At 34.6% G+C, this 144,179-nt stretch overlaps 1 long non-coding RNA gene across 2 annotated transcripts; it reads right to left on the reverse strand.

Moving 5' to 3' along the window:
• Positions 1–39,849: 39,849 nt before the first annotated feature.
• LOC127559664 (uncharacterized) lies at positions 39,850–94,583 on the reverse strand. Of its 2 annotated transcripts, XR_007953184.1 has the most exons (10): positions 94,361–94,583; positions 89,129–89,235; positions 64,896–64,946; positions 57,865–57,944; positions 55,973–56,115; positions 50,038–50,102; positions 44,901–45,017; positions 43,869–43,949; positions 43,066–43,169; positions 39,850–42,396 (listed from the first exon to the last, which is right to left on the reverse strand). It is a non-coding gene; the product is annotated as an uncharacterized LOC127559664 (long non-coding RNA). The 2 variants fall into 2 exon arrangements; XR_007953185.1 differs by lacking the exon at positions 50,038–50,102.
• Positions 94,584–144,179: the final 49,596 nt, after the last annotated feature.

The raw sequence follows: 144,179 nt of genomic DNA on the forward strand, positions 1-144,179 counted from the left end.
TCCTGAAACGCTACTCTATTGTCAATAATTATTAAGTCAGTCAGACAAGGTTTAGTCTGAATCTATTTTATACGAAGGGTAACATATCTAAAGATACTTGGAGCTGTAGTTTGCCCTATTCAGGAAAAAAAATGAAGGTTTTGAAGACCTAGAACAGAGGGCAGAATTTTCTGATGAAGAAACTGTTCATCTGACTTCCAAAGATGCAGAGGAGAAAATCAGAGGGGATCAATGAGGGGGAGTGAGAGAGTAGAGCAGCAGCAGCAGAAACAATAAGTGCAAATAACAACAGATGAATACTTTTCAAGAGACTAACTAAGCCTTATTATAGTGGTTGGTATCTTTTTCATTCTTTGGATTACTTTGGTTTGTTAAGGAAGGAGGGAAAGAAATGTCTAATAAGAAAAGTTATTGGGATGGTTAGTGTACTGTCTCTGTCTTTCTGTCTCTCTCCCTTTTTTCTCCTTCCTTCCCTTTCTCTATCCCTTCTTCTCCCCTACCTCCTCTACTCTCCTCTTTTCTCTTTCTCTTTATTTCCCTCCCTTCCTCTCTCCTTTCTTTTATCATTTCTTCTCCTCTGCTTCCTCCATCCTTCCTTCTCCCTTTCTCTGTTTGTCTCTTTACCTGTCCCTCTCTCTCTCTCAACATTCTTTACCATGAAGTATTATTTACTTATTATTTGATTTTTTAAATTCCCTTATAGATTATATTTTAATGATGATTTTCTATATAAAGAGAAGATAAGTTTATTGTCTCCTGAATGAGTGTCTGCTATAGACATAGTGGATTAGGAGGAAAGCCAGTGGTTAATTGGCTACAACAAATTTAACTGGCTGGAACATCTCATTTCCAGTCTGGCAATCAAAGCATTGCCTGGGCACTCTGAGCTTTTATGAATATTATTAATAATCAGTATTTTAATCTTTTTAACTGCAAACCAAGACCTTTGTCCTAGTCTAAAATCCTCATGAGCTAATTTTTTCATCACTCAGCTAACAGGACATTTACAGGCATGGTCTTCATTCTCCATCTTTCCCAGGGTCATGCTTTGAAATGACCACAGTGGGTATATATAGATGTGGTTGGTTCAAATCAGTTCCACCCACCCTTTCCAATTAAATAAAGTGAGAGAATAAAGGTTCTTCAGCCAAAATTCTCTCCACAGAAACATCTTCCAGAACAGTAGCTCCCTACTCTAGCATAGAAGACAGAACACTGGCTCTTGAGTCAGAAAAACACAAGTTTAATTCCTTAGCCACTTGCTAGCTGTGTGACCCCAAGCAAATTACTCTATTTGCCTCAGTCTCTTTGACTGTAAAATGAGAATAATGAAAGCACCTCCCACAGAGAGATATTGGGAGTTTCACATGAGATCTTATTTGTAAAGCACAGTGCCTGGCACATAGTAGGTACTCTATAAATGTTGATTCTTTTCTTACATTTCTTCCTTTCATTATCCTTCCCTCTTTTTCTTCTCAATGAAACATAGCTTCTCCATTCATTCATTCAAATAGCACTTATTGTCACCTACTATACACTTACTAATAGCATATGCTTTATGCAATACGTTATGCTAATAACTGGGGACATAAAAATTAGAAAATTAAATAATCCCAGACCTCAAGGAGTTTACAATATCCATATTATAGAGGGAAAATACAATCGCACATACAGATAAATTAATATAAATTATACACAAAATAAATGAGTTAATGTGTAGAAGGGATCAAAACAAAAATTAGAGATAAATAAAGGCATCCTATAATAGTATCACCTCAGTATACTTCTGTAAGAGGTAGAAGAGAAAAGGGAAACTTTCCAGGAATAGAATTATCACTTTAACACCCTCCTTCTGTCATTATCACTCAACACTCATTGCTCCTTGAAATGTAATTCATCCTATCCATATCCTCATTGGTGATCTCTACAAAAACTCAGAATGACTCTGTCATTCATAATAAATTCTTCTGGCTCAATCCTTTTAAATATCTTTTTCCTGTCCCGGTTCCTCAATCTTTCCAAATTCAATGACCTCTATATCAAATATATCTCAACCATCAAAAAAGCTAGTCATAGTTTAGATCCTCTCTTTCCCCCTTCGCTCCCATTCCCTACTACCCTATTTCAGGTGCTAGAGTTTCTAGCTAAATCTCTGCTTTTGATTACTCTGCCTGATAACATTGAAATACCTCCACTCTGCCTGTTGAATAAGTTCCTATTCTTAAAAACCCATTTGAAATGACATCTCCTTCAAGATGTTTCACTCTTAACTACTCAGTCAGTAACTTCCTCAAATCCCTTAGATCCCCTTTTATCTGCTGCTAAGTGATGGCATCAGAAAGACTTATGTCCAAACCTAGCCTTAGATATGCACTAGTTCTGTAATCCAAGGCAAGTCATTTAATAATAGCTAATAATATTTTATCTTGCCTTTACCATGTGCCAGGTTCTGTATTAGGTATTTTAGAATTATTGAAGATCATTTGATCTTCACAACAATTCTGAGAAGTAGGTGCTATTATTAAACCCATTTTACAGATGAGCAAACATAATACATTGCTTATTAAAGTGAGTGGTTGAGGCTATATTTTAATTTTGATCTTCCTGATTCTAGGTCTGGTGCTCTATTTACTGTACTGCCTAACTGCCTAGCTCTAACTTCAGCTTTTTCATCTTTAAAGTAGGAATAATAATAGCACTTACCTTTCAGCATTGTTGTGATGATCAAATAGTTATAAAATACTTTGAAAAGTTTAAAGTGCCATAAAAATGATAGTTATTATTATCATTAACCATATATCATTCCACATTATAATTATTTTATTAATATGCTATGCTGCCTAACTAAACTATAAATTCCATGAGGACAGGGATTTGATTTTCTATGAACTTTTTGTATCTCACTCCAGCCTAGCATAGCATTCTGTATATGGTAGGTGCATGCAACTGTTCATTGAATTGAATTGAGTAAAACTGAATTAAATCCATGTACTATTATTTCTACTTCTAAATTGTCCTTTGGATTCACCCTTTCCTTCTCATACCCATTAACATTCTCATTCAAATCCAAATCTACTCCTGAATTTTAGCAACAGCTTCCTAGAACAGGTCCCCTGCTTTCAATCTCACCCCTACACTCTATTATCAGCCAAATTTATGTTAAACAGTAGCAACCATAATTTTTATCATGCTTCTGTGTTCAGGAAACTACCCTGCCTTGCCTTTGCTGATGAAATCAAATTGAGAAACCCTCCATAAGTAATCTGGTCTCATTCTATCCAATTCGATTTCTCACTCCTCCCTGACATAAACTCTGTTCATGGATTCCCTGCAAATGTTATACTTATTTCTATGTCCATGCCTTTGGAATGTCCAGTGCTCTCCTTTTAACAGTAGCACAAGCTCTTCTCTTGGGCTTTTAAAGCCTATTTTTACAATCCTACTAAACATTATTCTCCTCACACATTCTACATCTGGCCCAAACTAATCCACTTGCTGTTCCCTTTATCTTCTGTCTTTGAGCTTCAAACAATACTAAGTACATAGTATATATCAATAAACATTTGTTGATTGTCTTCATTAAAGTAAAACTTCTGGGTGTAATCCTCCAAAAATCTAAAGAAATCTTGAAATTCTATGTCAGATTTGTTTATGGTTGGTTGGTTTTTAATTTTGTTGTTGTTTTTAATGTGTACTGACTCTATATTTCAACTGATGTTCTGGAGCTAGCTCAAAGAGGCCATGATTAAATATTCACTTCAGATATTACAAACAAATCAGAGCTTAATTTACTGCTAGGTTGATTGTCTAGAAGAAAGTGATGAAGAAAATTTTCATAATGAAGATTAAATTGAAAAATATGTCCTGCATATTTTTCCAGAGAGCCAATTGTTAAACATATGTTAACATACTCCTTTGTGAAACTCAATTTTAAAATGTGATTAATTCTGCAATGCTACTTCTAAGAATATCATTCTTACAATTCAGTGTGAGGTAACCAAAAAGATTAAATATTGTCATAATTTTCTTATTAACTAGCTGATTCTGCTGATGTGGAAGGAAAAGCTTAAGATATCTAAATTTCTGCTGATGAATAAGGCTAGGGGTTTTTATTTGTTTGCTTTTGTTTTGTTTTGTTGGTCTATGGATATGTTTTGGCTGTTCTTGGAATGATTAGAGGATACAGTAAACATTGTAAAGTTGCAGCTAATCCTCATATGCTTTTGGAAACATCAATATGGAATCTAGATAAAACAATGATTGTTATTTCACAGACCAGACATGCAGTCAAAAGTGGTGGAAAATGTCGTCCTAATTCACATAAATCAGTCAACCAAGACTCTTGCCAAAAGTCATCTTCTAAATATTGCTTCCAGTAACTATGCCTTCCGACAAATAAACTCTGGCTCTGGAAACAAAGAACTAAATTCAAATTCAGACTGTCATTAAGTGACTTTCACTTAACCTCAGTTTCCTCATGTGAAAAATGAGGTCTTTGAGGTTCTTTCCAATTCCATCAATCCATGATCCTGTTTTCCCAAATAGCTATTAAGCTCACCTAATGCTCAATATAATAAAATTCCCTAATAAAGCATGTTTTAGATTTACCCTTTGGCTAATTATAATAAAGGGGCAATCACCAAATTTCAAATTATTTTTGGGACCAACAAATCAAAAATGTTTTACCATCAGTTAGCTGGAACTTAAAGATGTATTTTCTCACATAAGTAAAATAATAGGTGGAGATTAGAATTTCCAATCTAATCACACACACACAAAAAAAAATAATTCAATTAATGCTCAATATACCTGAGGAATAGTACTAAGACATACTAAGGCCTGATTGTCAGAATGTTTGAGAGATCTGGATTCAAATTTCACTTTGCACATTTATTAGCTGTGTATGATAATGCACATATAGCTCACCTCTCACAATCTCAGGCTCATTGTTATTTAGTCTTTTCAGTTGTATCCTACTCTTTGTGACCCCATTTGAGGTTTCCTTGGCAAAAATACTGGAGTGATCTGCTATTTCCTTCTCTAGTTCATGTTATAGACGAAGAAATGGAAACAAAAGAGTTAAATGATTTGCCCAGTTACACAGCTAACTAGCTAACTAGTGTCTGAAGCTAAAATTTGAACTCAAGTCCTGCTGACTCCAGAGCTGGTATTTTATCTAGTGTACCACCTACTTTCCTTTTGCTTACCCTTACTACCTGCCTTATGTTAGAGGGATGTTGCAAAGAAAGTGTTTTATAAACGGTAAACAAACATTATTGTCATTAATGACAATATTAACATTATGTCTTATGTCATACTAGAGTGTGCAAAGAGCTGAAGTAAAAATGTACACAAATGGAGACATGAAAGATAGGTATGAGCAGACCATGTAATATTACAAACGCTGAATTATATAAAAGAATGATGTCCTCAAAGAAATGCATGACCAAAAATGATAGGCTAACCATAATCAAAAGAAGATTCCTAGAAGAATTTATGACCAAGAGATAGAGAATATTATGAAATATAAAATAGATACTTTTAATTACATTAAATTTAAAAGGTTTTGCATAAATGAAACCAGTGAAACCAAGATTAGGAGGAAAGCAGAAAGATGAGAAGTAATTTTTATAGAAAGTATTTCTGATGAAGATCTAATTTCTCAAATATAGAGAGAATTGAGTCAAATTTATAAGAATACAAGTCATTCCTCAACTGATAAACATTGTCTTGACATGTAATTGACGGAAAATACTATTAAAAATTTTGATGAATGTTGAAAACTATGTTTACATATAATTGGAAAAATAAAATACCATTTACTTAAAAAAAGAAAAGAAAAGCTTCTCAGAACATTGGATGGATCCACTCTAGCAAATCTATGGAGGATAAGGATGAGAATCACACAAGATTAGATCAGCAGTATTAGATTTTTATTTGGTGTATTCATTCATTTGTTTATGTATTTATTACTGGACTTAGAATGTTATCTGTTTAATGGGCTCCTGGCAAACAATTCCCTCCACTCCAGCTAATACAAATTTATATCTGATATATGGACTCTGGGAATTAGCTAGAATACTAAGAGATTAAGTGACTGGAGGCAGGGGGAGACTGTCATACACTCAGTATGTATCAGAGACAAGACTTGAACCTACTTAACTCCAGTGTTAACTCTCTATCCACTAAACTTTGTGGTATGGACTGTTGGAAGTTAATATACTGGTAGGATAATTTTTGGAGTTGTTGAAGTAAAATAGTGCTACAGAACCTTTCATTATCCTAGGCCCTTTCAGACTTAACCTAAATAATCTCAGATGGTTCTAACGTATATGCAACTTCTGTTGAACCTAAAACTAGTGTTTGGTTTTAACTAAGGGCTAGAATAACATCAGCTCCATCACAGACAGGCAAGATGACAGCTATTATAAAAGTCAGTAATACAAGCGAAAACAAGGAGAAAAGATAGCAGAAATCCAAAGCCTTGTTTCAACTAGAAGTCTCCTTGTCTTATAGAACTATAGAATTAAAGCTGGAAGGGAATCTCAATTAGAGATTCATTTTATAAATGAGGAAAATGAAACCCAGAGTGTTTAAGTCTGTCAGTCAATGATCATTTTTTAAACTTTCAACTGATCCAGTCATATAGCAGGTAAACATCTAGGATGGGATGTTTATTCAGTTCCTCCTGCTCCCATGGTCAGTCTTCTATTGACCATAACCTTGCTTATCCTGTGTCTCTTTCTCCAAGTACTATTTAAGTCTTATTCATCATAAATATTATAAAGGATTAGCCTTGCACACTACTAATTACATTGCTTTTCTTGATTAAATATCTTGCAAAATAAACTTCAGCATGCGTGACAATGCCAAATCACTAGCTTGCTTTCTATTCCTTTGGTTCTATTACATTGTCTCATCCTCTTATGTGTCCTTAGTCCAGGCAGGGACTCTGAGGACCTTTGATGAACTCACCTCACCAGAATTAGAACATGGATGTCCTCACTCTTTCCTCATGACTACAGTGAAGTCTCTTCCACTCCACCTGTTGAGATGATAATGAAGCAAAACTCATCTTTCTTCATTTTTATCACCTGTTTCCATATACTGACATTGAACCCCTTTTGTGTGATCTATATCATAGTTGCATTTGTCTGTTTCTTCAGGTTGAAGGTGGGTACCCTTCTTTCTTGTTTGTTTTTCCTTCTTGAGCCTTTACTGACAAGATATTATATCCAGCCATTTCCCAAATATCTACTTTAATATCTTTTGTCTACCACCAAATTTTGCCAGTCTGGATACTTTGCCTTCTCTCAAAATGTCCCCTTATATCCAAAACTGACATTTAGGACAGGCTTCTCAGTCCAATAATAAAGATATCTTGGGTAGTTGTGGTTGCAATTAATGAGACAGCTAGTTCTGAGTCTGTTCTTTCACCTATACTCCAGAGTCTCCCAGGTCTGCTATTTAGTTTGCGTCACCATTTCAGAACAGATAATAACAAGTTGAATATAAGTTTCATGCAGGTAAAATTACATCATTTTTGCCTTTGGTTTCACTCTGTTGCCTAGAATAGTGCTTATTCACATAAAGTATTTAATAAAATTTTGTTGAGTTTAGTCAAATTGAGTAAATGACCAGGATGCTGAGGCAATGCCAAAACATGGTATATGAGAATCAGTTAATGGACTTAGAAATGTCTAAACAAGAAAACATTGGAGGAAAGGGCAGAAGGAAGATATACGTGATAGTTGTCTTCAAATGCTTAAATTTACAACAAACGATCATCCTGTGGGACAAGAACCTGCTCTTCTTGGCTCAAGGAAGACTTCCAGGTGGAGGTACCAAGGAGGTAGATTTTTAACTCAAAATAGCTGGGTTTCAATTAGTACAAATAATGAATCCTGTGAAAAGATGGAATTATTCAATTTGTACTTCACAGTTCTATTGGGCTAGAGCCAATTATCATAGTTTACAATAATTATAAATTCAAAAAGTATACATTTGAATAATATTGCCACTTTGTAGAATTCATTTTTCACACTAATTGGGACCTCATTGCATAAGGAAGAATTCCTTAACAATTAGAACTGCCTAAAGATAAAATAGGATGCTTCAAGAAGTAGTAAGTTCTCTTGTACAAGAGATCTTCAAATAGATCATGAATTTCTGAGATATTGTAGGAAATATTTGTGGTTTGGGTAGAAGATGAACTAGACTTGGTCTGATAGGATTTAAAGGGATTATATAGTAATCCTCACTTAAAAATAGCAGTAAAACACAGTTTTGGATGGAACGTTCTTAGATACTAAGGGACACACCTACCCCCACTTTGCCTCCACATTTGTGTTGTGTTGCCTTCTAGGCTGTGCTAACATTAATCATCATATATGTAAGATTTCTACAGAAACATTCAAAGTTCCAATTTGAGATGACAGATATGCATTTCCTTTCACTCTTTCAGGGTAGGAGAGGGTCTCAGGTAATCTGCCTCCATCATCTGCCAAGTAGTAAGAAATAGAGGCCCCTCTATCTCTATGACATTAGTGATGAGTGACAATTTTTCCCAAAACAAAGACTCTGCTGACAATAAAAAGGGTCAAGTAAAGCCAAGGAAAGAAGACAGATTCTGAGAGCCTGAGAAAGGTATACCAGACTCTGGGTATACAAAGAAAGGACATAGTGAATCCAGGGTTTCTCGTGTGGCACCACAAGTATAGATGTTATCTATATTTTTATCTCCGGCATTAGAATTCAAGTTCTATATGAGAGTTTTCAATTCTCCCTGATTCCATGAAGAATAGAAATTGCCCAAATTTCCCATCTTATGTCTAAAGCAAGCAATGACAAGGTGAGATAGCAGAAAGAACTCTTGTAGACAGAGCATGTAGAATTGAATCTTAGCCTTTCTACTTACTTTGTAATCTGGGCAGGGGACCATCTCCAATCATCTTAACCTATGTTTTGCCACTGGATTCCCATGACTCTGGAGAAGATAGTGAGACAGACTTTTCACATCTCTGCCTCACCCAAATCCAATCCCCTCCTGGTGCCATTGGTCCTCTTCAAGAAGGAAGGATGAACAACAATTATCTGGGCAATTATTTTATCTCTCTTACCCTTTTAAACTTCTTGTTTAAAAGGGTATATTACATTAGCTTTAAAGATTTCTCCCAGATCTGATTCTATCATCTTAGATGAAAGTTAAAAGCCTCCCTATTATCTGGTTCTCTTTTTTTTTTTTTTTCAATATAAAAACCACAAACTTCCTCTGCAAATCACTTGAAACATAGACAAGCTATCTGGGGGACTTATTGTAGGAACAGTGTTAGTCAAAGAACAGGATGGGACCTATAGAAGATTATAGGTGGAGGTGGGGGGGAATTGTTTCAGGGGTTGGAGTTTCTATCTCATGAGACTAACCTGGGCTTAAGGAAGCTTCATTGATGCAAAGGAAGATAGATAAGTCAGATATATTTAAGCAAAGGACTGCCACCTATATGAGTTTATAAAACCAACTCACAGTTGCATACATTTACAACTGGATGGAACCTTAGAGGACATCCAATACAATCATTTTACAGATGAAAAAATGGACCTAAAGGAGTTAAAGGATTTGTCCAAGCTCATACAGGTAGTAAGAGACATAGCTAGAACTTGACCCCAGGATCTATGACTCCAGAGTCAGGACTTTCCAACCGTACAAGAAGTTTAGATGTATTTCAAGGTTGCTATGATCTTATTGGTATAATTAATCTCTTAATAAACTCAAATCCCAATCCAGTCATTCTTTCTTATAATCTTTAGTTCTTGATCAAGTATTTCTGTTAATTCTCTACCAATGCCTTCTACTTAACACATTCTATTATGGGTATCCTAGTAAATGTTTAACAACCAGCTTTTGGAAAATGCAGCACCCTTTTAAGGCATTAACAATCTACATCATTAACATTTTCCCCATTGCTTTTGTAGGCAACAACACAATAAATCAAGCCCTGCTTTGTAGCATTGTCAATTTCCAAATGCATATGTTTAATAATTAATTTATTAATTAATTATGCAATTAAGACATAAAATTTAATAATCAGCTCTTTCTTGAGCAAGCTGACTCCAATATATCTGTCTTAAATATAAAACAGAATTCTAAAAATAAAAACCATTGTTTTGTATTTCTAATGAAATATTTGAAATTTACTAAAAAAAAAAAATTAGTAGTTTGTTTTTCTTTGTTTTTCCTAAAAAGAAAAAAAGCAATATCTTTGCTTCTTGAAAATAACAGATGAGACTTTTCAGTAAAGCACACATTTCTCCTACTGGCAAGCACTTAATAAGCCCAAACACCTGGCTGCTGTTCTTTCACCACATGAGCAGCTACCATTTGCCAGTTGTTGAAGTAATTGAGTCTGATCTGTTGAGATGACGGAGTCTGACAAAGAGTATAACCCTGTCATTAAGGGGAGGACAGATTATAGTCTCTACACAGGACATTACAGCACTCTTCATTGTGTCTCCATATGGGTCCATGGAATACAAGGGCAAAGAAACAAGCTGAAGATAAAGTTAAACAGTACATTAATTAATGCCTCTAAACTCCCAATGAGTTATAATGGATGGTCACTAGTTCACATTTCCTGTAACTTCTATATATTCTTTTTTTCTTTTAATTCAGCACAAAGACTTTCCAATGGCAACATGAACATCAATTTCACCACGAATATTAGCTCTGTTCATTAACTCTGGAAACTCTGGAAACTTTTCCCCCTATTTTTTAATATTCATTTCATCTTTTTTTTTCTTTTATTGTGACTTGTTTCTTGGTTCTTTACAATTCTCTTTTTTTGGTTCTCTTTGTAGAAATTACTTAAATATGTTAAAGGCAATATTTAATCTACACATACTCTACACTGGTAAATTCTAAACCTCATAATGTGGTACCAATTAGAGATAAGGCCACTTTGAACTAATGAGACATTTGGCAGAGATTATGTTTAGAAGTACAGTATCTTTATTTTTAAGTATAATAATTCAAACTAGGGTTAAAAATGCTGCTTAAAATAGATCTGATAGAGACCTGCTTTAATGATGAAATAAAATTCATTTACAATTAGTTTACTAATAAATTTTTTTAAGGAGATTCTTTTAAAATATGCTTTCTTTAGCTTGATAGTTTTTGTGGCATTTTTTTTCCCCTGAAGTCTTTTTTTTGGTTGATATTCAGTTATGCTCAACTCTTCATGACAGCATTTGGGATTGTCTCTTAGCAAAGACATTAGAATGTTTTTTGTTTCCTTCTCCAGCCCATTTTACAGATGAAGAAACTAAGATAAACAAGGTTAAATGACTTACCCAGTCATATAGCTAGTAAGTATCTGAGATTTGAACTCAATTCTTTGTGACTTGAAACCTGTTGTTCTATCCACTGTGCCACCTAGCTGTTCATAATCTTATTTACTGTATGGGAAACCTTTAGCTTAAAAAACCCTTTATGCAAATTTTAGATTCATAAATTTCAACTACATTGGGATTTAAATTAGTGGGATTTAATACAATCCCTTTCCATTACCATTAAAGAATATGAATGCCTTAAGGAAATGAAGAAAGAAGAGTGGTTTTAAAACCAAGACAAATAAAGTAAGTCTACAATTTGTCCTCATACTCAGAAATAAAATTTTCAATTGCTGATATGACTACAGTTTCAACTCTACATGTTTAAATGTTCTGTTCATCAATTAAAGAAAGCTAATCGGAATCAGATGCTCATATTCAAGGAATATAGCCATAGCAAATCAGCAATCATAATTAAAAATCCATTTCCATTCTCTTTGGTGAGCAGTGAAATGATCCAATATATTCAACATTATTGGCCCTTTTCTGCAGTGCTGCATGAATGTGTACATGATGGGAGGATTCTGGACTATTTCATATGGTTTTCTTGGTCACTCATATTGCATCTGTCTCTAATAAGGCCATGTTTACATGTGTACTCTGAGTCGAAAAGAAAAATCCACTCGATGTGACAATCAGGCACATATCCCAGTGGCATTTACACTGCTGGTACATAGTTTCAAAACATGTGCCTTTTCTATTTGGTTTAATGCCATATTGCAAATATTCAAAGCAGCATTTCACTACATTACAGAAGTTGCTCCTCCTTCAAGTGGAGAGTCCTACCCTCTTTTCTGCATTGCTTGCTTTTATTTCCCTTGAATTAACTTATAAAAGAGTCATCACTTGCTTCTTTTTAGAATATTCAGTTCTTTGGATGGGCCTGCCTAAGAGATGACATACTAATAGGTTGTTTCCTTCCCTCTCTTTCCTAATTTTAGGGTACTTTGAGGTGTTCAGGATTGCTGTTTCAGAAGAAAAAGGTCTGTAGGGGAAAAAAAAAACTATTGGTTGGGTAGGAGACTTGGAGGGGAGTTTGGGGTGAAGGGAAATATCTGGTATGTCATCTGCCATGGTATGTACCTAATCATGAACCTAAATCTTTAGGTTTTATCCAATGTTGTACTGCCAACAAGTGTCCATTCCAAACTGAATCAGATCCCCTGATCAGTCTAGAATATATTCCAACTTTGGCTCTTTGACCTATTGTTTACCTGAATGATTTGCTAGACCATGAGCTAATCACCTGCTTGGTTATACTAACATTGCCTTTGGCTTTAGGCCACCTTTTCTTCTGATCAATTTGGGCACAAAATCATGATAATTACTATTCCTGGCATAGCCTAGAAGAATTCCAAACCATTGGAATGCATTACTAAAGGGGAATGTGAAATCACATTCTTGGGAGATTTTTAAAGAGAGCATAATGAGAAAATACTACCCTGCCTGGAAGTAGAGAGTGTGGAGGAGGGGCAAACTCATAAACTCTCAAAGTCCTTTCCAAATTATTAATTTGTAATTATTATTAATCCATATTCTCACTGCATTAAATTCTAGGGAAAAACCTTACATATTCCTATAGAAAATATCAAAAATCTGGGCCTAATATTTCTTTTACATGAAAAGTTAAAAATAAAGCTGTTAGGACTTCTATTTGACCAGATAGAAAACTGAATTGTGCTCATATTTTCTTTCTAGGTAATATCCCTGAAGATAAAAATAATATGTAGTGATCTCGTGTGCAGTTGTTGACAGTTATATAAGAAAATAAACACATCACCTACCTGAACAGTCATATTATTGCAAATAGAAATGATAGATTCTATGAGTTTTCAAAAACTGGGAAGTTGTCCACTATTTAGAATCAACTAATGACTCTTTGGGTCATAAGGTCCTGAGCAAATGCATCAGTAAGGTTTCCTGAGAAATACAGATTGGCTCCTCTGTCAGGATGCTTTCAAAGAAGAAAAGATACAAATGCCAAAGATATCAATGTAAAAACAATGACCACTCACCCCCTGTGCCTTAGTTATCCCTAAAGATGCCTGGATAAGTTTTTTCAACTATAATGTTTTTCTCTAAAGATGTAATCCTCTCTAGGAGCAAGTTTCTTGGGGGCTTCTAGAAGCAGCCAGTAATCACCACAAGTGCAGCCAGGGATTAAAGTCCAAATCCTTTATTGTCTCTTTCCAAGTCTTACCTCCTTCCTTGGGCCTTTCTTGGAGGTTAGCTTTCTTGGAGACCTATCTTTCTCCTTGGTTCCGAGAGTTCCTGCCACTAGTCCTTTGCCTCTGCCAGCTTCTGCCTCTAACTTCCTCCGAATGAGCTTCTAGTGGGCTTGTGTTCTAGTGGGCTTGTCCTTTAGTGGACTTGTCCTTCCTGGCCCTGAGACCTCCTCCTTATATATCCCACACTGAGTATACATCAATCATTATATCACTAGGAAACCATTATTTGTTATAGGATTAAATCAATGCCAAACTAGATTTAAACATTGTCTCCTCAATTCCACTCAGTACCTTGTTTCAAGTTCTGGCCCATAACATCTCCTTGGAGGATGAAATCAATCATACTGAACCATGAGAAATTAGATAATTATTGTCTCTATCAATTCCAGTGACTTAGCACCTTGAAAGAATCCTAACATCTCCCTCTTTCTTTTGATTTAGAACATAAGGTGGCCATGACCTCCCTGACTTCTCAAGGAGGTGAGAACCCCCCCCCCAAAAGGTGATCACACCTTCCCTGACTGCTCAAAAAAGGGGGGTGAAAACAACACAAAAGGAGGTGATCACACCCTCCCTGATGTCTCAGGAAGGGAGATGAAAACACCAAAGGAATTGGGAAATCAAATCAGATTAGCTGGTTCCTGAAGAGGCTCACTCTTAAAACAGGTATACATAAGTACATCAATATGGGAGGCATTACACATAATTACATAAATTACATAAGCACATAGTAACACAGGATAGTAGTTATGTAACAAATAACATGAATCAACATGAAGATTTATACATGTCCATAAGTCCTAGAAATAGTCCAAAAGGAATCTCTTGTCCATTAGTTCATGTGCCAGGAATCCAGTAATTCCTGCAAGTTTTGAAGTCCTGCAATAGTCTCATCTTGTGTTAGGGAATCCAATGGTTCCTGATGATTTTCAAGTCCTGCAAGAGTCTTTAACAAAAATTTTTCATCTCAGGGAATCCAAAGATTCCTGCAGATGTTGTTCTTAGGTCTTCTTTGTTTTGAGGTTTTTCTCTTTTTCTGTCTCTCTTCAGGTGCTCATTGCCACCCATCTGATTCCTTTTCCATCTGTTTCCTTCTCCATCTGTAGGAATACAAGCAAACCCTTTCTCCCAAGCAGTTAACCTATCTAGTCCCTTCTGTTTACCACTTTCTAAATCTCTCCTCATCATCTGGTAATTACATTGGAGCTGCTCATTATATTAGAGCTGTTCACACTGGACACTGCCCTTCTGTTGTGTTAAAAAGCCTATATTCTCCCCAATTGTAATCCCTTTCTGCCTTCTGATTGCTTTTCTTCTGGTTGATCATGTAATCCCTTTCTGTCATCTGATTACTTTCTTGTTGATTGATCACATCAGAGTCCTGAACTTCTAAAGACTCTCAGGGTGTAAATCAGCTGCCATCATGCCCCACCTGTCTTTTGCATGATATCTTAGAGCAGGGCCCCGCCTCTCATTTCCCTGGGTCAATCTACATTCTAAGGCCCAGTGGAAGCCCTTGTGGCATTTTGGACATGGGATTTTGGGTTTTATTCTCTCATCCTATCCTCTCACTCTATCTCCATATCTACATCAGGCTCTCAGAGGTCCTATTTTTCCACACTGAAAATCATCGACAACTCTCTCTAGAAGTCTCTTGCCAAGAGGGACTCTGTCTTCCCATCTTCAACATAGTCTGGGTATAATAAGCATTTGTGCCCACTGTGGCACAGAGTCTTATGCTCCTCTAAAGGAGCATCTTTGTGTAGTCCCCGTATATTTCTTTTGCAAACCTCATTAGCATTTTCCTTAGCCAGATGTCTGGTCATTATTTCTGTAGCTGCATTTTCTCCAGTGATTTTTGTGACAACTGTTTGCAAACGTCCCACAAAATCTGCAAAGGGTTCATTGGGACCTTACTCTATTTTTGTGAAGGCTTTACCTCCATCTTTCTCTTGGAGGGAACTCCAAGCTTTTATAGCAGCTGTAGCAATTTGTTCATACAATCCTATGGAGTAATTAATCTGTTCTGAATTCTCTGTGTATTGACCTTCACCTGCAAGTTCATCAAAAGTGATTTGTATGTTAACTTCTGTTTCCTTATTTTGTTGAGCTTGAATCCTACATAATTCATGATATTCCAAAAGGCACAACAAGTTTTGTCCAGATTCTAAACATGTCCTTGCCATGGATTTCTAATCACTAGGAGTTAAGATTTCATAAGCCAAATTATCTAGTAACATCTTAACATAAGATGATGTAGCCCCAAAAAGAGTACAACCCTTTTTCAAATCCTTAATTTTTTTCCAAATCAAAAGGAATGAATCTTCTCCTTTTTTGACCTGAAGATTTATTTTTAAATCAGATATATCTTGTCCTTCTCTCTTAGCCTTAACCAGTGCTTTTTGTAATACTGTCACAGGCTGCTTCATAGGTGGTTCTGTTTGTGTCACTGCCTCTCCCCCTCTTCTTCTCCCTCCACCTATGAAGGGTTAATTGAGGGAAGTAGGTCAGGGGATGGGAAATGACCTAATTTCTCCTGCTGGGAAGTATAACACACTCAAAATTGTACTTAACTCCATTCTTATCTGATTCTTCATCCTTTTCGCCTAGTTTATTTGGCTCCTCCCCCTCTTGCTCTTTCATCTTATTACTTATATAATTTCCTAAAGCTAGTTGTATTAAATTATATGTATAAAGTATGTCTTTGGAAATTGAGTCAGGTCCATTTTCATTGTAGAATTGACATAGTTGCTCTCCTACTAATTTCCATTCCTCTAGATCCAATTCTTTTTCCAGGAGATGTGTACTGTACAATTTCTAAAAGTTCAGTGATCTGCTCCCAAATTATAACCAAACCTTGGCTTTTCATAAGTCTGACAATGATCTCTACACATTTTCCTTGAATTGGAAAAGAAGACTGTTTTCTAAATATCTGTCCCATTTTAGTTGAATACTATTTTAGCCCTTTAACAAAGTTTACTTGTTGTACTCCCCTAATTTCTGGATCACAGATGAAAGTTCTTGATCCCACATTCAGGTGCCAAAATGTAATGCTTTTCTCTAAAGATATAATCTTCTCTGGGATAGGTTTCTGGAGTTAGCCAGTAATCACCACAAGTGCAGCCAGGGATTAAAGTCCAGATCCTTTATTGTCTCTTTCAAAATCTTGTCTCCTTCCTTGGGCCCAGATAGCTTTTCTCTAGTGGGCTTATTCTTCCTGGCCCTAAGACCTTATTTTAATATAGCCCACACTGAGTATACACCAATCATTATATCACTAGGAAACCATTATTTGTTGTAGGATTAAATCAATGTTAAATTAGATTTAACCACTATCTCCTCAATTCCACTTAGTACCTTGTTTCAAGTTCTGGCCCATAACATTTTCTTGTAGGATCAGATCAATCATACTGAACCATGCTAAATTAGATAATTATTGTCTCTATCAATTCCAGTGACTTAGCACCTTGTAAGAATCCTAATATTCATCCACAACCACTAACACCATACTTAGGAATAAACAAATGGTCAATTCTTTGTTCCATTTCCTTGTAATACAGATGAGATGTATGAATTGCAGAGTGGAGGTGGTTAGTATCAGCATGTATTATTATTATAAGACCCTTCAGCTTATAGAATTATTTTAGAAACACTGATGACTTTTTGAGCTCTCTTAAGTTGGAGCTCACAGAGTAGCTCAGTAAGATCTATGGCTCTTAATGAACTTTTTCATATGATTACATTATAAGCTCCTGAAAGACAAAAATTGTGACTTGTTTCCTCATCATATTTTCAATAATTTTTCACATAGTAAGCACTTAATAATTTTTTTCATTTTTAAAAATATATTTCCTTGCTGAACATGGTGACCTATACCTCTAATACCAAATAACAGAGACTCAAGCCACTGGGTCTCTTGCTCTCGGGAGTTCTAAGCTACTGTAAAGTAACCACGTAGCCAAGTTGGCATTAGTATGATAAGCATTTGGAAGTGATAGACTCCAGGCTGTCTACTGAGCCCATGTCAATAAGAGAGATTGTCCCAAGCCTATCAGAATTGGTTTCAGCCAAGTGAGTAGTTGCTACGCTTTCAGCCTATGTATGATAGGAATGCCCAGTATCAATTTTTTAAATAGATACATTTTTATTATTAATAACACATTGTTCAGCAATTAAGACAAAAGACTCAGAATTAGAACATCTTGGATTGAGATTTCCATTTGAAGATATGAACACATATTGGTTGTGTGAGACTCCTAAGATAAATCACTTGACTTCTCAGAATCCCAAGCAATGCTCAGTCTGAGCATCATTTGAAGAAAAAATTGCTAGGCTGCATACAATAAGAGACTTTCTGTAATGAGTTTCCAAAACTGGTGAAATAATAGAGATATATACATACATGTATACATACATAGATATATAGAGAGATATATCCATTAATATATAGATATAAATGTAAATGAATATATGTATAAGTATCTTGTTCCCACATGTATGTATGTATGTATATATATATATATGTATACATATATATATACACACACACACACACACACACACACACATCTGAGAACAAGATACATAGATATGACTATATATAAATGTTTTCTATGAGGAAAAAGTTACATTACAAATAATTTTCATCTTACATTGGTTTGGAACATGGTCTCTTTTGTCCCTGAGACCTTTAGAGACCGAAGTATTACGTAAATGTTCAAACTATTACATTATTTTCAGATTGGTTCTTTATGATTTTCCAGATTTAACAATTCTGATTATCCCAACTTTGCTTCCCAAATAACCCTCTCCAAGGATTCAGATGTAGCACACAGTAACTAAAGAAATTGGTGAAAAGAAAGTTTAAAAATACAAGTCCACACTTTCACTTCTCTCACCTTAACAGTGATATGAGATTTTCCCTGGCTTATATTCATGCCATAGTTTAAGGGGCCACATGGCCTTAAGAAATCCAGGACTCGGAAAACAAATCCCTTTTAGGTGAAAAATGAGGGAAGAGAAAACTCTCTTTTTCCTAAGAGTTCAAAAATACATATTAGTTTTTTCTTGACCAATTTTTAAAGAAATGTTCAATCCTCAGTCCCTCCTTTCCATTAGTCATACAACTAGCTGCCCTTGTTAGGTCAGCAAGTTCTAACGCTACAGGCTTTATAAAGTCTGTGCTACAGCTCCGTGTTGGGTTGCCCATCGGTCATTAAGGTGTCACTGCATTGGGGTAAGTGTGCAAGTTGGCATGAGAGAGGATCCACAAGTCTGATTATCATGCAAATCAGTCTCACAGAACCCAGGCTTCTCTATAGAGACCATCCAGATCTGTTTCCCCAATGAGGTTTCCACTGTCATCGAGAGAAAGCTAACTATCTTCTCTTCTGACACTAGGAGCTATAGAAATTGGCTCTTATGACAGAGATTAGTGGGTAGCAATGAATCTTTCACTTGGGATAGAAATATCATTTTATTTAAGAAAATAGCCATACATAATTGGGCTTCTGCCACTTTAAATTTTAATGGTGAGAGTAATATGGAGGCTTCTGGAACTTTAAATTACGGCTTTCAGAGGTTTCACAGTGAATCTTTCAATTATTCTTCATAAGTACTTTCTCAAAGCCTGTGCCACCATGACATTGATATCACAATTCAAATCTAAATTCAAAACTGACTGCAGGGTTATGAGCTACGGCTGGTGTGTGAGAGCTGACTTACTCTATCACCCACCATCAGAAGAGCTAAAGAAGCATCCTCCCAAAGTCATATTTGTGTTTGCCAAATATTCAAATATCCAGGCCAAGCAAAACCCCATAGGTTTTCCCACATCAAAAATTAGTGATGACCCTCTATTTTTTTTTCCATTAGCATCTGGTTCACCTACATAATTTTCTAGTGGACTTGCCTGACTGATTCAGCTAGTGTATCATTCCCCTGTAAGTGCTCTCTCTCTCCAGCTCCCTTTCCTCACTCTGACGATTGGTTACAGTATGTGCTGAAGAATGGTAGCCTGTTCACACAGAACAGTGGGAGAGATTTTTTGAGTAAGTGTTTCCTGTGAAGTGGATCTGAAATAGGGGCTGGGCTGACATTCCTCACAGAAAGGCAGGGGGCAAAGGAAGTCAGTGAGTTTTACTTAAAATACATTCATTAAGCCATAGCAAAAAAAAAAAAAAAAAAAAAAGGAATTGAAAAGAAAAGAGAAAGAGAAAGTTGTTTTTTTTTTTTTTTAATTTTGGTTTCATCTTAATATAGCTACCTGAAATTTGTCTTTTTTACATTTTTTTCATATTCTACATCCACAGTGATGGATATTATGTATTTAGTTATGTTCTTGTCTAGAACTGTTACAATGGTGTGAGTGCCCCTCTGCCCCTTACTAGCTTCATGACTCTGGGAAAATTACTTAAATATTGGGTGCTTTAGTATTCCCTTATGTAAAAGAAGGATTCCCTGACCCAAAATTTTTCTCAGAAGAAAAAATTAAAAACCCAAATATCTTTTAAATACCAATATGCCACCAGGCTTGATGATGACTGCAAGACTTAGAATCCAAGATTCTCCAAAGAATTAAAGATGAGCATCAGCCACAGGGCATTGGAGAGGTGTATTATAAGTGTAAGCTGGCAATTATATGGAACTAGATAAGGAACTTTGAAGAACTGAAATAAATTTAGACTGTCATCAAGAAATGTGTAATTGAAAAAGAAGATGTGGTGCTCACAATAAGAGCAAAGGATAACCAGTGAGCAACTGGTAAACCCTTGGTGTTAAAAGAAAGTAAGAAAATTCCCTAGCAGGTTGCATGAACTGCCTATGTTGGATTTACAAGAGGATATAGCCAAGAATTAAACAGAATGGGCAGGCATGGATAAGTTGTAATCTGTATCATTTTGAAGCATTATCCAACAAATCCATTTGAGTGAAATGCTTTTAAAAACCCTGTCCTACTTTATCTTACAGAATGTCTATGAGGAAAGTATAAATTATAAAGCACTATGTAAAAATGAGTTATGATTTTATTATTGGTGAAGTGTTATCAACAGTAAATATGTCATCTTCCATATAAAAAGCATGATTTCTATTTGTTTCTTATAATCAAACCTACTACAACTTTAGATAAAGTTCAGTTATGTTATTGAATTAACAGTGAAATAAAAAAAAATCTTATTCTGAATTTTGGGGGCGCTAAATGAATGTTCCTTCAAAGACTAAAAGCAAAAACTGTATATAGCACTTGGGAGTTTACAAGAAGCACGGGACTAACATGCAACCATGGAGAGGATAAAATCCTAATTTTCTTAGCTGCTGACCACTAGATATCAAGAGCTAAATCTAAAGCAAGCAGATAAGCTTCCTGATACATTTCTTTAAAGTTTAAGTCTTTAATTGTTAATTTCCCATAATGTGCTTGTATAGGGCAAGGGGACAAAGTAGAAGGAATATTTTAGCATGATTAAAAGGAAATGAAAAACAGTGGAATGGTGACATAATATGGATATATGCTAAATGAAATTCTCAGCACAGAACTCCAGAGCCATCTTCATCATGGCCTGAGAGAACCCTATTATTCTCATCCTGGACTTTCTTTACCTGTAAATGAAGCAGAATTTAAATACATTTCAATTTCTCTTTAAAACTACTAAATAAAATTTACTGAAGCTGACTTGGGGAATATTCCCTAAAAGCAAGATAGACAGAAAGTATTCCATCTGATTTTGTCTGCAAAGCACAATGATCCAGTCAACCAAAATTATCAAAGAGCAACAGTTGCCTAGGTTGGTGTTTTCCAAAATCTTTTTTCTTTTTTTGATGGGATCTTTATGGAGTCTTGAAACTCTTCCTCAATCTCTTACTTGCTTTTGGCTCCCCATGCAAACATTGGTGGTAGTTATTACTGTTCTAGCGACACTGCTAGGATTATGGTGAGAAGTCTCTCTTCTATGACCTCCTCTGATCGTTAGAGGGAGAGGGGAAGGAAAGAACACCGATATGTATTCTTTCTTCACCCCAACTTAATTCTTTTCAAGCACTTAGAATTTAAATAAAATGGATTGATTAATGGACTCCATTCATCTCCACCTTTACAATCCTAAGAACTATAAAAAATGCTGTATGTCAATGGAATAGAAAACTGAAGTATACAATAGTTTTAAAGTTGTGTATAAAAATAGATGTTATTTTTTTAATTATGAAAATACAGGCTCAAACATCATTAAGCAGCTTTAATAGTTCAAATTCTTGTGTAGGGTAAGAAATCAAGATACCATGGATAAATTTTGACCCAAAATTCCTAACCTTAGTTTCTTTGTCCCTAAAATGGAGAATAAAATAATATCTAATTCATTTTGAAATCACTGAGGGAAAAAAAGAGCTTGATTTTTTAAAAAAATTCATGTTCTTATGATACAATACTTTTAGCCAGAATTCAATTGTAAGTAGAAGAAACAAACCTAAAAATATATAATATTAAAACGGTTTCTTCATCAAACTCATTTGTCTTTCTTCAATTTTGACAAAATCCTAATTTAAGACATACTCCAATACTCAATATTCAAATAAATCTATGATCTCATGGATGTGGATGTTACCTATCATGATGCAGATTATAACTTATTCATGTCAACCTATCTATAACAGCCTACACATTCTATGCGACTCTTGTCCATGTTCTTTCAAAAGTTCATTCTGGGAAGTTCACTCCTGGACTTCCACTTCACTTTCTCCTGACATTTGGAAGATACCAGTAATGACACATAATGATTTGAGGTCCACATAATACCAAGAAATCATATCTCCATATAAAACCATAAAGGCATAATTATAAATCTGCAATGATTAATATGAAGCTTCATGTGTTATTTAAGTAAAAGAAATATCATAGTTTCTAGGTGAATTGCTTCCTTAGACATTAAGTATGTACACAGCGAAATGATAATATTCTTATACAAACTTCCAGCCAAATAAGTATGATTTAAGTCTAGTCCCTGGCTGTCCCGATAGTAACAGTTGAGCAATGCACTCCAGAACCTATAGGAGTTGTTATTAATTCCTGTTTGCCACATATCTTCAAGGAAGGTTGCAAGACTTATAGTTTCCAATATAAAATAACTACTATGAACAAGTTTTTAATTAATTAAATATAAAAGGGTCTAAAACATGGGTTAGATTTTCTTCTGAAATTGGCTTATAAATAAAAGGTTAGCAGTGGTGTAGCTACCCAGGATGAGTAGGCAGAGTCAGATTTTGTAGATATTAAATAAATATATTTATTTAATGGACTAATAGTGTCCATTAGCTTTTTTAGACATGGTCTGATTTGAGAAGTATCAAGGGAAAATCCTTCTCCAGCCTTATTGCAGGTAGGTGGTATAGTAGAGAGAGTACTAGCTCTGAAATTAAGAAGATTTGAGTTCAAATTCAGCCTTATGTATTTATTGACTGTATGATCATAAACAATTAGAGCTTATCCTTTATTTTCTGTCTGCCTCTGTCCTCAGCTATAAAATGGGAATTGTGATAGCACCTATATCCTAGAGTTTTGGAAAGAATCAAATGAGACATACGAAATACTTAATACAGTAAATAAATAAATGTTTCTTCCCTTTTCCCTCACTTCTAGCCTCCTGAGTCTGCCATAGGGTTTCCTACATTTACTTCCATCCTCTAGTCATTTCTGGGGGGGAAGGGGAGGAGGAGATGCAAAACCAAGGACAATACTTTAAGTTTTTATCAGCTACCTCCTGATATGGCTGAGAGGAAGGAAGGAGGTGGACAGAATAAATGCTGAGAAGATAACTGGAAAGATTCCAAAAGCAAATTATGCCTACTTCATAATTTTGCTAAAAACAGCCCTGAGACTCTCACCTAAGCCCTTTCTGCAATGTTCAGGTGTCCACAAAAAGATAATATTTCCAGGTGCTCTGAGAAGGAGAGAGTTTATATAATTTTACTTGGGGAGGAGAACTTAGAATTTAAACATATGTTCTCCTGAAACTTAGTACCTCCAAATAAATTAGGCAAGATTAGTGAAGTTGATCAAACTAAAATATCTTTCTGCTCTCTCTTTGCTTAAGGGAGGTAATTCTTCAGGCACTGGTAAAAGATTTGCCTTTTAGGAGATAGAAATATTGATTTTATATTTTATTATAATATTATATTACATTTATTATTATTTTAAAACACTCATTCCCCGCTATTCACACTAAGAATATAATTTTTAAGGTGAAGAACACATTTTTTAAATGACACTTCTCTAAGAAATTTTCATTAAGTAAAAAGTAGAGTTACATAAATAAAGTGAGTTGTGGCTAATTCATTCTTGATTCAAAATGAACCCAGATTTAAAGAAAACAGATAAACCTCTCCCTTCCTTCAATCCAACTCACTTCCTCTAGGAAAGCTTCCATGACTATTTGAAGTTGTTCACTTATCTACTATTTAGTAGCCTCAGTCTTCATGTACTCAGTTTGTGGTAAATGAATTTGTACTTAATAATGTGATCTTCAGTTGTTTCACACGGGATGTGTCCCAAAATGTGATCTTCAGTTGTTTCACACGGGATGTGTCCCAAATGGTAGGGATCCTGCTCTCTTTTATTTGTTTGTTTGCTTGTTTCTCACAAAGCACCCAATAGGACAACATTCTCAGTTCCTCAATAAAGGTTCTAATTGACTCTCTAGGAAAATATGTCACTAGATCACTAGTATATGACAATAACAAATTTTTTGATATTATATAAGAGTAAGAGATACCAATAATTTTTTAAATAAAAATTTGTTTAACTGACAAAGAGAAACTCTATGTTCAGAGTTCTGCATGAAAGAGAAAAATATCTACCATAATTCATATGCATATTTGTTGCACCCTTGAATGATACCAAATCCTATAGAAAAATTATGTGGTAGAATAGTTAATATGATATGAACAGAAGCAATATGACATACCATTCTTACATGATACCTCTTACCTTTTTTAAGTACTGGGGCTTTGTTGTAGAAACAAGAGTGACAGAAAGGGGCTAATAAATGTCATCAATGTAAACATGAACAGGTGAGAAGGACAAGGCTTTGCACTTTATTAAATCGAACCACAGCACTTGATAAAAGCAACAAGCACTGACTTATATTTAGAAAATTGTTCCATAAATAATATGTGTTTTCACAGCAGTCACAAAGTCTAGAATTTATGTGCTAATTACAGACCTCAAATCATCACACAGATTTGCAATTAAAGCTGAAGTATTTTCACATACAATGTGATCCGCCTCTTCATAGCAGCAGATATGAGATGTCGGCTAATATTTGCTAGTAAATTTGAATATTTTATGTTTGGAAACAATTGTTTCAATTTATCTGTTCCCACTTTTGATATTTTTAAAGCTGAAAGTGTTCTATGCCATGTTGACTATTTCGTTTTAATATTCCTTAGCAGGCCTCTATCTATAGCAACCAAGGTAGAAAATGATAATTGGACACCTGCAATAGAAATGCAAAGGAATTTGAAAATTCTTGTGGGTGATTGTCTACTATCTACAATATATAAGCTGCTTAAATTAAAAAGGGGGAAACACTTTTAAAGCCATGGGCTAATGGTGAAGTAATGTAAGAATGCAAATTTAGGAAGGATGTTGAATAATTCAGTAGCTTGTTATGTGATTAGATCTGATTGGTTCCCACTAAGATGAGGACCATAAAAATGATTTCCCTGGGTAGCATTGGTCTAAGCTTAGGTGGGGGTTTATGATGTCCATAAAATGGGAGAACAAGGCTTACTTGAACTAATAATATCATGGCTACGCCAAATGATTGATGGTTTTTAAAAAGGTGCAGATTGGTTTCATCTTTCTTCAGATTTTATCACTGACTTGTTCTTAGTCATGTGCAATCAGTAAGGCCAAGAGAGGTAACAAGTGTTTGATGTATGAGACTTGAGCCACTTTTGTCAGAGCTGCATTTGTTTTAAGCCATGTTCATATATGATACTCTAAAATGTATATATTCTTTGAGTTTATTTGAATCTTCTTCCCAGTATTTGTTGCACATGCTGGGACTGGGGGCAGGGGTGAAGAGAGAGAGAACTTTCACTAGATAAAGCAACAATAATCATGTTGCCCCAGAGGTTGAGTAAAAATAACACAGCTCTTCCTCCTGGCTGGAGAACCTTTCCCACTATAGATGAAATGGCTGAAAAGGCTGAGCATGGGACAGAATCTTCCTGGGAGGGCCTTGTAGTCTTTCTTCTTTGCCATATTTGCACATCATTTAAAATACTACTTACCTTTTAGAATATATTATCAATTTCAATTCAATCCATCCTTCACAATTTGCAGCAAGCCACAAAAGCTCTTTTTGAGTCAAAAAGAAATTTCAGGCAGGGTGGGGGATGAGGAGGAGGGAATGTGAAAAAACACATTTAATTTATCCCGTTGAAAAGAAACCATTTTAAATGGTTTCTGAACACTTTTGCATCTTCTTATATACTGCAAATCAGCCCAGATATCTTAATCAGTGGCTGGAAACATATCCTTATCAGTAACACATTCATGAAAGATTTGTATGTGTGTGAGCAGCAAAATGTTTGGCAGAGGCCCAGGAATAAAAGAGAAAGAAAGAAAGAAAGAAAATGGTAAAGGGTTGATGGAAAAGCTTTGTGTTTCAGCCCTATTCATTTTGAGAAGTTTCTATCATCCCTGTTTGTTCTAAAGGATAATAGACAAACAGCAGAATGTCAGACTTCCATGACTTGCTCTCAAATATGTATAAATATACATATGATGCAAAATGGAAATAGATCTATATGCAATTACGGGGAATATATATATATATACATATATACATATATACACACATATATATGTATGTGTATATATATATAATATATATGTATATATATATATAATATATATATATATGTATGTGCAAGGGAATTTATCTCTTTACACACATCTCTTTCTATCTAAGCATTCCTACCCCTGATGATTTTATCTCATGCTGGGTTTAATGCTTTTCTGTTTTGACAATTTAAACACTGTCTCAACATTGTTTAACAAAATCAAGGGCAGTTCTTGGCAATTAATTTCTGCAGTCAATAGTCTTCTCAAACTGGGCAACTCCCCTTGGAACTGGGAGCCACAACAGCCAGGGCTCTGTGAGTGAAAGGGCGAGACAATTCATTAGACGATTCTTGCTGCAGCTCAAAGTGGCGGAGGATGTCAGCCCGGGCTCCCGCGCTTCAATACTAATGAGAGTCATTGCATATTCATAACCCCAAATACAGTCAGCTTCTTGTAAAAAGAGAGAGAGAGAGAGAGAGAGAGAGAGAGAGAGAGAGAGAGAGAGAGAGAGAGAGAGAGAAAGGGGGGGGGGGGGAACTTTTGTTACCCAGGCTTCATGGCAAGAGCAAAGCCCCGCGCTCTCCGTGTCGTGGCACTTCCGCCAAGTGAGCTCAAGAGCAAGATGGATTGTTTCGCAACGCAGCCTGACAGGGAACTAAGAGATGCTGCCCCAGGGGCCTGAAACTCAGCTGAGTTTGATTACAAGACTCTGGATAATCAAAGAAACAAAAAGGGTGGCCGAAAAGGGGCGGGGAGGGAAGGAGAAGGAGGCAGATAGAGGGAGATTTTTTTTTTTTTTAATTTTTAAACAGCCTTCCTTTTTTGAATGTTGGCAGTAATTACTTATCTGTGAGGAGTACTGATGGAAGAAAAAGTGCGATGCCCCAATAAGCCCGTTTCCACATTGTGGAAACACCGCTTTCTGAATTAATAGATACAAATCTCCAGAAGTGTCAGAAGTTTCCCGGTCATTATCAATACCAAAACTTCGAGAGTTCAAGCCTGCCTCTCTCTGTCTCTCTGATTTCTGTTTCTCTGTCTATCTAGTTCGCTGTCTCTATGTCTGTTTATCTCTCTCGTTTTCTCTGTGTCTCTATGTCGTCTTTCTCTGTATCTCTGTGTCGTCTCTCTCTCTCTCTCTCTCTCTCTCTCTCTCTCTCTCTCTCTCTCTCTCTCTCTCTCTCTCTCTCTTTCACACACACACACACACACACACACACACACAAACTTACTTCTGTAGCACCCCCTCCCCAAACCTGTCTTCAGGGGCAGCTATTAGCATCCCCTGGAGTCAGAGAAGGGAACGTTACTTTGAAAAAGCCTTGAGCATTTTCTCACTCATAATGATGTCTTCAGCTGGAATGCCAGCACACTTCCACATCTTTCTGACAGGCATACAAGCTCTAAACTATCCATAAAATTAAATAAAACAGGACATCAAAACAAAAGTTTCTAAATCTGATTACATGTGAGGTTTCTAAAAAGTTACTTCCAAATGCCCTTGTGCATAAATAGTTTCATAGCTGGAGAGAAACAGAAATATTAGGGGATATGGGAGGGGGGGATTCTCATCAAACTGTTTTAATATCCTACTCATTTGTATACAGGCTTTGAAAATAGAAGAATTTGTAGTTATGATTGATTGAGGTAACTGATTATCCACAGATATTTTAAGTGTTGAGACATTAAATTGTCAGCCATATCAGTTTGATTGCAGTAAAACATGAAAACATTGACTTTTGTCTAGTTAGAGAAATTTATTTTTCCCAGAATGACAATCCTTTAAGTAAAAACCAGGCAGCCTGCCAGCTTTCCATGTCATACATTGAAGTTTGCAAATGCAACCCATATTTTCAAGTGTTTTTCAAGGTTCAATGAATGGTGCATAGGTCCTTTGCAAATAGTCTTGTAATAAACAGATTCCTTCAGAATGCTTCATTCTTTAAACTCTGCATAGAAAAGCATTTATTCATTTTAAATGAGTAAAGAACACCATGGTTTTGCATTTAAGGAGTAGAGTGTGTAGTTCAGAGCTCTTCACTTCCGAAAAGTGTTTCTCTAAAAGAAACAGTAACCCTCCTTGGACCACTACTAATTGAACAAGTTTGATTAATATGTTTTACAAGCCTGAAGTAAATGATCATCATAACTGTCAGTAAGCTGACAGCTTTTGAAAATAGTCTTTGTTCCAAGAATGAGTAATTTGTGGCATCCTCTTTAAGATACCATATTCAAAAGTGAGGAGGAAGAAGATATCACATTCAAGTGAATTCCACTCAAAATATGATTGCTGCTAAATCAGCTTTGTATTCCAGAATACTAGCTTCATCAGTACTGTTTGGCAGAATAGCAAATACTATTTTATTTGTCTCTGTTGCTTGTCAGAGCACCTGTGCTTTGGCAGAGGTATAGATCTGCTTTACATCCAGTCTATTAGAAGAATCACAAAACACCAGACGTCACATATTAGTACCTTTCAATAAAATCCAGCAACTGGGAAATTATCCTAATGATGATTTAAATGAGAAGATAAAATTTAAAAAAGAAAGAAGAAAGAAAAGAAAAAAAAGTGAATGCAATTGGTAAGCTACTAGAATACCAACATGCCTATATATTGAGTATTTTCTCAACCCTTTATAATAAAAATCATAAAAACCCTATAAGATTTTCCATTCTCATCCTGACAATTGAGCTTTCTGCGGTAGAGGTATAGATAATAATATCTGATATTGTGAAAGAAACAAACAGCCCACCTAGCCAGATGAGCTCCGCTTCTGAGCAGAGGGATAACATTGCTTCCTGACCCCTAGAGGCAATTAGCTTGCGTCCTGAAGCATAAGATTTGATTGCCCTTCTTATCTTAGCTAAGAGAGCTATAAATATTATTAGTGGTCATTAAATTATCCAGCCCCTTTTTTCTTTTAATCCAACTACCACTGGTGACTCAATAGGGTCTGTGTTAAAACTTTGTAGGATATCATGTCTGCACACTGCATTCAGTTTTCTTTTCCAAAAATGTATTTCTTTTAATATAACATTCCCAAATTTATCTTTTATAGAAGATAAGCATGATAGAAATTACTGTTTTCCACTTAACCCTTTAACATTTTAAAATTCCATAGCCAATTTTTTCTTATGTTTTTCTGATCCCCAGACAAAACTCATTTTCATAATGTTTTGTCACAGAACAATAATAGTGCTTTCTATTTCTGTATTATTTTAGTGCTGTTATTTTCATTATTATATTATTACTCTTCAAATTGTCAAGAAGCACTTTCAATCACATATTTTTATATGTAAGAAATTATAGCCCTTTTTCTCTTATTTTTAGAGATATATGTGTGTATATAAATTTATATATTCATATATTGACTTTTATTGAAGTTTATTGTCATCTCTCTAAATCTCTTCTTTATTCTCTCACTGCCCTCTGTAATGTCTACTTTATAGTTGCTATTAAGACAGTTATTTCCCATGAACAATTTGTACCTAATAGCTTCAAATTCCAAATTCTCATTTTTTCTAATTTATTTTTTATAGTAGTTGTGAGATAATTTATCCCATTTCCTTTCTTGATTTCTTTTTATTCTTTGAAAGAGAAAAACTATTCCATTCAGTCAAAATATACTCTGTGCAACACCATATTTATTAGTATATGTGCTGCCAAAGCAAGCACCAACACCATACTTATAATCATTTTAATTTATTTCAGTGTTACTATCTTGTTTGAGAAATCTTTTAGTTTTTCATTGTCCTCAATTATACCTTAACAAAAGACAATATCCTTGATTATAAGAAACTTCAGGACAATGATATGGCATAGATATTCTTCCTTTACCCTTTGGGCTCCATAAGGATTGCTTCCAAGAAGAACAAGGCCTATACAGATTGACTATTGCTCTCTAAAATGGCCTCAAGGATGATGTTTTTAACATTTCTCATTTGACTGCTCTTCTATCTGTTCTGAATCATTTTTCTCATCATTTATGTTCTGGCTTTTAAAGTTCACCATGACCTTGTAGCTCCAATGATAACAGTCATCCTCCATCCCCTATGATTGCAGACCCAAGTATTTCTACAGAAGTCAGCAGTATTTCTGTATCTTACTGCTACCTATGTGTCATCTCAGTTACACATATTTACCAAAATTGAGAGCAAAATGTCTTTCATCTGTATCATGATCATCTGTATAGTTAGCCAGGCATAGTGCTGTTGTTGTTGTTTAAAGAACATTGCCATTAACTCACTGTGTGACCATGAGAAAAGCACTTACTTCTCTCAAGGCAGTAAAGTAGCATAGTAGCTAGAGCTCTGAAGCCAAAAAAAAAAAAAAAAAAAAAAAACCTGAGTTTAAATCCAGCTTCACACAGGACAAATCACTTAACCTCTGTTTGACTCAGTTTCCTCAACTATAAAATGAAGAAGAATAGCACCTTCCTCCCAGAGATTTGAAGATCAAATGAGATAATATTTGTAAAGCACCTATCACCACATAGTAGGTTCAATTTACATGTTATCTTCTTCCTCCCTTCTTTGGATCTTGGTTTACTAATCCAGAGAAGTCTGTAAATCTTAGATTTACTACAGGTTTTGCCTTATTGTACACTGATTTTTTTTTTTTTTTACTATATGTTCATTATAGTCTTAAAATATTTGTCAACTGAAAAACTTTTTCTTTTCATTTTTATATAACATACCTGGATGTCCAGTTTCTAGATGGATTTTTTTTTAACAAATGGAATTGTTTTCTGCCCCTTACTTGTTAAAAGAAGAAAGAACATTCAAGTGATAATATTTTTAATTTATCATTTATTCATGTCAAAGTGGTAATAATAATAATTCAAACTTTTGCAAATTTCAAGAATTTTTATTTATGAGATGAAGTCTTTTGAAAACTTGTGGAGAATATTTCAAGACAAGTGTTCACTAACAGAATATCAAATAACAGTGTTTTTATCCAATGAATGGCTAGATTTAGAAACATGACATCATTGGAACAAAACCCTTGCTGGTTCGTTTGAGCCTAGTGGACTAACCAGATTACTTAAGTATATACATCTAGTGTACACGGATCCCTTTGGGTCTTGGAAACAAAGTGAATATTACCCAACCCCGATGAATAGCTTCTGTCTTCTTTATTCAATTCAATTGTTCCACCCAATACCCTACCTAGTCCAAAACCTAACTTATTTGTCACTTTGCTATAAAAATTAATCATTTAAAAAAAAAATCAGCTTATAACCAAAGAACTAACATGTTAGTCATTTGCAGAACTACTTGTCTTTAACTCATAGAAAGCTTGCTTGGGAATATTGGGATTGAGGATAATGAATTGTGAGAAAGACAGAAAAGCTTCTACTCTCTAGCATTCACTATTTTCTTTTTCCCAAGCAACAGTCTCAAGAAAATCTCATGAGACAACCTCACACAGTAATCAACGGCAGTAGAGACACCCACAGGCTTTGTAAGTAATCAAATGCTTTCCCTCAGACATTCAGCAGAGACACTTAGTTCTCCTGTCACAGTCCCTCAACATACATTTCAATGTGACCTGTATTTCATCTATTATAATCAAAGGTGCCCTAACTAAGATACATAGCAAGTCCTACAGCTGGTTAGGTTTGTCTCGTGTTGTTTTTCTTAACTAGAGTTTTTAGAAGATAGTGAAAGTCCTTCTAAAGACTTTATACTTTTTCAAACACTAAATGGTAACCATGTATTTCTTCTGCCCTTTATAATGAGTTGTCAGTTAACTGACCTTTTCTCCAAAAACCATTCTTCCACTTTAGACTTTCAAAAGATTATTTCCAACTGTTGGAGTGAAGACATGAAGAGCCCTGTATGGTGGATGATTTCCCCTCTGAATGTTTATTTTTTAATGAATGTCTTGACAGGAATATGTTTGGGGTTTTTAAGTGATATTTTCCAGAGATTCTTCTGCCCTCCAGAGCCAATTCCTCTCCAAGGATGGTAAATAAGTAAATGTTTACCAGCCACAGAATAGAGAGGCCTCTCGTTTAAATAAGATAATCAGCTAGATTCTACCAAAGTGTAACATTCCCCAGGAGTAAGTGAAAAATGTTGGGATATATATTAACTCTCCTGGGTTCACCAGGATGCCATTTAGTGAAACCCTTTTATAGTTTACTAAATGGTACCCCAGTGGCCTAATTGACCTCCCAAAGTAGATAATTTATGGCTTAGCTTTAAAGGAATCCCCATGACCTCCTTAAATAAAGAAACCATTTTAATTCAAGGTGTCACTTTGCTCCAAAACTTCAGTGGATCTAAGATCTCAGAGGTGAATGTACTCCCACCATTGGTGCAAACTAGAATCCACCCATCCCTTCTCATGCTCTTGTGCTTATTCATATGTAGATCCTCCACAGAGGTTTCACCTAGCATGCCAGAGGTTTTCTTCTAGCTCTTCTTCTATTTCACAGATACTAGTGGGATATTTGGGATATTGATCTATTAACTTTCACTCCTACTGCATAACTGCCCATGTCATTGTTATTTTAATAATTTTAAATTTACTCACATCAGTTTGTCTGCTAATATAAAAAGTCACTGAGATTGTGGCTTTTTATATTGACAATTAGCAATTGCAATACTAGTTGGCCAAACAAGACCATCTCCAGGATTTCTTTTTGTTTTAAAGTTGTGAATGAACAATTATGCTAAATGACCAACAAAACCAATATCTTATGTTGTGTGCTCACATTCAATAAATATTGAACTGAATGAAAATGAAAGCTAAATATATAATTTTTCTATCTCAAAAAAAAAATCTTAATAATTTAGTCTTTCTTTGGTTTTTGGTATGGGGAGGGAGGTGTGAGAGTTTTGTTCCTAGTTAGATAAAGAAACTAAAATTTAGAAAGGTAGTGATTTGCCTGAGATTACCAAGCTGGTTGTGATGGAGTGTCCACTCCCAATGCTCCCAGTATGTTGCTAATTCACATCCTATGCTAAACAAAATTTAGTATTGTCGTCAATAAATCTGACATATAGCAATGATGAATAACAGTTTTATGCATATTTATTCATTGAACAAACTTTTATTATACACCTACTTTGTAAAAAGAATTATACCAGGTATCATAGGAGATACAAATATGACATAAGATATAGTCCTTGATTTCAAGGACCTTATAGTTTAATAATTCACAGTCCAAATAACTATACTGGAAGGTAGAATAGGTTAGGTGCTTTAAGGAATAAAGTCTATGGTGTGAAGAGTGGTTAAGAGAATAGGACAATTACTTTAGAACTGGAAGGATATGATAATTAGTCGTAAATTGTAAGCAGTTCTTTGGCATTTATAAACAGTTAACCTTTTCATATATTCTTACAAACTCATTCATTAGATTCTAGATTCCCATGCTCTGTATCCAGGATTCCCTGTTTATTCTTATATTCACACTGAATATGATCTAGCATTCCTCTTCTTTCTGGCTCACATATGCTTTAATATTCAAAATCTCAGCTCTAAGTGCACATAAATTAAAACCAATCTCCGGAGCTTAGGCCTTACCAAATAATGGTTATGGCTTAGCCCTTACCCAAGATAACCTCCTGGAGAATTTGATGTACATCTCTTTAAAGCCATCATCTCCTGTTCTTTCTCCTCTTCTTTTTCTGCTCTTCCTGAAACTTATGAAGCTTATAAAACACTAAACTGAAAACATTTGTTAAAATTGCATTAACAAGAAGAGATAATAAAATGGTCCACTCTATTTGATGAGCACTCTTCATGCCAAAGGTCAGTACTTCATAAACTTATGATTTAGTCCTTGATTACAGTGAATTTGAGATTCAGCATCTCCAGTTGCATGCTACTTATTCTCCTTCTGAGGTGTCCATCAATAATAAAAATAATAATAATAACAGCATCTATAAGGTGCTTTAAGATTTGCAAATCACTTTACAAATATTGCCTCATTTCATCCTCACAACTTTATGAAGCTCTATTATTATCATCCTCCTTTTATCATTGAGGAAACTGAGGTAGACAAAGGTTCACACAGTTAGGAAGTTTCTGAGACCAGATTTGATTTTGTTTTCCTGACTCTTTGATCAAGCACTCTAACTACTGCATCACCTAGCTACATCCCTTTTCTTCTGGGTCTATGGTTCCCATGTCTTCCTCTCTGAGGTCTCAGTCTAATTGGTTTTCAGTTAGTTCCTTGTAAGTTTTAGCAAACTTTTCTTGCCAAAAAAAAAAAAAATGCTAACCTGTTAAGTCATTTTACCTTTCCAGCCATAGAGTACTTAATCATTTCCTGAGATGGGTCATGACATGAAGATGAATCTACTTTGGGATTTCAAGTATGAAATAGCACACACAGGCTGTGTCTATTAGAAACCTATAATAATTTTTGAAATGAAAAGAATACAAAAATTAATTCTGTAGTCTTAAAAATATACAAAACATTGCTACTAAAAGTGAAGGGACCTAAACTACTAAGACTCACACTAATTTGAATGGGTCTTTTTTTCTTAATCTAGACACAAATATGTAATTATAGGATCCTGGGACTGATTAACAGGGATGGTAATGCAAATTTTATGCAAGCTCCTGTTCTCTGTGAAAACTGATGTTACAAGTATAGCATTTAGAGCAGCATTAGACTGCACAGCTTACCAACAGGTCAGGAAGTCAGGATTCTCTCTTTTCCTACTTCCCAGTCTTTGAAAACAGCTAGAAGTAACCAAAAAGGAGAATTTTCTAAATCTACTACCATTCAAATCACATCATCTAAGCTATCTATTGTTCTCAAAAGTCCACTAAACATTTCTATGTGGATGTCCCAAAGGTCGGTGGAGTTAATTATAAAGATTGGAAAGGTGATCAGATGCCCAATCATTCCCCAAAATTTAGTAGCAATTGCTCTCTAAATGTATACTCAGGTATTAATTATTACCTCTCTGCCAATAAAAGATGAAAGCAAAACTCAACAAACAACTCAGTTATGTTCCAACAAGGTTTATTCAATGATACATTGAAGGAAATCGAAATTTAAATGGATTGTTATAAAGACAGGAATAAAATTGCCAAGATTCCTTTGTGTACTTGTACATGAAGAGCATAACTTTCTGAGCCTATACATTTCCTGGATCTTCTTCATCACCCTAATATAAATACCAACATCAATGTAAAAATCATAGAACCCCAGTCTTCAATAATAATGTAATTTGAGATAGGATTTTTCTTGCTTCTATAGAGAAAAGGCTAAACTTTTAAATTCACTACTTATCAGCAAAATCCAACTTTTTGGTCCATCTAAAACATTTAGGAATGCCAACTGGCCAAAGTGAGACTAAGCTTATGGACAATTTTTGTTTGTTTGTTTCTGACCTCATCTTTTACCTTTCAGGTAATAGCCTTGGCATAAATTCAAAAATCCGAGGAGGCCAGATGCAGAGGATCTTTATCTGGGGGAAAACCCATGATGGGCAGATTCTTATAATTAGTCTAAAGGATAATATATATTCATTGACCTTGGGAAATAGTTATTATCTCATAACAGGTCAGTTGCCCACTTCAAGTACTAATTATCCTGAGAAAAACGTTGGAAGAAGCTACTGTTCTCTTAGATTTGGGGAGGAATCTTCTTTTTAATTACAGATAAAATTTTTAATTGAACTTTTTGCTTTAAAACCTTGAGGCTCCAAATAGATATTCTACAAAGAAAATTATTTATTTTAATATAGAAATCAAAAAGAATTGTGCTTAATAAAAGAAGCTTCTCAAAGTAAGAACCTGTCCTTGCAGTTTCAATAAATAAATAATAATATGAAAATAATGCTAATATTAATGATTTCATCCATCATTTCCCTTAATTTTTATCTATTTTTCATATATCATATGAGATATATCAGATGTACCTTGAATTATGATGCTAGTTAAAGCAGTTAAAATAAGGTATTATTCAGGTATAAATGACTAACAATTGTGTCTTGAAAAGAAGAAAAAAAGTTTAATCTACATTATTAATATTTTATCCATAACTTTCTTAAGTCTAAACAATCAGTAAAACAATAAATCAAGCCCTAATTCATAGCATTTACAAAGTTCTGAGATTTAAATTCTCACATGAAAATTTAATAGTTAACGCAGAACTGATTCCAAAAGCTCCTGGTAATAACTATTTAAAGACAAGCAACAATATCTAAACACATAACACCCCAAATTGAACTCTTCATCTTTTTGTTTAATATCTGTCCCTCCTCCTTGCTTCCCTATACTGTTAACCTTCAGATCATCCAGGCTCAAAACCCATCATCTTTAGCTTTTCTTTCTCCTTCAACATCCACATCCAATCAAGTGCCAAGTCCTGCTGATTCCACCTTTATCATTTCTTCTATACCTGGTCCTACATCTCTAATTACACTGTCAATATCTTAGTTGTTGTCCTTATTGTCCTCTCACCTGGACCATTATTATAATCTCCTAGTTCATTTCACTGGTTTCAGTTTTTCCATTATAGCTTTCCAAAATCATATTTCTTTAGTATAGGTTTGATGATATCAGTTATTTGGTCAAAAAGCACCAATGTCTCCTCAGCATTTTAGAATAAAATACAAATATCTTATTCTGAAATACCCTTTATAACCTAATTTGAATCTATTTTTCCAGATGTATTCAATTCTTCATGCACTCCAGGACAGCCATATTGAATTACCAACTCTTCCATGGACTTGCTGTGCTGTCTCTCACCTCTATACATTGGCACAGGCTACCCTCCCACACTTCCCTATAACACACTTCCTCCACATGTCTGCCTATTGAAATATTATTTTTTCATTGAAGTCCCAATTTAGGTAGCCTTCCAGGATGATGCTACCATCCCAAGTGCATTCTCTACCTCTTCACATTTCTTAGAATTCTTTGGCAAAACTACTTTTTTGTTCTAACTACAATCTACCTTGGATCATACTTTTTCGCTGGGCATGTGTTATTTCTCTTCCTGACTCATTAAGTCTCTTTTCTATATTGTTTTTATTTCTGTACAACAAATAACTAGCATAATGTCTTGCACACAGTAGGTGCTCCATAAAGATTCATAGAACTGAATCATAGAAAGGTCCTCTCACAAAATCATTTCTTCTCCATGGAAACTCATATTGTTGCTAAGTGGGTGTACATTTTTTTGAGGAGCATTATAACAACATGTTTGCTGAATTGAAGTTCTACTCTAATGTTTCTTTATGGTATGGAGGGAACCTTGAATTTTCAAAATCTTTGCCAGAAAAAACCTGAGGTCTAACAGGTCAAACCCAAACTCAAAGGTCTTGATCAAAGGTCTTGAGCATAGACTTAACAATGTGTGTCTGTTGTCTGAGGAACAAGCAAGTTAAAGCCAGAGTTGATTCTCACCATGTTGGCTACAGGTTGGCAACAAAGTTTTGACCAGAGTAACTCTTGAATATTATGTAATAAAGCATAGAAGAGATTCCATCATTGTCACTGAAGGGAATACCTGCAATGATGAAATCATTGATCTTTAAAGGATTGAAATAAAGGACTGACAAGTTTGAGTGAGTAATTCCATATCAGAATGACATAGAGCCTAGAAAAGAACGTGAAAATAAGCACCTACTGAAGCTATCAAATTTTAAAAATTAGTGACTGGGAAGAAAGTAAGAATGGGACAAATCCAGAACAGCAAGACTATTATACACATACACACATACATGTCTAAACATGTATGTATATGTAGCCCCTGGACTTTTGAATAAACAAGAAATCAACCAATAAAAATTTATTAAGTATTTACTATGTACCAAATATTCTTTCTTGTGATATTCTAAAATATTTAGTGCCCTTCAGCAGCATTATGCCCCATGCTATGATCTTGACTTAAAATTGATATATGGAGGAAAAGCAACTACTTTAGGAAAACACCAAAACCAGACCATGTAGTAATTATTCTTCTTATAACTTTCATACCTTAATATTTACTATGTCTAATTCTCCCTCAACTTTGAATCTTTTTGAGGTCACTGATTAAATATCCATGATTATAGAGATTTGCGCTATATTTAAAATATCTATTGAAACTCTCACCATTCTGCTGCTGATACCTTTTATAAAAAGCAATCACTAGTGTTTCTCAAGAAACTGCAATGTTTTCTGCTCTACTGCTTCAAAGCCAGCAGAGTAAACACATGTTAAGTAAGAAATTCTATTTCCAGAGCTATACTGACATCATTGATTATTGTTTTGCATAAACAAGGAAATATCTATTAGGGCTGTGTACTGAGACCAAATATTAGATTCAAGAGCTGGGGGGAAGGAGGGGTGGAAGAGAAATAATATAAACCATCAGCCTTCTAAAACAGTTTCTCTCACTGCTGCCTCATCACCAAAAATTAATGCAAAACCAATATCATGTTTATTATTCTAGAACAATATGCTAGAAGAATCATATTTTAGCTTGTTTTTTTCTGTAGATAAACCTGTTCTTATTGTCATTTGATGGATCATTAGAAAGTAAAGTCAAATAACTTTATTCCAGCACTTGAAGATTAGTTAAGTTCCTCCTAAACTCAATTGTTAATTTTCTGGATCTTCGCTGGAATTTTAAATTAGGAATGAATAAGTCTGTTTGCATTTGGGAATCACTTCATATCCTGAACTTTTTACTGTTTGAATTCAACAAAACCCAAAACACATTTTGCCAAAGCGCTTTTCCTCCTCTTTCAGACTTTGAATACATGTGTATTTCAAAGACTATTTAATTCATGTGTTTCTGATTCATTTACACTTTACTCATCAAAAGGTTGAGTCATATGAGTGAGTTAATATCCAAAATATTTTATGAAGTTTAGTTTTATAAAACTCTGTGAGGATCTCTACATTAAAAAAGGAAGTCATATTCAGCATTCCTAAAACCTTGCTTCCCCAAAACTAAAATTCAGTTTGAGTGATCTATTCTTGGAAAAACATATTTCTATTCCTCCACTTAATTACCTTTCATCCATATGTTTCTTACAGTTTCTAAGGCCCACATGCAGCTATAATGTAAATAAACACTATTTAGGCCATCTCATTTATTTTTTATTTTTTCTATTCCTTTCCTCATCTCAGCTTTTCTCTATTTCTTCTCAGACTCTTTTCTTCTTTTCTCCCCAGCTCCACATAGCATTTACTGAGGGGGTTTCCAAAGTTTAATGAATAAATATTTACATCTATACATGTATGTGAACATATATTTTTATGTGTGTATATATGTTTGTGTGCACATATATATATGAAATATCTATATTTATAGATAGATAGACAGATAGATATAGCTTTGTCCACCTTTGCCAGTGCAAGAGTACACCTCTATTTAAAACAGGACATTTAAAATTTTCCCAGTTAGGACTCTACAAATTCAGTTCAACTCCATTTCAACAAACATTTATTAACCTACTATATACAAAATATCATGTCAGACAATAAGGATACAAAAGTAAAAATAAAACGATCCCACTTATAGTTAAAGATCTTAAGTTCTTCTGGAGGGATACAGTTACAAAATTAAATAAACAAATATAAAGAATATATAAAAGAAAACAGAATAATTTCAAGGAGGAAAGAATGTTACTAACTAGGGGTTCAGGAAATACCTGAGATGTGCCTTGAAGAAAGCCTGAGAGAGTGTGTGATGTAATGGAAAGAACATTGAACATTGACCTAACTGTGATATAGAATAGACATATAGATCTTTTAAGATAGAAAAGAGAGGACAAACTAAAAATAAGAACCAAGGTAAACACAAATTCAAAACCTGAGATGGTATGAATTGATAATCTAATGACTATTTTAGTATAGAATAGCCAAATTCTATGAACAAAAGAATTTTGGAGGTACCAATGAACTCCCAAATTATATAAAATGTAAAGAATACAGTGTCTTTAATAGGCTAAAAATGATGGATAATAGTCAGGTGTTATATTATTATTATTATTATTATTATTATCCTTGTGGGAAATATCCAGGAGCTGGCTTTTTTTTCTCAATGAACATATTTTGGGGTCACTTGCCCCTCCATCAACTAGTGGGCACTCAGAAAATACATACTAATTTCAATATTACCCTAAGAAAACCATAATTATAAAGTTAATTTATTAAGGATTTAGAGGGATAATATCATTCTGAAGCCCACTGTAAATGAATGTTGAAATTACCTAGTGTTTTATATAATGGCATGCTGTAGATAATTGAGATTCATCTATGTAGAAATTACTGTACTTGGGAATTACTATTTCCTACGGGAGAAAAAGACTTATAATAGAGGACTTTAAAGCATCCCCGATTAAAAAAAAAAAAATCAGAGCTGAGAGAAAACTTTTAAATGCAAACATAGGAGGCAAGAGAATTTTAAAAGGTAACTGTATTTGACAAATTGGAAGTAGTCAAATGATGAAGTGCTTACACTCTAATAGAGAAAAGTGCTCCCCTCAGAATCTAGATGTCAAAGGTCATAGATATAGGTAAATGACACAAATAAAGGATTAGGTTGTGGTTATGTTTAGTTTTGTTGGCTTTAGTAAAGGAAAAAATGCTTGTGGAAATTAAGAGAGAGAAGAATAAAACAGAAAATGAAATTGGAAAAGGAATAATAACAAGTAAAACAAATTTCAGCCTTGGATAGTTGATCATAAAGAAGGATTATAAAGAAAGAGCACAGGAAGTAGAAACTGAGCTTGGATTTGGGAGTGGGAGAGAGAGAAAAAATGCAACGGAGTAGGAGAAGGCAATTTCAATTATATATTACTCATGTTGTTCTATTGCCTTCTCTTTCTCCATCCTTCTCTTTTGGGGTAAGAAATGGTAAATAATAAAGAGGGAAGAGTATGAGAAATCATAATGGAGGAAAATACACAATTAAAAACTATAAAAATGAATACAAATGGGATAAACCATAAAACAGAGAAATGTAGAACAATAAATTAGAAAGAAGACTCCAATAATTTGTTGTTTGTGAGAAATGCATTTGCTACATATTCACAAAGAGTTAAATGAAAGGCTGGGGCATAATTTATTATTCTCTGGGCAAATTCAAAAAAGACGGGGGAATTATCATGATCTAAGACAAGACAATAATAAAAAAAAAAGTCTTCGTTAAAAAGGAAAAGCAGGAAAAACATTTGTTATTTGTACTTTGTTCTCAAAGTGGAACAAAGACATCACAAAAGATATTTCGACTTTCACACAAATTGGATTTAAGTGAAGTAGAGCTATACAAAGTCATTAGCCTCACTCTCTCCTCAGAAAACTATGTTATCCTTAAAGGAACCATAGATAATAAAATAGTATCAATATTTAATGTATATGGACCAAATGGCACAGCATCTAAGTTCTTTGATGAAAAGTTAATCACACTGCAAAACGAGTCAGCAAAAAACAAAATAATTGCTCACTTCAATGTGCTTCCTTTTCAGACCTAAGCATAATCATTTCCATAGTGAATAGCGATGCAAAATATTAAATAAAATGTTTTAAAAGGTCATTTTTTAAATGATAGAATAATTATATTGGATTTATATCAAGAAATTATTAAATAATCAGATTCAGAGAACTTAGAAGACTTATTTGAATTGATAAAGAATGAAATAAGCAGAATCAGGAAGCTATGCAATAATTACACCAGTATAAAAGTAAACAAGTTTAAATGACTTAAGAACGCAGAACAAATACAATAACTGGCCAAACACAACTACAGAAGACTAATGGGGAAGAGTGTAACTTAAGTCATGGGAGATGATGGATTGTGAGAATAAAATGAGACATGCATTTTCAGGTATGAACAACATACCACCAATTTTGTTTTACTTAACCATACTGATTTGCCACAAAAGTGCATTCTTAGTAGAGCAGCAGAAATGTTGGAGGGAGAGCAGGAGGCAATGATTGTAATACAAAAAAGAAGTAGACTCCCAATGAAACTAAAAATAGAAAGAAAAGAATACAAGTTCAGAAAATAATACAGACATGTGGGACACAGCAGTATTACCATGTTAAATTATAGGCACACATATAACGCATTTTTAAAAATGCATACAATAGATTAATTCAGGTACATTTTTTTCTGTATTTCAATTTCAGAACTCAAATAGACATCAAACATTTAGTCTACTCCATATCTGAAAAGGTATCTGCTTCTGAATGTATCAGACAAGTGATCATCTCATATTTTATGGAAGATCTCATATAAAACAAATGCTACTCTATCCCAAGGCTATCTATTACAGGTCTGAACAGTTCTAATTGTTAGAAAGGTGGGCTTTTGTCTCCTCATGATAAGCCTAAATTTTCTTCTTTTTCAGCTTCCACCTTTTGTTCCTGTTTTTTCCCCACTTAGGAAATGCAGCCACAAAGTCAAATTCTGACCTAATGGAAGAACAATTTAGAAGACAAATTTAGGCTGTGGGTAACTCAGTTATCATTGAGTTAATTTCTCTATAGACAACTTTTCTTTGCTCTACTCCTGAAGTTGACTGATTCATCTTGACATAGGTGTGTTAAACATTGGTCACTAAAAGAACCTCAGGTAAACCATCTTAAATTATTGGGGAATGGGGTAGAATACAATGTAAAAAGCATTTTGCCTTTACCTTGCACCTATCTTGTATAAATATGATTGTTTGCATTTTGACTCCTCTTTAGAATGTAAATTCTTTGAGGGCAGGGACCATGTTTTTGCCTCCAGCACAATTCCCTGAAAAATAGTAAATGCTTAATACATGTTTCTTAAATAATGACTATTTATTGACTTGACTCATTTTTCAATGAGTAAAACAATTGTTAAAATCCTTACAAGTTTACACCTCCCACAATCCCAATACATTGAATTCAGTATTATAAGAATTAATATAAAAATATAAGGTAAATATTTCACTAAATTTTATTGGATTTTTTTTGCATCCTAATATGATAACAAGGGAAAGGAAATTGAAAAGTGACAGATTTCCTCTCTCATCATTGCTTAAATAAAATACAGTGCTTTAGAAATGTATATAATATAGCTTTTTGCAGAGTAATATTAAACCAGATACACTGTAGAAAAAGAGTTTTGTTATAAATTCATTCTCCTATAGCTAGAATCTTTGGAATCCATCTCATTGCTCTTTGATGAGATGTTCATCTGATTCCTTTAGATTGTCTTTAAAAAACTTTCCAGACAACTGGAGTTGTCAAACATGTTCATTTAGTTTTTTAAAATCATTCACAAGTGATAAAATACAGTATGTAGTTATCAGCATGGGCATGTCTGTACAGGAAAAATAAAACAGGTATTTCATCTATATCTAAATAAATACAGTTATTAGTAACTTGAGACTATAGGGGCTTAGAATTGAAGAAACTCTAACTTAGGTCTGTTGTATCAAAATGACCAATGGTTGTAAAGTCAGAAGACCTGATTCCCAATCCAAGCTCATCCATTTCCTAGAAACATGACTTTGGGCAAATCATCCTCTCTGGGCATGAGCTTCCTCATCTGTAAAATAGGAAGAAATATATTATTTGCTTTGTTGGATAATTGTGAAGACCAAAAAGCTGATGAGTTTCAAATGTCCTGAAAAGCATCAGATGTACACAATTCAGCAATCCTTTATCTAATATGGTAGATAGATGGGAATATAAAGCAGAATCAAAAATAGGTCTTGTTTTCAATAGGCTGACATTCAACATTACAGTCTAATGTAATAACCCTCTACTCTAAAGAACAAAGCGTATCCTTTAGGGCCTATTGAGCCCCACCATTGGATTTACCAATACCCAGTTCAGTCCTGTGGTTGCCTGGCCCAAAAGGGAGGGATTAGAATTTTTCTTGTTGCCTCTAGTTCATAACATTGCTTCGCAGAGCTCCAAGAAAAATGCTTAAACCTTAAATAGAATCATGATTACAGTATCCCCAAAGGAATAATAGTAATCATTAATAATAGTAGCCAGCATTTATATAGCATTTTAAGATTTGAAAAAAAAACATTTTATGTATGTCATCTCATTTGACCCTCATAACAATTCTGTGAAATAGATGCTATTATTATTATTACCCATTTTACAGAAGAGGAAACTGGGGCAATGGGTAAGTAACTTGTCCAGAGTTATATAATTAGTATCTTACACAGTTCAATTGCTCTTCAATGAGATGTTCATCTGATTCCTTTAGATTGTCTTTTTAAAAAACTTTCCAGACAACTGGAGTTGTCAAATATGTTCATTTAGTTTCAAACTCTGGTGTTCTAAATCCAAATCCAGTACTCTATCCACTATGCCACCTAACTGCCTAGAAATGTGCTCAGTGTTTCAGACAGCTAGTTAAATCCAGAAAATATTCATATTTTGTGCATTAACAAACTCTCAAAGCATGAAAGAATAACCTATAATTACTATTATGCTTAAAATACTATGATGTAATAACTATTGAAAAAGAATTTACTTTCACCTTATATTGTCTAAGCAACTCATCCAAGATGCTATCTTCCACCAAGCCACAGAGATTTCATTGAATCACTCTTGAGAAGCTTCCTTCAGGGTGCAGAGAGAAGAAATAGGCATGCCGCTACAAAAAAGTTTGCAACAAATGGTTTTTGGCAGAAGAACAAGTAGTGAAGAAAATAGTAACTGTGATAGTAATAATGGTCACAATACCCAAAATACTAAATAAAGAAAAGGATAGGTAAACTGCTAGTGGGCAGAGAGTGGAATAGGTTCATTAAAAAGCAGAACAGAGCTACATAATGAGGTGTGGGTAAGAAAAAGGAGATATTAGGTGAGGGAAAAGTTGGCTTTTTTTTTATCCTGTTCTTCATTTTCTCTTTCCAGTATTCTTTCCCTACTCTTGACCTCTCAAACTCTGTCTCTCCCTATTTTTTCCCCTTTCTTCATCTCTTTCTTTTGTTCTCCCTCCCATTGTTTTGAATCTCTTCTTTCTTTCCTCTTCCTACTTTTTCCTTAATGATCAATAATGTGGAACAAACAAATTGGTTATATTATTTCTTGTATTCATTAAATAAAGTTTTATATTCCCTTTTGATGAGAAAACTTTTAAAAATTATTTTTTATTTCATTAAATATTTCTCAATTATATGTAAAATAAATTTATCAATCATTTTCACATTTTTGAGTTCCAAGTTTACTCCCTCTCTCCTTGAGATAAAAAGCAGTTTGATAGATGATAAAGCTTTATTCAACTTATACAAGAAATAAAAGCAATTCTTTAGGGTTTTTTTAGTTCATATGCAAGTAAGTTGAAGATTTAGTTTCTTTGTTTCTCAATAAGAAGCACTTTAATAACCTATCTTGGCTAAAATTTCAAGCCTAGGGATGTCCTATATATCCATAGCACTTGTAATAAATACAGGAAAATTAAAATGGTCTGGCAAACCTTGATAGAACTGAAAATGTTCATGCATATACATGTTTTGTTTTTGTTGGGTGTTAGGTATTGTTTTGTTTTATTTTAATAAATCAGTGTTGGTCTTTGTAGTAAATGTCTACCATGATTCTTTGATGGACATTGTCTAGCAAACCCACCAAAACTAATTATGGTCACTCTGGGCTTGAGAGAAGAACTCAAAATTTCCATTTTATAATTCCTCAAAAACTATATAATGAAAGTTATAGGCATGTGTTGGAATCCTTACTAACTGCTAACTAATTAGAGTTGATCTAATCTTACAAGAAGATGTTTTGGGCAGAACCTGAAACAAGGTACTAAGTAGAACTAATTAATACAAGGCTTGTGTTCACACCTTTACTCATTGGAGTTCAATGAGTTCACACCTCCCTTGAAGCTCTTTGGGCCAGAGAGCACTATGGGAGAAAACCCACAATCCCTCTCTTGAGCATAAATAGAGCTTCAATGGGCCAGTCGAAGAAGTTCTTCAGAGTGAAGACGCTACAAGTGGAGATTTCTCCAGAATGAGATGAAGAGTGGAGCTGGCTGGAGGCTGAAGAAAGCAGAGGCAGAGGCTGAAGGACCAGACCTTTGGATTTGGCGACATTCGGAGAGAGCTCTTGGAACCAAGCAGAGAGATAGAACTCTAAGCTAACCGGGCTATATTGGAGATAATAAAAGATCTGAACTTTTATCACCTGGCTGAATTTTGAGAAGAAAAAGCTCACCACAGGCATGATTCACTTACAAGGATCCTGGATTTTTAATCAAGTGACCTAAGTTTAGATGCTAACTGTAGCATTACCTCTGTGTGACCTTGAACCAACTACTTTACCTTTCCCACTTTATATCTGATCTTCAGTGTCTTCATCTAGAAAATAAAGTATTTCTGGGAAATGAATATAAACTGCTTGCATTTTTGTTTTTCTTCCCAGGTTATTTATACCTTCTGAATCCAATTCTCCCTGTGCAACAAGAGAATTGTTTGGTTCTGCACACATATATTGTATCTAGGATATACTGCAACATATTTAACATATATAGGACTGCTTGCCATCTAGGGGAAGGGTGGAAGGAGGGAGTGGAAAAATCGGAACAGAAGTGGGTGCAAGGGATAATGCTGTAAAAAATTACCTTGGCATGGGTTCTGTCAATAAAAAAATTTAAAATATATATATAGAGAGAAAATAAGGTGTTTGGACTAGATAATCTCTAATGTTTATTCCAGCTCTAAATTTATAAACTTATGATCCCATAAAGCTTTCTGGGAAAGTTGGTCAGCGATTAAAGCTGAAATTAAAGTCATGAAATTTGACGTTTCCCTCACCTACTAATTTTGAAGTATAGAGATAGATATCTTCTTTTGAAAGAACACCCACAAGTGACAAAACATTTAAATGGCTTAAGTATCTTCAAACTATAACGGGATCCATTTATGCCTAGCACAAGTTGTTTTGAGATAAAAAAAATCTTATTTCTAACTCTTTAGTCATGGGCCTTACACAAAATACATTCCTTCACCAAGCCAAAGTCTTTACAACTTGATAGTTATTCAATCACTCAACAAGCATTTATTGAGCACTTATTATGTGCCCTAAAGAAGTTATGTTCCACATGCATAAGCTTTAAGAACAAAGGGTTCTTTCCAAACCATGAGAAGACATCAAAGTAGACTTCAGTGGAGTAAAAAGAAAACACTAAACAATGGGTAATTATAATCAGTGATCATACTTACATATAATTCAGATTAAACCCATTGGTGCAAATTTGAAAACGTTTTGAAAAATCTAATTTTCTAGTTCAATGCCAAAACACTTTTATCACTTCAATTTTTTTCATGGTTTTTTCCTTTTGTCCTGTTTTTTCTTTCACAACATGATTAATATGAAAATATGTTTAATTGATTGCACATATGTAACCTTTATCAAAGTATTTATAATCTTAGTAAGGGAGAAGATGAGAGAAGAAGGAAATGTGAAACAAAAAATATTTTAAATGAGTGTTAAAATTTGTCTTTACATATAATTGGAAAGATACTAGTTTTTAAGGTTTGATCCTCACAACCTTGTAAAAATAGATACTATTCTTATTATCCACATTTTTATAGATTTAGAGACTGAGGCAGATAGAGATTAAATGACTTGGCCAGAATCAGAAAGATAGTGACAGCTGAGCCAATATTTGAGTTAAGATTTTCCTGACTCCATGTTCAACACTATCCACAATAACATATCCACTAAGATACCAAATCTTACTTTTAACTCCAACAAAATCTCTTTTTCATATACCCCTTTATGTCCAGGCATTATCCTAGTTCAATTGTGACCACTCTTGTGCATATTTGAGTAAGACTACAGATAGGTCATGAAAATTAATGAAGCTAAAAGATGAATGTTTTCAATGGAGTCAAGAATTGTGGTGAAAAAGACAAAAATCAAATATTAAATTTATTGTGAAGAAGAAAAAGTTAGAAGTGAAGATGAAAACAAAGATTTGGACAGAAATGAATAAGATTTAGAGGAGGAAAGATAATTACTGCATGATGGTAGGAAAGAGAGAGTATGAAAGAGGCACTAGGAAGCAATGACAGTCTAATTCCTCCTCCTCCTCCTCCTGGCCTGTGTATCAGGGGTGTATTAGGAGCAACCAGTGTTAGAAAGAATTTTAAGAGATATGATGTCTTTAGGAGAAAGGTAGTTTTCAGGGAGGCTCTAGAGATTAAAAAAAAAAAAAAGAATATGAGAGCAAAAGATCTAGGATAAATGGGAATTTATTTTAAAATAAAGAAGGGTTCCAAATGGAAACAGAGAGGGTTCCAGAGGATAGCAGAAGTTAGAAGGTCCCTGAATAGAGATGAGAATTGTAGGGAGAGATAGTGGAGAAAAAGAGACTTAGAAGGCACAGAGAAGGCAAGCCAGTCCAACAGAGACAGATTTATCTACTGTTATCATGGAGTCAAAGGGTAGTGTATACCAGGGCTTCTTAAACTTCCACTGCAACTTCTTTTCACCTAAGAAATTGTTATATGACCCTGGGCATATAAGTATTTAAAATAGATATTCAAATCAAATATCTACTGATAATAAATCATGTTTTCATGATCCTATATTCAATTACATAACTCCATATAATGTTGCAACCCATAGTTTAAGAAACTTTGGTCTATGCCATCTCTAACTTCATTTACAAGAGAGATGAGAATTATAGGGAGAGGTAGTGGAGAAGAAGGTCATAGGACAAATTCAGAGCAAGTACTTTAGGAAAATTTGATGAGATAGCGATTAATCTCAGCTCAGAATCAGGGAAGATTATATAGAAAAGGTGGCACCTGACCTGAATCTTGAAGAAAGAGTAAGTTAAGTATAAAATTTCAAAGTTAGAAAGCATTCCAGAAATCCCATCTAGTTGAACACAAAGAACTTTGTTGAAGGGTTAATCACTGCCTCTGGATGCATCCCATTCCATTTTTGAATAACTCCAATTATTAGGAAGTTTGGGCTTATATTAAGCCCAAATTTACTTCCTATTTATCTCCATCTATTGCTTCCAGGTCTGCCCTTTGGAGTCAAGCAATACAAGTCATATATCTTTCAGATGATAATCCTTCAAATATCTTAAGATGACTATCATGTCCCCTTTAAACCTTCTCTTTTCTGAGCATAACATTATTACTTTTTTTCAAATTCAAATTTTAAATTTATTCAAATTTCAAATTTTATATAGCCTGAACTCTTCACCATCCTGGTTTTCTTCTTGTGGATATTTTTATTTTTCAATGCCTTTCCTAAAATATATACACAGAAGGGAAGACCAAAAAATCAGAGATACAATTGGAGTCCATAGGGAAGGCACAGACTTGTGCAGATATATGGAGACAAGAAAGCAAAGTGAGATGAGAAAAGGAAAATAAGTAAGGGAGAATCTGTAAGATACCTCAAAATTCTTCTGTCTTGGGACTATAAGTCCCAAGTAGTTAGCTAGTCCGATAAATTATTCTATCCTAAAGTATTAATAGGTGCTAGTGGATTCATACATTATTCATCCCAGGGAACATATTTGTACTTTAACATAGTACTTCTGTGGACACTACCTTAACTTAAAGAAATGATTAAGGATAGGAATCTCATATAGGTTAGATTATGTATAGGGTACCCCTCAAAAATGTCATGATAAATTATTATACCTCAGGTCAGCCCAGGACACAGCCATACAGCTTTACTGCTTTACCTTGTTTTCAGAGTAGTCAACCTATTGAAAAATGTTCAACACAAGGTATCTATGAGCAGATTTATTTTATTAATATCTGTTGTAGTTCTAGAACTAAGCCCTGAATACTACCTTCTCCAAAGGCTTAGCCCAAATGCCACTTGATCCAGAAAGTAAAGTCTTCTCTGGTCCACCCCATTCAAACCTAAAATAATAACTCTTCTTAAATATCAGATGGTTTAGAGGAAAGAGCATTGAATTGAAATCAGAGAAACTAGATTCAGATCCTGTCTCTGCTACTTACTGCCTATGTGATCCTAGACAAGTCATTTTACATCTGGGATTCTACTCATCTATATGTAATAGGGTTGAATTAAATGATCTCTATGGTCTCTCCAAGCTTTAAATTATATTATACATAATACTTTGTATTTCTCATGCATTCATTATATTCTCCTTTATCTTATGAACATTTGTTTGTTTATTTCTCTCAGTCTTTATATTAACTTGGACCTTAGTTACTTACACTAGCATATTATCTGACACACAGTTTCTGTATTTTGAAAGATCTGTGATTTCACTAGTGGGAATACTCCTTCCACTGGCGGAAATCATAACCCTTCCATGCCTTTATAGAATCTTCATGAATTACTGCGGCCAAAAAATCATTACCTGGTAGCCAAACTTCTGGTGATGAGACTTTCCGAATTTAGCTATGCTGTTCCTGAGGTGACAGACATACAATATGTCACTAGGGCATACTCAGAACCTTTCCAGCTTGGTAGAAACTGTCAGAACTTGTATTCATCTGGCACTGACTTCAAGTACCTAGCTAGGGTCATTACCATCATCGCGACAAAGCATTAGACATTAGTGAACATCTCACATGTGCTGGGCTTTTTATTTAAAGCAGTCCTTGAATTTGACTTTCATGGAATTGGAAATCAAAGGGCTGCTAGGAGGTTCAAGGCATAGAGGACTGGACTTGAAATCAAAAGTTTTGAGTTCCTGCTTCAAACGTGTGCTAGCTGTCTGACCTTGACCAAATCATTGAATCTCTCATTTTCAGTTTTCTCATGTGTAAAATGAGGATATCATCTACCTTCAAGAGTTATGCTTTGCCAACCATAAATTTTAACTATTATTATTATTATTGTAGGTAGAAGGGACTTCAGAAAGCATCTATCACTATACCCTCAATTCACACATGAAGAAACTGAGGCCCTGAAGAGAAAAGTGACTTTTCAACGTAACAAAGCCAGGGCTCGATATTTGAAATTCAGTAAGACTTCCAATAGAGAAGAGGCTTTTTCCAGCCCATATATACTAAGAGCTGACTTCAGGAAGGAAATAATCAATATCTATGTGATTGAGCTATACTATTTCTTTAAGGTACACTATTTTGATAGTCCCTAAAACATGGCAGCTCAGGTTGCCAACCAATTTGCTAAGGCACTTGGTTGGTCTCCCTATAGTTAATAGAAAACATGGCAAATCTAGAAAAGGATAATTTGAGTTTTATTATTTACTTGGCCAATTGATCATAAAAGAGTTTTCAGTGCTAGTGGACTGACCTATTTATCCAGAGAGCATACAAAACCACAGGTCAAAACCTAAATTAGCAGCTAATTTGGCTTAAAAAGCCACATTTTTTTCCTAATGCATTCCCCTATTGAAATAACTTTTTGCCATAAAAAATAAGTGTCTACAGGACAGAAATCTCAAACAACAGTAATAGCAGCAAAATATTCTGCTTTTCTTTTTTACTAACTTGGTGTTAACTTAATGAAATGTGACATTGCTCTCAGTGCAATGCAATAAAAATGAAATGGTGCCCAATGTGCAAAGACACTGTGGAAATTTCAAATGACAACAGCAACAACAAAAATTGCATTTTTCTCCTTCCATTCCTTATACTCTTTGCATTAACTTAAGAGTATGTGACTTTGCTACTCATGCATTGCAATGAAAATGAAATTGGTCACCAATGTGCCTAGACAGAGACCTAGAAATAGCTAAAATAAAATTAGGTTCTTTTGCATCATGCAAGGTACATAACTTGGACCCTAGTTTCCATTTTGCTACTACATAAAAAGCTATACAGAATGTGATCACCACGTGACTCATGGTAGTAGCATATAAATATTCAGAGTGTTAAAAGTGGAAGGAGCCTTAGAGATTATCTAACAAAACTCTCCCTCAATTGATAGGTGATGAAACAGAGGCCCATAGAGGGAAAATGGTATATTTACAAACCATAATGCATGTTTTTAAAATTGCAGGTTTTTTCACATTCTAAACCTTAAAAATCCATTTTAAAAATAGGGGGTTTTGATATTAAATTCATATTGAAAATAAAAGAATACAGTCCTTTGTATTGTTGCATGCAGAGGTCTGTTTATTAAATGAGGGGATTAATAAACAGACCTCTGCATGCAACATTTCCCTTATGAAATATTATTATATTGGTGTATTTTTTTTCATTTTTAAATATTTGCTATAAAATACAATGAACTCATTTTTAGCCCCTCTCAAGTTACTCTGCAATGTATTTTTCTAATGATACATATAATCTAATGGAGAATACTGAATGATCCCATTGCTTTGTCATTGCTAAAAGAAAATAGGCCTACGAAATAAAATAAGTATCTTCAAAATGAAGGTAGAAGTTGTTGTTGAACTGGCAAACCAGTTACTATTTATACCATGAACATAACTTCTCACCAGGAGAATAAAATAAAAATTGTCCAAAATTCCAGTTAGGATTGTCAGTGAATGCCTTTTTTGCAAGCCTTTTCCTAAACTGAGTGCTAAATCTGATAAGTAGCTACTGGGAAAATAATCCATAAACTAATCAGCCATAGTAAAGAGTCAAGTTGCTTATTTAGAAAGCATATCACTGTCCTGTCAGAAAGTCCAACTTCATTAGCTAATAGTTTAAAAAAACACATAAAGTAAGGACTGTTAGTAACAAGAGTTTTCAATCATATTATCACAATAAGAAAATTATCATTAAGGGTCATCTTCAAGCAAGAAGGACAATAATGTAATGAAATCTGTTAATATGCATCAAGCTCTTGCAAAGTGTATTTTGCCTGTGTTGACATTTTTATTCTCAACCAAGAGAGGTGTTTACTTAACAGATGGATTCTTACCTGACATGACATTGTTGGCTCATGAAAACATGTTTAAATGAACAGTGATAAATTATAATCATATTTAATCTTTTGATCCCATGGTTAATTTAAACAGCCTTTTGATGTGCTATGGGTCTGTAATGTAGATCCTGGAATCAGTTAAGTAAGAAAAAAAAAAAAAAAAACTAGATTGTCAACAGATGTGTCAATGCATACAGCCTGCTAATTAGTAAATTACCTTTAAGGTATTCTCAAGATCTGTTGCAATCTACAGAAATTCTGTCTTTTAGGAGAATTCAAATTTCTGATTGAATATCAATTGATTCATTACTTTATACTGAAGAACCTAAAATTCATCCTAAATGCTGTTGATGGACATTAGTGGTTCACAAAAATTAGGCTACTTGGGCATTCAGAAGATGGACAGGGACTCTGCCACTAAACAGTTGTGGATCTTTGGCAAGTCCCATTTAAATTCTCCCTAACTTTGAATCTGCCATCTATAAAATTAAGGGAGTTGGATTAGTTGAAGCCAAAGACTTTTACGACTCTAACATTCTTTGAAGCTATATGGTACAGTTAATTGTTGGGCAGCAGACTGATGTTGAACATTAACCTGAAGGTCTGGCTAATATTCAATGAGAAACAAAACAAAAGAATCTCACTCAATACACTCTTTCTCAAGATGGGAAGAGTTTAATTTACCAAGTCAATCATGCAATATACATAAAATGTTGAGCATTTAGTCTGTTGTTGAACATTAGCCAGAAAATACATGTTTGTTCAATCACATACATATACATAGACTAGCTAAAAGTACATGTGCTCACACACACAATTTTTTTTTTTTTTTTTTGCCCCGTAACATAAAAGATTTAGGAGAGGATGAAAGAGTACTTCTACTTTTAAAAAATTTTTCAACAACCCAATAATAGAATGAGTTTTAATCTAAAATTTACTTTCCTTTCAAGGTATCATCCGTGGCTCACTGAATTCTTTCTGTTGGGATAGAAATTATTTGAAATCATAGCTGTGGTGATTTAAATAATCTGCTAAAAAAAAAAAAAAAAAGCTATTAAGTTTCCCTAATGCTAGTCATTTTTAAATGACTTTTGGTTTGATTCACGAACAATGCATGATCAGCACATGTGACCAATCAGTAAAAGTGCAATTTTTATTAAGAACCTCAGCTCTAAAAGAATATTAAGTCAAATCCATATGTCTTGTAGCCTTTTAAATAATTTTTAATAGTCATGCCTTGGGGGTCAACATTTCATAGACTAAAGTGAGTGAGAGCCCACTACAGAAGATCAAGGAGCTAAAATATTATGGAGCTGATTCTGGTGATCCCACTATTGTTAATGCATATTCCTTTGACATTCAGTAATGAGTTAGTATTATCAAAGCCCCTAATCTTATTATCAGAATATTGATCTGAAAAATTATCTGATCTAAAATAAATCCAAAATAATTTTTAAGGAAGCTCACATATATGATTTATGGGACCTATAGTACTGAATTGTAAATAAATCTTGAAGTCTCTCTTCTTAATATATGTTGCCATTGTATTTCATATAGGCTTATCTAGTGCATAGATGTATATGTTACTTGTAAGAGTTAGGGGAAAGATATGGTATGATATAATAATCAGTAAGGTTTGAAGCAGGAAACAAAATTAGGATAATAAATAGAGAGCTAGAAGGGCTTTAAAGGGTATTAAGGCCAGCCTTCTTGTTTTACAGATAAGGAAACTGAGGCTCAGAGAGACTAAATGACTTGCCCAGGAAGTGTTGGAGGCAGGATTTGAACATGCCTTCCTGATACCCTAGTCCAGTGCTCTCTCAAAATTAGCATCAAAGCACTATTTATGCTTATATTGTCCATGAAAAATCTTTATTTGTTTGCATAAAAAAGTCTCAGAACCAGGGAGTATTTAACATGGGTGTGCATAGTGCATAGATCTATTCACCAAATCAGCTGGTTCATGCTCCCTTCACACTTATGGGAATTAAGAAATCAGGAAGTGCATAGTTATAGCTCCTTTTAAGCAGGATATTGTCCTGTTGCAGCAGGGATCCGTGTTCAATCAATATCATCATGTAATGACAGATTAAATGAGACCTTCTACCTTGATTTCAGTTAACAAATTCTCATGCTTCACGAGATAGCTATAAGCAAATCCAATTCCTGAATGTATTAATTTTTCATCCCTCCTTTAGATACCAGCCTCTGTTTGGACTTCAGCTTTAACATATCCTTCTCAGGCATCAGAGAATAATTCTAAAATGTTTGATCTATTTTCAAGTGTTTGCTGAAAAATCAAATACTTGCAGTCTGGTCAAATCTTAATCATACAGACAGCCCTGGGGACAAATTGTGAAGTAGATGGAGTTTGTCTTTGGAGCTCTCCTATCTTCCCCTATCAATGCCCCTTTCCCCTTGATACCCTAAGCAAATATCCTTGTCCCAGGTGCAAATCCTGGTAGGTATTCCTGTTCATCTCTAAACTATTAACAGGTGACTGAAACATTACTTAGGATTGTGAGAGGGGATATATTTAATAGAGGACTCTTGCAGACCAAATGCTTTTAAAACTTAGAGAAATTAAAGGTATAATGGTAAACTGAAGAACAGTAAAATTTGGCTAATGTTTGGGCAAAGAAGGACCTGCTCCAAATATCACAAATATTCAAATTGAAATGCTGGTACAAGTATCTACAAAAGAAGAATATGAAGAAGATTTACATTTTGCTTTAGAATGCACTTTATACTTACATTTCTGTATGGATTTCTCTGGCAGCTGTGAATTCACATGCTTTTTTAAATGAAATAATGAAGCCATATGTGAAGGCCCACTTGGAAGACTTGAGAAAGCTGTTGGGATTTCTTCTTCTGTCCTTCCATTCACATTCGCCCTCCTTAGTCAACAGAGGTTTGAAAGAAAGGTAAGTGTTCAGTCATAGTCCTTTGGCAGAGGGAGCTTAAAGATTTACCAAATAAGTCACAAGAAAGCAATACAGCATATGCAGTAAAGAATATGGTATAATATTATATATATATACATGTAATTTTTTTTAAGCCACCAAGCTGAAGTCAGAGGAATCTAGGTTCTATTCTCAGCTCCCCCTCTGATTACTTGAATGACTTTTGAGTGGATCACTTAACTAAGTCCAGTTCCCTCACCTATAAAATAGAGATGGACCATCAATCTTATAGAATTGTGAGTGGTTTCAATGATAGAGTGGATATAAAATCCATGTGTTGAAATTCCAAGGTATTATATAAATAATATATTTCCTAGTAAATCCCTAATACTTTTTATAATCATAATTACTTATTAATACAACAGTTAGTCATTGATAAGCTTTAAAAAAAAAAAAAAAGCTACCTGAAACCATAAGCATGATTTTGTGGCGTAAAAATAGAGAATTAGGAAATTTTGTGTCAGTCTTCCTTATATCTTCCATAAAAATATTTACAAATGGTGATATTTAAACTTATAAGCAAAACTTCAAAAGGAACCAGAATAATATTATTTGTTAATATACATGATAGGGTTATGCCAAAATAGAATTGTGAATAGGTCATATGAAACATATTAAGTTGTTAACTAATTGTCACAGTAGGCAGGATGAAGTATCCTAATATCTCAATAAATGGCTTCTTCAAAGGCCAGTGTTGTTCAAGATTACTAATCTTGTCACTGCTACAGAGTTCTACAAAATTTGTGAATAAGTATAGATCAAAATGTAACCATATTAGCTACTGGGAAAGAACAAACAACATAATAATATATGGTGAAAGCTTACTGGTATCAGATTGTTTAGGTGCTTTTAAGTTCTATAATGGCCATGGGAAATGAAATCCTTTAATAAAGTTAATTTTCTTTTAACGGAAGAACATGTTGACATATTTAGTTAATGGGAAGAAGGCTTGTTGCCACCCACAGAAGGGACTGAAAATTTTTTTTTGGAAAAAATTTATTGTGTATCCAAAATTCTTCCATTCAATAACTGACTTGAATTCTCAACCTTTTCTGAAGAGTTAACTAAGAACCATGTTTATACTAGATGAAGTAGAAAACTTAAAATACAGATAGTTTTAAGAAAGAGATGTATAATTGTCTAGATATAGAGATCGCTATAACAGAGGGGAGTAATAAAAGGGACCTGCTATTAAGGGAAAAGATGGGGTTAGATGGGCAGGTTGTTAGTGAAATCGTCCTTCCTTGTTAAGGTTTGTGGACTTTCCTGAATTACTTTGGGAGTTACATGAATCAGTCACAGAATATTTCTGTGAATCAAATTTGTCTAATGCATATAATTCTCTATTTTATTCTGTTAGTATATACACAGATACCTCCACACCAGTGGCATATCCTACTGTAGAAAAGGATGTTATCATTGGAGTTAAGTTAATCAGCCCTGTGCAAGGAGGAACAAAGTATTGGGATACATAAAATATCTTACGAGATAATCCTCTTTGGAATCCATAGTTGAGCTATTAAGTATTCCTTTCACTAATCTCTGTAATCCTCACTTGATATAGGTCAGTAAAACAGTGACAAAAGCTCACATGATAAAACGAAGCTAGATTTCCCATTAATTCTTTTTTTTTTCCCAGTCATATCTCTCTTAATGCTGTTTCTCTTACTGAAGCACACTCACATTTCAGGTGAAATCCCAGGCCTTATCCAATGTGTAGGCTCCAGGGCAATTCCTTCTTCATGCCAGTCATGGCTAAAACCCTGTAATTTCATATCACTACATTAGGCAAGAGCCAAGATTCAGATTTTACACTGTCTGATTACCAATATCACATTAAGTCACTAGTGGTTTCAGCCACTGTATCAACTATTGGTATTAAATCTTTAGAAGCAATGAAAGTTAACAATGCTGTTTTTATGTTGTGCAAAAAAAATCATTCAGACTGTTTTCCCTTTTTGATTACAGTTCATTTAAGGGAAAAAATGTTGCTGTATGGTTTGACAATGTTTTATGTGTCTTTGGCTGATAGAACACACAAAACGTTTGAATAGGCCCATTTATTTGAGCAGACATATTAAATAATACTTTAAATGTGAACATGCATGTCATAAATTTTGTAGTCTCTTTAAAGTAGGATAAATCTGTGTATTTAAAATAGTCTTTGTTCAAAGCCATTTTTTTTTCAAACAGTCATAAAGGGACTCTGATTTGTGCTGCATGAACAATGCCAGCATCATCATTTTAATGTTATCCATATGGGCTTCTAATAATAGATAAGAGACTACATTTGTATTGTATGTCTTAGAGACATTTAAAATCTTGATAAGGAAAGGCTGATTTCATTGGCCCCACAGTTAAAGGAAAGCAGACCCTAATTAAAAGAATTCTGTTCTGAATTAACTAGTTTGACATGTGCTAATTGACAGTTCCTGTGAAATGGTTCTAATTAAAGTCAATATGTCTTTTTCAATTAAAAGGAAATTAAGAATATACTAATATACATTAACAACTTAATCTGCCTTCAATATCCCATACATCAGCTGCTTTTTTTTCTAATGTTATTGGAGAACCATCTGACATGAATCTTCTACTGTTTGCTTATGGTATCTCATTATTACTTCACACGAACACAGCAGTGGTGTATGTCCCCTTGAGCAAGAAGATAACCTGCATATGCATGCTTTAATTTGCAGAGCTTCCAAACTCTTAGTTCATTAAAGATAAACCCACCTTTTTTGCAGGAAAAAAATAGGGACATTTCTTAATAAGAGGATATCCTTGCTAATTGCAAGCAAAAGCAAGTGTTCTCAATTAGCCTGGGCTTTTTACTAGGGGCCTTCAAGGTAATTGCACACTCCTGGAAAGGAGGCTGGACTATGTTTGCATCATTTAGCCCAACTAAAGGCAAAACTGGATTTGAGCAATGTGCAACTGGAAACATATTTCTAATCATGTCCTGTTTCCCAAGTGAAACTTTGGAGGAGATCTCAGGTGGGAATGTTTTTCCTTGTATATACAACAGGAAAGCAGACAGCATGATTGCTTGAGATGCCAGCACTGGAAGAAGGCCCATCATTGTCGATGAGAATATGGCATTAGAGTGGCTGTTTATAGCAACATAATTAAGTATTCAAATTTACATTTCCAAAGCTATGGTTTTAGCAATTTTAATGATAGAGAAAGCAATATTAAACTCAGGCATCAATACTAATGTACAGAGCATTAACATCATATGGAGAACTATGGAAAAGATTAAAACTATTTGTTTTTAGTGGATCATTATAATTTAGGCATTTTAATTATAATGAATAAACAGAGATTTTTAAAGAAAGTTTTTAAGCCATCAAGATGCTATTTAATAACAGCTTTTTCATATAGCTATAGTTAATATTTTGACAGGAGTTTCATTATAAACCCCCATTTCCAGGGGTTTATAATTCAACCATAAAATTTGACTGTTTATGCAAGGAGAGAATTGTTTTACTTAATTTCACCAAAATTGTATTGTTGGGCTTTAATGTCTATCAGGAAAGAAAGAAAAGTCATTTAAGGTTTTTTCCACTTATGCTTATGATTTGAATTTTAAAAGGATAAAATTTAGTATCCCCACCTGCGGAATTTTGAATGTACATATATTATGCACAGAGTGGCCACACTGGAATGAACTCCGGGAGCTACGTTTTTCAAGAAGGCATTTCAAATGAAACTTTCTATACTTTACAAATGGTCATCAAGAACCTTAATGAAAATCATTTTCATCCAGTCTCTAAAAAGAAAATATACTTTAATGCATTTCCAGAAGGAATAAATGCATATTAACTATTCTTTGGAGAGAAAAAAATCACCTCTTCTTCAAATTTCCAACATGATCAGTGCCTCTAGCCAAAATGTTGTGCTGTTCATTGCCATGTGGAGCCTCCAGTTTGGTTTCCAAGCCTAGGCTCTTGCTCCTCAGGCTGGCATAGACTGGAAGTGCTGCAGTCACAGCATGTACTCAGCTTTTTGAAATGGGAGAGAGTCCAATGCAATAACTTTTGGGGCCAATTCAAAGAGCATTGTCTACAAGAGAACTACATGACATACCGCCTGCAGGCTGCACACAACCCAGGGAGCAATTGTCCATGATCTACTCTCAGCAGATTTAGGGAAGACAAGAGGGCACAATGAAAGCCAACATGCCACCCAGAAAGCTATCCTGCAAATTCTTCCCTTTCAATTTGTACATTAATGGTAATATTCAAGAGATCCGCAAGAGCTATCAACCAAAAAATGCATCTTTGCCCTAACTTGAAGTATCTATATTGTTCCTCAACCCTATCTAGTAAATGGGTCCCTAAGGACAGAGATTATAGGTGAACTTTGCTAGCTTCTTGGACTTAGTTCACTGTCAAATGTGCCCCAATCAAGAGTAGACAGTGATCAATAAATCTCAGAGTTGATGGGTTTTCACAAGAGTTTATTTTCACCTTCCTCACTTACCCTTTTCATTCAGCTATAAGGCAAGCAACCTAAACACGCCTTCATGAGTCTGGTCCCCTGACTCCAGGCCCAAGAAAACAAAGCTTTCAGGAATGGCAAAGAATATGAATAACCAGAGGATAATATATCATTTTGTCTTATACACTTCAAGCCCAAAGCAGCAAATAATTTTTAAGGGATCCCATTATCATGTAGATTTTTTAATTTGGTCTAATGAACTTGAAAAATCAAGAAAATAGTGGAATAGGATGAACTAGGAGTTATAAGATTCAAGCTCAACTCCCAGATGTGAGATTTATTGCCTTTCTGAAATTTACTTCAACTCCCTAGCCCTCAGATTTCTTATCTGTTAAAAAAAAAAAAAAAAAAAGAGGGAGTTAGGTGGTCTCTAAATTCAGAGGTGTGATGGGGCAAATTCCAAGTACTAGGGAGCCCATTGTTAAATTATCAATGTCATCATTCACATCTCAAAAATTAATAAAAGCTACAAATTAAGGCTGGATTTATTGTTCTAATTATGACTCTATACCTAAGAGAGCAAAGGAGAAAATGTTAATAATGCTTAAAACTTTACAAGCATATACTACTTTTTGGATAATTAGTTGTTAATAATTTACCAGAAAATCTCTGGACTATCAAGTACACTCAGACCACAATGCCTCTAATACGCCATGCAGTTCTAATCCATGGGCTTCCTTACATTCACACTTCTGCCTGCCTGGTGAGTGGCTATGAACTTATCAATCATTTCAGAACTGATTCAAGCTCTGAATCATTTGGAGAGTTTGGGGAGAACCGTGGATAGTTAGGTGTAGTATTTGGGCTAAGCTCACTTTGATTTACAAAGAAGGGCTCCTATGGGGTAGGAGGGAAGGATTCATGTAATGTCTATATTTACTTTGCTACTGCTATCAATCAGCTCCAGCTGCTAACCAAATAACAACCAAGGACAAGAATTGAGGCATAGAGGAAAATAACCTGTCCTTATTTAATACAGTTACATTTACCTTAATAGTGGGGGAAATTGTAACCTTGTTGGATTCTGTCTAAATTACAGTTGAATATTTGATTATCATAGTCTGGTAGAAAGAGTATAGGTTCTGGGGTCAGAAAACTTGGGTTCAAATATTATCTCTGATGCTTCCTACCTGTGTGAAATTTACAAGTCATTTATTCAGTTTCTTCATTTGGAAAAAAAAATCAGTTGAACTAAATAACTTCAGAGGTTCCTTCCAGATCTAAATCTATGATCACATGATCACCAAATTTTATCTATTGTTCTAATTCAACTTACTCTCTGGGTGACATTGGCCTATGTTTGATTCAGTTTCCTCAATTATAAAATGGGAAGAAAAACAGTACCTACCTCAAAAGTGTATGTAAGAAACAAATGAAATATTATTTATAAAACCCTTAAGCATATTGCCTGGCACATAATGGCCGCTTAAATCAATGCTTGTTTCTTTCCTTCTACCTTCAAGTCATTTAAGAGGACATTGAAAGAAAAGGAGAAAAAAAGGAAAAGAAAGAAATTTACATGATAACTTTAATCCATTTTTAAAAAGAAAAATAGCAAGTTGCACATAATAGATATGAAGTTTCATATGCCATCTTTTTTTTATTCTACTATGTTATGGAAATGCTTGTTTTATTTCATAAATTGAAAGTAAAATAACTTTTTAAAATAATAAAAGAAGGCATTGTTAAATCCAGCCTATCCATTCAGAGAAAATCTTCATTGTTCTAGAAGTTAGCACCTTTCAAAACACTGGAGAATGAGCAGGTGAACTCTCCTCAGCAATAACCTCTGTTATAATATAAAACTTCCCCTTGAGTTGGTCAACTCATCTGCCCTACTTTGGGTCAAGTGAATTGTTAGTGATTCTTGACTTTAGATCACCTGAGACTTTATTGGTGCAGCTACCTCCCCTATCAACAGACTGAAACTTCCCTTTTCTGCTTTGGAGGAATATTTTGGGAGTGGCTATGCATGAAAATGATATCAGTTCATAGTTAATTTGGTCATGCACCTCTTTGAATTTAACTAGAATAGTCTTCAAATGAAAGATATACAGCCTATCATAGAGTCTATACATGAAATTCTTCTAATTTAATATGCCATGTCAGAATTTCTTCTTCACCAGATTGATGTTCAAAAATCTAGGGATACCTCTATATCACAGTAAAACCTAGAGAAGTGAAACAATTGGCCCAAGGTCATACAGGGAATAAATGGCAGAGTTGGGATTCAAAGTTGGGTTTGTACAACTTTAGTACTCTTTCCTCTTTACCTTTTTACACAGATCCTCTGGCTTCACTATGCCATATTGTTATTGTTGAGTGATTCAGTCGTGTCTGGCTCTACATGACCCCATTTGGGGTTTTCTTGGCAGAGATATTGGAATGGTTTGTCATTTTCTTCTCCAGCTCATTTTACAGACAAAAAAACTGGGGCAAACAGGTTAAGTGACTTGCCCAGGATCACACAGCTAGTTAATATTATATGCTAGAATGAAATTCATGAAGATGAGTCTTCCTGATTCCAAGCCCAATTCTCTATCCAGTGTACCACCTCACTGTCTCTTAATCAATCATTATCCCTATTTTAAAAACAAAGAAACAGGATCGAGTGACTTACCCATTGTCACATAACTGGCTGATAACACTTAAAAAAAATTCAGTCAGATTTCTCCTGATTCTGGATGCAGTTTCCCATTTAGATAGACCATACTGTCTATCTAAAAAACATGCTGCCCTAAAATATTGGAACTTTCCATTTTAAATGTCTATGTCTCAGGTTCTTCCACTTTTTACCTGATATTAATTTGCATGTGTCTACAGATGACTAGAATCATTCTTGTCTCTTTCATATGTATATGTTCTACCTATCTGGCCAGATGTGAGATTATGAGGCATACATTCTGCTTATTCTCTAGCCTCCCTTAAGAAGTATTTCAGCCTTCTGAACACAGTAGACACTCAATGAACCATTTATGGGATCAATTGACTAAGAAATAGCATTCTTTTCTGCCCAGATATTAGGAAATCTGAAGTTGGAGGAATTTTCAGCTAAGTTTGTCTAATACCAGAATGGGTCACTATATCCTAACTGTTCTCATCCCTTTTCATAATAAATATCTGTCATACACATGGACTCCCTTCTCTCCATTCCTGATATCAGAGAACCAAGTCTGTTCAGACCAAATCAATCCTTAAGTACTTACTGAGCACTTTGAGTGCATAGATAACTCAGAGATTCCAGACTGTGTTAAGAATGGTTGATCTCAGTCACCTGTGTACATCTCACAGAAGTACTTAGAAAAACCAAAGGGAAAATTTTCCAAAGATAGGCGTCTCTCTTTCCCAATATTTTTTCCCTTTTCCCATTCTGTTTGTTTGTCCAACATTAAGGAAAAAGGAAAATTTGGATTATAATTGCCCCTAGTCTATACTACTACAATGTCAACTTTTCAAATTTATAAGTTTTAAAAAGTCAGACAATTGGGTCGATCATATGCAACAAAAGAGAGGCCTTTGTAACAAAGCACATTTCTCAAGTTGATGCTTCCACTGTCCCAAATTACCTACAATAAGTGAGCCAAGTCTACATTGGAACCCAGATGCCTTTTACCTAGAAAAATGAGACTCCCAAGTAAGAGTCCAATGAGGCCCCAGGTAACACAATCAATGTGGCTGTTACCAATGTTAAAAGTAGCCTGAATTGAGCTATTCCTGGCCTTCAATTATTTCCATTTTGAAAAAATAATTTATGACTTCAACTGATCTCCACAGAAATCTGCAATTATCCATGAAAAATCTTAACCTAATGTTTTGTTCTCTGTATACAAAACTGCTTACTAAATGATGAGTACCTTTTTGTGATAATTTTTAAATATGAAAATAAACTCATTTCAAAGGCCCCTGTATTGTGCTGATCTGCAGAACTCTTCCTGACACCACTGTTTATCATGTAATTAATTTCCTGTTATAACATTCTGAAAGTGCTCTCCTCCAACTCTACTAAGCTTTTCTATCTCAACACTGTTTTACAACTTTGAAATGATTTTTTTTAAAAAGGACATGTTGCTCTTACTCTGTGCTAAATACATAATATGGTTCTCAAATCTGTAGAAAAAATCATTGATCATTAAGACCACAATCCAAACATCAAGGAAAAACTCCATAACTATAAATACTGAAGGATTAGAAGAGGAAATAAATGAATGAATTACCTTTCCCAGGCTGCTTTCCAATTTTTTTTTCAAAGATCTTGCTGGGTAGTCCTGAAAGTTAACAAAGTCAAGGGAGACAAACAGAACGAAAATGTTCAGTTCCATCATTGACTCGTAGGCCAAGCAGTAATATGAAATAAACACAAGAGCCAGATTGCATCTCTCTGTGTCTTTATGTAAATAATTAGCAAAGCATCTTTTCCATTTATGTCTTGCCTTGCTCAAGAAGGCTTGTTTGTGAAGGGAAGAAACTGCTGGGTTCTTAATGCAAGCTAAGCACATCCTATAAATTCTAGAGTCCAGAGAGAATTTATCTTGGCAAGAGGTCTATTCAAAAAATCAGTATGTGGGACATGGCATGCCCTGGCCCTTGAAAGATCACACTGTGCCAGGATAGCTTTTGGTCAAGTACTTACTTCTCTCCTATTACTCCTTTCACCCTTTACCAAATTTCCCTGCCTCCAGTGATAGGAAATAGCTATGCATTCTCTCTTAATATATGCATTATGGAAATTGTTTGTTTTCTCTGTTAGAACAGATAAACATATTTTTAGCGTTTATTTGTTCATGAGTTGAAAACAAAGAAATACAGGGTATTTTTAATGTCGAACTGGCTTTGCCATCCAGAGTAATTGCTCCCAGGCATCCTTAATTTACACACCATGACTTTTGTATTTTTTTTTTTTTTTGCCGTTGTTCTTGTTAATTGAATATTCATATTTGGCATCTCTGAGCACAACAAACTTCTCTCCTAGTTCTGATGCCTTTTTAGCATTGAAGCTCCCTGGGTGCATGATAAAGAGGCAGCAACTTCCTTGCCAGGGACAAAAAGAAAGACATACTGTATGCAGCTACGCGGGTCATTTGGTGAGTGCTTACTTCGGTTCCCTTGCCTCTTTGCTGTGAACACAGGCATCTGTATTAATTGATGCCAGCTTTCAATAAATCTGCCCCTAAGTAGGAAAAAAAAAAAAAATTGCATGGGAAGAAGTCCTAGGCTTCTTTCTGAAAAATAAACTGCCCAAGTTTGATATCCAGCAAGTCAAAAGGCTTCTACAACTCGGACTTTCCCTGTAGTTCTGTAACGCGTTCATTCAGTAGAGTACTTATTTGCTGAGACCAAAGCCTTCCAAACGCCTCCGTGATTAGTGGTAACATTCCCCTGCCATTCCCAAAGGCTATTTATAAGGAGAAGTGATGTAAGATGACACAAAGCCTAGCATGTTGGTTGAGTTTTTAAAGTATGCAGCGCATAGGGAGTACATCAGGAATGCTAAAGCAGGAAAGGGCTTGGAGAGCAGCGGAGACATTCTGCTGTGTTTGTTTGAGTTAGTGTGTGAAAGGCGAGCCCTCCCAGGCCGCTCATCACCAGGACTGTGATTAAAACACTGGCAGCCTAGATCGAAGAACGAGGTGTGCGTTCTTTTGGCCAGCTGTCAATCTTTCAGCTAGCTGGTTTGCAGGTTGTGAGAAAAGACATGCTCCTGTTTTCAGCATGTGAGTGTGACATCCTGCTTTGGCAAATTCCTCCTGGATGGAAAACTGAGCTTTTCCCATGTGTTTATACTATCCTCCTTCCTCTTTGAATTCTACATCCCCATGTGCAGGATTGACAAGCCAAAGCAAAGACTCTGAGAAATTTTATTCCTGTTAAACGTTCGTTTCTGCTGATCTTCTTATATGTGGGTGATGGTTTCAATGTAAAAATACATGAGCGGATGTACATTCTATGACAATTGGGAGGTGGGGAAAAGAGGGCATGTGACTCCACTGGAATAGAAAACTCCCAGCATAGAAACTGCCTCCAGTGATGCAATAACTTATCTGTAATTCACTGACTTGGAGAATTGCCCCAAAGCATTGGGAGATTAACTGATTTGTAATACAGCCAAGGAGTGTTAAATGGGGGATTTGAATCCAGGTCCTTCCTAACTCTAATGTCAGTCCTCTGAGCACTATATCATGCTGCCTCTCATTAAGTATACACATATAAATACTCATGATCTAAGTGTGCATGTTCATGAAAGTGACCTGATATAATTTTGGAACAAGTGATAAAATGCATGAGTAGGAAGAAAAGAAGGCTAACAAAAGTCAGCTTGAAAATCAGCAAAAGCCAGCATTAGGATTCTTATTCAGTTCCTCCCATTCTTTGAGTTTTCAGTAAACAACTCCAACCAAGAGGGTACTGGAACCAAATGGAGCCAGATGTTAAATTTTCAGTGTGAGCATTTACACCTCAGAGATCAGCAAAAGATGCAAGTCAGAGTTTGGCTTATTATTTTGTTGATTGTTTTGTCAATTTCTACCCTGAAGAAAGCAATAGCAAAATAATAATAATAATAATAATAATACAGTTTCAATTTTAAAAGGTACAGTGGGTACTTTTTTCCCCCTAGAGAACCCATTGTTAAACATTTCCCAAAACATGACTGCCTACAATTCATTCTTTACAATGAAAAGAAATTCTAGCTATCATAGTCTCTTTCATGTTTGTTTTACATTTGATTTTCTAACTTATTAAATATAGAAATGTCTAACTTTTTAAATATGGAAATTTCCTAAAACATATGTGTATTTCTCTTATACATAAATGGTGAAGAAGATGGAGGAGAAGTAAAAATGTATCTTCAGGGAAACACGAGACTTCAAAATATTGGAGAATTGGAAGGAAGGAATAAGCACTTATATAGCACCTACCATATGCTATATAAATGTGCTTTTTACAAATTCAATCTCACTTGATCTCCTAACAAACCCAAGAGGTAGGAACTATTATTATCCCCATTTTACAATGGAAAAAAAAACTGAAGAAAAGATTAAGTGACTTCCTTAGGATTGCATAGCTATTAAGGTCTGAAGCCAGATTTGACCAGGCCTTCCTGACTCCAGGCGAGGCTCTCTAACTACTATGCCATCAGTTACTGGGTCAATGAACTGCTTCCTAATTATAGCTTACTGAGTACTCTGAAACTAACTTATGGCGCATAAATACTACAAATATTTTGTAAAACAAAACCAAATAGGAATAGATTTCATTTATAATAACTTCAGAGGTTTGAAAATAGCAAAATAATAATAATAAAATAAATTTCTCAAGATCTTTTCAATTTACCTTTATTCAGAGATCACAAGAGAATGTATGATTCTGCAAATGAGAATTTCCCTAAAACCTAGAGACTGATTTAAATGAAAATTAGAAACATTAACGTAACTTGTACTTCTACAAACTTTCTAATATGCCAAATCACAGAAATAATTCTGGCCAATGAATACTGACATTTACTTTTTTAGACCCATGCAAAAATACATACTGAAAAATATCTGGTTTCCATTGATTTATGAAATACAAATGTTCCCTTTCTTGGCATGCCAAAGCCAAATGCAATTTTAATGAAACACCTGCACTACAAACAGAGGAAGAACCTGAAAAAACAAAAAAGGAAGAGAGACAGGTAAAGGGGAGATACAAATATAACCTAAATATGAAAAAAAAAAATCTGTAAAGATCCTTTTCTTTCATAACTTAAAAGGCCTTTACAAGCCTTAAAAAATACCCCAAACTAAGTGTCTGTATTAGTACCACAAATTATGAAAAGCTAGATTTCTTTAAATCCATCTTAAGAAACAAAATTTACTGTTTACATTATGTCTTGAAATTGCCTTCAATTGTATTCTGTTCAAGTCCTCATAAATATTAGACTGGGTGCTCATGTATTAGATTTTTTATAAGGAAAAGAGGGAAGAGAGAGGAAGAAAAGAAGAAAATATTCTGAATAGTCTGCAAAATTGCTCAAAGAAACTTTCTACTTTCTGAGATTGTAGAATGCTTCTTAGCAAGATGGAAAAAGGGAAACTTAAGAGAAGGGAGAAAGGTTGTAATTTTAACTGTAGATTACTACAGCCTGTAAAACTGCTACTAAGAATGCCTTTGATTTTCCACTTTACATAATCATAGAAGTAACCTGAACATCAATGAAAGAGGAAAAGATAGACATAAGAAGTAGAAACTATCCAAGATAGCTGAACTATCTATCCTTAAAACCAAAGGTGTTCAAAGATCTAATAATCCTAGAGACCTAAATACATTGACAGTTGAATATATAGGAAACCCAGAGGGCTAGGTAAAATGTATGGCTCAAGTGTCAAGCATTTTTGAAGTCATTTTACAAAGCTCCTATAAAAATAGAGTCCCTTTATGTGCAATTGTTTTAACTATGGTAAGAATGAGGGGCAGGAGGAAGAATAGAAAAGGGGGAAAAGAAGAGGAGAAGAGGAAAGGAAGCAGAAGAAATGGAGAAAAAGAAGAGGGAAAAGTAAGGGATTTGGGATAGGGGAAGGCTTGAATTCCAAGAGTAGCAGGAAATAATATAGTAGAAAGAGTGTTACATCTGAACTCAGAAGAACTGCGTTCCAGTCCTGCCTCTAGAAAAATCACTCTGGACTTCATTTAGTCCCTTACCTGGAGGGAATTAGACTAAATGGTAGCTAAGGCCATTTTAGTTCTAAATCTATGATCTTATAAAAATGTCTGGAATAAAGTAAAATAAAGAGCCTCACTGAGCAGCCTGCTAGAAATAGGAGAGTAGGTGAAACAAATGTAGTCCTTCTCAGAATAATATTTTAAATACACAAAATAAAAAACATAGAATTAAAAAGGAAGCCAATTATATTGAAACATGATTTTAGGTAACATCTTGTGATGACCGGGTATTTAAAATCAGCCAGAGCAGGAATTCAGGTTAAGGGAAAAATCTTCAATCTTTATTCTCAGTAGAGGTGAAGAAGGATTGCGATAGCAATATGGGCTGCTGTGACAGGAAGCCAGCCAACAGAGGTGAAGGGGAATTGCAGGTGAAAGGGGGATCGGAGGTAAAGGGGTGTCACGATAGCAATGCGAGCAACTGTGTCAAGAAACCAGCCAGCAGTCTCTCTTTCCACTTCCTTTTTTCACTCCCCTGCCTCCACCCACCAAAAGCGTCATTTCCTATACAACACATCAGGACTTGCACAAAGAGTAGGCGGGGGCCATTCTTTCTCTAAGCATATATATTAATAGAGTATGGTCCAATTACTATTTAGCCTCATGTGCTTGGGACCTCAGTGCATCAACTCAAGCCTCAGCCCATTACAACATCTACTGCTAATTAAGAATTCTCTGATGTGGCTCTTTGTGGTAGCAAAGAATTGGAAACTGAGGGTACACTCAATCAATCAATCAACTGGAGAAAGGGCAAACAAGCTGTAATATATAATTGTGTTGGAATACTAATATGCTATAAGAAGTGATGAGCAGAATAGTTTCAGAAAAACCTGGGAAGACATTTGAACTGCTGCAAAATGGAATGAGCAGAACTCAGAGAACACTGTACATAATAATGGGATTATTATAACCATTATTAACTAATGGTTATAATCATGATCAACATGAATCAAAAGATTCAGCTAATCTAGTCAATACAATGATTTAAAACAAATCTTTTAAAAATTTTATCTTTAAAAATTATCCATCTCCAGAAAGAGAACTGATGAAGCCTGGCTACAGATTAAATCACTTTTTTTTCACTTTATTTTTCTTGCTTTTTTATAGAAAATGAAAATATATTTTGCATGATTTCTCATATTTAATTCACATCACATTTTTGTCTTCTCAGTAAGTAGGGGAGGGAAGGAAAGAATTCAAAACTTTTTTTTTTTTAATCAAAATAAAGAGTTCCCTGCTTTCAGGTGAAGAAATCAATTCCTAAAGAATTAGAAGTGACCTTCCAACGGTCACACAAATACAAAATGAAGGCACTAAAATCACTCTAAAAACAATGTGATGAATTGAACTCAACACTCATAAGAAGATAAGCATACACAAAAGACACATCCAATCCTCAGTCTGTTATCATATGTATGTTTATATCAGAAAATAATGTGGTTTAAGTTATGAAGAGCAGGTGAACTTACTTATCGGTGAAATTCCATATGTGTCTGCCCAAATACCTTTAATTCACAAAAATATAAAACCAGGCACGTTTCCCCAATGTAGCTTAAAGCTATTTTCTGTGATAATAAAAATTATGATGAAATAAATGGGAAATATTAATTATATACATCCAACAGATATTAAAATATTAAATGTTTCAAAAATCTGAGCTACTTTCAGACAAATGGACAATTTATTCACCCATAGGATTAACTTCTGTTATGTCATCATTCTTCATAATTTTTCATTGATTTTCCTTCATAAGAGAATAGTCAAAATTTTGTAGCCCAGACAAAAGAGAATTTTTTTTATTCTTGTCCTGGTTTAATGAATTCGTTAATGAATTAATGAATAATTTTATATCAACTGATTGTCAAAATTGCTGTTATGCATAAGTTCTTACCTATTGGGGTCAAACCATTCTTAACAGAGGATCAATGGTGGCAATGAACATAGTTGTCCAACATGTTCCTCTGCATTTCTCATGGGACAAAGTTGATATGAGGCTTTCATGGCCTCTATAACCTTTAAAAGAAGATAGGAAAGCCAAGCTAACAAATTCCTTCTGCAACAAATTAACTCTGTAATCTTAATTTAACATTAAAAATATAAACAAAAAACAAACCCCAGGGGCTTTTTCTATATGACATAAGTATTCTATTAAAGAGTGGGAAAAGTCAAGATGGGAAAACATAGATATGGGGACAGGGGTGTTGGATGGAAGATAAGAAAATTTTCTCTTTTCAAGAGTGGGGGATGAAAACACTAATGTTCATGTTTTATAAATTATCTCCATAAATTCCCTAATTGAAATTGTTGACCCTTAAGAAGAGTATCAAGACCCAAAAGTTGATAGAAAAGATTACCGTGTGTTTGAAGATATACTGACTGTGCAGTCTTTAGGACTGAACTCTTTTCTCCACATTTTATGCTATATACAAGACCTTCATCCTTTAGCTAAAAATAAAAGGGAAGGTTACTTTGAGAGAAACTCAAAAAAGCCCAAGGAAAGAAAGGAAAAAATACACACATACACACATATAGATTCATACACACACGTGTGTGTGTATGTATTCTGCTTAGTACTTGCAATAACCCAGTACTGAATATTCAATACTGAATACTAAATTCTCAATAAATTGTTCTTCTTGTTTGATAAATCTAAATTGGAAATGGCCCAGCAAGGGAGAAAAATGAGTACAAGCCGCCCTACCAGTATGATTAAAATATACTGCCCAAAGGCACACATTTTTCTTTCTCCTCCTTCTAACTCATCAAACAAAGACTTTTTACTCACCCCCCCCAGCACCCATTAAAAACATTTTGTACAAGGTGGTATGAGATGTTTCCCTGAACTAAGGAGAGGAATGCTATTGCAAAGTGAGCCTGGTCTCTGCTCATGCCCAAGAAAAGTTGATGTTGAATATACTTTGCTAATGGTATTTTTTGTTTATGTTTTCAATAATTTATGCCCAAAAATAATTCAAATTTTTAAAAATATATCTGTTCATTCCATCAAAAGGCTGAAAAGTAAACTTTTTTCATCATAGTAATGTTTCATTAAATAACAAACTATATACTCAGAAGAAAAAAAAATAAATTATAGCATTGTTATCACATCAAAAAAGTCATCAAAAATGCTGAACAGTTTTATAAAGAGCTACTATCAAACAAGTTATGGCATATGAATATGATGGAATATTATTGTTCTGTAAGAAATTATGATGGAAATGATTTTATAAAAACCTGAGAAGACTTATCTGGACTGATGCAAAGTGATGTAAGCTATACCAGGAGAACAATTTATACAATAGCAACAATGTCACAAGGATAATCATTTCTAAAAGATTTAGGAACTTTGACCAATACAATGGCTAACCACAATTCCAAAAAAATTATGATGAAACAGATTCTCCATCTCCATAGAGAGAGATGATATACTGAGAGTACAGATCAAAGCAATTATTTTTTTTTTTTTTGCTTTCTTTCTTTTTATTTCTTGGACATGGCTACTGTTTTACTTGACTACACATATTTGTAATGGGCTTTCTGCGGGGGGAGGGAGGGAAGGGAGGAGGGAGGGGTGGGGAGGGGAGAGGAGGGGAAAGGTGAAGAGGGGGAAGTTGCTTTCTCAGGGGGAGAAAGAGCATCAAGATGCATAGGGAGGAAGAGATTTTAATACTGAGAATAAAATAAAATTGAAAAATAAAGCTAGAAGAGGAAATAAAACTTTGGAATTGTCAATGCCAAAAAAAAAATTTTTTTAAGAACTATTTCAAAGATCTAGAAAGCTATGCTAAGTTTGCACTTTTTCTTCTAATAGAGGATAGAAATTTTCTTTGTTTTTTAAGAAACTCAAAATGAATTAATAGAAAATTCATCAAAAAATTCTAAGTTTGCAATCCAAATGTTAAATTTGTTTGTTACATAATAAAATTACTGGCTAAAAAGTGATGGTTTCCCTTGGTAAGTTGAATTATACTAAAAAGTAAATAAGCAAAATAATCAATGACCAAAATAATTTTAAAGAAAAAAATCACTCTACATAATTCGTTTTTATTAGCTAGCATCTATATAAATCTTTTGGATTTATGAAATACTTTATATGTGTCATCTCATTTGATTTTCATAAAATCCCTGAAAGTTAGGCACTGGTATTTCTTCTATTTTAAAGATCAGGAAACTGAGACTAGAAGAAATTTCATGATTTACCCAGTCACACAGCTTCTCAGTGTCTGAAGCAAGCCACCTTGTTGTCTCAATCCATTTATTTAGTCTTTAATATCTTTGAAAAAAAATCTATTTTTGATCCATTTTGGACTGGGATTCAAAAGACCAGACTATCAATCCCAACTCTCCCATTTTCTACTTAGCAAGCTATTTCATTCTCTATGTCTCATAAGTTGAAGAAGATGGACTAGATTTCTCAGGACCCACCCAGCTCTAAAATTATATTAATTTCCAACATCAATCAGCATGCTTTGCCACAGGACAGGGACTGCAGAGGAAGCACCATATGAGGAAAGAAACACATGTGAAAAGGACATAAACTAGACATAAACCCATGACTTCTACAGATTTCTAGTGTATACTGTGAAATCTTTTTTTCCCAATGGCCAGGCCAGAACATTCAATTTTTATATTTCACACTATTTCATAAGCTTTTTTTTTTACTAGGTCAAAACTGTTAAAGGTCTAGATGATCAGAGAAAACTACACTCCAGAATTTTATTATAATCCTAAAAAATATCTGAATTCTGCTTGCAAATGCATTCTTTGGCATGAAATGTAAGATAGTTTTAACATTGCAAGAGGATATTAATAGTTGTGTCTCATTACTATTTTTATCATATGCACTAGTGGCCTTATCTGCTTCTGTCAAACATTAAGTAGACTATAGCAAACCAGAAGTCTAATAATGAAAATGTTCTGGCAGATAGAGGACAAGGATGAACTAAATGAGAACTTGCCATGTGTTACATTCAAACAGACATTAGTTCTCACTCCTGCTTTTAATAGCTCTCTACCTTTTAGTTTTACACTGATGGGGCCCTCAATAAATATTAAATTGAATAGGCACCATGACCCAGAGCTTTCATAAAGTGGGATGATAAGTCTAAAGATGAAAAGTTGTTCACGTGTGACATTTCTGTCAGCTAACTCTGCAGTTGCATGGGTTGTCATTCAAATCCCACCTTTGACACTCACTACCTGTGCAATCTTGGGCAAATCATTTAAGCTTTCTGAACCTCGATTTCCTTGTCTATGAAAGGAAAAGATTGGACTAGATGGCTTCTGAAGTCTCTTGCTTTCTAAATGATCTTCCTAAAATATAGCTTTGACCATGTGCATACTATCCCTACTCAATATATTCCAGTGGCTCTCTATCCTTTCCAGTTTAAAATATAAATTCTTCTGTTTACTATTCAAAGTAATTTGAAAAGTATCCATAAATACTTAAAGTAACAAAGTATTCATAACTTGCCCCACATACACATACGCACACACACTTTGCCAAATTTCCTACACCTAACAGCCTAGCATGTATTCTTAGATCCAGTCATACTGGTTTCCTTGCCGTTCCTAGAATGATACACTCCATGATCCAACTCCAGGCATTTTCATTGGGTATCCCCCTTCACAGAATTCTTTCCCTCTGTATCTCTTATCTCCTGGCTTTTCTGTACTTCCTTCAAGTCCCTGCTAAAATCCTACTTTCTAAAGGAAGCTTTTCATGATCCCCTTTAATTTTGGTGTCTTTCCTCTTTAGTTTATTTACAAGGTATCACTATTATCATATATGTACATAGTTGTTTGCATGCTGTCTCCCCTATTAGATTGTGCAGACTTTATTGAGAACAGGGATTGTCTTTTGGTGTGGTAGTGATTGTTGATTTCCTGTCATTTGGCCCCATCAACTACTTCTGATCAGTATTAATTATTTCATAGGAAGACCTCTCTGTCTTTTTTTTTTAACCTAGTCTTCATCATTGGATGGATTTAATCTAGACTTCATCAGTCAAACTGAGACCTCTTAAAGATCTTAGCTTAAAAAAAAGCCTTCCACTGCATCCAAAACCACCTCCAGTTGTCCTGATTTATATTTTACTACTGGACCCAGATGTCTCTGGAGGAAAAAGTGAGCTAGCAAATTTAATACTGGAATGGTTTGCCATTCCCTTTTCCACCTTATTTTGCAGATAAGGAAACTGAGTAAATAGGGCTAAGTGACAAGCCCAAAGTTACACACAGCTAAGAAATATCTAAGGTAAGACTTGAACTCAATAAAATAAGATTTCCTGACTCTTGGTCCTGCACTCTATCCATTGGTCCATCTAGCTGTTTTGTGGATTATCTCTTACCTTTATTTATATCCTCATGTCTGGCATTCACAGTAAAAGTTTACTGACTGAGCAAATCAGTAATTTTATTATTCTAAGCTTTCTATAAAAGCCTTGAGATAATTAGCCCACCCCTAAAATCATCAATAACCACTGAAAAGTTTTAAGATTCTGCATTTTAGAAATATTGGATATAAATACAAATGTTGACCAAAAGTAGAATAAGAAAGAGTTTTTTTTTAATATTTTGACCAGAGGAAATACAGGCATGGGCCCACGTCTCTGATATATATGAGCAATTGAAACTGGGAAAATAAGATAGTTAATAATTTTCTACTTTTTTTAACCTAAGTATACTTTACATGTTTATTTATTTATCATTTTTATTTATCATTTACTGACACAACTATGTGCTGTGCAGAATTTTTCAGCTCTTATTCTTCTTGATATGTGTAAGCTCAAAACTGCACAAAAAAATTTTGAGATACCCTACAATTTGCTGTGTGGTAGCTGCTTGGCAAATGGTAAGATAGATATAAATGAAAGAAATTTAGATAGAAATTTAAATGTCAGAACTTTAAGATCCTGCAAGAGTGAAGAGTGGGTATTCTTACCACCTAGAGAGAGCATAACCATTCTGTAACTTAACTAATCATCTTCATGGAGTTGCTATAATTTAAAAAATGCATTACTCTGAAGCCAAACTGATGATGAGCTTCTTTGTACTTAGCTAATTAGACTGGTCCTTGAATAATAGACTTACAATCCATCACCAGGCTGACTTGCAATGCCATTCAAGTTTTCTAGGACTTGCTGGAGACTTCCAGTATCCAGAATCACCTCCACAAAATAGGTCTTTAGTGGAAGGTGATACACACGCATAATTATATCATAGAAATTAAACATAGTTGTACATAGCATGGAGGTCTGGACCTGTGATTCCATTGTCCTTCCTCTACCAATACAGGCTAGTGACTATTCTCCAGTTTGTAATCTTAGTTAAGGTGCTTGGAGCACTGAGAAGTTAATTAATCTGCCCAGGGTCACAAAACCAGTATGTACTAGATACAGATTTCGAGCACTGTGTGCCAAATCTTAATTTATTGCACAATGCTTCCTCTCCGTTATAAATATATGTGTATGTGTTTACACACTTGATGGACAGCTAGGTGGAAGAATGCATAGTGTGCTGGGCCTGGAGTCAGGAAGATTCATCCTCAGTTCAGATATGGCCTCAAACACTTTCTAGCTGTGTGACCCTAATCAAGTTGCCTCATCTATAAAGTGAGCCAAAGAAAGAAATGGCAAACCACCTCAATATCTTTACCCCAAAACAAAACAAAAAGGAAAAAAAAGAAAAAGAAAAACTTAGATGGGAATCACAGAGTCAGATAAGACTAAAAATGACTGAATAACAACATACTTATTTGATCCCTTTATCTAAATGTTTACTGTTGTTATTTAGACATTCACTTATGTCCAGCTCTTTATGAGCCCATAGACCATAGCATGCCAGGCCCTTCTATCCTTCACTATCTCTCAAAATCTGTCCAAGATTTCATGTCTGTTGTTTCCATAGTATCTATCCATCTCAATTTTCTCTTCCTTAAAATGAGGAGTCATTAGATTATCTCTAAGCCTCTTTCCATTTTGAAATTCTATGGTCATCATCTTATAGAAATAATAAGTGACTTCCAGAAAACCTAAGTAACTTGTCCAAAGTCTCTGAAAAGCTAGAGAAATAGCTAGAATTTACCCACTAGTCTCCTGACCTGATTGGGTGCTCCTCTTTCAGCGCTGTGTGACCTGTCTGGAAGGAGCTGGGTTTGTAAAATACTTGGATTTATTTGAAAAGCACAGCTTCAGCACAGAATATGAAACCATCAACCCTCTCCAGCAGTGCTCCAGGAGCTACAATAGTCTAATCTGACTTCCGCATAGCCCTATAAAGGAAACTGTCTGCTTCATTTAGAATTACTGCATGACCATCACTAGAAAATGGACTCACCAAAACCAGAGAATGGCACTTGCTTATCTCAAAGGGAAACAAAGTTAGTGCCAGATTCACTAGTTTACACATTTAATACTATCCATTTTGTATAGTTTTATTTATAGAAGGTGATAGTCTTTTCCCTCCATCTCTCACTGATGGAATTTTATCTTTCTAATTAAATTCATACTTTCCTATATTACACACTTTTCCAGAAGGATATTTACTGCATCTTATTCTTTATCTCTCTCCTTTCCCCTCCCTAAACCTCTGGAAGTAAAAATCGTGGACTCAGATCTAAAATGGAATAAGTAATTGCTTGATAGCTTCTTGCTCCCTCTTTAAAGTGCCGCGCAGCTGTTGGTGTGAGTGTTTGTGCTGGGACTGCAGAGTGAAGGCCTGGGAATACGGAATCTCATTTCAGAGAAATAGGAGCTAGCTTCAAAGGAGAGATCACCCCTCCCCAGCTGATGGGACCTTTACTGAAAGAAAACAACAATGGAAGTAAGAAACACATGAGTAATATCTCCTGTTACTCCTCTGCAATCCTTCTCTAAACTTTCCCCTCCTTTATCTGATTATATCCTTCCTTCTCCAAACTCTCCCCTGTTTTGGTTTTACCTTTTTGTTGGTTTAGGTGCCTGATTGTGGGCTTCAGGGTGGAGACCATACTGCTTCAAAGCACATTATATGAGTTAGTTAAGGAAAAACAACTCCTATAATTGCAGTGTATTCTCAGAGGTCTCATCAGGAAGAGAAACGAATTTAAGAAATTTGAGGTATGTATTTTTTTTACAGATTAGGAGTATTATTAAACAATAATAATTAAGTAACCTAGAATTTGCCTTCACCCATGTCATGAAGTTCAAATGTGATAACTAATTTAATTTATATACCCTTTTCAGAGGAGATGAATAAAACAAATTGGTCCCCAAGACATACATTTCACAGGATAGAAAAGATGTGGTTCATGTGGGAATAATAAGGTTCTATGGATGGTCTATCACACACCTCTTCTGTGAGAGCACGAGCTCCACTTAACTGACCATCAAGTGCATAAACATATATGCATATATCTATAACTGAAAGGAAGCATTCTGTAATGAATGAAGATTTGGCTACTGAGTTAGGAAGAATGATTAAAATCTGCCTCTAACACATACTAGTTGCATGACTCTGTAGAGATAAACTTCTCACTGCTCCAAGTTATTATTTAAAATAATAACTAGCTTTGGGGCAGCTAGATGAGGTAGTGGATAGAGCACTGGCCCTTAGGTGAAGAGGTCCAAAGTTCAAATCTGCCCTCAGCACATTATTAGCTACATGATCCTGGACAAGTCACTTAACCCCAATTCCTTGCCAAAAATTTAAAAAAAAAAAAATTCTAACTGGTACTTTAAGTTTTGAAAAGCACTGTCTTCCTGTTATTTTATTTGATCCTCACAAAAATCCTGGGAGATAGATGCTATTATTATTCCCATTTTATAGATAAGGAAACTGAGATTAAGTGACTTTCCTGAATTAGCTAATTGGTGAATCCCATAAATTGGATTTGAACTCAATCAAATCTTCATGACTCCAGACTTAGCATTCTATCTAGCTGTCTAAAAGCAAAGAAATATTTAATTGGTTGCAATTTCTCAAAGTGTTATTATTCCCAGTATAAAAGAGTTTGTTGTAGACATAAATGAGCTTTAAAATGTGGCCTGTGAGAAATTTCACAAGATTGTTTTTCTGGTCATATGATGCCATTGTCATAGTCATCCAGCTTTGGACCAGAAATTGGTGTAGGCCAAAATGAACTTTAATTAAAAGCTGAAAATGTTGTCCTGAGTACCTCCACCAACAGACAGTTAACTCTGTCTGACTTAGAGATGGTCTTTGAAAGTTGGCCATAGCCTGAGCTTTCCTCACCCTGAGGCCAGCTTAGAAACTCTCCCACTTAGCCAAAATGAACTTTGGAAGAAAGCCATACAGTGTGTCCATCAGACCTGTACATGAAATTTTTCCAGCTGAGGAGAGGCTAAAAGTGCTTGAATTCCACTAACATTCTTAGGGGAACTTGGGGTCACCACCAGGTCACAATGAGGAATTGGAGCAGAAGGTAGGAGGACAGAATGTTAAAGATCAAGCTTGTTGTTAAGACATTTCACTTTTAAATCCAGAAGTTCTATCAACTACTGAAATACCATGTGTGTGTGGTCAAATTTTCATGCTCATACAGTTTGGAAATGGAATTTATATGTTATGTATCCTGCTTGTATCCTAGGATGATTCGAAAAATCAGATTCATATTTTTACCAATAACTTCGTAATTTATTATCTTTTGTTATGTCTTTCCTAGACTCTTCCCACAAAAACCACTTCCTTCATTCCAATTATAGGTTTTTACATCATTTTCCAAAAGAAGATCTCCTGAAATGATGTCTTTTATTCTCTCAGAACTGGTGTGGCTCCAATCTTCAATAGGAGATGTTCATGTTACTTTTTTTCAGTTTTTCTAAATGTTCAATAAGCAAAATGTCCAAAGTGATTTAAAGAAAAGATGGGAACTTTTACAGGCAAGGGGGCTGTGACAACTGCTACTACAAGTTTATTTTGTCCAAACTGACCCTGTCAAAATATAATTTACTGCTTTTAAAAAATGAGACCAAAATAACATTTGAAAAGTCTAAAAAGGAACAGAAAAAAGAGAATTTCTAGAGTTATTACTCATCTATGATGACTAAATACAGTTGACATTTTTCCGAGCAGAGGTTTCGAGAGATCTTTGCTATTTATAGAAAGACGATTTGAGCATTACTCTGTCTGAAGATTTAATTCAGTGCAATGCTTTTTTGGTCTTAGTCACAACCAGTATCGTCTTATTAATACCTCATGGCTCCCACTAAATTCTGTGGGAATTAGTAAGTATCAAAAAGAAAAATGTGGTCCTACCTATTTAAAAACTATCCTGCAATATGCCAATGCTTTTTAAAGACACAGTTTTTTGATGAGGGTATTTCCTCCAGCAGTACAATTCTCAACAACTTCTTAATAGATGATTTTTATGAGTTGCTACCACAAAAAACTTTGTCATCTAGCAGTTGGCTTTCTATCTGGCTGATTCTCTCTCTCTCTCTCTCTCTCTCTCTCTCTCTCTCTCTCTCTCTCTTTCTCTCTTTCTCTCTTTTTCTCTTTCTCTCTTTCTCTCTCTCTCTCTCTCTCTCTCTCTCTCTCTCTCTCTCACACACACACACACACACACACACACACACACTGGATTACTGAGCTCAAATATGACTCTTTCCAATGACAGGAAGCCCTTTCAGGGCCCATACTACAAGTCCAGCCTCTGAGAACTTGGAATTACTTCCATACCACATTAAGACATCATAGTTAGATTCTAATGGAGAGCATTGCCATGTAATTGTTATTATTATCCCTATAAGTGGTCAGAAATAGATTGCCTAAAATTTTCAAGCTTTTGCACTTGACCTGATCATTTATTTTTACATATTTTAGTTCTGACATGTAACATTTTGTTTAGTCTTACTTTTAAGGTCAATTTCATTTTCAGTTTCTCATGAACTAGACCTCAAGAACTATCTCAAAAAATATGGTTAAAAACAGGGCAATTGGCAGAGCCAAGATGGCAGGGTAAAGGCAGGAACTTGCCTGAGCTCTCCCCCAAACTGCTCCAAATTCCTTTAAATAATGACTCTAAACAAATTTTAGAGCATCACAATACCCAAAGAGACAAAGCAGAACATTTTCCAGCCAAAGGCAACTTAAAAGCTCAGCAGAAAAGGTTTGTGACAACAGGGTGGGAATCCAGCATGCAGTCCCAGGACAGATCATGCCAGGTGGAGCCCTGAATCCAGACCCAGCCCTGGCCTGTGCCCCAGAGTAATTGAGGCAAGGCCTCTGAATCAGCAGCAATGATGGAAGCTTCTGGACCTCTCAGTCCAGGGACACCAAGGAGGACTCTGAAGGTCAGTAGAGAGGGTCTGTAGCAATGGGATGGGAGCCTGGTGCAGAACCTTAACCCCAATCGGCCATACTAATGGCACAGGAATACATTTAACAGCTCTAGAGCAGAAAAGAATGCTTGTGGTCAGATTCCTAGAAGGATTTCTGAACACTGCACAAAATCCTTAAAGCTTGGGACAGCACCTCCTCCCCACTGGAAACAGAGCCTTACATTAACAAAGAGTCAAAAGCAAAGTAATAGGCTAGGAAAATGAGCAGAAAACAAAAAAGCTTTCTGACCATTAAAAGTTATTATGGTGACAAGGAAGATCAAAACACACATTCAGAAAATGAGTCAAAGCTCCTTCATCTAAAGCCTCCAAGAAAAATAATAATTGGGCTCATGCCATGGAAGAGTTCAAAAGGGACTTTGAAAATCAAGAGCAATAGAGGAAAAAATAGGGAAACAATTGAGAGAAGTACAAAAGGAAATACAAAAAGCTAATGAGGAAAAGAATGCTTTAAAAAGTAAAATTAGCCAATTGAGAAAGGAGGTATAAAAGTTCACTGAGGAAAATAATTCCTTAAAAAATAGAAATTGAGAAAATGAAAACTAATGACTTCATGAGAAATCAAGATGTGATACAACAAAACAAAAAAAAAAAAAAAACTGAAAAAATATTTAAAAATGTGAAATATCTCATTGGAAAAACAACTGACCTGGAAAATGGATCCAGGAGAGCTAATTTACAAATTATTGGTCTAACTGAAAGTCATATCCAAAAAAGAGCTTAAATATCAAAACAGGACAATTTACTTCTTTTAAACATGGTACAGAAACATTTCTATCCAAATTAGAGGAATTATTAGAAAATTAGAATAATCATTAAAATGAAAATAATCACTCATTCAGGTAAGATTTTACAAAGTATGTTCTTTACCCTTAGCAGTCAATAGTGACCCTATTGTAACATTTATTTTATAGCAGAGATTGAGTTTCTGAGGGGTTGTATTTAGTCTGTATTTAAAGTATAATTCTAATTAAGGAGTTACGGGTGTGTGTGTGTGTGTGTGTGTGTGTGTGTGTGTGTGTGTGTTTAACTTCAAGACTAATGCTCTTTCTATAATACCAGTCTTGCTAAAGGACATTGTGATAAGTAAAAAAAGATACTATACTTGGAATCAGATTTCTGGGTTCAAATTCTGAGTCAGACACTTATGAACTGTGTGAAGCTGGGTAGCGCTCTCAACCCTGAACTCTAATTTTCTCATCCATAAAGGGGACAATGATATTTATGTTGCCTTCCTCATAGAGTTGACATGATGAAAGCATTTGCTAAAGTATAAAGCATGATATAAATGAAGTTATTTGTCACTGTGTTACTTCATTCAACAAGAATAAAACTAGAGGTTTTCTGATCAGAAAATGCATTCACCTAAATTTGAAGGCATTTATTCTAACACGAGTGTCCATCTGAAGTCAGATTTTTATCTGATGGGCTCCATGGATATATACCCTTATAAGTCATATACTCTCCTGTTACAAAACTCAGATATCTATACATCTCCCAACAAAAGCAAAAGGAAATTGCCTAAAAGAAGACATAGGTAAAATATCCATTGAAGATACGCTAACAATTTTCTATAAAAATATGGAATGGAAACCTCAAGAAACATGTCTAAATAATTGTGATTTGGTATCCCTTATAACTAAATAAAAAGACCCCATGAAAAGCTAGATCTGGGGGTTTTAAATTTGAGAGTTACCCTAGGATAGCTAGGGACACTAAACAGGCATAGATTATTCTCCCTCATTTTCTCATTATTAAAGAATTCACCAAGGCCAGTTTTGATTTAAGAAGCAAAAGGAGACATATTGGCTATATTATATATTTCATTCAGCTATTTCAGGATTCAACATATAAGGAATAAAAAAAATTACTTTCTCTGAGGAATGCTGAAAAATAACACCAGTAGTGAAATAAACAGTATGTCTGGGCAATCCATGCTTTTGGCTTAGAACAATTCAAAATAGGATGTGAGTAATGAAGAGGAAATTTTGTATACATATATTGTGTGTGTATGTATAACTGTAGTCTTGTTAGACATATGCTGGCTAGGCGGGTTTGGTGATGCTGAAGATTATTTATTTCTCACATAATGCAAATGACAGTTGGTAAAGCTGCTCTGTTATTACTGCTGGAGAAATAGGGAGGAGAGTCATTCTGAAACAGCCTTTTAAAAACAAGGCATTTGGCTAACAGAACCTTCAGATGATGACAAGGGTTAATTGATGACTGAATTTGCCAGGATAAAAAGAAAAAAGTCAAGAAATATCAGTTCTACTGGGGCCCAACATTGACTCAGGCTGACTGGTCCTAAAGATAAACAGTGAAGAACTAAGCAAGCAATTATCCCACAATTGAGTTTATATTTACTGATTCAGGTGATTCAGATTATATCAGCAAAAAACAAATAAACAAAAACGATTTTTAATTTTTTTTGCTTGAATTATAAAAGAACTACCTAAGTTTTCCTCTCCCCTTTCCTCAGGCAATTAAGTCAATGTGATCAAGTCAAATCAACAAATATTTTTAAACACCTATAATGTGTCCTGCACTATACTAAGAACAGGATACAAAGAAAGGTGAAAGTCCCTGCTTCCAAAGAGCTCAACATGGAGAGATCAACATGCAAATAACCATGCACAATTAAGCTCTATACAAAATAAGTTGGGGACAATCTCAGGGGAAAAAAAAGGAGATAACATTAAAGGGAGGTGAATAGATTGCTCAATTGTAAAGTCTCATTCTACTAATTTGGAGTTGTAAAGATAAATTAGATAATTATTTCAATTATTAGGTAATAGTGGATATATACACACATATATCTCCCTTTCTTGGTATACACCCATATGATAGCATTACATATAATTGATGTCCTGACTTCTATACTCACTTTTATGTCATCATTTCCCACCTGGCCACTCTCTTAGACTTCACTGTCTCCAGAAACTCCTTTCAGTGAGATTATATCAACTTTCTAGGAATCCTGTTCCAGGGTCATTCACTTCCTCTGATCATAATCCTCTATTTATGAAGGGTACTCCCAACCAGCTGCCCCAAGCACTGCCCCTTTAGTCCTTCCTCCTTCAAGGAATCTTCCCTTTTCCCAACTTTTCAACTTTTTTTTAATATATTGATTTCTCAAATTAGATTGTGAGTGCCTTGAAAGCAGGGACAATCTATCTCCTTTCTTTGTTTCCCTAGTGCTTACCACAACAACTGCAACATAGTTGCTTAATAAATTTTTATCAACTGTCGTATTTATGTAGAAGGTGCATCAAAAATGCATTCTATAATAAATTGTTTAAATGTTGGAAAGAAGGAAGGAAAAAAGGGGTTTTTTTTTAGCTGTTTTCACTCTTTTAAAAAAGTTATGGTATATAAATGTATTCATAACTTTGAGGGGAGCTACATTTAGCAAGACACCACATCTATAGCACAGGATAATGTTGTGTGCCTCAAAGGGAAGCAAAATAGATACTGATTGCTTCCTCCCTTCCCCCTATTTCTTCAAGGGAGATAATTTTTGTCAGGAAGGGAAGCAGGAAGTTGGGGCTAAAGGCCATTCTGCTCTCTTTAGAGAAAGGGGCTGTCAAGCTTGAAGTATCTGTGTTTGCTCCCTAAATCTTATTGGTTTAGGACAAAGCTTCTTTTTCTTTTACTTTTTTTGACTTGCAACCTTTTTTTTGCCCAAGAAGTTTTTATGAGACAAATCAAACATTTACTGATAATAAGTCACAATTTCATGACCCCCACATTCAGTTTTATGACCTCATGTGAGATCACAACCCACATTTGTGAGAAGCTTTGGTCCCAATCGTGATCAGGTTTAATCTAATTTTTGTTCATCAACAACAACACAATGTTGTATCATTATTAGGGAGAAAAGGAACTAGTGATGGATTCAATTTTTTTTGTGTGCTTCCTGATGGGGATAATTTTGTCCACAGAATACCATTAGGACTATCTTTTAAGATGTGAAAGAGTTGGGATCATCACCAATAGAAAGATTTCCCATAATAATAAAATAAGGATCTTTTAAAAGTAATCAGGAACCAATTTTTGTTCATTACTAAATCAGAAAATAGAGTACTCAAGGTCCTTTAGTGCCCATTAGTGTCCATGGACAAACTAGCTAGTTTTCTACCTCCTTCCCTTTTGCATCCTGACTTCTCTAGACCCATAACCCAGATTCAAGCTATCACATGTAGCAGTAGCAGGGAAACTAACTGCTGCAGCAACAAATGGGTTAATGATTGTATCAAAACCAGCAGACGTTGCATAGCATTTGAAATGTTCTCTCAAAGCACCTATAGCTCCAATTTTTATTACTGATAAGCATTTTAATTGATCTTAGGATGATTTTTTTTTACTTAATTTATAATCATAGAAAGAGTCATCAACTAAGAACCAAGAGATCTGAATTGTCTTCTCAGTTCTGCTATTAACTAGACATGTCACTTCTGGACCTTGTTTCCTCATCTGTAAAATGAGGAGATTGGACTTGGTGACTTCTAAATATCTTTCCAATCCAAAATCTCTGATCTAGCAACCTTCATAAACCATAATTTTGTCTATAAAAATGAGAATGGTAGTCTAGATTATATTTAACATTCCTCACCAATATCCATACTCTATGATGAAAGAGTATATTGCATACTATGGAAGTTTAGAATTAGAAGACCTGGGTTCAAGTATCACTTTTATATTGATTATGATGACAATAATAGTTGACATTTTGCAAAGCATTTTACAAATATCATCGATTTTATTCTTACAATGATGCTGGGTAGTAGAGACTATCATTGTCCCCATTTTGTAGATGAAGAAATTAAAGCTATAAACAATAAAATAACTTGCCCAACATCACACAGTTAATAAGTGTCTGCAGAAAGATTTTAATTCAGATCATTCTGATCTGAACCCCAGCACTCTATTCACTGAGCTAGCTGTATAAGCCTCTGAAAGTTATTTGCCTTGTTGGTTTTTTTCACTTGTAAGAGATAAAAATATTCATTTTATTTATTTTTTAACACCTTCTAAATCTTAAAGCCCTGTGTAAATATGGATTCTGAGATGATGATGAAAATATGATAATCATTGATTTATAAATCTCAGTCTCATTATAATGGAAGAAAGTTAAAAATTTTTAAAGATTATTATGCTCTTTAGGACATAAGAAACGTGATTCTGAACCCCAAGCTTATATGCATTTTAAATTTTGACCAAAAAGGAAACTTGATCAAAATGTCCAAGATTGAGCACAACAAAAATAATATAGAAAAGGAGTTTGAAAATTTCTACATAAGAGTAAAATTGTTGTTGTTGCTATATTGTATGATATATTTAATAATAACATAGCACTTCAAGATTTATAGAACACTCTACATGCATTATTTCATTATTAAGATAGAAAAGAAATCTATTTACCAATTTGTCTCATATAGATATGCTCATGCTCCCAAGAAATCTTATAAAGAGAAGATAATGACAAATGACTTCAAGTAATAAATATGATTCTAGAGCTTTTCTAAAGAAAATGAATGGAAGCAAACTAGCAAAAGTCCATGAAATGGGAAATCTTCACATAATTCCACTTACATAATTCTACTGAAAGACAAAATAGAATTGTTTCATTGTTCTCCATTTTAAAAAAAATTAAGCAAGTGCATAAAGGTTATATAGGAAAATTGTCTGCCTCTCATACTCCCTGACTTCATACCATTACATAATGAAGGTTATTAACCAAACTTGATGTGATGGTTTCCACTATTTTCATCATTTTTTTTAATAAAATATTGTTTATTTATAGTTTTTTAACCAAATTCATTTCAGACTGTATTTTTGTAATGGCATGAGTGCTACTTTTAAAGAATATAATTTGTCATAGGAATCCAATCATTGGATCTTCCATTCACAGTTATAGTGCTGGAAGGGATCTTAGGAGACATCATACTCAGCTTCTTCATTTAAAAGCCTACTTTAAAAGCCTAAAGCCCAGGGATTCAAAGGTACTAAATATTGAATCCAAATCTTCCTAGCTCAAATTTGGCACCCTATCCACTGTTCCATGTTACCTTTCAAACATGTTAGCTACCTTATGCTGATATGTACTTTTCCTCAAAGATTCCTCTGCTCTCTAATTCTTTCAAAAGGGTCAGCTGTATGATAAAAATCATTCATGATCATGGAGAATTACCTTTATGGAAGATAAGCAGTTTCTTATAGTTCTTATAGTTGCATACAGTACAGATTCAGCCTTCAACAACAACAATAATAAAATCTACAGGGGAAACAGGGAAATTTGGAAATCCAATTCTACCTTTCTTTCCTTCATATCATATACCGGGTTCTAACAATCAAGACAAGTATGACATATAAAGTAAGTGGATTCATTAGTTATAATATCTCATTAGACCTTCTAAATCAAAGACCTTACTTGTGATAATTATGGGGCAGCAGAGATATATAGCCTCCCACAATATCTGCAACAGTCCCAAGTTAACTGTCAGTGTTTTTTAATCCTTTTATCTATCTTAATGTATTTTTTTTCTGGAATGTGATTTGCCAACAATCTTTGGTTATTACTTTATATAGCAAATTCACTTTTAGGGGCTTCTGTCCCTAGAAAAGAAACATTATTCTGATTATATCTTGTGTAGGAAATGAATTTGTTTACAGGTTTGCTACACATACATTTCTTTTTAATTCTCTTCTTTTGGGTACTTTCATAAACCGTCAAAGAATAGAGACAATTTTTGTAATAAAATCCTGCTAAGCCAAGCTCTCACAGTAACAAATCCCTTGGCAGGAGGCCTGTCAATGGCACATTTCCAGGACTTCAGTCTGAAAGGCAGCCAGAGGCTCCACATAAGAATGGGCCCAAGATGGCTTGTCACCTTTCACCTTTGACCCTTCCCCCAGCTGCCTCATGCTTTGTGAACTTGAAATCTTGTGAGAGAATGCTGAGCCGTCCTGTTTACAAACAGCCTATTTATTCCTCAGGAACAGCTTGGCAGGACATATCCAGGTCACCTGACCCTGCGTTGTCACAGAAACCATGAGTTTTAGACTCTTCCTGTAGTTAAGCCAAAACGGCAGCATTTTTGACTGGTTGAAAATGGTGCTGAATTGTGAAGTCATTCTCGCTAAGCAAATTCACTTTTAGGCTTCCGGCTCATTCCACCAAAGTCAAGGCGTGAAACATAACAACTGTCATACTTGAACCTTAGGCTTTGGGAGTCATACGTTGACTGAAGAAAACAACATGCACAAATTTAACCCCAATTTTATAATTTCACTAAGACCTTGCTAAGTTTTCATCTATACAAATCAAATTCATGCATTTTTCTTTAGCTATTTCCAAAATGTGTATAACCTTTGTTTTAGTCTGATTTTCAATTTCAGATACTTACTTGATGAAATTCTTTCCTTGATTCCTTTTTCTCCAACCTTTGTGACCCATTATCTCCAGGGCTGTTGAATAGTTCATCATTGGTGACATTTTGCAGGAAAGAGTCCTCTGAAATGGACATATGACTTTAAGAAAACAATATATAAAAGCCTGAATGCACAAAACAGGTAAATTAGAAGTTAGTCATTCATATGACAAAAGGATTTGCTATTTTATAAATAATAACATGCCTGAGTTTCTTTTGTAAGTCTTCAATAAATCTGAAATATGATTTGATTATCAAAATTCTAAACACATCCAACTTTCTGAATATCTGTTATGGAAAGCAAAGGATACTTTTAGTGAACTTTCTTGGATTACCAAAAAATCCATCATGGTGTTTCACTTCCTGTTGTACAATGAATAAAAAATGAAGTTATTGCTTTTCATGTGTTTGTGTTACCTTAGAATCAAAATTCACAAATGGTAGCTGTAGAACTTTAAATCTGAGAAAGGTTTCTTTATTTTGAACCAAAAAAATAATTTCTCAAATGTAAAGGTAAAAGTAAAATACATGTTATTTGTTAAGAACACGTTTGTGGTATAAATTGAATGTTTATTCTTATCTCACTCAGGTCTTATCTATTATACCATGGAAAATTCAGTAGACAAAAGTAAGCCAGTAAAGACCATGGGTAAAGAGTCTTTATGAGATCTGTAATTTTAAAAATTGATCTGGATTAGAAGGGGGAAATGACTGGAGTTTGGATGATCACTCAGGAAGCTATTGTAAAAAGTGGGAGAAAAGCAGAACGTGAACTAGGATAGGAATGAAGAATGGGTGTAGAAAGAAGAGGATGATTAAGAGGAATTTTATGAATAATTATACAAGGGAGGAGCATTCACAAATGAATTTCAAATCTGTTAAAAATATTAAGAGACATAAACAAATCAAGAGATTTGAGGTTGAAGCTGGTCATTTGAATTTTGAATATGTTGTGTTCAAGATTCTGACAGGACCTCCAACTGAAGATTAAGCTGTGGGAATAGATAGGTCCCATAATGCTGAGAATAGAAGCAAGAAAACTAAGAACAATACATACCTTGCCCCAATATTTAGAGAGGAAAAAAATGGAAAAGAAATAAGCAGAAAAGATAGGAAAGAAGCAGCAAGAGATTGGGGAGAACCCACAGATTGTAGAGTCATAGAACCAAAGGAAAAAGACTTTTTTTAAGAAGAGAGGGATAGGATTAATAATACTAAATTCAGGAAGAGATCTGGGGGATTGGTATTACGAAAGATTGCTAAATTCAATAACTACCAAAATAATGGATGACCCAAAGAAACAGTTATTGGAGATCTAAATCCAAACCCTTTGTGTATATATACAGTTAATTCCCAAATGTTGCTACCTGTTCATAAAAACACAAATGAAAATAAAATTAGAAATTGTCAGTATTTGGCTTGTTCAATGGATAAACAAAATAATATAAGTAAAGTGCTTTGTAACTTTCAAAAATGTATATCACATATATACAAACATACAAATGTGTGTATGTGTCTTCATTTTTTAGTCACATATGACCCTTCATGACTCCTTTTGGGGTTTTCTTGGCAAAGATATTGAAGTGATTTACTGTTTTCTTCTCCAGCTACAGATGGGGAAACTGAGGCAAACAGTTAAGTGAGCTGTTTAAGGTCACACAGTTAGTGTCTGAGACCAAATCTGAATTCAAGTGTTCTTGACTGCAGGTCTGGTGCATCACCTAAATGCCCTTGTCGGTATGTATATGTATGGGTGTATTAATATTATTTGGAGAGCCACCTCTACAAAAAAAAAAAATATATATATATATATATATGAAACCTGCTGGATTTTTCAATCTAACCCCACTCATAATCTTTCCAATGAAGATTACCTACACAGCATGTCCCAAAAATCTTAGTGCCATTTTAAGCTTTAATAGTTTGAAACTGTACTAAGACTTTTGGAACACCCTAAATAGCATGCCATACGGATTTTTATGCCTTGAACTATATGCAATTACAAGATTTCTCCTTAGAGTCTTTTTAGTCAGGGTTATCCTACTTCTTTTTGCCAAAGTCTCTTTGCTGTGATGAATTTCTAAAATTGAAAATCCCTCTGAAGTTATTGAGTTGATAATATAAATATTATAAAGAGATCATCTCAGCATCTCACTGACTCAAGGAAGAGTTGTGATTTGCATAGATTTGTATCCTATACCTAAGACAAAAGTCCAGACCAGAAATAAAGAAGATTTTCTAGTTCTTTAAAAGAAGATTGGAGAAAAAGAAGAAAAGTAGCACAATGGTTATAACTGACAAGGAATACAACAACAACAACAACAACAACAAATGTAATGCAGCCACTCATTTGAAATGATAGCAAATGGTTAGGGAAACACTAACATAGGCAAACCTCTGTTTTAGGGCAGCTGCTATCATGTAGTAAGTCACCAAGAAGTGACAAGATGATGTTGAACTGTCTCTTTGGAAGAAAAGGAAAGGGGATTGACACAATAATAGTCTGGAGACATTGTTTTAAACTTTTTTCTATAGAAAAATATGATGTTATTAGTAGTTCTGTGTGTGTATGAGAGAGAGAGAGAGAGAGAGAGAGAGAGAGAGAGAGAGAGAGAGAGAGAGGAGAGAGAGAGAGAGAAGAGAGAGAAGAGAGAGAGAAGAGAGAGAGAAGAGAGAGAGAGAAGAGAGAGAGAGAGAGAAGAGAGAAGAGAGAGAGAGAGAAGAGAGAGAAAGATAGAGAGAGAGAAGAGAGAGGAGAGAAGAGAAGAGAAGAGAGAGAGAGAGAGAAGAGAAGACAAAGAGAGAGAGAGAGAGAGAGAGAGAGAGAGAGAGAGAAGAGAGAAGAGTGAGCCCATTTACAGGCTTCTATGTGTCAAGCACTGTGCAGAGTACTAGGAATGCAAATGAAAGCAAAAAGAATGAAAAAATGGCTCTTTCAAAGGGATATCTGTGTTTGGAATATGAAATATTATGTAAAAGAGAAAACATAAGATAAAATTTATGGAAATGGTAGATCTTTGAGTCTCCAGAAATTCAAGAATATGAACAACTTATTAGAGTTTGCACAATAGTTCCCATAGGTTACAATACAGGGTTGTTGTGGGAGTCAAAGAAGATAATGTATATAAAGTGCTTTGCAAAAGTTAAAGTGTCATATAAATGCCAGCTATTATCATTATTTTATTATCAGTTTAACATAAGTAATTTAAATGCTGCAAAAGGAACTATGGGAATGTGCATTAGCCTATTTTTGTCTTGGAGAGAAACAAGACATTCCTTCTTATCTTCCATAAATCTGCCATTAATTTCCACAATTATCATATTCAGAAAAAAAAGTTATTAATCACTCAAGTAAAATTATATTATGAAGTACTTATAGTCTTCCACTAACTAGCTGTGTAATTGTAGGCAAATCGTGGCCTCCCTGAACCTCAGTTTTCTCAATCTGTTAAACTGAGTTTAGATTAAATGATGTATATGTTTTCTTCCTCTATAGAATTCCATGATTCTACTTCACATGATTTCCAAGAGAAAATTTCAGGAGAATATCTTGAAAAGTAACAGAAAGTCATTATTTAAAATCTTTAAAGTAGCCTAAAAAACAGTGGATTATTGATATGTAGTATAATCCAATGGTGTCAAACAGATCCATACCAAAGGATCCTTCTTGGCCACATTCAAATGTACTGTTATCTGCGTTTTCATTGAATTTTCATTTATTTTGTCAAATATTTCTTAATACCATTTTAATCTGGAGGGGGTGACACTAATGTTGCTGGACACAGGTAGCTAGGTCTGCATGTTTGACATTTCTGGTCTAATCTAGTGACCTCAATGCCATTATTATTCTACGTGTAGTTTGTAACATGAAAACTTTATGATTTTTCAATATATGTTTGATGCTGAACTCAAAATGCAAACAGAATGTTTATCATCACCATAACTAAGTGACATGTAAATTATTTTTTACTCAGTATGATAGTAATAAAGTTTGGTTTGACTGAGGCTAGGGGGAGATATAGTAATAAGTCACTTATTACTTATGTAATACATAATACATAAATTACACTTATGTAAGTGGCTTACATGTTGTATAAAGTCCTAGTTTGTGTATTATGTAAGAGGTCAGCCTAAGACATGTTCACAAAAGTTCATAATGAAATTCTCAATGAGAATCAGCTGTTCTGTCACTTGTGTGTAGGGTGTCATTTTGGTAAACATCATTATTGTTTCTAATCCTATCTTCTCTGTATATGTTGTACTTGCTATTTAAATTTTCAATATGACTTATAAGTGTCAATCATTCAAATTAGGTATTGTTAGGTATGTAGTAAGAAAATTTTTAAATCTCAGAGACAAACCTTTACGAGTTGAGAAATCATGTGAATAAATTTTGATCATAGGATAGATAATGAGGATAAGGTCTTTGTCCCTTTGGTTTCACTCCCAAATAGAGAGATCTTATCATATGATTTGGAAAAAACAAAATTCCATTTCACAGATTACTATTTTTGCCCAACAAATAAATCAAAAAGTATGTATTCTAAATATAACAAACAATATGATACCCAAACCACCAGAAACAGAATTGAAACTTTCTGTTTCTAGATCTTCATTTAACAACTCAAATGGACCTAAATGACCTTTGTGATTTTATCCAAAAATTAAGCTGAACTTTTTACTTCTAAGATGGAATTTCCCATAAGAGGGCAACAAAATGTGTTAAAAACATGAAATTTCTTTGAAGCACCTTTACTATTAAAGTACTCTTGACATATCTGTAAAGCTCTGAAAATGTTCCCTCTATAACCAGGATTACAGCATGGGGATAAGGATTATGATTTCATTGGTAGTAATGGCTCCCAGAGAGGATCATTCTCAACAAATATGGATCAGTACCTTCTCTGAAATTTGTAATCTCAGAGAATTTTTCAAAGCATTGTAAAGTTAAGCAACTTGCTCAAAGTCACATAGCCAAGATGTGCCCAAGACAGAATCTGAACTCAGGTCTTTCTTATACTGAGTCTGGTTATATATTATCATTCTGTCTCTCAGGACTGCTTAAATGTATCAAATATTTACTTGTGAATGGAACAACAGAAGCAGAAAAAAGTCATTATATTAAATAATACTGGCTTTAGAGAGAAAAAATATATTCTGGGAAGAAATATGTATCATTCATTAGTCCCCCCCAAATTTTTTTCTTACCACCACTGAGCTTTCAACTTGGTCTGTTGAAATATTTTGTCAAGATGAAGAATCAAAATGATGATGATTTCTTTTTTTGCTGAGGCAATTGGAGTTAAGTGACTTGCCCAGGTCATACAGCTAGGAAGTGTTAAGTGTCTGAGACCAGATTTGAATTCAGGTCCTCCTGACTTCAGGGCTGGTGCTCTATCCATTATGCCATCTAGCTACACCCTGATGATGATTTCTTTACCTGAAAAATAAATTTCCAAGAATCAATAAAGCTAAAGACAAAGAGGAATTATAAAGAAAGTGATAAAAGATATATATCATCTTTAAAAGTGACTTTAGGGGGAAATAATAACAGAAATTTATCAAGAAATCATTCATGATCTTCATAAAGCCTCTAAGATTATGGTCTATAATAGGTTATTCAAGATCCATTTCTTAGATTCATATTTGCACTTCTTCCTAGAAAATCTAGGTCCTCTCAGTGATAAGAACAGGAAATAATTCCATTAAGATACCAACACAATGGAAAAGTGATGCTAAGGCATGCAGAATACATAGATAATGGTTAATTTCCATTGGACATAAAAAATGTTCTACCTATGAATGGGAACCCATTAATGCCATATTTTAGATGGGTTAAACATGTACAATTTACTTGTTGAGAAAGATCTCTGATATCCATGAAAATAGGAGGTGATGAGCAAAATCCAGAATCATATTAGAAATCAGCACAAAAATATTTATAGCAGTTTTTTTCTAATGGGCAAAGATCTATAATTTCTACTCATAAATAGGTGGCTCAGTGGATGGAATGCAAGACTTGGAATCAGGAAGACCTAAATTCAGATTTAGCCTCAGGCACTTACTAGCTGTGTGACTCAGAATCTCTTAAACTCTTTTTTGTCTCAGTTCCCTTATCTGTAAAATGAGGATAATAATAGCATCTACCTCCCAAAATTGTTGTGAAGATGAAATGATAAAATAATTACAAAATGCTTAGTGCTTAGGAGCACTATATAAATAATATTATTATTAATACTTTTTGTTCCTCCCTGTGTGACCAAGCAAACAAGCCTGACTTCTTCATGACAACCTTTCAAATGCGTCTCCCAAGTCTACTCTTCTCTAAGCTAAATATGCCCAGGTTCCTCAGCTTTTCATCAGATGGATCCATCCTGGTTGCCCTTTTCTAGACATGCTCTAGCTTGTCAATGCTCATTCCAAGATGTGGTGTTGAGAATTGAACACCATTCTCTAGATATATTCTCACTAGGGCAGAGTACTGCCAGGGCTGTCAACCTGAATCCTATGACTCTCTTAATAAAATCTCAGATTGCATTCACTTTGTGGCCAACAAACTAGAGCCATAAATAGGAATTTTAGAGTCAAACACTACAAACTATATCAATGATTAGCAGCACCAAAGGTACATTCAGTGTGGAATGGCAGGGAAGGGAAAGTACTTGAGTTCAATTTCAGGTATGGGACAGTCAGTTTCTTGAAGTATTATTTATCAGGAGCAGTAAGAAAGTCAATTAGACTGTATAATAAGGCTAAGATGACAGAGTTAGTTCCAGGTTGTGGAAAACTTTAAATGTCAAATAAAGGAGGTTACATTTGATCCTAGAAGTCAAAGGAATTTATAGTAGAATTTACTGAGTAGGGAAGGTAGTGAGACAATGAGATCTATACTTAAGAAAAATCTCTTTTGTAAATGCATGGATGATGTATTGAAGAATGAAGACAAGGCAGAAAGTCAACTGGAGAGCAAAAGTCCAGGAGAAAGTTGATAACAGTTTGAAAATAAGTGGTAGTACATGAGTGGGAGGGGAGAAAAATGGTGAGAGACATAGGTAGAAAGAACAAGCTTTGGCAACTGATTGGCTATGTAGGATGAATAATAGTGGCTTTGTGAATAACACTGAGGTTAAGATTAAAAGGGTAGTGGTATCTTCAACAGGAATAAGAAAGTTTGGTAATGGATGTGTTTAGGGGAAAAGATAAAGATTTATTTTGGACATCTTTTGTTTGGGAGTAAGACATTCAATCCAATAAGTCCAGCAGGCAGGACAAAAGTTAAAGGCTGGATATAAATTAATAATGATCTTTTCCCCTACATTATTTTCTCTTCCAAACTTTCCTATCTCTGTTGAAGATACAACTATCCTAGTTCTAGTGTCCTAGTCTAGTGTCCCAGATTTTTAATCCAAGCATTATCCTTAACTCCTCATTCACTCTGTCCACATACCCAATCAGTTGCCAAATCTTACTGTTTCTACTTTCACAATATATGTGAATATATCTCACACCTGAGCCCTTTCTCTCCACTCACACCCCTTTCAAATTGGTTCAGTCTCTTATTTTCTCTAATGTAAATAATTTCAACAATCTCCTAGTGGTTCTCCTTTCCTCAATCTCTCTCCATTCTAGTCCATCCTATATACTACTACCAAAATTATTTTCTTTAAGCAAAGATCTGACCATTCAACTCTTCTATGCAATCAACTCCAATGCTTTCCCATTGCTTCTAAAATAAAATACAATCTCTTCTATTTATCTTTGAAAGTCCTACATAATCTGGCCTCAACTTTTCTTTCAAGCCTCATTGAACGTTACTGTCACTACTGTACTCTTTCTTTCTCACACACAAACATTTAATCTTCCATCTCTGGAGGCTTTTGCACTAGCCATTATACTTCATACCTAGAATGTACTTCTTCCTTACCTACCATTCAGAGACTTAAGCTTTCCTTTAAAATACAGCTTAGACACGATCTTCTACATTAAACATGTCCCAATCATTCACAATTGTTAGTTCCCTCCTCCTGACACTCTTATATTTATGTGCTGTATTTAACCCCAATTCCTCAGGGTGAATCTGAATTGTTTGGGGTTAAGTGACTTTTTCAGTCACACAGGTCAGAAATGTTAAGTGTCTAAGGTCAGATTTGAACTCAGATTCTCCTGACTCCAGGGCTGGTGCTCTATTATGCCATCTATCTGCCTCTTGCACCACCTAACAGCCCCTTACTCTTAACTTTTGTCACCCCTTAATGACATTATTACCCCAGAATCAATTTAATTTTTAATAAGCATCTACTATTTTCAAGTCACTATGCTAGGATCTTGGAATAGAAAGACAAAAATGAAACAATACCTCCTTTGGAAGAGCTTAGTTGCTATGAAGGAAATATAATGTATGTACAGTACACTGAAGTAAAGATAATTTGTAGAGGTAGAGACCATTAAAAACTAAGGAAAGGGGGGCAGCTAGTTGGTGCAGTAGATAGAACACTATCCCTGAAGTCAGGAAGACCTGAGTTCAAATCTGACTTCACACACATAACACTTCTAGATGTGTAACTCTGAACAAGTCACTTAACCCCAGAAATCCCAGAAAGAAAAAACAACAAAAACAACTAAGGAAAGGGATATGTTCAAAAATAGTCATAGCAAAATTCTTTTTTGTACCAAAGAATAGGAGGAGAGAAGGAAGATAATGATAATGATGCCAAAAAAAGAATGGAAAGAAAAGGACATGAATGAACTTTTTCAAAATACATAGAAGAGAGCCAAAGGAAAATCTAAGAGAGATACAGACCAATAGAATGGCTTTGGAAGTATTAAGTACTTCCTAATACTAATATTAAATATTAAAGTATTTTTTATTATACTTTTTTCTTAAAACAGCTATATGTAAGAGAATTATAGTTACATCTTTTTTTCTATTCTTTATATTTTGAGGTATTTTTCATGTTCAAAATTACAATTTTTAAAAAACAAAAATTCTCATCAATTGAGAAATGGCTGAACAAGTTGTGGTATATGATGGTGATGGAATATGATTGAACCATATAAGAAATGACAAGCAGGAGGGTTTCAGAAAAATTTGGGAAGAGTTCTATGAACTGATACAAATGAAGTAAACAGAACAAGGTAAACAATGGTACATAGTTATAGCAATATTGTACAATGATCAACTGTGACAGATTTGGCTATTCTAATCAATTCAATCAATTCTAGTCAATCAATTCTAATTAAGCTGAAGAATTTGTGATGAAAAATACTATCCATATCCACAAAAAGAGAAACAATGAAGCTTAAATACAGATTAAAGTGCATCATTTTTTCACTTTCTTTATATTTCTTGATTTTTTTTTGCAGTGTGGGTAATATGGAAATATGTTTTACATAATTTCACATATATAATTGATATCACATTTCTTGCCTTCTCAAAAAGGTAGGGGAGGAGCAGGAGAGAGAGAATTCAGAGCTCAAATTTTTTTTAATTGATTGTTAAAACCAAAGAGTAAATTTATCTTTTTAAAGAAAAATGAAAATTTTTTGAAAATTGAAGATGAGGGATTAGCAGGGAGCTTCATGAAGGGGAATAATACCTGAACTAAAACCTGAAAGGAGGTAAGAATACTGAAGGGTAGATAAAAGGAGGGTATTCCATGCATAGAGGAAAACTCAGAGGCAAGAGATATATGGCCAAGAGAATACCTCATGCTCCAGTTCAGCAAGGTCTTAGACAATATGAAGAAGACCACTGTGAGATTAAGCTATAAAGGCAGGTAGGAGGCCCATTGTAAAGAGTCTTAAATTACTTTTTCATTCTAACCATTCATTCTATCACTGGCAATAGCTCTCCCTTTTAGGTAAATACTGTTCCCATTCTAGTGTTTTATATTACCAAGCAATTCAAGCTAATAAATAGCTTTTCTTTTCTCCTTCCAGATACAATATTATTTTCATAGTTGTCAAAAGGCAGGTAGCTCAAGGAGATTAGTGAGCTGACCAACAAATACCAAGCCATCCATTAGATAAAAGGACTGATCCATGGAATTCTTGATCAAGGGCAGAAGACTGAGTTGTTGTTGTTCATTTGTTTTTTCAGTCTTAGTCTTTATGATCCTTTTGGGGGATTTCATTAGCAAAGATAATGGAATGGTTTGTCATTTCCTTCTCCAGCTTATTTTACAAATGAGGAAACTGAGGCAAACAGGGTTAAGTGTCTTGCCCAGAGTCTCACAACTAGTAAGTGTCAGAGGTCAGATTGGAATTCAGAAAAATAAGTTTTTTTGACCTGAGGCCCAGTATTCTATCTACTGTACCATCTATCTGCTGACCCAAAATAGGCTAAAGACAAAAGCAAAGTCTTGTTGATCATCAAATCTGAGATCTGGAAATGGAAGAAATTTCTGGAGCAATCTAGTTCAACTCCTTCATTTGAAGATAAGGAAACTGAGGCCTAGGGAGGCTAAGTGGCTGCCTCAGATCATACAGGTAAGTATCAGGTAAGTAAGTAAGTCAATTCTCTGATTCCAGAAACAATGTTTTGTCCATTATATGATGCTGCCCCCTTATCATTGTCAAAATATCAGTGGTCTGTCCCCAGAAAGTGGGAAGCCAGGAATAATCCCAAGGGAAGAAGTAGGACAAATGTACAAGAGAGGCATTTTGATGGAGTCAGTGGGACTCGTGCTCCTATGTTATGTTTACTTTTACATATTGGGGCTGAGTATTTCCATAACAATTAAGTAAAATATACTTCTTCAAATTTATTCTCAGGTAAGTATGTAGTCAAGAGAAAACAAATAATAGTAATGTGAATTGTTTCACTGAAAAAGAATATGGTAAAGGCCACATTTTTGAATGTTACTACATGTTGGAATACACAGGAGAGCTGCTAGAATACACAGGAGCCACCTGACAGTGGCTGCTGGAGATCCAACCCAGAATGATTGTGAGAGGATGATACAAGGAGACTGAGAAGCAGTTGCTGTTCTCTAATCTCTCTGATTGAGAGACCTTGGTGTTGTCTGACCTCTCTCCTTCCCTCTGCCTCCAATTTATCTCCTTCCCAGTCCACAAGCAACACCTGTGTCAGCAAAGGCTGCCCTGCAACTCCTTCAGATGTTATGATCCACGGCTGTGGGGGCTCTCAGAAAATTGCCCTGTCCCTTAACAACTACAGTTAACTGCAATTGTCATGTTTTGTTACTATTAAAGGTTCCCATAATAAATTAATTAGGCAATTTGCTTGGTGCAGTGAAAAATAATATGTACTCTTTGCTCTTATCAAGGGAAAGGAAATGATGATAATTACCTACTGGTCCTAGAAATTTAGTTTTATGACCCGATCTTAAGGAAATGTAACCATTTTGCTCTGGTAGTTCAACCTTGGAGCAGAGAGGTGGCACAAGTAGACAGAATTCTGGGTCTGGAGTTGGAAATATTCATCTTCCTGAGTTTAAATCTGGCCTCAGACACTTACTAGCTATGTGATCCTGGGTAAGTTATTTAACTTTATTTGCCTAAGTTTCCTCGCCTTTAAAGTAAGCTGGAGAGGGAAATAGCAAAACACTCCAGTATCTTTGCAAAGAAAATCTCAAATGGAGTCACAGTCAGACATAGTGAAATGACTATATCAGAAAAAAAAAAAAATCAATCTTGCCTATCCTAATAGTCATTTGGTAGTTCCCGCATAAGCATAATATGAATATGTTTGTGCATGATATACCTTATCATGACATGGGAAAAAATGATCCTGGATTTTTAAAAATCACAAGCTTCCACACTTTCTACTGGGCTACAAAGGCTTTAAGTATAAGCCCATGAAGGACTAGCATCATCATCAGACCTAAGAACGAAACGGATTGCAATATGTACATTGATAAGTAAGTAAAAAGTGTGTAAAAAGTAAATCTTGGAGAGAGAGTATTAACATTAATAACTGATCAAAGGATATGAATATGTGATTTTCAGTTTTTCAAATGATTTTCAGATTATGAAATTAAAGCTATATATAGTCATATGAAAAAATGCTCTAAATTTTTTATTTGATTAGAGAAATGCAAATTAAAACAACTCTGAAGTACCACCTCACACTTCTTAGATTGGCTAAGATGACAGGAAAAGACAATGATAAATATTGGATGGAATGTGGGAAAACTAGGACACAATGCATTGTTGATAAAGTTGTGAAATTATCCAGACATTCTGGAGAGCAATTTGGAATTTTACCCAAAGGTCTGTCAAACTGTGCATATCCTTTGACCCAGTAGTGCTACTACTGGGTCTGTCTCCCAAGGAAATCATAAAGGAGGGGAAAGGACCCACATGTTCAAAAATGTTTGTAGTGGCTCTTTTTGTGGTGGCAAAGAATTGGAAAGTGAATAGATGCCCGTCAAATGATTGAATAAGTTATGGTATATGAAGGTAATGGAATGTTATTGTTCTATAAAAAATGATAAACAAGCTGATTTTAGAAAGGCCTGGAAAGATTTACATGAACTGATGCTGAACGAAACAAGTAGAATCAGGAATACATTGTATACAGTAACGACAAGATTGTGCAATGACCAACTATGAAAGACTTGGTTCTTCTCAGCAGTTCCATCATTCAAGGCAATCCAATAAACTTTGGATAGAAAACATCATCTGCATCCAGAGAGAGAACTATAGAAAAGGAATGTAAATCAATACAAGCTAAGTTCACTTTTTTTCTCATTTTTCTTTTGTTTCTTTTTTTCTCCTGGTTTTTCCCTTTTGTTCTGATTTTTCTCTCCCAACATGATTCATAAAGAAATGAGCATATTTTTTTAAAAAATTAATGTACATATATAATCAGAAAAATAAAGAAAACAAAAATTGAAATTACAAAAAATTAATAACTGAGAGCAAAGAAGATGAATGGTCTTAAACCATATCAAAACATAACTCAATAAAGCAAGATAGAAAGAAGATAGGACATTAAGGAATAGAAATCTAACTTTGGAATCAGTGAGACTGGGATTCAGTTCTTATAACTAACACATATTCATAGAACTTAAAATCTGAAGCTTCAAAGATTCTGAAGGCCACAAAGACTAATTTGAAAGATGTGGAAAATGAAGCACAGAGATGCTTTAAGTATTTACCCAGAGTCATCCAGCTAGGAAGTATTTAAGGGGAAATTTGAATCTAGGTCTCCCTGACTTCAGATACAGTAACCTATCCACTACACTATTCTGTAAATGAATGGTCATATGCAAATCACTTAACTTCTTAGTGTCCTAGCCACTCTTTAAAAATAGACATTGTAAATGAATTATCAATCTGCATTAGTGGAGGGAGTTTCTACAACAGAGTCTCTCCATTCTAGTAATGGAGGTCTAGATTCTCCAATCAATAATAATAATAATAAACAATATAATACTACTACATTTTGGTTCATCACTTTCATTTAAATTCAAGTGAATTTTCTCATGTTCTACTTGTGCTTCAAACAACAAATGATTGATTCTTGCCAGAATTTCTCTCATTTTCACCAATCATTGCTTTTTAATTAAACTTTAAATAATGTAATCCTTTCCCAGAATAAAACAAAACAAAATCTCATTATATCACCTCACCACTCCAAAAAAAAAGCAGGTAAAGGAAAGGACTAGGCAATGTATACTGTGTGCTATTAACATTAGGGAAATTTAGTGCAGTAATATTCTATTAGTTAATTTTGTATGACAAGCAAGGGAGCTGAAGCTATGTGAATTCTCCAATTGCTCAACTTTTAGACTATCTACAGAAACAGAACAAACGAGGCATCTGAGGGGATAATACAGATAATTTTTGCAAAATAGCAGAGGAAATGAGGTTTGGCCTGAATTGACCAAATTGTTTATCTATAATAATTAAAATCACCAGATTGCTTGTTTTCTACTTATTCTTCCAGTGTAGACATTGCCCTGTAGTTTTCATTAGAAAAATGAAGAGAGAAGACTATATATATATGAGTTTTTTTGAATAATGTTTCAAAAATACAAAATTGTCCATCAGGAATTCAAAAGAGAATTAAGTCAGCAGTTAGAGTATAAATTACATATCCCTTTTGGCAGATTTAATTTATAATATATATCCTCAACACTCTTATTTAGAAAGACAAATACCAGGAAATTCTTTCTTTTAAATTTCATGCCATATTCATGTATTCCACCCTTTCTCTCAACTGCCTTTCCAATATGCATTTTTTGCATAGAAGTTAACAACCTATTCTCCCTCCCAAAGTGTTCCTGAATATATACAATAGCACATAGTAGAGTGAAGATTTTGCCACTTATCCAAACAACTGTGCACAGATCACCCCAAAGCTGTTGACTTCAGAGCAGTAAAGAAACCTATATGTGCACATATATATATATGGAGGGAGGAAGAGAGAGAGAGAGAGACAGTCCCAGACCCAGAGAGAAGTGTGGGGAAGGGAGAGAGAGAGAGTGGGAAGAGGGGAAAAGAGGAAGGAAACTCTAAGTTTGCGTTATAAATGTTACCTAATTTTATCTTTAAAACAACCCTGGAAGATAGGTGCTCTTATTTATCAGTGATGAATCTTGAGCAAAGTTTAGGTTAAATGACTTGTCTAGAATCATATAATTAGTAAGTATCTGAAGCTGGATTTGAACTCAGGTGTGGTATTAGGCTAAACTATCCTCAGTATATAAAAATGAAAATTAAGAAATTAAGTAGTTCCTACCTTCAAAAAGCTTATATTCTATAGGGAAAACAGTATATATACCTGTATACATATGCATAATTTACATATACATATTCCTATGTTATCTTTACATATACATATGTGTGTGTGTGATGTGTGTATGTGTGTGTTGTTACCTTATTTTGTAAGCCAGACAAGGTAGCTGAGACTCTAAATGATGTCTCCAATTCACTTATGACTTTGGTTGCCCAACTTTTAATATGTGTCTGTATAGACAGAATAGACCTGTGAGGGAACTATCCAGCTAATTCTTGGAGAAAAAGAAAAAGAAATGAAAAGTTGCACTAATTGTACACATGTATTTTTATATACACATATTTTATGCACATATATGTATATGTTGTGAGAAAATTTACTTGTAGGATTTGGAGAGAGAAAAATAGAGAGAGATTTCAAAGTGTGCAAAAAATTATTTGGCTATTTACATTAATTGGAATATACTAAAAGTGGCAAAATATTCACTCATTTCATAAGTGACTTTTATTATCATTTCTTATAGTGGTCTCTTTTTCTTCTGGACAAAATAAATTATACATATTTACTTGAAAGTATTTCGACTGCTTAGGCAGACAAAAGGATGCATAGACAAGTGACCAAAAGTTCATATGTGAAAGTATATATACATATATTCACATAGATATGTCTATTCTGTATCTATAATAATCACTTGATGTTAAGAAACTGCAAATAGCCAACCTACAAGTAGTATTAGGGAGTCCAATTTGAGGTCTATGATCATCTCAGAGAATCAAAGTAACAAAAACTTTGAAGTGTCGTCTTTACCTATAAATTTATTTATCTTTTGACCATTCCTCAAATCAAGTTTCTAATTTCCTAATTCCAATTATACTGGGGCAGCTAATATTGTTATAAACATCTTTGGGGGATTAAACCTTTAATCACAATTTTTAAATGAATGTAATAGTTGATAATATATATTCATTGCCTAATCAAGAATAAAAATTATAATCCCATAAAAGCTGTTTAATAACAATTTGAACTACTGAGCACATAATTAAGGGTGTTAGGGGATTAGAAATGAGATTTCAAGGTGGCCAAGGGGTAATTCAAGGACTTTAGATACTTTTTTAAAAGGTGGTGGGGGTAAATAGAAGAGAAACTATTGGAACAAAATATCAAAGCTCTTAAAAGGTGCCTATATTTGTGTTTATATAATAATGCCTAGTGTATAAGCAGTTATAATTAAATTAAGAGTGTTGGCTTGTGCTTAGTAGAATCTTTTGTTTAAACATACTTCCTTTTTCAGATGATGAAACTCATTAATAAACAATTTAAGGTCTATTTATGAATATGTTTTGATTCATAGGAGAAAACCAAAGAACTAAGTAAAAATGCTCTGGGATGCTAAAATGCTAATTATTCTCCTTTCTAATGTGCTATGAGAGGGAAAAAGTAAAGTGACCCAATTCTGTGGTCCTTGCATAGGCAGCCCTCTCATTACATTGATATATTTTACCTTCAAGGGATCACAGAATTAGTTTTTCTTTGCCATATGCTTCCAAGTTGCTTTTTTAGTAAAAAAAAAAAAAAAAAAAAAGGCCCCACAATAACTCTGACAGAGAGGGGTGACCCTACATTTTCTGTACATTAAGCAATTCAGTGGAGGAACCATTTTCACTAACATAGTGGGTGAATTGGGAGCCAAATTCCCAAATTTTTAATATTACAGTATTAAGCACCCATTATTTCTCTTTTGCTTGAATGGCTAAGATAGAAGCAATTTCAGTAGTATGCAAAAAAAAAAAAAAAAATCCGCTGCTTATTACCAGTGTAGGTTATATGTGAAGAATTCCTATTAAAGCAAATGGAAACTAAATGTGTTTGAAAGCAGAATTTACCCCCTGGGTTGAATTTCATGTACAGAAGAATTAGAGATTCAGGCCGACAGAGACCTTACCTATTAAAGACTGTTAAAATGCTCAGCATTTTTCAGATGAGGACATCATGACCTTATTGGGCAGTCTGTATTCAATGAAAAGTCTAGTTCATTTCAAAGGACTACACCAGAATGGCAAGATCTACCCTACCCCCAATCTCTATTCTCATATCTTACTGCAAAAGGAAGAAAATGTGACTTCTCATTCAACCTAGGCTGGAGTGACTGCCTAAGCCTCCTATAGAACTCATGTCAATAGGAGTTCTGTGTCAAACAGAAAATCCTTCTACAGAGTAAAAAAAATCTCAAAAGCTACGTCATGACTGTGGATTCCACCCTGAGAAGAGCAGGCGGGAATTACATTGTGCCGTTAAAATGTTAGCAACCACATTTCATTTTTGAAAAGGCAATTTATTTGTCCTGAAATAAAGAGTTGATTATATCTCTTATTACTGTTACAAGAATTTGATATATCACAAAGTGGGAGAGTTACAGCATGTACCAACTATCAACCAGGAAAAATGAACCTGATTCATAATTCACTTGGAGAATGTCTAGTTAGTCAATCAAGTGATTTGTAATCATAAAGGCTGCCAGGAATTGAATGAATAATGGGCCACACTAAAATCCTTGGATTTTCGAGTATTCTTATTTCATTATGTGACTTTTATTGCCATTTCTGATAGTTGTCTCTTTTTCAGCTGAACTAAGTAAATTATACATATTTATTTGAAAATATCTTAGACTGTTCATTGCCCAAAAGAATGTATGCAGATATAGAGATCAGCATATTTAACACCTGAAGAGAGATGAAAAATTAAATTTATACTTTAAAATTCAGATGGGGGTAAAATCACTCCCTCTCCCCTTTTTGATTATACCAAATTCTTGCAATTTCAGTAGAAGAATCTCACAATAATTCCAGCCAAGAAGCATTTTTCCATGAAGGAGTTCATTCAGTAAAGGAACATCAAGTCAGGACTATAATCTCTGCTACTGGGAAGGCTGAGGCTGTCAGATCTCTTGAACTCAGAAGATCTGTGATGTAGTGATACAAGCCAATCAAGTACATATTGAGCATGACACTACTAGGTGAGCCTCTCAGAGATAGGGATCATGATTAGAAAGGGACAAACTAGTCCATGTCAGACATGGAGCAAGTCCAAGTTTTCATGTCAACAGCAGTGGGATCAGTTACATGAGGAGCCACTGCACATTCAGGCTGGATGTGACAGGGAGATCTGAACTCCAAAAATAATAAATAAATAAATGAAGAAACAAAGTGCTCAGCACTAATAATATTTAGAGAATAGAGAACCTTTTCTCAAATATATGTGTGTGTATATAAGTTTATAGATGTATGGATATATGGCTATGTGTTTATGCATATATATAGGTATATTTATGAAATAGATAAAATCTAGTTAATAGCAATAATCTCAAGTTTCCTTTTCTAGTGGTTCAATTTTACAGCATTATAATTACAAGCACCCTATAATCTAATATTCAAAAGACATCTCATTTTAAACTGTACCAATCTTATTAAACTAAACAGGAAGGAAAAGTAAAAGCAGCCTACATCTTATATTGCAACTATTGAAGGGGCAAACTGATATATGCATATTGTTTAAAACTTGAAAGTGCTAAAATTATACCTAATATAGTATCTCTTTGCAATACCCGGAGTCTGTCATTTTAACCATAGTTACTATCATGAGCATTTTGGTCAGGACACTAGTGGAAAAAAAATGAATATGCTGAAATGACTGGAGCATGTTACACATAGTAATAAATATAGAGGCAGGTTCTTGGATTGACTTCCTTAAAATGATTTTCATCCAGAAGGATGCTTTTCAAACTTTATGGACTGATTACAACTATGGCTTTATTGCACAAGAGCACACATGGATCTCCTTATGGAAAGTGATATTGACTTTGCTCAGCTGCTTTCTTTATTTTCCCCACTTTCTTTTTGATTTTTTTTTCTTTCAAGAGACAGTTTGTGGATTAGAAAAAAAGGAGGATTTATTCAGGAAAAGAAATTATGTAAAAGCAAGCAATATCAATAAAAATGTAAAATCTTTAAATGGAAAAGTAATATTGAGCCATTCATCAGGATATGTTATAATTCATTATGATCAGCAAATTTGCTATGATCAGCAAATATTTATGAAAAACTCATCTATCAAAATGTTATGGGAAAATTTCAGGTATTTATATTTTATTTCTAAAGAAAACATTATTGATCATAAAAAAAGAATAAATAAACATAGCAGCTCCCAGAAATTAGAATGATTCTAATCGAGGCTTCAAAAAGCCTCTGAAAAAGATTTTTCCCCATCACAGTCCCCTTTGACAGTGGCCTACAACCTACATTGGTTGAAGTGTCCACCAAAATTATATCAAGAGCCAAGAGTAGCTTTTCTTACAAAAAGACTAGCCTGCAGTTTTCCATGCAATCAAAGCAAACTGTGTAACTGGCAGGCACTCAAAATTTCAAGCATTATTTCCATACACAGGTATAAAATGCCATTATTGTGATCTACTAGCTCATACTTTCTGTTTAAATAAAATACAACAAAGGTGTCAAACATAACCAGTAACATTTCCAGAAACATCCCTAATGTAGTCTTAACCAGATTGAATTATAATTGAGAAATATTAACAAAATGAGTGAAAATACAATAAAACATAGATAATGTTAATATGTAGTTTTCTAAGTTTCTAAGTAAGAGATCCTTACATATGTTTAGCAGTCACCATTTCTATTTGAACTTCATACCACTGCTTACAGCCATCAAAATTTGCCAATGGAGATATAGCTTCAAGGCTACTCAACGAATTAACGAGTGTTTATTAGACACATACCATTTTCCAGGCACTAGAGAAATAAAAACAAAAATCAAACAGTCCCTATCTTTAAGGAGTTTACGTTTTATCAAAGGAAACAACAGGTACATATAAGATTATACTACGTATGTGTATATATAAATATATATATATATATATATATATATATATATATATATATACACACACACATATATATGTGCATACATACATATACATAAATATATTAAAAATACAATATATTACAAACTATTGATCAATGTCCCCAAGTTTCTACTTAGACATATGCATACATAGAGTCGAACAGGTTGTACCAACATGAAAATAGTTTGAATCAAACTCATTGAACTACAACAAAAACATTTTCAGTGCCAAGTGATTACTGATACAGAGGAAAAGGGGAAGAAATAATGAAGGAATCATTTATTAAGTTCCTACTATATGTCAGGCATTGTGCTAAGTGCTTTATAAATATTATTTCATTTGAGTATCACAACAACTCTGAGAGATAGGTATTATCTGATGAGGAAACTGAGGCAAACTGGTTGAAATTACTTGCCCAAGACGATATAGTTAGTAAGTGTCTGAGAGAAAATTTGAATTCAGCTCTTCCTGATTCCAGGCCCAGCACTCTATGCACTGTGCTACCTATCTAGTAGATCTAAAGAAATTTGGCTAGATCCATAATCTGAAGATCTTGGCTCTTCCACTTCCTTCTTGTGGCCCACTGAAGTCATTTAACTTGTTTGATCATCAGGAAAATGAGTTGAGAGTTGGATTAGAAGACATCTGAGGTTCTTTTCAACTCAAAATCAATGAGGTCACAAAATGTATGTATATACGAACCCTTTACACACTGAAAATTACTGATTCAATGTTCCTACCATTGAGGACAGTTAGTAATTTACAAATCAATTCAGATGAAAACTATTCAAATTTGAGCTTATTTAAATAGTAATGTATGTAGTTCTAAAGAGTTGTGTAAAAATCAACATTTTTGTCACTCAGAACCTTTTCTTATTAAAAAAACTCTTAGCGACATCAGGAATTCATAAACACATTATAAATAATATTTAAAGAGTAGCAGCAAGGCATAGGGAAAAACAAGTCCCATCTCATCCCAGTAATATTGGGTTTTGGTGTGCCCTCTATCCAAAATAGACTTGATTTGTCAAATAAGATGTAGAAGACAAAGAAAAGGAGGAGGAGGAAAGGGAGGAAAGAGGAGGAAAAGAAAAGGAAGGAGAGAGGAAAAGAGGAAGGGAAAGAAAAGAAAAAGAAGGAGAAGGAGGAAAAGGAGAAGAAAGAAGGTCCAAAATGAAATTTACTTTAGCATCATTAAATTTAATTCAAAAACCGTTTCTGATTCAATAAATGATCTTCCATCATTGCTTCCACCAAAAAATACATCATCCTGAATCTATTCTGATAATGATTTTTTCTGATTTCTTTAGCTTGGATTAGGCATAAAAGTACTTCATTGGGCTTATATTCAAAGCCAAAGCTTGTGGTCTACGAACAAAATTGCTGAGAAGCCAGATCACCTGCACAGCCTGATAAGACATGAAGGCAGAGTATTAGTGGAAGAAGTCATGTCCTAGATATAATCAAGGCACTTCTCATAAGTGGCCTAAATAAGACTGATCACTATAGCCAACCACTGTAAATATAACACTTGTACTAACATTATTTGTTTATATAACACATTTCATACATTCTTTACTGAGAAACTACAATGAGCAACCATTGGTGTTCAGCTGATCAGTCATATAAGAACTCAAATTTCTAGAGTACTTTATAGTAACAAAGCACTTTGAAAATATGATCTAATAAGATTTTTACAACATTTCTATATGGTGATTAGGACAACATTATTATTTACATTTTGCAGATAAGAACACTAAGATTTTTAAGATCTTAAATGATTTGCTCATAGTCACAAAGTAAGAAAGAGGATCCACAGGGCGTCTGACTCCAGCGTCCACATCTTCCTTATGATCATAGTTAACTAAGAGAAACTTAGAAGGGATTGCTACTCCTTTACCTTAAAATAACCCAGATTTAGTACTAATACTGTTTATCTACATAACCATCAATCTACAAGGAGTTTCCCCATGGGTATTACATAATATTTGTCTCACTTTACATTTCAGTCAGCTCTAGACATTCTCCAAACAAAAAGTGAGCTCTGAAACTTAGACCAAAACCAGAGGTGAATGATTACTTCACTTTGGCTTGCCCAATTATGATGACAGATTTACTAATCTAGTCACACTCTCTCCCACACTCTACTTTGTGAACAAAGGCATGCTGCAAGCCAGCTTGTCATGGTCCTTCAGGAAACACTGATTAAGCACCTACTGCATACAGAAAATATACATGATACGGATATAAAAGATTTGAATAAAATATAGCCCTGACTTTATGGAGCTTATGGTCTTGGAGGAAGACAAATTACAAACTATGGGGCAAAGCAAAGCAATGATTTTAATCCCAATGTAACCAACCAGAGCCAAAGAATACGCAAATATTACCTATAATACATAGGTAATATTTGCGTATTCTTTGTGTGTATATATATGTGTATATATACACACATATATATACACATATATGTGCATATGCATGCTTGTGTGTATGTATATATAAAGTATATGTTTAGATACTATATATCTAAAAACAAAGTACTTTGGTCCCAATGTAACCAACTGGAGCCAAAGAATACACAAATGTTACATGCATATACATATATACACATATATAAACATACATATGTGTGGATATGTGTGTATAGAAACAATATGTTTCTATACATACATATATATAGCAAAGCAAATTACTTTGGTCCCAATGTAACTAGTTAGTACCAAAGAACACACAAATATTAAATATGTGTGTGTATTTGTGTGCATGTATGACTATATATATATATAAACTATGTGTTTATATACATATATAGCTAATAGCAAAGCAAATTACTTTGGTCCCACTATAACCAACTAGAGTCAAAGAAGATGTAAATATTATTTATATATACACACACACACACACAAAGATGCGTGTATAGATATGCATATGTGTATATATACATATAAACTATATGTATTTGTGTGTGTGTGTGTGTGTAGCAAAGCAAATTACTTTGGTCCTACTCTAACCAACTAGAGCCAAAGAAGACACAAACATTATGGAGAGAGAGAGAGAAAGAGAGAAGTACAGATGTGCATATGTGTATGTACATATAAACTATATGTTTCTATACATATATGCATATATATATAGCAAAGCAAATTACTTTGATCCCAATATAACCACCTAGAGCCAAAGAATGCACAAATATTATATATGTGTTCATGTGTATAAATATATATATATTTGTATGAATATATTTCCTTATATATAAACTATGTGTTTATATACATATGTATATAAAAACAAAGCAAATGACTTAGGTCCCACTATAACCAACTAGAATCAAAGAAGACACAAATATTATAGGCAGATAGATAAATATAGATATGTGTATAGCTATATATGTGTGTATGAACATATAAACTATATATTCCTGTACATGTATATCTAAAAGCAAAACAAATAATTTTGATTCCACTATAACTAACGAATCAAAGAAGACAATATTATATACATACACATAAACACACACATATATGTATAGATACATATTGCATATGCCTGTATATGTGTATATATAAGATATATGTTTACATACACATATATCAAAAAGCAAAACAAATGGCTTTCGTCTCACTGAAATCAACTAGAACCAAGGAAGATACAAGTATTATAAAAATATAGTTTTGTATGTATACATATATGTGTATGCATATATGCATTATATATACTATAAGTTTATATACATATATATCTAGCAAAATGAAACCAAAGAAACATATCTATAATATCTGTATGTGTGTATATGTACATACACCTGTGCATATATGTAAAGAACTACAGTCAAAGAAACACATGTTTTATATATAGATAGATAGATAGATATACACATGATAGATATTTCTACTGTATATTACATGCATATATAATTAACAAAAAACTTGTGGAAAGTGCTATGAGATCCTTCATGGAACACATTATCAGAGTCTGATACATACTTAGCTGGGAGGGAAAAAATCAGCTCAGCTTTTCAAGTAAAACAAAGATTATTTTTGACATGCAAAGGCAGAAGTATATAGTAATAATAATAATAATATTCAAGACATAAAATTATGCTACAGTTTTACATCCCTCATCACCAGGAGCAATACTGAAGAAATTATAGAATTGTTTTTTCTTAATGGTAGCAATATACTCAATGGTGTGAAATGCCAGAAGACTGCAGCCAAAACTGCTTTGACATTTCCAGTAGTTCTGAAAATTTATTCTACTTTTAATGAAAAAAAAATCATTTTGGTTAGTTACTACAGTACTAGTTTTTGTTGACATAGGTGTAAGTTTCAAAACAATACTTTTTGAAAAGATCCCCAGGCAGAATTCTATCAAACTCTTTAATTAGGAAGTTAGGGATACAGTGAGTCACATGCTAAGCTAAGAGTTCAAATACAGCCTCAAGTCCTGATGAATGTAATCCTGAGCAAACCTCTTTACCTCCCTAAATCTGTTTCTGCCAGCGGCATAATAATAGCACCTACTTTGAAGGGTCATTGTGGGGAATTAAACAAGAAAACTTATGCAAAGCACTTTACAAGTGTGAGCTATCAATCACATTAGATTTAAAGAAATGGTTAAGTATTAGTGGAAGGTATGACTAAGGAGTGTTTGTTACTCAATGAGAGTTCTTTGTGTCTCTATTATGCAAAGGAATGAAGAAATAAGTCACAAGCACAAAAACATAGTTGATTTTTGAACAGCTAAAGACACTACTTCTTTCCCTATATAATTTTTTTCAAAAGACCAACTGCTAAATTCTGGACATGGCCCCATCTTAAAACCCCACTGCTATTGTTGGAGTGATGAACAAGAAAACTGATGAAGCTTCTAGGGACTGGGCTACCATCCTTGATTTATCCTGGAAGATCATGATAAAAAAAAAAAAAAAAAAAAAAAGTTCAAGAACAGCTGAAGATAGCTGACAAAACTCATGACTGGCTTTCAGTTGGAATGGCTTATTCCACACCTTCCAATCTGTCCACCTCCCATTCTATCACATCAGAAATGAGCCTCATATCAGTAAGAGTTTCCATCTTTTTTTGCAAAATAGTGTTAAAGGAGGCTAGTGTGGATACTTTTTTAAACTATTAAACTGAACCAAGAGAATGATCCATATATAACTATCAATTACTCAGTGTCCAAATGGTTCTTACGTTCAACCTTTTTTTAGGGAATGGAAAGGATCTGGATGACTATCAATAATGTCAAATTTGTACCTCCATTACTCCCCTTCTAAAAGTATATTGCTATTCATATATCTTAAATGTCCTTCCTCTCTCTCTCCTCATATTCATACTTCAAGATCTTAATCTAATCCACCTCCTTTCATGAATCCTTCCTAGATAACTCCAATCAGCATTGACTGAATGAAGAGCCATTCAGAGCATTAATTCTCTGCACCATACATTTTTTTCATTCAATAGTATTTCACTTAATGTTTTTAATTTGCTAGCTTGAATAGTTCTCTAAGCATTTTATGCATGTAAATCTTCTTTCCTCACAAAATTTTAAGCTCATTCAGGACAAGGACAGGTAATGACCATAGTACAATAGAAGAATAGATAAGCAGTTAAGTGACTTGGATTCCATTCCTAGGTTGGCCAATTACTCATTATGTGGCTTTAGACAAATCATTTAACATCTCTAGGCATATTTACTCCTCAGTAAAATGATTTAATTGGACTAAATGATCCATAGAATTCCTTTGACATCTCACACTTTTTGATTCCATGATTCTGTGATGAATTTACTGACCTTACAGTGTCCATTTGTCCCAAAATATATTGTATTTGGGAAGAACTACTATAAACTTAGTTGTCTATTACCCCATACACTAACATCCAACCCACCAAAGTCCAAGAATTCCATGGACATTTCACTTTGATCCTCTCAACTTCCTATTTTCCAAACTTTAATCCTCAATAGCCTGTTTAATTCAACAATAGGGGTTCTATCCTCATTATCTCAACATATGCACCTAGATACACCTCAAATATATACATATTTTCACTAAGAAATAATCTCCACTGAAGTGAAAATTCAGAAGCAGGAACACCACTGAAAAACTCCTATCTAAAAAAGTTATCAAGTGAAGAAATTTGATTTTCTCTGGATGTGGTACCCTAATGGCCTCAAAGATCTATGAAAATGAAAGTAAATTGTTTATAATTATAACATTCTTTGTACATCAACATCCTCCACTGAAGTCTTATTCTAATGTTTGTTCATGGTGTGAATTGACCAGAGGTTATCAATGAAGCAGAAGCTTGAATAGCTTTGAGTTGACTCTGGGGACAGATTCTAAGTATGTTTTTCAAGGACTAGTCTTGTTCAGGGTAGTGTTATAAGACTATGTAATTCCTGCTGCTGAGGAAGATGAAGGGTGATGAACCACTTGAGTTTGAAAGTTCCAATCTGCAACAGAGCTAAAGCCAACTGACTGTCTATACATTCTGAGCCAATATTTGAGTTCCCAGGAGGAGAGTCATCAACTACCTAAGAAGAGGTATACCAGCTCAAGTTGGAAAAAATAGATGAGATTAAAATTTCCATGACACTCAGTATTGGAATCAGACCTGTGAACAGCTGCTGCACTTCCAGCTTGGGCAAGATAGAAAGATTCACCCTTAGAAAGCAAACAAAAACAATTAAAGGTCTGTCTTGACTAATCCCAATTATTAGAACCAAGTGACCATTCTGGAAGATCTTGAGGAAATTAATATTTCAGCCCCAACAATTTAGAATGACTTTCTGCCAAGAGATAATGGCATTGGGTGTGAAACTATAAGAAACCTGAGTTCAAATTCCAGAATTCACACTAGCTATATGATGATGAGTTTATCTTTTCTGAATTTTGGTTTTCTCATCTGTAAAATGGGAATAATAATATAACAGAGGCTTTATGGGAGGGATTTAGGTTTACAACTTGACTCTGTTATATATAACATAGTTCCACCAAGTTCTTAGTCTAAACTTACTCTAAGGTCCTCTTTGGGCTAAAATAACCAAACAACCTGGTTTCTCTGGACTTCATGGCTGATATGGCCACAACATCTGGCCTAAAATCCAGCAAGTCAGGTCACCTTAATTCTAGGTTTGGTGGTCATTTCACTGCCTACACTTAAAATGAAAAAAACACAGATCAAAACAAAACCTCCAGCCAGTTTCTCAGGGTCACAAATATTTTATGTAATAAATCACTTTGAATATGTGATCTAATTTGATTCTTACAACAGCCCTGTGAGGTGGCTAGTGCAATCAAGCTAGTGCTCCTCCTGCTGGGAGGAAAATGAAGAGGTAGACCTTTCCCCCTCATGAATTCAGTTCTTGTTATGTTTACCCTTTTGTAGACAACGGAGGGGAAAAGTGAGAGGCTCCCAGTCTTCTAGTGTTAAAAATTCAGCTTTTTCTGCTAAGCAGCTAACTGGAAGAGGCCACAATCTTTCATATAGTAAAAATGAAGAATGTCTTCTCCTAAAAGCAGGTTCCTGACATTTCCCATATGGTCATCTCCATTTTAAATGATCTGAGCATACACAAAAGCAAAGTCTCTGTTACAATAATACTTTCACTATACACAGACTTGTTTATGAGTAAATCACTTTATAGACTTTAAAATGTTATACAAATATGAGTTATAATTATTAAGAGGGATTAAAACTCTATACAAATAAGAATTATAATTATTATAAGATGTTGACATACATCGTAAAAATAATGGACCCATAAAATAGCCAAAACTTAATATACGTCAAGTAGAATTCTTAATTTCCCCCAAATCTTCTGATTCACCTGTCAATGTCATCATCCCTACTAGTGACCTCAGTATCATCTTTACTCTTCTCTTTATCTCATCTCCATGTCAAATCTACCTCTAAAAGAGTTTTTAAATCTATTCTATTCTGTCCATTCCCACTATCACTACCCAAGGACAGATCCTCCTCATAGCCATCTTCTCAAATTATTGCAACAACCTCCTTCTCTCTCTGGCTATAGTTTTTCCCTGGAATCTATCTTCTTTAGACACAAATGTGATCATATGAATCCTTTGTTCCAAGCTCTTCAATGACATCCTATGTTCTACTAAATAAAATCCAAACTTCTTTGCCTAGTATTCAATACTTTCAAAGACATTTTCATCCTTATCCTACACTATGATTCTCCAGGTATACTAAGGAAACAAAATGAATACATTATTGTATATTTATGCATGTATCACTTGCTCATAATGATAATGCAATCTTTGTTAGACCAGGAATTATATTTAATTATCTTTGCATTTCCCCAATACTTAGAATAATGCTTTTCATATATTGGACATCCATAAAATAAATTTCTTGTAATCCCTATTTCCTTTGTATTGGAAAACATATTGAGTAGGTAAGTACTAGAGTAACACCCATTTTAAAATATTAGATAGGCTCTTTATCCTCCAAGAACAGACTTGGAGTCTACTTCCACACATTGCACTTGTTAGACACACCAGCCATAATATATTCACACATAATAAAATTCAGTATTAACAGAGGTGTTCAAGATCAAGTATAACAGAGCTTTGTGGAACTTGCATTATTTTTTTAAGAGAAAATACATTATATACAAGAATATGATTGACCCACAGTATAAGAAAGGATAGTAAATTGAGGTGTATTGTCTCAGGGTTTTATTAAGCATAAGAACTGTCTAGAGAACAAGTTCATGAAGATATAGATAGACCATTCTGAAAATTTACAAATCATGGTTCTGCCAGCCCTTCTCTTGGGAAAAGGAATATTTTTCCAAAATAAAATATGGTGGCCTCCATTCTGCACCCATGTTCAATATTTCTGCATCTTCCCACATGACTAAAAATAAATAGCTAATTTCAAACTAATTAATATTGATTCTGCCTCCATAATGTTTTTCACATCTGGAAAATCATAGGGTCATGACTAAATTTCTGATACAGACATGCCCTTGGATAAAAGGAAACTATATAGAATAATGGAGGGACTTCAAAAGCCATGTAGTCCAACACCTTTATTTAACAGAAAAAGAAACTGAGGCTTTCTTTGTCAAAGAAATCCACTTCCATCAAAATATGTCCTCATACATTATCGTTGTCGAAGTGTATAATGATCTCCTGGTTCTGCTCATTTCACTTAGCATCAGTTCATGTAAGTCTCGCCAGTCCTCTCTGTATTCATCCTGCTGGTCATTTCTTACAGAACAATAATATTCCATAACATTTATATACCACAATTTACCCAGCCATTCTCCAATTGATGGGCATCCATTCATTTTCCAGTTTCTGGCCACTACAAACAGGGCTGCTACAAACATTTTGGCACATACAGGTCCCTTTCCCTTCTTTAGTATTTCTTTGGGATATAAGCCCAATAGAAACACTGCTGGATCAAAGGGTATGCACAATTTGATAATTTTTTGGGCATAATTCCAGATTGCTCTCCAGAATGGTTGGATTCGTTCACAACTCCACCAACAATGCATTAGTGTCCCAGTTTTCCCGCATCCCCTCCAACACTAGGTTCAGAAAGCTCCAATTCACCAAGCATTTCTTTCTTAAACATCTGCATTGTAATTTACTATCAATTGTGATTTATGAATTTAATCATCATAAAAAAAAGTAAATACAGAAATTATTGAAAATCTTAGAAAGGCTTATTCAGAAAATGAAATACAAAATGACTATAACAAAGTAAATGAAACACAAAACAAAATGCCATGTAATTTTTACAAAACTTAAACCCAAAGAAATGATAAAATTCATGTCTTTCCCTTTTTTGCATATTATGGTTACAGAACATCACATATTCTGACAGGCTTAATTGATATTGTTGTATCAAAATAATTTTTTTCTATTTTAGTCTTAATTGTAAGAAAGTTTCTGTATGGGAAAAGGATATATTTTAAAATGAAAGTGATATAAAAAGAAAAGATATCAACAATTAACACAATGTTAAACTGCTGAAGCTTTTTTTGATTTCTTTAGTTCTTAGTAGATTTTTTTCATCAAATATTTTAATTATATTTACTATGTTCACATTGTTATTCCACACACACTTATAGAATGTAAGCCTCTTGATGGCATGAAAACTTCATGAGAATCAGGGAAATACTCCTTCTGCCACCAAACAAAAACAAAAACAAAAACAAAACAAAACAAAAAAAAAAAACAGAACTAGTCCAGATAGAGAAAAGGAAAGACAGAGGAACACCTGACTCTTATAGTCATGCTACTTTGTTACAACAAAATCCTACCTGTCTCTTCTCTTCTGTCTCCAAGTACAATAAGCATCTGCACATACAGGATAAAAGCTAGTTTCTAAAAACCTTCATTGAAAGCCTTAATACTCCCAGTTTATATATCCTGACTGCAAACAGCCCCAGTAAGAAAGAAAATCTAGTATACTCAGCATTGCGGAGAGTTATTCCTACTCCAATTTATCTACACTCCACTGTCAGATTAATTTTACTAATGCACAACTCTGATCACATACCTCTCCTATTTGAGAACTCTCATTTCCCAAAATCTTAGATGAACTTCAGAGGTCATCGAATCTATTTATTTTGACTTTGTATCTAGCATAGTAGCTTGCACAAAGTCATAGCAGAATCAATATTTGTAAATTGAGAGATGCTAGAATGCCCTCTACAATATCCCCAACAATTGGTCAAACTAGCCTTCAGTTAAAAATATCCAATAAAGGAGAATTTGCTCCTTCTCAAAGCAATCCATTCCACTTTAGAGTGGTTCTAACTATTCTAATCTGATCAGACTCGAAAATATCTACTCATTTCTCTTAGTTTTGCCCCTGAAGTCTCATCCTTTTTCGGCAATGCAATTTTTAAAATACTTGAAAAGAACTGCCATGACTCTCTCAAACCTAATCCTTCAGGCTAAATGTTATCACCTCTTCCATTCAGTCCTCATATGGCATAATCCTCGACAATTTCCATCTTACCAATGTTCCTCTCAAAATGGGTCACTCAGAACTGAACATAGTTCAGTGTTATTTCAGATTGTTTCAGACGAGATTGGTCAAGGCAGAGTACAGTAAAGCAATAGCCCCTCATATTCTGGGGAACATGACCCTCCTGACTTCATATTGAGCTTTCAGTTCTCTAGAATTCTAGACCTTTTTCAGATAAATTGCTATCTAGCAACACTTCCTCAATCTTATGCTGATTTTTAACTCAAATTTTAGAACTTTACATTTATCTCTGCTACATTTTCACTAAATTAATAGATGAATTAATACTTTCATCCACATATAGTTCCTATGTCAGATGGTCACATTTTAAATACAGTTTTCTTGTATTTAAATTCCACTGAATTCTAAATTCTAAGTCCTACCTCAATAGAACTAGAACAATGCTTTTGCTACTAATTTTCTACGTAGTGCTTTTTTACTTTCAAGGGGAACTAGGTGGCACAGCGAATAGAGTGCTAAATATGAAGGTAAAAAAATCTGAGTTCAAATCTGGTCTAAGATGCATACTAGCTACGTGAAACTGAGAAAATCACTTAACTTTTGTCTGCCTCAGTTTCCTCAATTGTAAAATGGGGGTAATGATAAGGACCTACCTTACAAGTTTCTTGTGAGGATCAAATATAGTCACATTTGTAAAGCACTAAACACAGTGCTTGGCATGTAGTAGCCATTTGATGAATGCCTATTTGCTTCCCCATTTCAAATTATTACAGTTTATATATTCTTAGTTAATTGTATTTACAGATCATATCATTTAGTTCTTATTAAACTGAACTTCCTAATGAACATGTAATTTTTTAATCCTACAAAAATACCTTAGATTAAATATAATAGTAATAATGTATGCACAAGAGAACAAGGAAATAGTAAAGTTCACATACCTCCTGCTCCCAAAACAAGATCTTCATTAGTCATTGTTAAAAAACAATTCTGACCTAATTAAATCTGAGAAGAAAACAGACCAAAAATATTCAGAATTATAAAGAAAATTATTTGAAGTTTGAATTGATTTGCACTATAATTAATAATGAATCTTGTCCTTAGTATGTCTTATGCATTTTGATATAAGATAATGATAGCATGAAGCCATCACAATCAAGAAGGCATTCAAAAACAAACTTTTTTGATGCCAAAAACAATGTAAGCATTCAAGCTATCAATAGGCATAGCAAAATATATATATATTTCAAATGAATAACTAATTAGAGAAATGAAAATTAAAATGATTCAGAGATTCTACTTCAGTCTTCAGAATGGCAAAAATGACCAAAAAAAATGAAATAATAAATGCTGAGAGGTTTGTGGGAAAACAAATACATTGATGTGTCTGTGAATGGGTAAAACAGTTTTGGAAATGAATCTGGAATTATACACAAAAAGTTACTAAATAGTGTATGCCCTTTGACGCATCTAACCATATAACCATCTAACCATCTAACCAAAAAAAAAAAAAAAATTAAAGGAAGACGAAACGGTCTAGTATGTACAAAAATATTTATAGGAACTACTTTTTTGGTAGCCAAAAAAAAAGTAAGAAAGAAAGAAAGTAACTAAAAAGATGTACATTAGTTGAGAAAGGTTTGAATAAATTGTGAGTATGAATGTAATGGAGTGTTATTGTTCTATAAAAGATTGAGAAAATAGATGATTTCAAAAACACATGGAAAAACATATAAACTGATGCAGAGTAAAGTGATCAGAACTGGAAGAAAATATGCATTAACATCAATATTGCAAAAATGAACAATTTTGAGGGTTTTTACAAACAGATAAAAAATGAAATGAGTAGGACCAGGATAATTTACACAATAGAAATAATATGTAAGCAAAAAGTGAATAATATAAGAACTCTGAACGATACAATATCATTCATAATTCAAAACCTTTCCATGTATAGTAGATGGAATTGAAAAATCGGTGCCATAGGCCAATAAATATGTCCAGGTATGGGATCCATATATTTTTGTTAAATTTTTCTATCTTAAAAGTGACCATTGATATCCCTAATTATATTAAATTTCTCCCTTTAATTTAACTAACTTTTCCTTCAAGTACTTAGATGCTGTCATTTAGTACATATACATATATTCATATGTACAATTGCATGCATATATATATACACATATTTACAAATGAGTACATATACATGTATCTATAATTATCTTGTACCTTTAAGAATAATTTTCTCTATTTTAATTGTTGTCTCAGATTGGGATTATTATCCCTACTTATTTTAATAAATTCTGTTCAAACCTCTCATTTTAATTGTAAATATTTTTCAAGTGTGTTTCTTATAAACAACATTATTAGTTTCTGGTTTCTGATCCTTTCTCCTATCTTCTGGCATTTTATACATAATTTCTTCATATTCATGTTCACAATTATGATTGTTAATTGTGCGTTTCCCTTCCTTATAATCCCTGACTTTTTATTCTTTGCCTCCCACTCTAGTCATTACAAAAATGGGAAGAGTTGGAGGAAGAGAAAGAATCTGATCATCATTAGTAATATATAATTATAGTCATTTATTTCTACCCTTCTTCTCTTCTGTAAGCTCAGATTGAATTGTATTTCATGTGTGTATCTCTCTCTCTGTCTCTATATCTGTCTCACATGTGCAATACACATTCACACTCATTCACACACACATATGCTTATTACCCTTTGGGATCAGATCTCAATCTGACCACAAAATAAGAAAAGAAAACTAGACTGCCAGTATCAAAAAGGAAACTTCACAACAAATCAAGAGAAAAAGAAAGAAACTATTATTTTTCCCAACATACACCAACAAAACTCATAACTAAAAGTGCTAAACAGTATCCAAATAGAAAAAGTTCATTTTAACAGAACAAGAGATATTTAAGTCATCTAACCAAAGAAAAAGAAATTAAGCCAAAAAAAAGGGAAATAAAACCAGCCCCAAGTGGATTTATAAGTAAATTATATTAAGCATTCAAAAACTATTCATTCAAGTATTATATAAATCATCTACCAAGAAAAAGAAAAGAAAAAGCCTCTACCAAACTCCTTTTTCTATGAGAAAGATGTGTTTCTGATATTTAAAACAAGGAGGGATAAAATAAAGAAAAAAAAATTCTAGGCCTATATTCCTAATCAATATTTGTGAGAAAATATTGGATAAAATATTAACAAAATTGACAACAATATATTTAAAAGGATATTCATTATGACCAGGTTGGATTTATACTAATAATTCAGAAATGGTTAGGTTAGGGAAACTATGAACTTAATAAATATGTTATTAGCAATAAAAGTCATATGATGAATAAATGTGGGGGAAAACTTTTGATAAAATGCAATACTACTTTATGCTTAAAAAACCACAAGTATGAAAAATAAATGGACCATTTCTTAATTTGGTATATCGCATATATCTAAAACAAGAATTATAGTAGGAAAATGCTAGAGGTCTTTCCAATAAGAACAGGGTAAAGCAAGTTTGTCTGTTGTCATAGCTATTATTTAGTACTGTCTTTAAAACATTGCTATGACAATAACACAAGAAAAATAATTTGAAGCAATAAACAGAAGGAAAAGCAAAACAAATGCAAATGGCATGGGTTCTTTGGAGAAACTGTACTAACTAAAAAAATGAAACATCTTCACTGGAATAGCAAAATATAAATTAAATCCATAAAAATCTTTGACTTTTATGTATTACCAACAAATGCCAAAAGTAAAAGATAGTGAAAGCAATTATATGTAAAATAATTATAAAATATCAGAGAATTCAGTTTTTAAAAAGACATACAGAAAAGATACACACAAATACAACTATAAAACAATTTTAAAAAATAAATGCAGACCTGAACAATTGGAGAGATATTACATGTTCACAATTAATTCATGCCAATATAATAAAAGTAAAAATCCTATCAAAATTAGTTTAGAAATTGAGTATTATACCAATCAAACAAAAAGTTACTTCATGAAATTAGGAAAAAACAATAACAAAATCCATATGGAAAAGTCAAGAATTTCATTGTAATGATGAAATAAAAGTTCAAAGGATGGGAATCTAACAACACCAGACCTAAATATTATACTACAAAACAGTAATAATAAAAAAATTGGGGGTATTAATTTAAAATTAAAAGTTGATCAGCAAAATAGATTATGTTCACAAAACAATATGGAAATATAATGTTCAATAAATCCAAAGTTTTATTATTGAAGTACAGACTCACTAATAAACATAATAAGTTGAGAAAATTGGGAGAGTAGTTTGGCAGAAATTAGGTATAGACCAACATCTCATACCATATGCCAATATAAACTTCAAATGTAAGAGAATAAAAGGTTATATCACAAAGAAATTAAAGAATCAGAAAAAATGTTTTTTACAATTAAGAAAAGGGAAAAAGTCACTAACTATACAAAGTGTAGAGGATTATAGAAGACAAAATGGATGATTCTGACTACATTAATTTGCAAAATTCACAAACATAATCATTGCAGTTAGAATTTGGAACAGATAAGTGAGATCATAGATAAAGTGAAAGGACCATATGTTAAAAATACTTATAGCACCATTTTCATTGTAGCAAAACAATGGAAATTTAATGGTCCCTATCATTTGGGGAATGGATGAACAAAATATAGCATACAACTGTGATTGAATATCATTGCTCCATAGGAAAGAAGAAAAAGAAATTAAGTCAAAGAAACTTTAAAAGATTGTGATAATTGATCATTGTGAAGTTAGCAAAAGCAGAACAAATGCAATAGCATAGATGAAAACAATTTAAAAGACTCAAGAACTGTGACCAGTGTAAATGATCAAGCATGACTTCAGAAGACTGAATCTGGAATGAATGTCTCACCACCAAGTCATGGAATACTTCACTCTCCATATTTATTTGTTATGATACAGAGTTTCTATGAAGGAGGGGAAAAAATTGGGGAAAGAAATTGATGTGTGATACTGTTGAAAAGAGTATCAGCAAAACTAATTTTTTTACAAGTATACAGAAGAAAGTGCCAAAAAAAAAAAAAAAAAGTTCAGAAGAGGACAAAGATGAATAGAGCAGTACTGCCATTGTCACGTTCAATTTACTATATACATTTTTTTTTTTTTTTTTTTTTGCTGAGGCAATTGGGATTAGTGACTTGCCCAGGGTCACACAGCTAGGAAGTATTAAGTGTCTGAGATTAGATTCGAACTCAGGTCCTCCTGACTTCAGGGCTGGTGCTCTATCCAATGAGCCACCTACCTGCCCCTATTATATACTTTTTAAAAACAAACTAGATGTAACAGAATTCCAAAGTTTCACCATATAATGCTTGTTTTTGTTCTCCGTATATTGAAATGTCCATATTTGTTGATATTTAAGTTCATAATAATGAAGAAAAATTAAATTAATACATGAAGAAAAAAGAGTGCTAATATTTACTAGTATAGTAAAATGAGTTTGTATGTGTTTTCTTTTTCTTTTAAAGTCCTAATTCAACCATGTGGTAAAAAGCATATGAATTCATATATATTTAGAAAAAGATAGTAAGGTGGTTCAATATTCATTGGTTCAATCCAGCTTTAAATTATTATGCCAATTAATCAATCCACCAACATTTATTAGACATTTCCTGTGTGCTAGGAATTAAGGATGCAAATACAAAGAATGAAACAATATTTTCAAGGATCTTACATTCTAAATGTCCTTGAAAACAGGCACAAATGCTTCTTCCACTGCTCCCCATAGTATCTATCCCTTTGAAGAGACACTCAATAAATATTAATTGATTAATCAATTATTAGTTTCATTTCAAGAACAGTAAGCCTAATTTCCTGGAAAGAAATGCTTCTCCTGGTAACAGATTCTTCATAATAAGCAAAACAATAAGAGTTTGGGATTCAAAATACTACATAAAAAATATGAACAAGCTTTTACTTTGTGATAATCTAATATTAGCAGAAGAAAACTCTCTCTTTATACCCAATGGCAGACTTGTTCTAAAGTAATAGATGAAAATTGTTTCCTGGCTGAAGCAATAGAAAATGAAACACCAATGCCCCTATTTGATTATCTCAACCCTATTTTTGTATAAAGTGAAGTCAGTAAAAATAGATTTAAAATGAGGATACTTAAATTATAACCCTGATAATATCTAGCAGCAAAAATGTTTTGTTTTGTTTTTTAACCATATTCTGATGTGGTTCCTATTTAGATTGTACCAATTTTGTAAAAAGCTAGCCATGAAAAAAAAAAAGGGAGGTAATAGGCTAGTTTTTCTTAACCTTTTGGTTAAGACCCCATTTGGCAATTTGGTAGAACTTTCTCAGAATAATGGCTTTTTTTCATTCATAATTGCAGTAAATGCTAAAATTCTGTTAGAGATTACTGAAAATAATTTTGGCAATTTTTCTCATCTAGTATCAATTAACAATTATTAAGTACATACTGTGTGCCAGGCACTGTGCTAAATTCTAGGGATATAAAGAAAAAATCATAGTCTAATGCCAAAGAGAGCATACAAATCACTATGTACTACAGAGTATATACTGGATAAATTATAAATAGCCAAACAGAGGGAAGGCCCTAGAATTAAGAAGGATTAGGAGAGGCTTCCTATTTTAAAAAAGTGGGATTTTAAATGAAATATGAAGGATATATGGATATATAGCAAGGATATCATATAGCAAGGATAGCACGAGGAGGGAAAGAATTCCAGGCATGAGGAGCATCCAGTGAAAATACCTAGTGTCAGGAGACAGAGCAATCTGTTCAAGAAATAACAATCACAGAGCATTGGGGGGGGGGGGGGGGAGGGGGAGGAGGGAGACACCTAGATATCTTGAGCATCTAGTTAAGAACCTCTATCATAGACTGTAATAACTTTTTATAACCTCACTGGGGACCTCACCGAAGATTGCTTTTATTTTTCCATCCTGGTTTAATGATTCAGATCTTGACTTCTCACTACTATGTTCTATGTTCACCTTTTGAACAGGAAGTAAATATATTTATCACTGGCCAATTCATTTTAACCATACCCACATACAAATAGCATCTATATAAGAGAAAATGTTAAAATTCTTTAGATTATAAACTCCTTCATGTGTAGGCTCTAAATATTTTCCAGATGAAAAGTAAGCAGTTTTCCCTTCAAGTTTTTATACACACACACACACACACACACACACACACACACACACACACACACACATACCCCTCCAGATAGTAATGTAAAAATGATGAAAAAGGACTTATGATTAATAGGGAAACTGTGTGTCAACCAATAAGAAAATGCCTGGATGAAGAAGGGATGTAATCTGTAGAGCTGGTTAATTTTCCTTATAAGTCTTCTTTCTTTCCTCAAACTCTGTGGATATTTTTCTAACTGAAACTAGTCCTACTGAGCATTTAAAATAATTTGGCCTGAATTCTTCAGAATAAAGTTGATTCTCTGGTTTGATAGTTAGAAAATAGTCACCTTGAGAATACTCAGAACATTGATAAAGTTACCTTTAGTAGCTTCATTTTTTCTGCAGACAAGGATTTGTACTTTATAGTCTTCCAAGCTTCTGCTTTCAGAAGTACGCAAGTAGTTAATTTATCAATTCAATTCTCTGGTCTTGAAACATCAGTTAGGGAGAAGTCATGATTTTACAGCAGTTTGTAAATCCCTTGCCTCTACTGACAAGGCTCTTTTTCCATTGTGCAGCTTGAACATTATGACTCAAGCTTACTCATCTGGACTAGGAATGAATTAAATTTTTTAGAGTAAAAATCTGAAAGAGAAAGTACACACATGTAATTCCAAGTTGCTGTTTTTAGAATGGGGCCTTTCTCTGGAGAGATGTTAAGAATGTATTATCATACTATTCCATAGGTGTTCTCTTTACTTTGATGTCTTGGTAACAGTTTGTAGCTAAATAAAAAATTTGACATAAGAAACACAATTAGTTCAATGAGAAGCCATTTATGATCTACCTAGAGATTTGGTTTTTTAAAGAGAGGAAAGGGTGAGATATTAATTTCATTGGCAGATATAAAAATAGACATATACATAGAGATATATACATGGAACTGGCAAAAGGAGTGAATTTGTGAGAGATAGTTTGAATTAAATCTTTTATGCATACTGGCCATCACAATGGAATGCCATTTAAGTATTCAGATCTTCAATATGTTATTTGTAAGAGGAATGATGATGTTTATACATTACCTATGTCATAGAGGTTGTTTTGAAGAGAGTCCTTTGTAAAATCTTAAAGCTCTTTAGATGATGAGCAATACAATAAAAACTGACATAAAGCTCATTAAAATCCTTAAAGTTTTTTTATGAGCCAGGTGGGTAACTCAATGGAAAGAATAGTGGTCCTGGAGTCAGGAAGACCTGACTTCAAATCCATTCACAGAGACTTACTGACTATATGACCCTGGGTAAGTGATTGTCACTTAACCTCTTTTTTCTTCATCCATCAAAAAAAAAAAAAAAAAAAAAAGGCAAACCAGTCCAGTATCTTAATCAAAAAAAAATTGTCAGGGGCAGTATGGAACACAGGATCATGAAGAGTCAGACACAAGTGAATGACAAAAGATCTTTATTCATATTATTTCAATTAACAACTCCGTGAAGTGATTATTTTCCCTATTTTACAGATGAGGAAACTGAGATCCAGGAATATGATGTGATTCATTCAAGAAGTGTTTCCAAATCCAGTGTTTTTGTCATCATACTATGATGTGTGTGTGTGTGTGTGTGTATGTGTGTGTGTGTTTTCTCCTTAACAAGAAATTAAACCTGGATCACAGTGGTAGACATGTAAGGATATTTATCAAATATTATATATTTAATATAAAACAATTTCATGTAATTCAAAAATGCTTATTGAATACCTACTGTGTGCAAAGAATACATTATCCTAAGCATTCTGAAGAATTAAAAATATTTTTAAAAAGTTTACAAAACTGTTATGAGAAAAGTCCTATGCAAATTGATATTAATTGCTATATCAATATGAATTGATGATAATAAAATTTTATATCAATAAGAATTAATATTATTATTATGAGTCTATCTGTGCACTCAAGAAATTTGAGCAGTAGGATATGGATCCCAAAAAGCAAATGCTCAAATACAAGATGAGAGGTAGAAGTAAGGAGCGTATCTGAAAATTATTTGAGCAGTATAATGGGCTTCAAGTTCAATATTAGTAAATACTGTGATATTATCACAACTATCCTCAATTCACCACTCTTCTTGAAACTGTCATAATAAAAAAAAATTCCAAGAATTAGCATCCTATAGCTGTCTCCTCTGCTACGCCTACACTTGGTAATTCCATGCATGGCAGCTGACACCATCTGGGCATTTAAAGGGGGGTGAGAGAAACAGAATAGCCTGCCCTCCCTCTACCCAGCTCTAGTAACAGGACTGTTCCTGAAAAGATCACGGGATTAAAGAAGAAATTTTCCATTGTTTTTCCATTTCCAAGGTTCTCCTTAAAAAAAGAAAAGAAAAGAAAAGAAAAAAAGAAATGTGGCCTCTAAATGCTCATGAAAATTTGAATGGAAGAGATGATGATCTATTTATATAATAAGGTCAGACTCTCCTACTACCATGTTCAAGTCTTTCAATGTAGGAGGTCATTGCAGATGAAGATGAGATTTATAGGAGATATGTAACTGGAAATATGTAATTTTGTTTGACCTGAAGTAGAAGGTAAGGTATCTGGAAGTTTTGTTCTTATCTTCTTCTGTCTCTCACTCCTTGCTAACTAAATCACCAGAAGAACTGCTTGGTTGAGTTAAAGAGTTTTTTTCCCCCTCTTCTGAGCAACCACAATGAAATAGCAAGGTTTTTTCCTTTCTCATTTTCTCTCTTACCTGCTGGATTTCAAGCAGAGAAGAAGCCCCAACTCTGACCTTCTTCCACATTGTTCAGAGGAGTGGAAATCTGGCAATAATTTCCTAATTTTTTCTCATTTATTTCTTAGTATCTCTGCTAGAAAAGTCTTTCCCTCTAGGCCAAGAAGAGATGATACAGTGCAATTTTCTTCTAAGAATAATTGTGTAGTTTATATTTCTAGTATTATTGTTAAAGAATCCATTTTAATTATACAGGAATCATATTTAATATATTGGTATATTCACCATTGAGTTAATAATTCACCATACATGTAGGTGTATGTATAACACTTATGTGCGTATGGGAATATGTGTGTGTTCATTATCCCACTAAATAAACCTATCTCTAGACAACACTATCGTAAATTTGTGTGGTTAAATTTTGTAGATATAATGGCACCAATCTCAAAAGAACCTACAAATCCTCATAGATTTCAGAATGGAAATGATGGAAGATTCAGGATGAAATTTCTCTCTTTTCCCCCAGCTTTGTTCAAATATATTCCTTCCCCCCCCCCCCAAAAAAAAAAAAAAAAAAAAAAAAAAAAAAAGCTCAATTACATTAAAAAGCATGGTGCTCAGAATTAAGAAGGTTATAGTTACACTGTATCTGATTCTCTTCTGTACATATCTAGAGTATTGTCTTCAATTCAAGATACTGAATTTTAGAAAGCACATTAATAACTTGGAGATTTTCTGGAGAAAGGTGACATCAAAGATTCTAAAAATATCATATGAAAATCAGTTGAATGAACCAAGAATGTTTCATCTGAAAGAGGAAAGATTTAGAGGAGTGGTTCTTAATCTGGGTATTTGGTTTTTGGTTTTTTAATACATATTTTGATAACTATATTTCAATGTAATTGATTTCCTTTAGTACTCTTTGTGTTTTATTTTAAGCATTTAAAAACATTGTTCTGAGAATAGATTCATAAGTTTTATAAGACTGCTAAAGGGTCTATGACATAAGAAGGATTAAGAATCCACTTAGGGATACATGATAGCCTTCTTTTTTATATTTGAAGGACTGAAATGTGGAAGAGGAGTGGGGAATTGGAGGAAGGACAAGGAATTAGGTTTGTTTTGTGGACCTCAGAAGATGAAACTGTGAGTACTAAGAAGACGTTGCAGTGAGATAAGTTTAAATTTAATATATGAAAATATTTTCTAACTATCCAAAAATTAAATAGATTGCCTCTGGAAGTAGTGACTTCTCCGTCTCTAAATATCTTCAAGTGAAAGCTAGATAATCTCTTTGGTTATGTTTTAGAAAAGACTCTTGTCTAGATATAGGTGAAGCTGAATGATCATTAAAGTCCCTTCCCACTTTGTAATTCTACATATGCAAAAATAAATAATATTCAAAGCACCATGGGTAAACTACATGAGAGACACCAAGCACCAAGAGAGTTCAGAGGATGCACAGATGCACTTCTGAGTCACTGGGGTATTGGGGAAAGCTATAAGAGTTTATCTTTAAAGGTCACCAGAAAAGATTTTTGTTTGATTTCCAACATTTCTCCTGATATATTTTAAATGTATATGTAATATTGTATCCATCATATAACAGAAGCCATGGTTTAATATACAGAATAAGAAATGCATTGTTGGATGTATCGAAAGTGGAGATTTGTTTTGCTTGACTATGCTTAGATGATACACGTTTCTGACTTTCTTTAGAATGAGTGCAAGAAGATGAGAGGAAGAAAAAAAATCAATGTCTGATAATTTTAAAATAAAATTAAATGAATGAAAAAAACCTTAAATAATTTGCATAGAAGCTAGCCAATAAATTGTGATCAGAAAACACAGTGTTCAAGTAGTTAGCAAAATTAAATTATAACTAATGGTGGACTACCTCTGGTTACCAGGTTAGCCTCTGGCATATTGAGAATATCTTCTACAACAAAAGATTAACATGAGAACATAAACAGAAATCACATGGAAGAAAGCATGGATGACTTTTACCCTATGCCCATAAGAAGAACATCCATATTCATGAGATTGAAGGACCATTGTAATATTTTTAAAGTACAAATTAAACTATTTAACTATTAACTAAACTAGCATTTAAACTGTTATAACGCAGATTTGTGGTAGCATTTTAACTGGACATATCTACCTTTACCTCCTAAATTCACTTGTTTTGAAGACCTCAGAAAAATTAACTATAAGACAAGGAGTCTAGTACAAGTATGTCCCAAAGAGAGTAAAGCTTTTCATTTTTTCCAGGAAAACTTCAAGAAATGTAATATGGGCAGGATGTGGATAAATTCCTTATCTTCATGGCCTTTACACCAACTTCCTATGTGATACTGTAAAGGCAGGGAAGAGAAAATCCCTTCCGAAAAGACTCTTTAGTAATAAAGTTTTCTCTTCTAGTTTTCTTGGCTACAAAGTCATATGGATCTATTATTCCTGCATATGAAAATAACAGGGGGTCCATCAAAATTATAGTTGACAAGTAGTGAGAACAGATTAAGAATCGAAATTAGAATTCTAGTCTCAGCACTGTTAATCATGGGAATGGACTCATTAGAGACACTACTGGCTCTAAAATTCCATTTTTTTCTATGCTATTTTAAAAGGACCAATATCTCTGGCCTTATGTATAGACCTTTTGAAAAAAAAAAATGCCTGTTCTACTCCAAAACTAAAACTTTTTTTTTTAATTTCCCAGAATTTTTTAAAGGTCAATCAATGGAAAGAGTCTTTTGTTTGGTTTTCTAGATACTCTAGTCTTGTTTAAAACATAAACATGATAGTGTTATGTTAAAACAAAACAAGAAAGTGAAAATGATCACAAAAAAAGATGTAACTGTCTTTCCCAATTTCAAGCCAAACAATATGTAAAAACTAAATAAATGGCATAAATAACACCGAGTGGATTTGGATTTTCTTTTTACTAATTCACTGCAGTGTTGTTCTAGCATCATTATTAAGTCAATATGGGGAGGTATCTGATGATTGAATCATAATCTTAGTATGCCCCCTTTAGAAAAAAAAATACTTTCACAAACGACATTGAACAATCTGACATGTGTATGTATACTTCTCCATTGTTCAAATTTTCCTCTTATACAAAATAGAGCATGACCAGCATCAAGTATCTTATTCTTAAAAGAAAAGAATTACTTTTCTAAAACTCTCTATGAAATAGAGGAGGAAGATGGGGGGAGGAAAATGAGGAGGAGAAAGAGGAAGAGGAAGAAAAAGAAAAGATAATGAAAACAAATTTTGTTCAATGGCTCCAAAATCACTTAAGTTTTCCAAGTACAAAAGTATAGGTCATTCAGCAAACTATATTTACTGTATACTTACATGGCAGCTCTTTAATTGTTATAATTATGATGCAGATATATAATTGAAACAGATGTTCCTCTTCTCTTTCAGAAAAACACAAGAAAAGTGTAAACTTGCTGATATGGCATGTAACAGCTCCATAAAACAATGGAGGAAGAAAAGACATTAGCACATGACAATATTAGTTTTTACTACATTACTAATTACATAAAAAGTCTAACTTGAGAACATTAAATCAATATAATTTTCAACACTATAGAAGGGAAACAAATAGATTTGTATACTGGCCTATTTCACATCTGTAGTTGGAAAAACACTTCTGAAAATATCAGTATTTTGGTGGGGAGAGGGTGGTGTTGTTGTTTTTAAAGCCACTGTTGCTTTCAAAACACAAGGGGAAGAGAACTCTCTAATCTGTGCCCATACAATATGTATTAGAATGATCCCCGGGGCAGTGCTTTCACTGAGTAGGTGTTTAGCAAATGTTGATTAACTGATTCATACATTGAGGACTTTCTGCTCTGACATTTCTAGTACTTGTCCAGAGTTCCTAAAAATTCTTTGGAATAAAAATCCTATTAATACTTAGAGGCAAATTAACTCAAAATAGTTATCTTCACATTTAATTTAAGGTCTCAACATAACATAAAAATTGGATTTGAGTCAATAAAACAGATAAATAGAGGAGTTAAAAGACAGATGTGTCCCTCTTTTTCTGCACTAGCCAGGGCCAGAATATTTTGGAAAGTGATATTATAGGAATTTTATTTTCTTTAATGATAAGTGTTTATATATAAATATGTCCTAAAGTTATATTAAGATGGTGGGGATTTAAAGTTAACAATTCAAAAATTGTTTCTTTTTTGAGTTTAAAAACAAATGATGCAACTCATGGGTTCCCAATATACCAATAAAGAAGTTTGTCATAGCTTCCCTGGGATTCTCAGATGTCATGCTTCTATTTTTATAAGAATGGGCTGATTTGTCTTAGGCTATTACTGTCTATTACTGCTGGAAGACTTGGGGAAAGGTGGGAAGCAGCAAATTCTGGCAATCTGCCTAAAGAGAAATCAATGAAACAAATTAATCCTTCACAGGCTGCAGTGGCACAGTAATCCATCACTCAGAGTTGCTTTTATATACCAAATCAGAGAGCAGAGGAAAGAGCCCTGAGGGACATCACAGACAACAACTTACACCAACACTGGGAAAATACAGGGGAATCAGTTTATTTAAAGAGGATAGATTTCAGTTGATTGCCTATTTCATCAAATAAAGATTTTTCTTGCATAATGTTGGGAACCCAATACTACATATTCAGAATTCCATACTGCTCTTGCCACTCACATCAATAGGATGTGAATTTTTAATTATTAGCATTATTAGCAAATATCTATAAATATGATACCTTTTTTCCTGTTCATTTTCCAAGTATTTAATACACTCAAAACTTTCAGTAAAGACTAACTGCAAATTTGACCACTAGACTACAACTTAACTGACAAGCTTCTGATAAGTCACCTTTGAGTTGCCCTTTCATGTACAGAAGGAATAATTCAAAGTGTGTGAGTTTCTAAATACTGTGTTAAGTTTAAAGACTTGAAAAATGTCATTCTACTACACAGTGTAAATTTTTTAAAGCAAATTAAGCTCAGTAAACAAATAACTTTTTTTTAAATTATAAAATTTCTTTATCCTTTAATTCATTTAATAATGCTGGGAGATACCCTTTAGTCTGCTTTGTTGCTGAGAACACTGCCAAATCATTAACAACTATCAATGCATCTTCATCAAGGTATAGTATATTCGTATGTGTAAACATAGATCATTGCAATGTGTGCATATGTGCCTATTCAAGCACATGCATACAGTTCTACTCATGAGGATGATATTTACACAGAACAATGTGCTCTAAAAGACAACATATTCCCATGATGAAAAACAGTGATTGACAAGAAATGTGCTATTATGTTGTATTACTGTTGTCAAACATATACTTCATTTGTGGAGTTCAATGTAAATAGTAATCAGAGAGAAAGATACTTCAAAGCTTAAGACAAACTTTGCTGTCCAGGTCCTGGCCCAAAGAAGAAAGATAAATTTAAATAATGCTAACTGGACAATCTCTAAATAGCATATTTGATTCTAAAGACCATGACCGTTTGATTGTAATTCTTAGCCATATTGATGCATTTTTAATTCAAAGCATGGATCTGGCATTTATTGATTTAATAAAATTAAGGGAATTTCACAGTAGTTGCTACTGATGAACTGTCAGAAATTTAATTTAGTGAAATTCTTAGTCAAGAACATATGTTTGTACAGGAGAAAGACAACTAATATAAGCTGGAGAAGGCACATCCCAACATAGCAGACCCCCTTTCAATTGAAAAGGTGCCTAAAGATTTTTGACGCGAAGGAAAAATTTTCTCAATTCACTAAAAGTCTTCCCATCGCAGTCCAAAGTGAAGCTTCTTAGCCTACTTGGCCCTTCTGCTATTTTATGGAAGTAAAGGTGTTGCCCAAGGGGCACTATAGTACACTGCCCTTCAAAAGCCTTTTAGGCTTCATATTAATGGCTAATGATCTTATGATCTAATGAGATAGAGGCAACTTCTGCTGTATCAGAATAAGCAAGTCTTAATGCTAAGTCCCCACACAACCCCACTCATGCACACATACACCCTCACATATATATATACACCTTTCTTTGCCTCATGAAATCTCATTAATCCCAGACATGTTCCCTTACCTTGATGTCTAACATAGTTCCAAGCAGGGAGGCAGCAAATTATCCCTGGGCCCTGGCCTTTTCCACAGAACTGTCAGGGCAAGGGAAAGAGAGGCAGGAAATGTATATCTTCCTGGAAAGGATTCTGACCAAACAACCAAAAAAGTGAATGGGGGAGGGGAGAAGAGATAGTATCAAAATGAGGAACTACTAGAATGAAGTCCTTGGTAAGAAAAGGGAAGAAAAATCTCCATTTCTGCAATATGTATTTAAGGTACCACTACTGAGAAAGGCGAACTTTTTTGTCAAAACCAGAGTAGCTAACCTGTTTGTAGACTCATCTCCTGCCTGGCACACCTGGGGAGCATGTTTTCCTCCGTTTTCCAGGGACTTTGAAGGAGCGGATAATCTGAGGAGCCAGCGCTGCTGTTGCCCGGGTCAGTAAAACTATGCTAATTGGTAAACCTAATTGCTTCAAGCAGTCTTGTCTCTAAACAGGGAGAGCCCAGTTGATGGAGTCAGTCTGTTCCTAATAAAATGAAGAAGCACTGAATTAAATTCCCAAGGAAGGCCCTATAAAAGTTTCCACCCTGTAACCAAATGACTTCACCTATGCTATTATCCCTCAAATGACATCTTTGAAAGAAAGCAGACTCCATTCAGCCTCCATATTCATAAATTGGCTCTGCTAAACCAGTCAATCTGGATTGATTTAAAAAGGCTTTTTCATCCTTCCAATCAAATGAAGTCATTGTTAATTAGATGCTTTCTGTTAACAATGTCACTCTTCCCGGAATTACCTGCTCACACTTCGAAAGCCCGCTAGAGCAACATCTGGAGCAGCAGTTTCTTTCAATCAGTCCTCAGCACTGAGCCTTGGCTGCACAGTGGTGGCATTTCCTCTTCTCAGTCCCTGTCTGAAGGAAGATCCTATTCAGTGTCCTGATGGCGATCTCAATGTCAGCGCTATGATTCGGAGAGAATACAAATATCTCTGGATATTTGGTTTATTCTCTCAAGACCTGTTTCTGTAAAACAACACCCGGCAGTTTTTCAACTTTGGAATGCCTTGAAGAAGAATGTTTTTGAACTTAGAGCGGGAACAAAATTGCTTTTCGACAGTTTGTAGCCACTCAAAACCAAAAGTTCATCGCCGTAAAAAAGCTGAGTTTAGGGGTCCCTCTCCACTCTCTGGGACCTTCTCCCTGGCACTCCTAGGTGAACATCTGTTGAAGCTGCAACTGACTAGTGCAGCACAGATTGCTTAGGCGGTTACTAACTTTTGAAAGGAAATGCTTTTTCGGAGAAGCACTAGAAAGATTTCAGCTATTGAGAATAGAGAAGGGGGGAGGGGGAAGATGCAGACACCATTTTTTGCACTGTTGATCTTTCACCATCTTTGCAGTCTGGATTGGGGTGATAATAAGATCCCAAATTATATCCTTGACTACGTGTGGTAAACTGCATGCAGGAGAGGAGTAGAAAAGATCATGCAAGACTGACGCTTTTCTCTGAACCTCCGATGAGCTGTCCAGAGCTAGAGAGCCATTTCCCTGAAGTGCTGCATTAGGTTCTGGAAGCCCTAGTCCCAGAGAGCACTGACAATTTCGCACATAGATTAGGACTGATAGAGCTAGGTCTTCAGTCAATGGGACACAGAGGAAAAATAAGAAGGGAGCTTTGTCCCTCTCCCAGGCGCAGTTAGTCCCACTTGTTGGGCTTTCTGTCCACCTTCCACCTCCATATTTCTCTCTGTCTTAATTAAACACATGGATTTGCTGTTCTTTCTGCTCCAAAAACTAATTCCAATCTTAACTTTAACAGAAAATGCAATCCAAATTCACACACACACACACACACACACACACACACACACACACACACTCCTTTCTCATCAGCCTTTCTCCCCTGCCTCTCCACTATGCAGCTGCAGGATGAGTTCTAAGAAAGCTTCTCTTTTGGTCTAGCTAATGTAGATTCTTACAAGACCTAACTACACCTGATACTGATGTCACATCTTGTATCCTACAACATCTCTATGATAGAGAGGAAACCAATACTTTCTCAGAAAACAGAGCCCTGGGGCTTGTGCCCCCTCCTCCTGGAGTCATATTTTCCTCTAAGCAAAGGGATTTCACATACTTCATGGTTTCTCCTCAGATGTGTTCTCCAGCAAGAGTGGAAGGATAAGGTATAGAAAAATAGGAATTGATTTAGACTTCCAAAAATTAGTGATTTATTCATAAATGATCTTATGCTCCCTACAGGAGTAGAAGATGACAATGTTGTATGCTTGAGAGAGGATGGGTAGATACATGATAGAGATCAGGCCTGTGGTTCCATTGATATAAGGAACTCCCAGGTGAACAAGTCCCATCTTCCAATGTTTAGGGGCACCTTCTTTGCTACTTATACTCTTAGAAAGTTACTTGGGACACTAGGGGATTAAGTGTCATGCATGTGCAAAATCAAGTCAATATGTGTCAGAGTCTGAAATTGAATTCAGGTCTCCCTAGCTTCAACGAGATTTTTCCATTCACTAGGTCATGATTCCTCTTATGGCAAATATCAACCTAAAAGATGGCATTTGGAGCCTCCTGCCTGCTAGTTTCAATCCCTCGGCTTGATTGGGCTAAGGAAATGCACACATAGGTACACAGAGAAAAATAGAAAACCGGATTCCGAGGTTAAAGACAATCAAAGACTTAAGACTTTCTTGCCTCTGGCTTTTTTCAAATTGAATGAAGGAGCTTCTTGAATAGCCCTAATGAAGGTACCAAGACCAGGAAATTTTGGGGAGGGAGGGAGTGAAGAAAGAGAGTTTACTCTAAGTGTATATCATCTGACCTTTGTAAACAGGAGTGATCTGGCACTGACATGTACCACATATCTTGTAAGTTAGAGATCTGGCTATTCACCTAAAGATGACCCTCTCCTAATGCAGACTGCCGAGGAGATAGGACTCACAAGGGTTAACCAAAATTAAAATCTTAATTTCTTAACGATCCAACATTAAAAGACAACAAATGATGAGTAACAGTGATAGAAAGGCTGAAGAATGGCTGAAGATATGCAGGTAAACTCAAGGAATTTAGAATTGTAATCTCAAAATCCTTGACTTCTAGAACTTCTTGAACCATTAATATCCTGATGCTCCTCAGCTCTTCAGAAGGTCAAGCTAAGTTTCTTGTAGCTGTATCTCTCTTGTCTGGAGCTTTGGGAGGAAGGCAGACAATAGCGGTTGAAACACCTGCGATCTATCATCGCAATAAAATATGTACAGTAATGTGGAGTCATTTCTCTTTCCGCTTCCAGAGGGAGCTCAAACCTGAAAAATCAAGGTTAGCATTCTCCAAACTGTAAACATTTTCAACAGGAGACACTACAAAACATGAAAGAGAAGCTTGCGGCCCTAACCCCAGAGAGCATTGACAATTTCGCACAGAGAGGACGTCCTGGTTTCTGTAAGATTCTGATGCCTTTTTTTATATTATTGTTATTAGTGTTTATGTCCATCTAGAGTAGGACATACTGTTTGGAAGTGCTTTTGGGATACTTGGGACATAATGGTTGGGAACTGGGGAAAGAGAAGAGAAAGGCAGAAAAAATGAGAGGGAGGAAAGGGGGAAGGAGAGAGAGAGAGAGAGAGAGAGAGAGAGAGAGAGAGAGAGAGAGAGAGAGAGAGAGAGAGAGAGAGAGAGAGAGAAACAAGCATTTTAAACACCTACTGTGTGCCGGTCACTCTGCTTAAGTGATTTAATCTCATTTGAGAGACATAATTATTGATGGGTAAATCATAGTTTGAGTTGAAACGGAAGGATGGTTTTTAAAATGTGGATGTTTATGGCTATTTTGTAGTTGTGAAGTTCATGTAGCTCTAAGAAATCTTTGTGTAGCTATGTCCACGTACTTAAGCGGTTTATCACAGTTCTTTATGTTTCAAGGAAGGTGTTATATGCCACATCCACTCATAGTGTGTTTGGGACTCTAACCAATTCACATACCTGTCTCTATGGTTGTCTGTACAGTACTCTACCTTCTGTTGTGATAGATCTAAAACAATGCCGAAGTTTCAAGCACCTGAATTCTGACTAGGATTACACTCTAAGTTAGTACTTCCTCCACTGCCAACCCCTGACCCAAAAGGTGAGAGAAGAGGTTCTATGTGAAAGGACAGAATGACTTTGGAGTCTAGGACTTGGGATTTGAGAAGGGAATGGAATATGATTGAATCCGAGCTCTTCAGAAAAGTATAGCTATTCCCCCAAGTCATCCCTGTCCCTCGAAACTCCAGCTATCCAGTCCTAAAGCCCACTAATAACATAGACAGTCTCGCCACCTGTTCTTCCTGAACTCTTCCACCCTGGTCCTTTCTCCACACTTCCTGAGAGTTGTTCCCAAAGCCCAGTGTGCTTCCTTGAAGCCCTCTCTGATGGGAGATAACTGCCAGGCAGATACTGAATACTCTGTGCCTGACCCAACCAGAGACAGGGCTCCCAACAGAAACATACAATCAGGTACTAGTTGATCAAGTATTTGTATCAATGTGCTGTCTTCGAAGTACCTAGATCCTTTTCTCTCCCAACTCCATCCCGACCCAATCCCAAGAAATAACACTGCCACTGTTTGGAGTTGTTGCTGTTGTTGTTGTTTTTAAATACATTAACGGGATCTTTGTGGTCTGCCTTGTCAAGCCATTATGCCTTTATCCCCACCAATTAACCACATCTCACGGGGCTGCTATTAAGAGCTAAATTGAGCTTAAAAAGTGAGGTATCCCATTTCATACAGATGTTGTAATCTCCCGCAGATAATCGCGGCAGACAACCAGAATAACATTGGAGGTCAGGCCGAACTCCTTGCTCTGGAGGAATACTGGTTTCCTCAGAACCAACTTCTGGGAGCTGGAGACCTGGTGCGCAGGGAGATCAGTTACCAACTCTTGGCGAGGTGAGAGACTGAATAAGCCGACGGCTTTAGGGGCTGCTCGGAGAATGAAGGCTGGCAAGACAGGCACTGTTCTGAGGTCCGGTCAGAAAGGTCACGGGCACCCGAAAGGGAAATCTCCTAGGTAGTGCCACGGAGCACTCCAAAAGCTAGTCGTGCGTTTTTACGCAAGAAGTTGAGCTTGAGGCTACATAGTTAAGTGAAGTGGGCAGTGCAGCTTTTTCCGTGCTCTCCTCTAGGGTTGCCGGAGCCTTAATTAGGGGATCTGACTGGGTGGAAATACTGAGGAGTTGCGATATTAACCCACCATATTGCCCGCCACTTATTTTTCTTCCCAAGTTAATTGAATCTCCATAAGCAAGGCTGAGACCCCCAAAAGCTCGACACAGGCAGAGGGGTTGTAGGACGGATGCTAGTTGGAAACAAATTGAGAGGATTGTAGTTGCTTAAGAAGTAAATGGAAGAATATGAAAAAAGTGGAGCTAGGAATTGAGGACTCACTCAGAAAAGATGTGAGCTCCTTGCTATAGTTTTCTCGATTCTTATCTCAGTCACGATCCCAATCCAGCACACACACCTTCCCTTTCCCCCATCCCAGTTCAAATAGTTGCAACTGGAGGAATCGAGGGCTTCGGGTGTCAGCATCCCCTAAAAAGGTCTACAGAGTTCTGCTCCTTGACCCTTAGAAAAGGATTTGAGTTAGGGCGGGCCTGCAGAAGGAAGGCACATCAGTATATCGCTGCTTTCAGTGCCTTAGGTTTCACTCTCAGTGTTGGGTACAACAAATTTAGTCAAGCCTAAAGAGATTAATTTTCCAGAGTAATCCAATTAAAAGATTTCTAAAGTAATCTTTTGCAAAAAAAAAAAAAAAAAAGGGGGGGGGGAGCGCAATGTTACTAAAGAGGGCTTGGTGACACTGATTTATCGCCGGAGTGAAATGAGTGGGCAGGACTCTCTCCCCCTCCTCTTGATGGAATTTGACCAGTACATCCTCTCACTGCCTCCAGTGGAAAATATATTTGCTTTTCGGAAAGACACCCATCCATCACGCCAACCTGTGTATCCGATAATATGGAGAGGAGTTGGGTTGCTTACAAGCACCATAGACTTTTTAAAGTGCTAATAGATTTATGGTCTCTTTTTCGACGCCCATCCAGAGTAATTAGCACATATGTTCTAAATAGATGATAGTTTTGTGAGCAATAAAGCAATTACCCATCGTTGGAGCTGACAGTTCCTCCAACTAAACTCCAACCAGCAGCTAATTGGAAAAGTCATTTCAGCTCCATTGTCTGCAATTAGTCCTGCTAAACTACTACACCCCAACTAGCTGGTTTGAGGTTAATTTATTCCCTCTTTTTATTTTCATTGGAAGATCCTTGACAAAATAGGACTTTCCAGTTGTCCTTCAGGACATTACCCTGGGACCAAGTGGAGACCTGAGCAGACTGGGAGTGGGAATAGAGGTGGAGGTGGGGACAGTTCTTGGGTTCCCTGTCCGATAATCTGTACCAGGCTGGAAAAGGGTGCACCTCTTTCCTAAGAAATTCTGGGTCCAGAGTCTAAACTCTGAGTCTAAATAAAATCTCTTCCCTAGCTAGCAGTAAGTAATTCGGTTAAGTTTCAACCTTCTAAAAGTCGTTTTTTCTTCCTTAGCATTAAAACTAGTCATTGAAGACACGGACTCCAAAAGTGTCCCCTGCCTCCGCACTCCTCCACCCCACCTCCAGCTAGTCCCATAGGAGAAATCTGTGTCTTCTAGGCAGGACCAAATACGCAAGAGGAGCAAAGTAAACCTAAGTTACACTTGACTCTCCTTTGGTCTGAACTTTCAGTGGGGAAGGAAAAGAAAGGATTTTATTGTTGACCCTTCAAATTGGGAGGGAACCTCAAAGCTCTTGGGACAGCGCCACACCCCACAGCTTTTCCCCTTCTAAATTTAGGAAGTTTTTTTTTGTTTGTTTGTTTGTTTGTTTGTTTTAATTGCATTTGTGTGTGTGTTCGTGTGTGTTTGGAGCCACACAGGTCTAAGGCTTGTGCACAGTGAGTGGAAAAAATGTGTTAAACGGCGGTTTGATGCCCCATCGGAGCTTCCAAATATCCAGCGGCTGGGATTCTTCTACTTAATTTAATCTTTATTGGACGGGGCGGCTCCTTCGCCCCTATTCACCGGGAGTGCGGGAAAGTATCAGTTGAGGCTGGGGATGGGGGAGGGCACGGAGAAAATGGATGGTGGAAGAGTTGAAACTGGAGGTCGTGGGACCTACATATTCTATCAGGTACTGCTGAGAGAGCGAGAGAGAGAGAGAGAGAAAGAGAGAAAGCTCGGCCAGAGCAGGTGATCTAGATCTAGAAAGAGTGGCTGAAAAATTCCCTCAGCCTCTTTACTCTAGTATCCTAGGGTCTGAGAGGTCTGGAGGAGGGAAGTAGGAGGGAGATTTGTGGGTTGGGATGAGAACTTGTAGCCCTAGCAACAAAGTATTCCCTTAAAGGAATTTAAAGCGAAATGTCCCCAGGCTCCGAGGGCAATGAGAATATTGCAAAGAGAGGAAAAAAAGAGGTAAAGCCTTCGGGAAGGGGGGGAGGGGAGGCGGTAAAGTTGAAGCCCCTTCAGCTCTTGATTATCAAGTATACTTTCCGGGACTCCGCTTAAAGTCCTGTGGATTCTATCCACCCACTCACTCCCATAGCCCCCCAGAAGTAAATACAACAATAACTAAAGAAAACAACTCGGCTAAGATTTTAGTCCGCACATGAAATTTGCTGAAGTAATTCTGATTTCAATAAATTGCAGTTAATTGCTTAACTTCAAGGAGACGGCGTTATGTATTTATAGCAAAAAAAAAAAAAAAAAAAAACCCTAAATCCGCCTAGTACCAGATTCCCGTCTGCTCTCCACCACTTATTTAATTTTTTAACCAAATTAATAACTAGGAGTGCCCACAAAGAGGAAATGTATGAAAAAATTACATGCAGTTTTTAATATTACGTATATATCTTCTCCCACCTGCCTTTCACTATTCTGCATCTTAGGAGAAACAATTCAATGGAAGTGCCCTTTGCAGTTTAAAATGGAAACGGTCTCAATTTTAAATAAGATATCTTCACTAAAATCCCTCTACCAAACTCCACAATCTTCCGATGAACCATTTGATCTTTTAGGGCCTTAAATATAATATCCCAAAAAAAAAAAAAATAAGGATGGAATTTCCAATGAAGCTCATCACCTGAACTTGATAAATATAGTCTCTTCCTCCTTATTTGTGACTCGGGCAAAATATCATCTGCCCAAGGACACACATGTAATATGTAATGTGAATTAGATAGCTTTGTATATATGTGCATAGAAAGTAAAAAAGGACAGATAGAAAGGAATATAGCTCTACATCCGTAATAGGGGTCTATTCCTATACATTTATTTACTTCTAGGGTAAAGGCATTTTCGTTGCTTCCATAGTTTCTTTCCATTAAGAGCGATTAGATGGTGTCTATTCAAAATTGCTGATCCAGAGA

Source organism: Antechinus flavipes, chromosome 1 (assembly GCF_016432865.1).
Source record: "Antechinus flavipes isolate AdamAnt ecotype Samford, QLD, Australia chromosome 1, AdamAnt_v2, whole genome shotgun sequence".
Lineage (NCBI taxonomy): Eukaryota > Metazoa > Chordata > Mammalia > Dasyuromorphia > Dasyuridae > Antechinus > Antechinus flavipes.